The 144,179-nt window shown below is 34.6% G+C and overlaps 9 protein-coding genes across 15 annotated transcripts; 4 read left to right on the top strand and 5 right to left on the bottom strand.

The window, feature by feature from the left end:
- The first annotated feature begins 5,601 nt into the window (after positions 1-5,601).
- LOC107642877 (uncharacterized) lies at positions 5,602-28,071 on the top strand. Of its 7 annotated transcripts, none has more exons than XM_088488101.1 (4): positions 5,602-6,237; positions 27,342-27,431; positions 27,505-27,572; positions 27,685-28,071. In XM_088488101.1, the coding sequence occupies exons 1-4, from the start codon at positions 5,602-5,604 to the stop codon at positions 27,815-27,817; spliced, it is 927 nt and encodes a 308-aa protein (XP_088344227.1). In that variant the 3' UTR covers positions 27,818-28,071. The 7 variants fall into 7 exon arrangements, 1 of the variants encoding a protein (XP_088344227.1); XR_015883503.1 differs by lacking the exon at positions 5,602-6,237 and adding exons at positions 21,633-22,953; positions 24,766-26,643 and having other exon boundaries at positions 27,342-27,572; positions 27,685-27,765; XR_015883504.1 differs by lacking the exon at positions 5,602-6,237 and adding exons at positions 21,633-22,866; positions 24,766-26,643 and having other exon boundaries at positions 27,342-27,572; positions 27,685-27,765.
- Positions 28,072-45,221: 17,150 nt separating this feature from the next.
- LOC107642876 (sugar transporter ERD6-like 6) lies at positions 45,222-49,613 on the bottom strand. The gene is made up of 18 exons (XM_016346375.3): positions 49,233-49,613; positions 49,092-49,154; positions 48,914-49,003; positions 48,775-48,834; positions 48,626-48,691; positions 48,466-48,531; positions 48,284-48,359; positions 47,354-47,418; positions 47,132-47,224; positions 46,910-46,990; positions 46,752-46,836; positions 46,622-46,668; positions 46,472-46,534; positions 46,271-46,330; positions 46,110-46,175; positions 45,951-46,010; positions 45,732-45,846; positions 45,222-45,524 (listed from the first exon to the last, which is right to left on the bottom strand). The coding sequence occupies exons 1-18, from the start codon at positions 49,443-49,445 to the stop codon at positions 45,412-45,414; spliced, it is 1,482 nt and encodes a 493-aa protein (XP_016201861.1). The 5' UTR covers positions 49,446-49,613; the 3' UTR covers positions 45,222-45,411.
- Positions 49,614-69,325: 19,712 nt separating this feature from the next.
- On the bottom strand, positions 69,326-70,180 carry LOC148563375 (uncharacterized). The gene has a single exon (XM_088486779.1). The coding sequence runs from the start codon at positions 70,178-70,180 to the stop codon at positions 69,374-69,376; it is 807 nt and encodes a 268-aa protein (XP_088342905.1). The 3' UTR covers positions 69,326-69,373.
- A 1,378-nt stretch (positions 70,181-71,558) lies between these two features.
- LOC107640129 (alkylbase DNA glycosidase-like protein mag2) lies at positions 71,559-72,691 on the top strand. Its single transcript, XM_016343678.3, has one exon. The coding sequence runs from the start codon at positions 71,710-71,712 to the stop codon at positions 72,556-72,558; it is 849 nt and encodes a 282-aa protein (XP_016199164.1). The 5' UTR covers positions 71,559-71,709; the 3' UTR covers positions 72,559-72,691.
- A 15,274-nt stretch (positions 72,692-87,965) lies between these two features.
- Positions 87,966-94,549, top strand: LOC107633179 (uncharacterized). Its single transcript, XM_088486780.1, has 8 exons — positions 87,966-90,517; positions 90,608-91,375; positions 91,562-92,163; positions 92,258-92,502; positions 92,593-92,796; positions 92,925-93,017; positions 93,326-93,694; positions 94,508-94,549. Exons 1-8 carry the CDS (start codon positions 87,966-87,968, stop codon positions 94,547-94,549), a joined length of 4,875 nt encoding a protein of 1,624 aa, XP_088342906.1.
- A 5,504-nt stretch (positions 94,550-100,053) lies between these two features.
- LOC107642880 (zinc-finger homeodomain protein 7) lies at positions 100,054-102,275 on the top strand. The gene has a single exon (XM_016346377.3). It carries the CDS (start codon positions 100,896-100,898, stop codon positions 101,973-101,975), a length of 1,080 nt encoding a protein of 359 aa, XP_016201863.1. The 5' UTR covers positions 100,054-100,895; the 3' UTR covers positions 101,976-102,275.
- Positions 102,276-104,650: 2,375 nt separating this feature from the next.
- Positions 104,651-107,440, bottom strand: LOC107642881 (Late embryogenesis abundant (LEA) protein). Its single transcript, XM_016346378.3, has 3 exons — positions 106,989-107,440; positions 106,078-106,181; positions 104,651-105,922 (listed from the first exon to the last, which is right to left on the bottom strand). Exons 1-3 carry the CDS (start codon positions 107,186-107,188, stop codon positions 105,111-105,113), a joined length of 1,116 nt encoding a protein of 371 aa, XP_016201864.3. The 5' UTR covers positions 107,189-107,440; the 3' UTR covers positions 104,651-105,110.
- Positions 107,441-113,728: 6,288 nt separating this feature from the next.
- LOC107642882 (uncharacterized) lies at positions 113,729-118,349 on the bottom strand. The gene is made up of 8 exons (XM_088488372.1): positions 117,908-118,349; positions 117,503-117,598; positions 116,983-117,093; positions 116,085-116,394; positions 115,899-115,989; positions 115,405-115,750; positions 114,786-114,934; positions 113,729-114,542 (listed from the first exon to the last, which is right to left on the bottom strand). The coding sequence occupies exons 1-8, from the start codon at positions 118,184-118,186 to the stop codon at positions 114,026-114,028; spliced, it is 1,899 nt and encodes a 632-aa protein (XP_088344498.1). The 5' UTR covers positions 118,187-118,349; the 3' UTR covers positions 113,729-114,025.
- Positions 118,350-143,279: 24,930 nt separating this feature from the next.
- On the bottom strand, positions 143,280-143,720 carry LOC107640130 (zinc finger protein CONSTANS-LIKE 14-like). Its single transcript, XM_016343680.1, has one exon. It carries the CDS (start codon positions 143,718-143,720, stop codon positions 143,280-143,282), a length of 441 nt encoding a protein of 146 aa, XP_016199166.1.
- Positions 143,721-144,179: the final 459 nt, after the last annotated feature.

Below are 144,179 nucleotides of genomic sequence, written 5' to 3' on the forward strand. Positions count from 1 at the left end.
GTATCAGAACATTTTTTGCAAGTATACTTTCACCTATTTTTGGTTCAACTCAAACCACAATAATTAAAGAGTTTTCGACAAAAAATTGTCCAATCAAATTATAAAGAGTTTTGGCGAATCACATCATCCACGAACTACACATAAAAAAAATTACCGTCATCAGAACACTATATATAAAAAAATGGTAGAATTTGGATTTAAGAAAATGTCTATATCTAATCGGATCCCAATTGAGATTTTAAGTATGATCAATTCATGATTTTGTCGAAATTCAAATCCATCAGCCACCCCCTCTCTCTTTCTCTTTTCTTTAATCCCATTTTCTTAGGGTATATTGCACAATCTATTACCTCTTAATTTTTAAATTGTGTTTGTTTACATATACAAATATTTAGACAAAAATATAAAAATATAAAATTATATTTAACGAATAAGATAAATAAAAAAATATTAATAAAAAATATATTTTATTTTTTATTATTTTTATAATTATATTTTATATTTTTTTAAATTTTTTGTATAAAAAAATTAATTAAATTTTTATAATTTATTTTAATTTATTATTAAATAAAATACAAAAATATTAATTTTTATATCTTTATTTTTTGTATTTGTTTTTTAATATTTTATCTTATTCTCATAGTCAAATACAGCTATATAGTCTTATCTCCTTTCCAGTCAATTTGTTGTGGGGCATATTTACATAGCAACGGTTGAGGCACTTCGTTCACGGCTGATCGGTTATCTGTCAGACACTCAGAACTCACGGACCAAGTACAAGAGAAATTAATTCACTTCAATTATTTAGCAAGTGGCATTCAGTGTTTGTGTAGTCCGTGTTCCACCATATAAAATATTTTTTTACATTTTCTTTTCCTTAAAAAATGTTTTATACATTATTTTTTATCGTAATATTCTCTAAATAAAATAAAAATAAACGCTCGTACAAATTTTAAATTTTAAATTTTAAATTATAAATTATAAATTTTAAACTAAAAAATTTAAATTTAAACTTAAATATAAAATTTAATAAATTAGGGGCTATAATTTATTTAGTTGGCAAAAATTATAACACTCTTTATTTAATAAAAAATATTTAAAAATAAATATTTTTGTATATACGTTTTTTTTCATATATAAAGTAAAAATTAAGATAAAATATAAATAAATATTTTTAAGAAGTCAATTTTTCAATTAATATCCATTAAAATTATTATTTATTTTAAAATTTAAACACTAAATCATAAAAATTTAATTTTAGATCCTAAATTATAATCTCTAAAAATTGACTAATATGAACGAACTAAAAATTAGTTTTTATACTTTTTTTAATATAAAATAATTTATTTTTCACTATAAAACAGATTTACACTCAAAATATGTGAAAATAAAAAAAATCGTTTGTATTATTATTATTACTATTTTTATCGGTAGTTCATATATAATCGACCCAAAAACAGGAGGATGCTTTAATAAAATAGAGCAAAAATACCTTTTTAATAAAGTACTATGGTTCAGTAATAACTAATAACTAAGTAATAAGAATATGACCATAATTGTTTTTGTTGAACAAAAAATAAATAAACAAAATGAACCGACCAATTTTTTAAAATCAAATAAAATTAAATTAAATTTAAATCAGTTTTGGAATTATGTAGATTGAGCTTTCCTGTCATTGATAAATTTATTTTATTTTTTTAAAAATTAGTTGTTTCATTTGGTTCTCACAATTTTTACTTTTAAAAAAATCAAATATACTCCACCACTACATATGACGTTCTCATTTTGATTACTTAGTAATAATAATTCTTTGTCGCAAAGCATTTGTTGGCGGTCCTTAACTCAAGTGGGATACTGGGATCACAACTTAAACCCAAAAAAAATAAATAAATAAGAGAAAGAAAGAAAAGTGGCTATATGCCAAGAATTCAAGAAAAGAAGGGAGAGAATGTCTTTCATATTTTGAAACAAAAGGAAAAAGAAAATCGAGAGAGTGAGGGAGAAGAGATCCACGAAGGAGAAGAAAAAAAATGAGAAAAAAAAGGTAATTTTAATGTGCTTTTATTAAATTAATAAATTTATTTTTTTATATAAAATTTTAGTATATTATTTTTTATATAAAGAAAAAAATATTAGAATATAATTTATTAGTTGTATGATTTTTTTTTTTTTTGTTTAATTTGAGATATCTATTTTGTGAAAGATTTATGTTATTTTCATCAATTTTAATAATGTATTTTATTGATTGTTGAGATGTTCTAGTGTTATTAAGAAGATTGATTGGATATCTATTATTTTAATAGTAAAAGATTTTATTGAATTAAGTCTTGTGGGTTTCTTTGTCTCTTTTTTTAGGAATTTTTTTATGATAGAAATTTTAATATTTGATTATTTAATTTTTATCATTATATTTGTTGTTTGGAATATTTTTAAAGTAGTCTATTTTAATTGCACAAACTATAAAAAAAAAAATTTTAGCACTTTTCCGTGTTAGAAAAGTTCTTCTTTGAATCTCAATTTTCCAACAGCATTTATTCCACTTAATTTGAGAAATCAGTAAAAAAAGGGAGATGGTTTGGTTACAAAGTTAAAAAAAAGAGTTAAGTATGATTTTAGTTGTTAAGGTATAGGTTGAAAATTTTTTTGTTCTCAATCTTTTTTTACATACAAAATCGTCCCTAAACTTTAACTTAATCTTAAAATCGTTCTTACTTTAGGGACCAAAATCGTACAGAAATAGTGGCGGAAGTAAAGGCATAGGTAAATCGTAGATAACTTCTTCTTTTTTTTTCTTTTTTTTTCCTTCTCCCTTTGCAAGAACAAAAATACTCTCTTTTTCTTTTTTTTTCTTTTTTTTTTATTTTATAAATTTTTTTGTTATATATAATTTAATCCAAAATTTTAAGATTTAAGTAAAAAGGATAATTTTAAAACTTAATTTTAAATTTTAGGGACGATTTTATACGCAGAAAAAGAATAAAAACAAAAAAAATACCTTAAAAACCAAAAACTACACTTAACCCTTAAAAAAACTACTAATTAACCATATTGCTGCCAAGATTGAGAACTACTATTTATTCAAATGGTGGCCGCTCACTTGTTCAATTTTGCAATGGCTCATGAAGATCTCGCCTGGGGTGAAACCTACACAATGGAGATAAAATATAAAAATTAAAAATATAAAAATTACACATTAAAAATTACAAAACTGAACATCTAAATTTTAAAAATTACACATCCAAATTCTTAAAGCTACATACTTAAATCTAAAAATTAAAATAAACTAAGTTATTAAATTGATTTAATTGTAAATAATTCAAATAACACGTACAAAATTTTTAAATTCACATTTTATTATTGCCATTAATTGATGTAATAAAAATGGAATATGAGAAAAATGAACCTTATAACGGTGTTATTTTTTAGCATTACTATTAAATGTTGAGATAGGCCTTACTGGAGTATTTGTAACTCATTGGCAAATGAAAAGAGAAATCAAAAGAATTCATTTTGAAATATTTTTTATTCTTTTTAAATATATATAAAAATTGAAAATTTATAGACCACATTGCTCTCCTAACACTCAATTAAATGAATTTGAGTGGGGGTTAAAGTTGCAATGTAAGGACATATTCGGGACAGATGCATGTGCAACACATGGGTATATATATATATATATATATATATAGTAGGGTACTAGGGGATCAAAAATGGGTAAAGTATATTTTTTATTTTTAAAATTTATTAAAATTTTTAAAAATATTTATAAATTTTATTTTATTTTAATTTTATTTTAAAATTTTATTATTATTAAATATATTTTTAATAGTTAATTTTTAAAAAAAAATAGGATTAATTCAGTAATACTTTTACAAAAAATTTTTTTAACATAAATAAATCAAATATAGTTGTTATGTATTATTATTAGATTGATCTTAAATTTTTTAAAAATTTAATTGTTAGAAATATATTTGATGTTGATTAAAATTTCAGAGATAAAATTAAAATAAAAAATATATTTTATTATAAAAAATAATAATTTGTATTATTTTTTATATTTTTTATGATACAAAATATATTTGTTATTTTTATTAATTATTTTTAATATCAAAACTAAAAAATATACAAAAAAAAATGTATATAATATTCTTATTTTGTAAGGGAATGATGATGATACAAAAAGCTTTAGGAAAGGGAAAGGTAGGGACACTATATAATTATATATAGTGATGGGTGACTCTCTTTCTCCTCTCTTATTTCTGTGGGCCAATTTTAGATTTTTTTTTATTATAAAATAAAAAAATATTTTGTTTTTAAAAATAAATTAAACTAATATCATTTGTTGGAATCCGTTTTTTTTTTTTTTTTTCTAAAGTTCGCCAAAGTCGCAGACAAATTTCCGAAAATTACACAAAATTTGCCTAAGCCTTAGACGGATTTTTAAAAATTACACTAAGTTTATCTAAATTTTACACAAACTTCCTTTTAACATATATTTTTTTATTATATTTATCTTTATTTTTTTATTTTACACTATAATTAAATATTCATTATACTATAAAAATATTAACGAGTACAATAAAATAATTACATTATGAATAATAAAATATCTATAATAAATACACACTATATAGTACCTTTTATAAAGAAAAAAAATCATCTATTTCAATCGGATATTTATAATAAAATTTTTTCGTTTTCTTTATGTATTATTGACCAATATGAACTATAAATTTTTTTCACGTTATTATTAATTATTTTTTCATTATGTTTATCCTTATTTTTCATTTATACCATATTTAAATATTCATTATACTATAAAAATATTAATAAACATAATAAAATAATTACTTATTTAATATTTTTTAGAGTACTTATTAATATTTTTATAATATAATAAATATTTTTTATTTTAAATTTAATTACTAATGTATCAATATACACTGATATGTGAATTTATTAAATCTATATAAAAGATTTAATCAATAAGCATGTTAATGAGTATTAATATACCAATATTAATAAGTAATTATTTTATTGTACTCATTAATATGTTATAGTGTAATGAATCTTTATTTTATAAATGAAAAAATAAAGATGAATATAACCAGAAAATGTACTGTAAAAAAAAAGTCACCTTAGACTTAGACGAACTTTTGACTTTTGAGTAGTTTTTATAAGTTCGCCTAAGATTTTGAAAAACTAAAAAAAAAGGACACAGATTCCAAACATTAATGCTAGTGTAATTTATTTTTGAAAATATTTTTTTTATTTTATAATAGAAAAAAATCCAAAAATTTCATGGTGTTTATTATTGGAGTCTAATTTTTTTAATTTATTTTATATAATAAATTTTAAATATTTTAAATTTATTAAATTTTATCATTTTAAATTAAATATTAATTTTTTATTTTTTTGGTAATTAGACATCAAATTTTTAAGCACTACAAAAACCATTTTCTTAGTATTATTTGATTTCTTATTTTCTATTGTACTTTTTCTATTGTAAAAAGCTGTTGTTGATAAGAAATAGTTTAAAATTCTGCTAATAAATCTATTGTGCTATTTTTAGTATTTTCTATGTACTAGTTAGAAGATCAAATGGTGAACCTGGTAGCCGCTCACTGTTCTTTTCTGCAATGGCTCATGAAAATCACGGCCGGGGTGAAACCCTACACAGTAGAGATACACCCGGAAACACACATGAGATTCTGGGTTCCTTCATATGCCATCTCTAGTCCTAACCTCGTTTCCAAGTCCAAGAAGCCAGTAGTAGTTCTCCTCCACGGCTTCTGCGGAGATGGAATCATGACCTGGCAATTCCAAGTTGCATCCTTATCCAAACACTATGCTGTTTACGTACCAGACTTTCTCTTTTTTGGCGGCTCCTTCACCGACAGTCCTAACCGATCGCTAGAGTTTCAAGCGGAGTGTTTAGCCGTGGGATTGGGGAAGCTCAGGGTGGAGAAGTGCGTGCTGGTTGGGTTCAGCTATGGTGGGATGGTGGCCTTTAAGATGGCGGAAATGTATCCTGATATGGTGCATGGCATGGTCATCTCTGGCGCCGTTGTGGCCATCAAAGAGTCCATCATTATGGAGATAGTGAACGGTGTTGGATTTTCTTCGTGTTCAGAGATGTTAATGCCATCCACTGTTGATGGAGTCAAGGGCCTTCTCTCTTTAGGGATTCACAAAAACATTTCATTCCCTAATCGATTTCACAACGACTTTCTCAAGGTTTGTGCTCAAGTTATTCAACAATAATATTATTTACTTTTATTTACTTTTGTTACATTTTATTTGAAGCAGTAAACTTGCTCAATACTGCTCAATCATCAATTTGACAGATTAAAGTTTATAAATAAGAATCTGCATCAAATTGATTTTACAAATTTGATTTTGATAAAAAGTGAGTTGGTGTTATATAATTTATGTTTGGTAATTTTGTATCAAAATGAATTATAGTAAAATAAATGTTATTTGTATTTCATTATTTAAAAAAGGAATGAGGCCATCAGAATTTATTATTTTTGGCCATCAATTAGTCATCAATGTTTAAAAGTATGTGATAAAGTATATTGTTAGATTACTAAACTAAAAGAACTAGACTAAAAGAATTGAGTTAATAATTAAGTGATGGCAAAAAATAATAATAAAGTTTGATGACCTCCTAACATTTCTCTGTTCAAAATCACGTTTAGATAAAAATTATTAAAAAAACATGAATTTATATCATCTAAAATAATATTTTTTTAACCCTTTTGGCTATTTTTTTGAAAGAACTTAAATTTATGGATTGAAATTTAGTACTCTCTTGATCATAATTTTTTAGTATTTATTTTAGTATTTAATTTGGTCTTTCTAATAAAATTAATAATTTATATTATAAAAATAACAAAATTTCATACAAAATATGTATCAACAAAAATAATTAAAAAAATTATATGAATAATAAATATTAAAAATTTTATTAAAAAATACAACAATATTCATTAGAGAACATCAAAAAAAAGTTCTAAACAAAAATATCCATATTATGAAAAAAAAAAAATAAATTAATAAAAAAGTTGAAACTTAAAAAAAGTACTAAAAATGATAGCATAAAAAAATTATTTGTAAAGCATAACCATGAAAAAAAATACAAAAATTTTGATGATTGATGATTGTTCTTGGTATCTCCTCTAACAAATGAGATTGAATGATAAAATTGGCAGAAAAAAATAAATTTCTTCAATTACTTCTCCAAATTAACAATTGAACGCAAAAGCTACAATTTGTTGCTTCTAATGTTCAAGAAGATTGAACGTATTTTATATCGTTCGTTCTATTGCTAAACCAAACACACCCATAGTCCCACCTACAGCCAACCTGGGCAAAACATCAAGCAAACAATAGGATAGTTAATTTTTTTTTTATGGATTTTCTACTTTTTTTTGTATATATGTGAAATAAAGTGATCATTCACTTATCATTCCTACAAAAGAAAAAGAAAAAGGAAATAAACAGTGGTGTTTCGAGGGTTACTTGAAACTGGTGATTTGGGTCTGAACGTGAGATGCAAACGCTTTTTGGTGGTGGTGTCGACGTCTCCTCTAATGGAGCAAAGCTATTCGAGGTCTTCGAGTGAGAATGGGATGGTACTTGCAAGATACTATGATGCTTAAAGTTAGTAAGGATTTTAGGCAGATTTTTAGTAAATTGGGATTCAGAGATACATGAGTTCTGAGGTGGTATTTATATAGTGGGAATGATGGCTTTATCTTCACTCTTGTAACTCCCCTTCCTACTCTGGTAGGAAGTTATTTTTTCTTTTTATCTAGGGGTTGTTAAGGTCTCATATTTGAATTGTTGGCGGATTTGTTGGAGCAGTTAAGATTCTACTCGTGGGTCAGACATAAGGCCCAGTGGATCCGCTCCCGTGTAGGTCAGACAGATGAAGAATGGTTTTCTGGACCTTTCTTTTGTCTGTTGGGCTTGTCTACTTTGGGCCTGGTTTTATTATTGGGTCAGGGTATGAATAGTGCCACTGCTCGATGTTGAGTTTGTTCAAGTCAGTGTCGGCCATTCAGCCGAGTTGCTTCTTGAGTCACTATTGTTATTTGCACAAGTTGGTTAGGTCGACTTTCTCGACGCAATCTCATATGAAGAGGTCGGCTATCTCAACATGATTTTGAATTGATGTGACATTTCATATGTTTGTAACCATTTGCGCGTCTTTTCAGTTACCTTGGTAATTGTGCAGAGTATTAAAAGCTTTTTTAAAACAGGGTGAATTGGATAATTTGTCCCTATTCGAAGCTATATAACCTCATCTCTTCTCCTCCTTCTTCTTTTTCGCTTTTCATTTCCTTTTCACAAAACCCCTTCATTTTCTCTATCACGTTCTTGAGGCACCATTTTTCTTTTCAATTTCTTTTCTGTTGGTATCTTTCCCTCTGACGAGTTGTTTCTTGCAATTTTGTGGGTCTGTCATCTCTCTGAGTCATGTGGTGTGTGTGTGTGCTTCTTTGTTATCCCTTCTCTCTTATCCAAGTTGGCACTTCCTTTTTCTTCATTATTTTTTTATGGTTTTGCTTGTTCGAGTATGTGGTTATAAATTTCTTTTTGCATGATGTGTCTGAGTTTTTGAGATATTTAATAGTTACGATTTGTCATTTCTGCAAAATGTGATTTTTGAAACTTCTAAAAAAATATCTTTTAAAATCTTGATGCGTCTACTTGTGATGATAAAAGATATTATTTTCGTTGAGCCTTTTGTTGGATACATTTTTCTTTGAATCTTTGTTTTCTTGTGATAGCATGCTTGATGTTTTTGGTTGATCTTTGTAATATGTGATTTTTGGGATTTTATCTTTCCCCTAAATGGCACCGTTGCTGCTTTTGATGATGGTGCCATTTGAAACTCTACGAACTAAGGCCATACATTTGGCATCTGTTATTGTCGAGAACGGTCAGGGTTGCTTGGATATTTTTCCTATGTTGTCCAACTTATTGCTTGTCCGATTTTGTAGTAACTTAGTTGCATTTCTTTTTGTAGGTATATTTTCTGTATGTCTCATTCAGTAGTACAAGTTATGCCTTCTAATATTCCTTCTGACCTAGACTGGGTAGATAGCATAGTCCTAGTTGCTGTGTCTGTAGTAGATAGTGAGATGTTAGAAAATTTTTTACTTAAACATAGGATTTGTAAGGAACACGAAGAAGTTGAGAAGTATGTGTTAAAGGCCCCTGATCCCAAGAAGAGGATTTTCTATGCCCGATATAACAGGTTGGAAGAGCAGTTTCTCTTCATGTATGAGTGTCTCTTTATTAGGCTAGGTGTGAAGAGTCCTTTCACCAACTTTGAGTAGGGTGTCCTTTTTGCTTTTAGAGTCGCTCCTACCCAACTTTACCCAAACTCGTGGGGTTTCTTAAAAGTTTACTAATTGATTTGTCAAGAACTTGACCTGCCTTTGTCCCTAGAGGTTTTCTTTTATTCTTTTCAATTAAACAAACCCTTTAGCTCTAAGAAAGAACAATGGACTTCTTTCTGATTTACTCAAGATCGGAGAATTTTTTCCATTTTTGAGGAATTCTTCCATGACTTTAAGAACTACTATTTTAAGGTTCGATCTATCAAGGGTGTCCGACCTTTTTATCAGAATGAGCAAAATGATTATATGTTTTGTTTGTATTGGGATGAGGTGTTTGTAGTCGTGAAGTATAGTTTTGTGGAACTTGACGAGGAGGAGCAAGATATAGTAACCTTATTCCATGAATGTTGGGGTTGATCTCCCTATCTAGACACAAAGAAATTTTTGGTAGCAAAGTCGAGCTATCTACTAACTGAGTTAGGCAAATAGCTTTTATTTTGTAGATAACTTTCCATATGCATGTCTTGTAATTACTAGGTCCATATTTCTTTTTATTATAGTCAAAATTACTAGTGGCTCAACTGCCTATAACAACTTAAACAAGCAAAGAAGAACGAGGATGCTCGATAAGCCAAGTTAAGAAGGCTAAGAAGTTAGGCGGTAGCTCAACCCCTTCTCTAAAAACTGGTTCGACCTATTATCAATAAAAAAGTCTACGTAGCCTTCTCCTCTCAAACAATGCCCTCTTTCTGCCCCAGTAGTTCCCGTAGTGCCTCTTAAGTTGTCGGCCTATAGATCTTCTCAGAAATGGAAAACTCCTTCCATCAAATATGGTAGCGTCTACGAGTAGGGCTTTGACGCTATTGCTTTTGCTAAAAAGTATATTATGCCTAGTAGCTCCATTGATATGGATGATACTACCATAGAGAAGAATTTAGAGGATCTGACAAAGGGAGGTATCCGAACTGCTGGGGTGTGCACGACCCTTCTCAAAAAGCTTCGCCAAATTCCACTTAATGCCACTCAAAAGGAAGTATCCGACCTTAGCATGGAGGTGGATGAGCTTAAGAGGGCCAAATCCAAGTTGGAGGCTGAGAGGACTACTTTGAAGTTGGATGCTGCTTTTCTTCGGAATATGGTGAAACAGCCCAATGAGAGGGCAGACAAAGAGAAGGCCATAAGAAATAAAGTGGGAGAGAGCTATGTTTGGGTCTTTGGGGAGAGGCTCGACTTGGAGGGCCAACTTTGAGGAGTTCAAACAGGAGCACGAGAAATTGGAGCGTGCTGTTGTGAAGGACTTGGATGATACTGTGGCAAAATTGAAAGCCCAGTTCAAGGTTCTTGCTCTTAAGGTGGATATTTCTCCCATCGATCCTGATAAATTTGTGGTGGATGGCGAGATATTTCTCATTCCTGAGGATGACAAGGATGCCATTCCTTCCGAGATCCTCAAAGCTTCTGTTGTCCCTATTGAAGTTATCCAATTGACTGCCTCTGTCGGAGAGGTTGTACAGGCTGCTCCTGTTGAATAGGTCGTACAAGCTGCCCCTGTCTTTGAGGTTTCTCAGCTTGCTTCTTCCGAGGAGGTCTCTCGAGCTGTTGGTATCAAAGCTTTCCCTAAGGGTTAGCTTTTCTTTTATTTTAATTTATTTTACAATATAATTTTTTGTAGTATTGAACACTTGTTGGCCTATTTTGGGCTTTTTGAATGTTTGATTTTTGCTAATTTCTTTGTCTCCTTACTATTTTTATGATTTGCATCATTTTCATAATAACGCTTTATCATGCTAAGACATTTTTGTGATTTACTTTGGCATTATCTGCACAACTCATTTACATCCAAGCTATTTTAAAGGTAATTCGCTTGCATGAATCACACACTAACTCGGACCTCGTCGTTTTATCTAGCCGACCACTTTGAGGCCGATCATGATTTTCGTGTTTTTTGGAGCATGAATTGGTGTGAATAATTTGGTAAAGAACATATTATTAATAAAATATATTACAAATGTATTTGCTAGTTGCTACCAAGAGTTTTTATAACTCTAACTTTTAGTCCTTGCTATGATGTCTCGTTAAAACCCTCTACAGAAAAATCTTTTGGGACAAAACCATGAAGTCAGGAAAAAGAGTACATCAGGGAGCAAGGTGCGCTTTCTTAGCTATAATATCGCGTCACCCTTTAGGTCGGACACTTTATTGTAACCATTTTCTAAGACTTCAGCAATCTTGTAAGGTCCTTTCAATTTGTTGTCAGCTTTCCCTCGTCCGACTTCTGTGCTCCAATGTCATTTTTTTTATCAAGATGAGGTTGTTCATGGCAAAGTTCCTCCTTATAAATTTCTTGTATACCTTGTAGCCATTCTTTGCTTTAACGCTTCCTCTCTTATCCGAGCTTGTTCTCAGACTTTTGGAAGGAGGTCGAGTTCTTCATTTGGGGCTTGAACATTACCGATTTCATTGTAAAATCTCATCCTTGGAATTTTTTCTTTGGCTTTAATGGGGATCATAGCCTCCATTCTATAGGCAAGTCAGAAGGGAGATTCTCCAGTTTTGGACTCTGGAGTGGTCCAATATGCCTATAGTACTTATAGTTGTTCTTTAGCCCATGCTCCTTTTACTTCTTGTAGTCTTTTTTTGAGCCCAGATAGCAACGGCTAGATATAGCACAAGTTATTCTCCCTCCTCAGTGGCTAGCTCAAGAATTTTTCAAATTTTTGAAAAGCTTGTTCACATTCTTGAGTCCTTTGAAAATTGTGCCCCTTTTTGTTGATCGCAAATAGTGGCAGTGATCTTAGGTCGGAGCTAGCCAAGAACTTGGACAGAGCGCCAATTTGCCATTCAACTGCTAGACTTTTTTCAAGCAGTTTGGACTTTTCATCTCCAAGATTGTCTATTTGTTTAGGTTAGCTTCAATGCCCCTTTGGGTAAGCATGAACCCAAGGAATTTTTCTGCTTCTACTGCGAAGGTGTACTTAGTGGGATTTAATCTAATCATGTGATATCTTATAGTGTGGAATACTTCTGATAAGTAGGATAATAAGCTAGTTTTTCCTTGGTTTTGACAAATATATCATCTACGTAGAGTTCCATTAGCTTTCCCAAGTGAGGTTGGAATACCTTATTCATCAGTCACAGGTATGTTGCTCCAATATTTTTCAACCCAAAGGGCATAACTACATAACAATAGTTGGCCCTAGGCGTAATAAAGGATGTCTTCTCTTGGTCAGGCTCGTATATCAGGATTTGATTATATCCTTAGTAGGTATCCATGAAGGAAAGAAACTTCTACCCTGAGGCTAAATCGACTAAAATATTAATGTTGGGCAGAGGGTAAGGATCTTTAGGACAAGCTTTATTGAGGTAGGTACAATCTATGCACATCCTTCATTTCTCATTTTGCTTCTTAACGAACACTACATTGGCTAGCTATAAGGAGTATTTTAGTTCCCTTATGAATCTAGCTTTCAGGAGTGCTAGAACTTGATCCTCCATGACTTGTGCTCACTCGGGAGTGACCTTTCGTCGTCGTTGTTGCATAGGTGGTAAGCTTGGGTATATGGCAATTTTGTGGGACATGAGGCCGGGATGGATGCCGGGCATGTCAGAGACTTTCCATGCGAAGTGGTCAGAATTACCTTGTAAGTGCTTGATGAGATCACCTTTCATGTTTTGATTTAAATTGGTCCCCACATTAGTAGTTTTTCCAACTTTGTCGCCTATTTTCACTTGTTATGTCCTCCCTTTAGGTTGGGGTCTCAAATCTTCTCGAACGCGGATACCGCCGAGCTCTATTAAGTTTATTTCCTTTCCCTTTGGGCAACCCCATAGATTTAGGATTTCATTATAGCATCTTCTGGCCAGTTTCTAATCTCCTATTATAGTAGCTATCCCCTTCGGAGTCAGAAATTTCATGCAAAGATGAGGAGTTGAAACTACAATAACAAGTCAATTTCAAGATTGTATGATCTAACAAGGCATTATATGATGATGACATGTCTACTACAATGAAATCAACATTTATGGTATGTGATTTTAAACCTTTACCAAAATTAATGTACAATGTGATGTACCCCAGAAGTTGGATAGGTGAATCAGTTAACCCAAAAAGAGAGTCTGGGAATGCTTTCAAATCTTTTTCCTCCAGCCCTAATTTATCAAAGATTTGTTTAAATAGATATCAACTAAACTTCTTTGATCCACCAAGGTCCTATGGAGATTAGCATTAGTTAGGATCACGGTTATAACCATTGGATCATCATGTCTGGGCATAATTCCCCTAGTGTCTTCTTTGAAGGAAGTTGCCGTAGGAGGGTTAGGTATTTTCTCATTCTCCTCAACTTGGTAGACTTCCTTCAAGTGCCTTTTATAGGAGGACTTAATTGTTCCTCCTCCTGCAAATCCACCAACAATCATGTAAATGTGCCTTTCAGGTGTTCTTGCTGGTCTTTCTCACCTTTCCCTGTCTTCATTGTATTTTTTTCTTTTATTGGTTTCATCCATCTTCCCAGCGAGATATTTATCCAGTTGCCCTTCTCTGGCTAGTTTTTCTATCATGTTCTTTAAGTCGTAGGAGTCATTGGTTGAATGGCCTTAAATATTATGGTATTCACAGTTTTCAGACCGATTTTTTGCTTTCTTGCTTCAAATGAAATTGGGAGGTGATATCTTTTCAGTATGGCATATTTCTCTATAGACGTGAACCAAGGAGACTCGCAATGGAGTGTAAGAGTGATATCTCCGAGGTCTTTAAGTTGTATTCTTATTTCTTTTTTGGCTCCTTTTCTTTATCTCGAGGTTGGTATTGGTTGTTTAGTCCTGAAGCAGGCCTCCTCAATTGAGTGGTTTCTTACAGGTTAATGTATTCCTTAGCTCATTCTCGAACCTCGTACAAAGAATTCATGTGCCTTTTTGATATGGAATTTGAGAAGGGACCTTCTCTACGGCCATTAACGATCCCCACGATAGCTATTTTAGTGGACAAGTTTTGAATCTCCAAACATGATTTGTTGAACCTTTCTATGTAGGACCTGAGGGATTCTCTAACCTCTTGTTTGACACATATGAGGCTTGGAGTATGTTTAGCTTTATCAATTTGAATGGAGAATTAAGTGAGGAAACTCTTGGCCAAGTCATCGAAGCAAGTGACCGACCTTGGTGGAAAACTATCGAATCACTTCATTGTTGCCTTGGTCAATGTGGTTGGTAGGGGTATGCATGGGCCGGGTGAAACCAGGTTTGATGTGACCTAGACCCGACCCGAAATATATATCGGGCCTATTTGTTAGACCTGAACCTGGCCCTAGACCCGATGAAACCTATACACTTTCGGGCCACGATTATACCGGGTGAAAATTGGGCCATTAACATTACATTACATTACCTTGATACCTTCTTGTAAGCTAGCATGTGAAAATATCCAAATTTCCAAGACTTTAACCATTATTTGACATGGAAAATATTCACTTATAAAAATATAACAAGAACCAACTTTTCTCTAAAATTAAAGCATAACCATAATCAATACTAATATTGTCTAATAACACTAAATATTTAAATCAATACAAATAACACAATATTATGCATTACTCTAAAGTCTTATGCATTTTAAACATAAAACATTAACTTATAGTCTTATAATGACTAATAACACAAAATATTAAGGTTTACAATACTTAAATTCCACATAAGAATAATCATCATCCATCACTAATAACACAAAATATTAATTGTGTATGATGACTGGGCCACTGGGCCGAGTTTGGGTGACCTGAACTATGGTCCGGACCCGACCCAAAATAATGACCAGGTCTATTTTTGAGACGCTTATCTGGCCCTAGACCCGGTGAAATCACACCAAATTAGCCCATAAAGTGTTTGGGGTCAGGCCGGGTCTTTGGGCCGGGCTGGGCCATGCACACCCCTAGTGGTTGGAAGGCTTTGCACTGAGTTTCATCAGAGGCATCGACCAAATACATGCAACTTTTGAAATTGCTTAGTGTAACATCCTCACTATCAGAATGTCACGCTTTTGGCTGTGCCACTCTGATAGCAAGAAGTATTACGACGACTTCATATACTTAATAATAAATAAGAGCCTTTGACTCGAAACTGTATCGCTGTTTTCTTTGAAAAAAATTAAAAAAATATTTTATCTTGCAAACCAACAAACACGTACATATATACAACACTGTTTACATAAGTAGCTTATGAATTTAGTATACATACAAAACATACAATTCATATCCCTCTTACAAAATAAAATATTGATGGTGAGGGATAAATAAATAACAACTAAAACAACAACATCAAATAAGCAAAACGCAATAAAACTCTTCGTGAGCCTTGTCATTCGTCTCCTGAAAAGATAAAGCTATAGGGGATGAGAACCTAACCACACGGTCTCACCACGGAGTTTTAGAATGTCATAAGAAGATATTTAAAGGGAAATCTATTTTTTCAAACTCAGTGATTATCGATGTCTTGTGAATCTTTTAAAAATCGACGGTTTAACTACTCAAAAATTCAAAGCCTTTTTAAAAGAAATCAGTTAAGTATCTAGATCCAAAACTCACTTTTCTTATAAAAGAATCTTAAAAGTTTTCTAACTGTATGAATGACCAACCTGTTCCAAACATAGGTTCATTAAACCTATGCTGAACCAGCTTGATATTTCATACTTTACTAAACCTCAATCAGAAACCAATCATGCAATCAACCAACACTATCATCAATTCAGCACCAAAACTCAATCTCAAAAGCGCCACACCAGAATAAACACAGACAAAATAGACAAAGAAAACACAGGTATAGATAGCAGTTACAGCAAGTAGCTCGGATAGCAGTTAAAGACAGTTAAACAGTTAGGCAAACCAAAACAAATTCAAACCCAAACAAAGCATGCAAATACATATGATGCATGTCTACTCTATGGCTGATGAGCTCATTTGTCGGTTATATAGCCAAACCTGACATGTCCGGTAACTAACCTGGACACTGTCTCTCTGTTGTGCATTAATATCATTAGAGGGAATACGTGCCCTGTCACCATTAGAGGGAATATGTGCCCTGTCACCATTAGAGGGATTATGTATCCTGTCACTATTAGAGAAAATAGGTGCCCTATCACTCTTACAACCAGAGAGAAAATAAAGATATACTTGTCATCAATCATCCTCAACCATGTCTCATTTACCATATTCATTCAATTTTATAATCAAACACAGTTTTCTGCATTCTTATTTCTCATCTCTTTCCCGGAGCAAGTGGACAACGCCACTGCCTCTTACCTGGGGTCTCAACTCTTAATCAAATTCAATTTCATTTTCAAATCCATTTCTCAATATCATTCAATTCATTAAAAAAATCATACTTTTAAAATCAAATCTCATAATTCTTCTTTTAAATTCAATCCTCATCATTCCTCCCATTCCGTTCATTAAGAATTCAAACTCAAAACATAATCTTTTTCCTAATAACTCCGAAACAAGTCATATAATCCTTAAATCTTAATCTTTTTAAATAGCCACTTTAAAAGAAATCTCCAATTTTTATAAAAATTTAGGTAACATCTTCTGTAAAATTCGGACTATGCCATCCTTACGGGTCCCATCAAAACCACATTTTTCAACCTGTTCTCAAACAACTTCAATATCAAACAATTATCAAATATCAAATCCTTTCTAATTTTTAAACCAGTTTTAATATCAGATCAGGTTCGATGTCAAACTATTTCAAAATCAATTTATTTCTCTAATTCAGTTTATTTCCAATAAATCAAATTTATTTTCAAATCTCAATCATTTACCAAAATTCAACCTATTCTAATAATAGGTGTTTTTCAAAATCAGCCAGCTCCAATATTAAATTATTTATAAAATCAAGCCAATTCAAAATCAAATCACTTCCAAAATAAAATCATTTTCAATGCCGATCTAGTTTCAGTATCAATTTCTCATCCACAACCGCACACCACTCAAGCAGTCAGTAATTCAATTAAGCGAACAATCACATCCATAAGACAAATATAATCATAGAAATACATTTTTCATGTCCATATCTATTTATAACAATTCGGTAATATAAAATAGATTTTAATAAAAATCCCTACCTCAAACAGTCGAAAACCACAAAGCCAAACGGGTCTAAAAACCCTTTTCTCTTAGCCCGAAATCAACGACATCAAATCGACAGTTTTCCGTAACGGTGGTAGCCATAGAAGCACCATACAACAATAGTAACTCAACCCTGAGACATTTAATGTCACGAAAACCTCAGTAATATATAACAAAACGATGACTATAAAGGTTTCAGAGTAAGACAACCTACTGTATTCGGAGAAGAACTCAAAGAACAAAACGGCTGCAACTCCGGTGATGACATTCGGCAGGTGGAACGGCAGCAGGAAACTTTGGTGGTGACGCAGTGGCTTTGAGACAATGTACCGGCCCTTCCTTCTAACATGCAACAGCACCAACATCCACCACCGTCACCTCTCTCTCTGGTCAGACCCAACAGCGATGGCGGCGGCAACCCAGTCGCGGTAGTGACGAAACGGTGGCAGAAAGATCCAGCTCCAATCCGCGATGCTGTTTTCCCTCCTCCGCGTGCATCAGCTTCAGTCTCCCTTCTTCGTCGCGTTTTTCTCCTCAGCAACAGACCTCCATTGACGACGACATTGAAGACCTTGATGACGGCGCAGGAAACGCGAGCTATCTCTCTCACCGCATCTCTCACCTGCGCCTTGACGGCTCTCTTCACAGTCCTGTTTCCAACGGTGGCTCAGCAGCGATGACGGGTTTGACGGTGGGCTCCAGGGCGTGACGCGGTGCGGTGGCGGCGCGGGTTCCTCGTCGGCGCTGTGTCTTCTCTGGTTCTCCTATGTTTCCTCACTCCCTTGATCTCCATCTCTCTTCTGCTGTCTCTCATGTCTTTTTCCCTATTCCATTTGTTTTCTCCCTTTTTCTTTTATTTTGTGCAGTGTTCTGAAAATCAAACTAGACCGGCCGGTTCAACCAGATTAATCGGGAACCGGTCCTATAGTCAGTTCGGTTGAAGTGATAAATCGTCTGACAAAAAACCGGTGAAAAACCGGTCAAACTGGTGGTTAACCGATGAACTACTTGAACCGGACGGTTTTTTACCAGTTTTTAATTCAAAAAAATAATAATAAAATATATATAAAAGTATAAAACCCCCTCCCTTCTCTCTCGCACACACCCACAACCCACTAACCCAGTCACCACCCAACCCCTCTCTTTCTCTCTCTGTCTCTGATCTCCACACAAAACCCTAGCCGGCGCTGCTCTCTTTCTCCCAGATCTCCAGTAGCAGCAGCCAGCGACCAGTGCCGCCGTCACTGACGAACTCTTCTCCTCAACCAGCATCGAGCCCCGCCGTCGTGATTCTCTTCTCCTGGATCACTTCACCTCGCGTCGCTTGGTATGCTCGCTGTTGATGTCACTGCCTCTGTCTATGTCGTCGTTGGCCACCTTGAAATCGTATCTCCATCGGTCCGTCCTCATCGTCAATCCCTCTCTCTCGCGCGTCAAGCCTGTCTTCAATCCCCTCTGTGCCCGAGCTCACTTTCCCTCTTCCATCGCCGTCACTTAGATTCCTCATTCGCCGTCGATCGTCAATTTACTTTTGCTTGTTTTATTGTACTTTTATTTGGTTTCTGATTTCTGATTTTGAGTTTGCTGATTTCTGCTTAGCTTGAGTTTATGAATTTCTGTGTTTGTAAGCAGATCCCTATCCTGCTTCAGTTTTCATTTTTGGGAGTTAATTGCTGGTTTTTGGATTTGATTATGTTAATTGTTGCTTGTTTGTCTGGGTTAATTGTTGTTTTTTCATTGCTGTCTTCTGCATTTAATTTATGTTGAGTGCTACTGTCTTCTGCTTTTTAGCTTTTTTTTATTTTGTTAATTAAATGAATTAATCAGGTTTTTTTATTCTGTTTTTGTAAGTTTTAAATTATGTTTTTTTCTGTTTTTAATTTGTTACTGCAATTTGATTTCATAGTCTGTTTGTTTGATTTCATATATTTTTGTAATTCTGTTTGTTTGTTCCAAATTATGATTATGTTTGTTCCAAATTTAAATTATGATTATGTTTGCAGACTCAATGGTTAGTGGTTATTATTGATTTGTTTGTTATTTTTTATTATTAGGTTATAAATTAAAATTTTAAATTTTATTAGGTTAAATTTTATTGAAATTTAAATATTTAAAATTATATATTAAATTTTTAATAATTTTATTTAATATTTAATTAAACCGGTTGAACTCCGGTCGAACCATTGAACCAGTAAACCAGTCACCTCATTGGTTTATTGATTGATCCGGTTCTCGCATCCTTGGTTTTGTGTGTGTGTGTTGTAGCTGAGAGGGAGAAATGGGGGTGGGATGGCACTGGGTGAGGTGGTGGGGTAAAAGGATTAGGGTTAGGATTTTCAATTTGGAAATTTTTTGGTAGTTTAGGTAATTTTAATAGAATTAAGGGTAATAGAATAATTAAAAACCAATCTTAATTCAATAATAATACCTATAAAAGTACTATTTAATTATCAACTTTATTTATTTTCAAATAAATACTCTAATTCAATTATTAAAAATAATAAAAATCAATTTTCTTTATAATCATAAAATAAAGTTAAAAATCTAATTATTCAACTTAAGGTATATAAAATCCTTGTTATTATTCAATTATTAAAGTTTTAAATCATAAATAAGAAATTACTTAATTTATATATAAAATCTCTTAAAAATATAATCTTAATTAAATATAATAAATTATAAATAAATTTATATTTTTTATTTTTTTTTAGAAATCCAGGGTCTTACACTTAGGTGGTGTTGTGGGTCTCTCATTCCATTGTAGATGTCTATATCTGGACTTTTAAAGTTTCTAGAAACTTTAGCTCGCATGATTTCTTTTGAGAATGGATCTTCACTCCCTAAAGGCATAGTTTCTCGATCAATTCAGGATCTCCTACCCATGAGGTTGGATTCCAACCTTTCTAGTTTTTCTTTCAATTCCCTTCGTCGTTGTACTTCATGTCATAGGGATCTTTCAGACTCACGTTGTCGTTCCAGCTCAATCTCGAGTTGTTCCAACCGATCTTGATGTCCTTGAACCAACCTCATTAATTTCGTTGTGTTTCTGTCTCCTGAAGTTCTAGGTCTATGGACTTTTGATCCTATTTTTCTTGGGTCGTTTCAATCTCTTCCTTTATTAGTCCCCATACCTCTTGGTGAGGAGGAGGTAGAACAATTACTTGGTCATCGTTAATCTGTTCTTCTTTTTGGGGTTCTAATTCAGATGTCATTCGTCTGTCTTCTAAGTAGTTGTCTGCCATGATTGGGTGTTGACTCTAGGCTCCGGCATGGTGCCAATGTTCTAAGGATTACCTGAAATTGGTAATTTGGGTCTAAACGTGAGATTCATACGCTTTTTGTGGTGGTGTTGACGTCTCCTTCAATGGGGCGAAGTCATCTGAGGTCTACGAGTGAGAATGGGAGTGGTACCTACAAGGTACTCTGATGCTTAAGTTAGCAAGGTTTAGGCAGATTTTTAGTAGATTGGGATTCAGAGATACCTGAGATTTGAGCAGTATTTATATAGTGAGAATTATGGATTTATCATCACTCTTGTAACTTCCCTTCCTACTCTGGTGGGTAGTTATTTCTTCCTTTTATGTTTTATCTAGGGGTTATTAAAGTCTCATATTTGAATTGTTGGGCGGATCTATTGGTGTAGTTAAGATTATGACGGATCAATGGATCCATTTCTCGTGTAGGTTGGCCAGATGAAGAAAGGTTTGTGGGCCTTTCTTTTGTGCATTGGGGTTATATACTTTGGACTTGGTTTTATTATTGGGTTAGGATATGAACAGGTAGTTATGAAAAAAAGTGCATGGGAGAGTGAAAAAGTGATGAAAATAAATTTTTTATAGATAATTAAATATTTATTTAAAAAATATATAATTTTTAAAAATAAATTATATTTTTATAAGAATCTTTTTATAGATTTTTTTATTTTGTTATTATTCAAAATGGAAAGTTTCGTGGTATAATATGTATTTTACATATGAAATTTTTTATTATTATTTATTTTGTAATAAATTTTTACTCGTATAAGTGTAATTAGAGAAGAATGTAAGAATCACCAAAAGCTGACTCAGTAAAACAGATAGAAACAAGGAATAGTTAGAGATTAGAAGAGTGTAGAAATATTCTGTAACTAACTCTCCAGCTCAGCAAAGCTAAATTATCTTGTACAAATAGAATTCAATGTGTGTGAATGAAAAACTGAAATCTCTTAACAGAATTCTCCATCATTTTCTCTCATCTCTCTTCTCTCTCTCTCTCTCTCTCTCTCCAACAGTTTTTGATGCCTTATATGGTGTCAGAGCTATTTGATCCATAGAACCTGATTTCAGCCCTATCTGAAGCCATGAAAGTGCTACTCCACGAACTCCAACGACTCTCTTCATCCAAAACACCTTTGCTACGTTCTCATCAATTAAACTCAAAACACAATTTCAAAGCTTGGAGGAAGCAAGCCCTAGCATGCATCAAAGTTAATAAACTGCAAAATCACTTAGATCCATGAAAAACTCATTCAAGATTCAACTCAGAAGCTGAACTTACCAAAACAGAAAATCAAGCATATGTTGCCTGGGAAGTGCAGGATCAATGCTTAGTAGCATGGCTCACGTCATCCATGGAAGCAACCTTTGTCAATCGTGTGGTAGAGTGTGAGTTTTCTTACCAGATCTAGAATGTTCTTGAAGATTACTTTGCTGCATGTGTAAAGTAAAAAATTAAGCAACTAAAAGCACAATTGAAGGCATTCAAGAAGCTCGGCTCCTCAGTGTCAGAGTATATGGCAAAGATAAACCAAGTTGCATATTCTCTAAACGTTCCTGGAGTACCACTATCAAAGGAGGAATACATTGAGGCAGCGCTTGGAGGTTTGGATGAGGAGTGCAGTGCCTTCATCACCATAACTAATGCAAGAATAGATCAAATATATGAAAGTGAATTCGAATCATAGCTGCAAACACAAGAAAAATTAATTGAGAGGTTCAGAAAAGTAGAGCTTAGATCTATCCAAGCAAACCTCACTCAAAAGAACGATGCACCAAACAACACAAGGCAAGGAGAAAACTATGAAAATTGCAATAGTTCATAAACCTTCAGAGGAGGCTTTAGAGGTGGACGTACCAGAGGTTTTAGAGGAAGAGGTGGTAGATCTTCGTGGTGGCAAGAAAACAGGCCCCAATGCCAAAGTGGGTGGAAAGATAGGGCACATTGCACTTCAATACTACCACCGTTTCAACCAGAACTTCACTAATCCACAACAGCAATCACTAAATGTAGCACCTCTTCCCTCTATGGAATTTCACAACACTAGACAAGCACCACAAAGCTCACAACAATCCAGCTCGCATCCATCTGTTGCTCAGAGCCTTCACGCTTGCCTTGCCTTCTGCAATCCCAGAGATAGGATGGTACCCAGACTCTGGCGCATCACATCACCTTCGATTAGAACAACCTCAACGCAGGACAAACTATAATGGATCAAAAAGTGTATGGAGGTAATGGCCAAGGTATGAAAATTACACATATTGGAAGCTCTATAATGCATGCATTCCATCAAATAGACCTTTTGAGCTACAAAACCTACTCCATGTTCCCAACATTTCCAAGAATCTAATAAGTGTAGCTAAATTTACCCTGAACAATTGCGTTTTCTTTGAATTTTGGCCTTATATATACAATGTGCAATGTTAGATAACCAGGAAGACTATTGCAAGGACTTCTTAAGGATGGTCTCTACAAGTTTGAAGGAATTTCAGTAAATGCAAGACACAACACAACATACACCAACCCTCCACCTCTCTATATACCAACATGTTTGAACACCACTACTCAAGAACCGCCTTCACCTACAAAAAATAGCAATATAGCCATACCTTCCCCTGTGACCTCTGAGCTCCCATAACATATTGTTGTCACTTCTGAATTTGATGCTAAACGCATGGTTGTGCAAAGTGTTTCCAACACTGCAGCAATCACAAATGAGGATAAAAGTCTAAATAACAGTATCTCTATAGAAACCTACCCTGAACACAAAACACTCAAAATGTACATGCAAACATTACATGTAAAAGTAATGACCTTGCTATGCAGCTGTGGCACCAAAAGCTTGGTCACCCAGGTGACAAAATAGTAAGCCTTGTCACAAAAGAATGTAATATTCTTCATGAATCAATAAATAAAGAAAATTGCATTCCTACTCTTTGTCATGCATGCTGTATTAGTATTCTCAGATATTTGGGGACCAGCCCCTGTTCACAGTAGACTTGGCCACAAATACTATATTTGTTTCGCTGATTCAAGTACCAGATGTACCTATACCTATCTGTTAGAGACAAAAGACCAAGCCTTTGATGCTTTTGTGAAATTTAAAGCGCTCATTGAAAATAGGATAAGTCTGAAGATCAAATCCCTCCAAATAGACAATGCTTGTGAATATCTCTCAGCCACATTCAAAGCCTATCTCGACTCCAATACTCCATCACAGACTAACCTGCCCATAATCCCACCAACAAAATAGTACTGTTGAAAGAAAACACTGCCACATCACTGAAATCACCCTCACACTAATGGCCCAAGCTTCTCTGCCTCTATCTTTCTAGGGAGATGCCACCCTCTTTGCGATCTATCTCATCACGACTGCCTAGCCAAACACTCTCCTACAAATCACCTCTCGAGCTTCTCATTGGCTGCAAACCTAACAACTCGTTCCTTAAACCATTTGGTTGTGCCTGCTACCCCCTACTCAAACACTACAACCCTCACAAATTCAACCACAAGTCTCACCAATGCATATTCATTTGGTACACAGGAAATCAGAAAGAGTATAAATGTTTATCTCCATCAAGAAAGGAATTCACATCCAGAAACATCATCTTCAACGAATTCGAATTCCCATATCCCCACTTCTTCAATACCTTCTATCACTCCCCGTCATCACCATCTATAGCCCAATCCAACCAAAATCCTCTCTTACTTTCCCTTCTAATACCACCCTCACTATATCCTCAGTTGTGCAACAAGCACAGCAGTCCTCAACTCAGCCTTTTAGCCTCTCCCTTGACCATCACTCCCATCTTCCCACAACCTCAACACCTACACAACAGCCCTCGACCCACCCTACCTGTTCCCCACCCCACAATCGAACACCTAATTCCATACATCCATTATATAATGCTTCCAATATTGTTAATTGCATACCTGAGTCATTACTTCTTGCGTCTGTGTCTTATCCTGCATTTTCTGATACTATTGTTGATGTTTCCCCTTATTAGAACTCCCTTGCAAGTGTTGAATTGAGATCTTTGTAGGAACCGTTGCCACTACTGTCTGTCGAAGTGCTGCTGCCATAATCGTCTGTGGAAGTCCCTACATCAAATGTCCACTCAATGCAAACCAAGAGCAAATCAGGGATCTTTAAGCCAAAAACATATGTTACAGTAGTTAGAGAGGGGATTCACCTGCGTAATCATGCTTCTATGGTAGTGGTTGATGCCAATTCTAGTCTGGGAACTTGGGTTCTGTGCACTCTGGCTCTTGTGACTACGGCGACTGGCGATTTTGGCCGGTGCGATCGTGCTCCTATAGCGACAGCAGACGCAGACTCTTACTCGTGCACTCGGGTTTGTGATCGTGCTCTTGTGGTGGTGGTTGACTAACTCCATGGCTGAGTCATTGAGCAGTTCCCACTGGCGTGAGGCGATGCAAGAGGAATATAAAGCCCTAATTCATAAGAATACATGGTGGCTCACAGGCAGGCCCACTCACACAGCCCCTGTCATTGGCTGTAAGTGGGTATTCCACATCAAGAAGTATCCTGACGGCATGGTGCAGAAGTACAAGGCAAGACTTGGCGCGAATGGATTCCATCAGAAAGAAGGCATCAACTTTGATCAGGTCTTCAACCCCATGGCTAAACTAGCCACTGTCAAGGTCGTGTTAAGTGTTGCACTTGCAAAAGGATGGAAAGTTCGCTAGTATGACTTCAATAACGCGTTCCTCAACAGTGATCTAGAGGAAGAGGTCTTTATACCCAGCCTAAGGGATTCACTTCGTCTGCTCATCCTCAACATGTTTGCCAACTCCAGAGATCCCTCTATGGCTTAAAGCAGGCCCTAAGAGTCTGGTTTACCAAATTACAATACACCCTTCACTTGTTTGGCTTCCACAACACCAGATTAGACACTACCATCGTCTTCACCAAGTTTACAGCCACCTTAGCCACATTCATCCATGTGTATGTTGATGACATTCTGGTCACTGTCTCCTCTGACTCTGAAATTCAAGTAGTTACACTCCACCTTCTCTCTCAAAGACCTTAGTGAAATGAGCTACTTTTTGGGCAATAGAGGTCGTGAGACACAATGAAGCAGAAATTCACATTTTACAAACCAAATATATCAAAGATCTTCTCCATAAAGCTGAGATGTCCATTGCAAAACCTATGCCTACCCCCATGACCTCTGACTTGAAACTCTCAGCTCATGAAGGAGAACCCTTCCCCAAACCAGCCTTGTATCGATCAATTGTAGGTTGACTTCAGTAAGCTATAATCACCCGCCCTGAGATCTCCAATGTTGTCAACAAAGCCTCCCAGTTCATGCAGTATCCCCTTGAGAGCCATTGAAAGGCAGTAAAGCAAATATTGCGATATCTTTCCAGGACTATTCATCATGGTCTCCGATTCCATAAGTCAACAGATTATAGACTCTACGGATTTTGTGACTCCGACTGGAGAAGTGATATGGATGATAAGAAATCAACTAGTGGATTTTGTGTGTACTAAGAGAGAACTTTGTCTATTGGTCTAGCCAAAAGAAAACAACGGTCTCAAAGAGTTCAATATAAGTAGAGTACAGAGGCCTTGCAGCAGGGCTCACGAAAATTATTTGGATTCAGAACCTCCTGATTGAAATGCATGTTGTATGGTTAAATTGAGTCTCTATAACAACAGCCAAAGTGTTGTACTACTGGTTGCTAATCCTGTACTGCACAACAAAAGCAAGCACTTTGAACTAAATCAACATTTTATCAGAGACTATGTTACGCAAAAGAAAATCACCATCCAGCATATTCTATCCCAAGATCAGATTTCTGACATGCTAATAGAGCCACTCTCAGCATCAAATTTTCTAAGGCTCAGAGCCAAAATCAGAGTAGCTAAAAGAGACCACATTAGCAGGGTTAATGTAAGTACACCTCCAAAGCAAAATGAAAATCATGAAGCAGCAGGGTTGATGTAGGTGTAGTTAGAGAAGAATATAAGAATACATCAAAAACTAACTCAGCAAAGCAGTTAGAAACAAGGAGTAGTTAAAAATTAGAAGAGTGTAAACTTCCTATAACTAACTCTCGCGCTCAGTAAAACTAAAAGCTGAAAATGAGTATAAATATCTTGTACAAATAAATCTCAATGTGTGTGAATGAAAAACTGAAATCTCTCTCTCTCTCTCTCTCTCTCTCTCTCTCTCTCTCTCTCTCTCTCTCTCTCTCTCTCTCTCTCTCTCTCTCTCTCTCTCTCTCTCTCTCTCTCTCTCTCTCTCTCTCTCTCTCTCTCTCTCTCTCTCTCTCTCTCTCTCAGTGATCACTACTGTGATTTAAAATCAATACGATTTGTGCATGACAAATTGATTAGTTTTTTAACACAACCATATAAAATACACATTAAAGTATAAAATACACCTTCGAAACAAATTAAACTATAAATATATTCATAAATATTTATTATGCAAATAATCATTTTTTTTATTTTAATATGTGTCAGTTTGTGTTAAATTATATAGTTGGAAAAAAGTGTTAAGTATAAATGAAGTCGGAACAAGTTTATATATAAAGTGAAAAGCTTAAAAAAAAAAAGGACAACGCATAACATAAGTTGAATTGGCAGGTGATGTTCAGCAACAGGAAAGAAAGATGTGAGCTTTTGGAGGCCTTACACATTAGCTACAAACACATCAACATTCCAATTTTTTCTCAGGTAATCTTCTTTATTCGTTTCTCATTCTCCTAACCCCTCCATAAATTCTATGTTCTCTTTCCTTTACATGCAGCGAATTCATCTTCTGTGGGGTGAGAATGATAAGATTTTCAAAAAGGAGCTTGCACACAATATGAAAGAGTAAGAATCATATATGCATAGAGCCTACGTATACTTTTATTGTTTTACCCTCCTTCATTAGCTGGTGATTGAAAAGACATGGTAACATATATATACATGACATGACATACAGGCTGCTGGGAAATAAGACAACATTTGAAGGCATAAAAAATGCGGGTCACCTGGTTCATATGGAGAGACCATGTGCATTTAATACCTCTCTCAACCATTTTCTTTCTTCCCTCTTATTCCCAACTCCCAATTAATCTTCCATTTCACAACTATCTTCGGCTCTATCTATGTTGAGAGATCAAAGTGGCTCGTGAACAAGCTAGACAGTTAAATAAATCCCATTGAGATCCTTCAAACTTGTTCAAATAAATGGAATTGAGATCTTTTAAACTTGTCCAAAGTGGTCATATTTCATGCATCTAGCTACCACTTTAAACATTGTTTTGGAGGATTCCAATCTACCTAAATGCATTTCCTTTGTACTTTTAATGTTTAGTAAATTCTCTTTTCAAACAATGTCCCTGTATGATTTTTTCATTTCATGATCTATATAATTATGTTGAAAATTACAAATATCACGTATAATTTTGTAGAAAATATAGAAACGGTTAAGAAGCAAATATGAAAATTATAATAAATTAATTCTACATCGAAGAAAACAAAAAGAAACAAGAAATTTATAAGATGAGAGAATCATTAACTTGATATTTTAAGATTTTGAGTTAGATGTTCTCTCTCTGGTTTCTAATACCTTACAACTTCCAAATTGCAAACAGTGATCACTACTGTGATTTAAAAAAAATCAATACGATTTGTGCATGACAAATTGATTAGTTTTTTAACACAACCATATAAAATACACATTAAAGTATAAAATACACCTTCGAAACAAATTAAACTAAAAATATATTCATAAATATTAATTATGCAAATAATCATTTTTTTTATTTTAATATGTGTCAGTTTGTGTTAAATTATATAGTTGGAAAAAAGTGTTAAGTATAAATGAAGTCTGGAACAAGTTTATATATAAAGTGAAAAGCTTAAAAAAAAAGGACAACGTGATGGTTTCAGTGGCTAAGAGAAGGGGGGGGGGTTGAATCTTAGCCCCTTTTTGTTTGTTAACACTTGATGGATTCAGAGGAGACTTTTTCGTTTTTAGCTCGTCCCTAGCCACGAGACATTTTCATTTTGTCTCGTCACTTGGCACGAGACATTTTTGGTTTTTGCTCCTGTGCAGTAGAAAACAGAAGTGGGGTAGGAGAGGAAGAAAATTACACCAAGATATATCCTGGTTCGGCTGCTAAGTACAGTGCAGCCTACATCCAGTCTCCATCACAACAATGATGGAATTTCACTATAATCAAACAGATTACAACTTGTAAAGTGCTAACCCAACTTACAAGGGGATTCCCACAGAATCATGAAACACAACATAGATGAACAAAGGAACTCTAAGACATCTATGGCTTTTTTCTTTTAATTTTGCACTCTCTGCCTTTTTCCGCTCTATGGCTTTTTCATTACAAACCTCACTGTTTGCCTTTTACCATGAGACTCAAGACATGACAAAATTAAACAGAAAAATACAAAACTGAATACATTGAAGGAGAAGAGAAAACTGTTAGCTCAGGTAGCTCTGAGAACTCTGTGCCTTGCACTCTCAAATTTTCTCCTTGCTTCAAACAGTGGCTGTCCACCCTTAATATAGAAGAGGGGAGCCTCCACTTATTGAAGCCAAAACTGAACCAACTTCTTCTTCCTTCAACAAAACCGGTTCGGCCACATAGAGAGAGAAGAGATAACCATGCATTAACCAACATGCAATTACCTCTAGTCCTTTCTTGATCATCACCCTTCATCAATCCGAGCTCTCCATCCTTGGCTTGCTCTCCAAGATGGAATTCTGGCCCTTGATGCTTCATGATGATGATGACTTCATCTGCTTCAATCTCTGCCTTCAACCATCACTTCGCCACTCTAGCTACTTCCTGTGGTGGTTGAGCAGAATCGAAGACAAGCCATGCTTCAAGAATCTCCTCCAGCTGGCCGAATCTTCTTCTTCCATTTTGAGCATGAAAGACTCAAGATAACCTCACCAAATCTAACCACATTTGGTGAATATCTTAGCCACAGCTCATTTTTATTTTAGTATGTTTTCTTGCCATCATTGTGATGGTCTTTAGGCTTGCTTTCTCTTCATCTCGGTAGCTTACTTTTGCTTCCATGGCTGCCAATATTTTCTGAGTAAAGACCGAAGAGAGAAAGAGTTGTGAGAGAGAAGAAAGAGAAAATATTCAATGGGTTTGAACAATAATCAATGAACAAAGAGAGAGAATGTAAAAGTTAATTCAAGTTTCCCACTTCCCTTTGTTGAGTAGCGTGTAGTGTCATAATAGCTATCAAATCAATCTTCTCTCTCTTTCTTATGTTTCCAATGTATTAATTAAATTTGAAATCCTTCAAAATAATGAAGTGGAATCCGTTGGAAGCATTTAGGCATTTCATTTGCTTCATGGATTCGAATAAGGCATGGAAACATTCATCAACATTGGGCTTGGTAGCAACAATATTTGATCTTGGCCCATTAATAACATTTGCTTTCCTGATAAAATTTGGAACATGCATAAAGCAAGTGGAAAGCATGTAACCCACTTGGGCTTAGAGCAGAAAATTATTTGGGCCCAAGTAACATTAAAACAGCCACATTTATTTTTGTTATTAAAACCAAGGCTGAGTGTAAATTGGGCTTAGCACAATACATTTGTTTCCGGCCCATGATTAAACCTGCAGCAAAATTATAATCATCAATGTATTGAATAAAAATTCAGATCAAATAATTTTGCAATTAATTAATTTTAATAATGTTTAGTCATCACACATATTAATTTAGAGTTTTCCAAACTCATCAATCTCCCCCTTGATGACAAACAATATTAAAATTGAAATGGAAAGAAATTTAAAATTGAGTAAGAGTACTCCCTTTAAATTTGTATTTCTCCCCCTTTCAAATTGTCACATTGCTCCCCCTTAATATATGCTGTTTTTACCAAGGGAAGCATTAACCTGTAACAATTTTAATCAAGCTAATAACAATGTTATTTAGCATATTTATTACATGATGCTAAATGCTTGATTTATGAGCAGAGTTGGATGATAATCAAAACTCATTTGTTATCAATAATTTGATTTTCTGCTCAAACATACACATATCAACAGAACACAAACCAGTGTTGTTCAGAAAATTTCCAAATATTTTCCAGTCCAGATATCAGAGCAATGTCATTCAAAATAAGGAAAATATTTTTGAAACACATAATAGCACATCAAAGCATGGCAGATGTTAGATAACACAGTTTAAAGGAACTGCCAAAAATAAATTTTCAAACCAACAAGTTTGTCAAATATGAACCATCAGCCAGGCATCACCATAAATCAAACACCAAATGCAGTTCATACATCAAGGATCATAATAGAACAAATGCATTCTTTGAACAAGGATAGTCATGAATTTTCAATTTGAAAATTTCAACCCTTGTCCCCTGTTTTTCCAGCCCCTGTTTTATTCCAATTTCAATTTTGGAATCTAAATTTCCTCCCCCTTTTGGCATCAAGGGGCATAAAAACCTGCAACAAGAGACATGAGCAACACATAATATTTATAACAAAGCAGTAATTGTTCAGAGTATCATACGGCAGGGAGTATCAAGTCATGCCTTTACAAAAAACAAAAGAAGGATTGAGCCTATTGTTGCCAATATCAAATAAAAGTAGAGGAATAGTCACTAATTATCAGAAACATTGAACTCAGAACCAGAATCATCTTCAGAATCTCCTGTTCCCATTTCATCATCAAAGGTTTGAATCATGAAACCGACCCTTTCATAGCACTTCGTCCAGGCTTTCTCATTTGCATATGCCAATTTTCGGGCAGCCTTGCTTGACTTTAGCATCAATTTGGACATATTGCGGAATTCACTGAGAGCCTCCCTGATGGATGCCGTGACCTTTGAGGGTTCAGGGTGGCTTTCCAAATCGCTTAGAGAAGGTTCGGAGGCAACAGACTGCTTGCTTTTCTTGTTCGAAACTCCTCCTCCTTTAATCTGTGACACTTTGTTCTCAACAGATTCATTAGACAAATCAACCTTAAAATATTCGAATATACATGTAAGAAACATGCCGTAAGGAAGATTAGCCTTTTTTTGTGCTTCTTACTGCTTCCCACATATGACGTGTCATAATATAAGCAAATGAAATTGGAGTGGAAGTAATAAGAGCAAAGAGGATGATAGAGTCAGAAACTGTTACTCTATGATGAGAACCACTTTGAGGAGTGATGATATGAGTGATGATACGGTGTAACAGAGAGTTCTCTGGGCCGAGGGATTTGTGAGTTGGGATTAATCCATCAAGCCCGGACAGGTTGGCACAGATGTGTCGCATTACAGTTTGTTGAGTAACTCCCACTTGATCATCCCATTTATCAACCATATAAACCTTTGGTCCCTCATCTTCATACCCAAGGGCAGCACCAATGGTTTGAGGAGTGAGTGTTATGTAAACACGCTTGACATAAGAGTGGATTGACCCACCAATCAAGCGCATGTTTGCATAAAATTCCCGGACCAGCCCCGGGTATACCAATTTCTGAATGTGAGTCAGAGGAGTCCATTTCAGAGCATCAAACAGAGACGAAAAGTTCATTCCTTTGGTGGCAAGATTTGGAAGGTTCACCAAGTAAGAGGGGCAGAGATTGCGCTGCAGAAGAACATCTTTGTGAAATTCATAGAATGCACATGAGTGGAAGCGAGAAGGATCAAAATGTGAATGAGTTTTGTGGAATTTGTTTTTGAACTCTAGAGATTCCAGATTGGGGGGTTCGCTTGTGTCATGCAGAGCAAAGGTTTTCTGTTTCTTTTGGGAGCTTTTTGCATGAGGGGTAGTTCTTTTTGGTGGTGATGGAGGTGGAGTAGTATGTGATGTTTCTTCATCTTCTTCAACACTTGGTTGCTTGTTCTTCCCTGTCTTGCCTCTCCCTGAAGTTTTCTGAGCAATAACCTTTCGGCGCATGGTTTCGGTTTTCTTGGAGGGAGGTGACTGAGTAGAGGATGAGGTAGAATGGAGATGGATATGTGTATGGGTTGGAGGTGATGAGAAAGGTGGGTTTTTTGGAATGGGGCTTCGGCTACTTCGCCTAACAGCGGTTTTCTTTTTCATGGTGGATGAATGAGGGGTTGAATATGAAGGGGTGAGGGCCGAATGAGAGGAGGATGAAAGGAGGTTAGAGGTGCAATAAATGAGGATTGGAGAGAGATGATGGGAGGTTAATGACCATAATGGCACGGTTATTATCCAAATGGGAGTTTCAAAAAGTGATAAAGAGGGAGTTTTTCCTTGAATCAAGGGATTTAGTTGGAAGGAAAAGATATGATTTGACAACATGTATCTTCCAACTAGATTTGAAAAGACAATCTAAGAGATTTTGTGATTTTTATTTTTCAAGGAATAACTAACTAAACTGCCATGGTGGGGTCAGAATTTATTAGGTGGGGCCCAGGAGAATTTAAATTTGTGTTGCCTCCCCCTTGAACAGAGCTCCTCTATCAAGCTTGCGTTTTTATCTCGTCCAAACCTACGAGCAAAACTGAACAGAGTCACATATTCACAAATTTTCAATGAAACTTAAATCAAACATTCCCAAACTTTTTCTTAAGGTGCAGAATCTGTCTTCACAGAGAGGTTTTGTAAAAATATCAGCAATTTGGTCTTCAGATTTTACAAATTGAATATCAATAGTACCCTTTTGCACATGTTCCCTAATAAAATGATATTTTATCTCAATGTGCTTTGTTCTTGAGTGCAGAACAGGATTCTTTGAAATGTTTATGGCACTCATATTGTCACAAAATAAAGGAATACTATTGATTTTTAATTTGTAATCTTCTAATTGTGTTTTTAACCAAATTAATTGAGTGCAACATGCAGATGCGGAAATGTATTCAGCTTCAGCTGTGGATAGAGCCACTGTGGCTTGTTTCTTGCTTGACCACATGTTGAGTGAGCTTCCAAGGAAGCAACACATGCCGGACGTGCTTCTTCTATCCACTCTATCTCCCGCATAATCTGCATCACAAAACCTTACTGCACAAAATTCATCAGATTTAGGATACCACAAGCCATAATCACAAGTTCCCTTAATGTATCTAATGATGCGTTTAACAGCCGTAAGATGGGATTCTTTTGGGTGAGATTGAAATCTTGAACATACACCCACACTTTGAACAATATCCGGTCTAGAGGAGGTAAGGTACATGAGTGAACCTATCATTCCTCTATACCTTGTTTCATCCACATCTTGACCATCATCATCCTTTTCAAGTTTTGTGTTGGGATGCATTGGTGTACTCATTGCTTTGGAATTTTCTAGGCCAAACTTTTTGATAAGTTCTTTTGCATACTTTCCTTGGTAAATAAAAGTACCACTAGGAGTTTGTTTAATTTGGAGGCCAAGAAAGAAGGTAAGCTCTCCCATTAAACTCATTTCAAACTCACTAGTCATGAGTTTTCCAAACTCTTCACACAAGGAAATGTTGGCCGATCCAAATACAATGTCATCAACATAAACTTGAACAAGAAGTATGTCATCATTAGATGCTTTAATAAATAAAGTAGTGTCGGTGGTACCCCTTTGAAATTGATTTTCCAACAAGAAGGCACTAAGCCTTTCATACCAAGCTCTTGGAGCTTGTCTAAGACCATAAAGAGCCTTAGTTAATTTGAAAACATGATTTGGAAACTCCTTTTGTTCAAAACCGGGGGGTTGTGCCACATACACTTCTCTATCAATAAAGCCATTAAGGAAAGCACACTTAACATCCATTTGAAACATTTTGAAACCTTTATGGGCGGCATAGGCAAGAAGCAATCTAATTGCTTCCATTCTAGCTACCGGAACAAAAGACTCATCAAAATCTATACCCTCTTCTTGATCGTAACCTTGGGCCACTAATCTAGCCTTGTTACGAACAACTTGTCCATCCTCACCAAGTTTATTTTTAAATACCCACTTAGTACCAGTAACTTTCTTACCATCCGGATGAGGTACTAGTGTCCAAACCTCATTCTTGTCAAATTGAGCAAGCTCTTCTTGCATTGCTTTAACCCATGATGGATCCTCAAGAGCTTGTTTGACATTGTTGGGCTCTATTTGTGACAGGAGAGCAAGATTGCTAGGTTCGGTTTGCCTTTTGGTGGAGGATCTTGTAGTTACGCCATGAGAAGGATCACCAATGATGAAATCATGAGGGTAACCTCTCATAGACTTCCATTCTCTAGGCTTTCGGACAGGTGTAGAGCTTTGATTAACTTCTGGTTGTCTCACTGTTTCAGTTGCTCGTGCCTGTTCAGGAGACAAAATGGAAATGTCTCCTCCAATCTGACGAGACAAAACCGGACTGACAGATTCTTCAATTTGAACAGATTTGGGATTTTCTTTACTTGTTCCAGCCTCTTCACAATCTGAATCAATATCCTTCACAATACTGGGAATTAAGTTAGAATCACAAAAGGTAACATGTATGGATTCCTCTATTGTCCTATGCTCCTTGAGATAAACTCTATAGGCCTTGCTTGTGGTGGAATATCCAACAAACATTCCTTCATAGGATTTTGGATCAAACTTTCCAAGGTTTTCTTTATTATTAAGCACAAAACATTTGCATCCAAAAACATGAAAATACTTAAGATTTGGAGGGGTTCCTTTCCATAGCTCATAAGGTGTTTTCTTTAACCCTTTTCTAATGATTGTTCTATTCAAAATATAACATGCTGTGTTCACAGCTTCAGCCCATAAGAATTTAGGAATTTCACTCTCACACAACATAGCCCTAGTCATTTCTTGAAGGCTTCTATTCCTTCTTTCAACCACTCCATTTTGTTGGGGGGTTCTAGGACATGAAAAATTGTGAGAAATCCCTAAGTCATCACAGAATTTTTCAAAATCTTGATTTTCAAATTCTCTTCCATGATCACTTCTTAAATGGGCAATTTTCAAATCCTTTTCATTTTGAATTTTCTTACAAAGGGTGGAAAAAGCATAAAAGGCATCATTCTTATGAGCAAGGAAAAGTACCCAACCAAATCTAGAGTAATCATCTACCACCACAAGACCATAATGTTTACCTCCTAAACTTTGAGTTCTAGTAGGACCAAAAAGATCAATATGTAACATTTCCAATGGCCGTTTGGTTGATATTCCATCTTTTGATTTAAAAGAGGATTTTACTTGTTTGCCCAATTGACAAGCGTCACAAGTAAGATCCTTATCAAACTTGATGTTTGGAATCCCTCTAACCAAATTTCTTTTAACTAGCTTAGAGATTTGATACATGCTAGCATGTCCCAACTTTCTATGCCAAAGCCATTTTTCAGATTCAAAAGATGTGAAGCATGTTACATTTTGTTCCTTTAAATCCTCAAGAGTTAATCCATACACATTGTTGCATCTTTTAGCTTCAAAAAGAACATTCCCAGTTTACACACAACTAAACAAACAGATTTCTTAAAAATAACTTCAAAACCCAAATCACAAAGTTGACTAACACTAAGCAAATTATGTTTCAAGCCATGTACAAGGAGAACATCATTTATACAAGAAGAAAAGTTTTTACCAACTTTCCCAACAGCCACAATTTTTCCTTTTGCATCATCACCGAAAGTGACAAGTCCTCCATCATAGTCATCAAGCTTTATGAAGAAGGTTGCCTTTCCGGTCATATGCCTAGAGCATCCGCTGTCCATATACCACACATTTTCCTTCCTTTTGGATGCTAGGCACACCTGATCTATGTGGTCTGCCATGAGACATGTTTGTGACTTGGTCTCGGTTTCTTCATCATCATCATTAGAATCATTCTCCAAGTCTTCCCATGTGGCCATCAGTCCTTTCTTCTTTCCCTTTTTTGGCTTTTCCTCCTTCTTCAGCTTGGGACAATCAGATTTGAAATGCCCCATTTCCTTGCAATTGTAGCAAGTTACCTTGCTGAGGTCTTTCTTCACTTTCCTTGTGCTGCTGCCTTTGCCTCTGAGCTTAGCCATTTTCCTGAATTTTTTTGCAAATAAAACAAACTCATTTTCAGAAGAGTTATCACTGGATTCATCATCCAGGGGGTTAGTCACAGAAGAAAATGCAATTCCTTTCTTTTTTGTATCATTTTTTAAATAGGTATTTTCAAAAGCAAGAAGATTTCCTCTCAAATCATCAAGAGTCATAGAGTCTAAGCTACTGCTCTCAGAAATAATTAAGGCTTTAGTTTCCCACTCTTTTGTGAGACATCTCAACACTCTTCTCACTAGCACAGAATCAGAATGTGTAATTCCCAGAGCATCTAAGCCAACAATGATAGCATTGAAACGTTCAAACATTTCATCAATGGACTCTCCTTCCTTCATTGCAAACGTTTCATATTCTCTGTTTAGCATATCTGCCCGAGTCTTCTTGACAATGGTGGTTCCTTCATGGGTGATTTGCAATTTGTCCCAGATTTCCTTTGCCGTTGTGCATCTTGATACCCGTCGGTACTCCTCAAAGCTGATAGCACAATTGAGCAGATTTATTGCCTTGGCATTTAACTCCACCTTCTTCCTATCTTCCTCGGTCCATCTTGCTTCTGGTTTGATAGAAACAACTCCTTCTGCACTTGTGGTAGTTGGAAATTTAGGCCCTTCGAGGATAATCTTCCAAAGTCTGTAATCCACTGCTTGTACGAATATCTTCATCCTCTCCTTCCAATAGGTATAGTTTTTCCCATTGAAAAGAGGGGGTCTGTTGCTTGATTGTCCTTCAGTTAGATTATAAGACACCACATTTGCGCCACTGTTTTCTGCCATGAGGATCTTTACTCCAAGCTGCAAAGCTTGATCTCTTTGAGACCAAGCTCTGATACCAATTGATGGTTTCAGTGGCTAAGAGAAGGGGGGGGGGTTGAATCTTAGCCCCTTTTTGTTTGTTAACACTTGATGGATTCAGAGGAGACTTTTTCGTTTTTAGCTCGTCCCTAGCCACGAGACATTTTCATTTTGTCTCGTCACTTGGCACGAGACATTTTTGGTTTTTGCTCCTGTGCAGTAGAAAACAGAAGTGGGGTAGGAGAGGAAGAAAATTACACCAAGATATATCCTGGTTCGGCTGCTAAGTACAGTGCAGCCTACATCCAGTCTCCATCACAACAATGATGGAATTTCACTATAATCAAACAGATTACAACTTGTAAAGTGCTAACCCAACTTACAAGGGGATTCCCACAGAATCATGAAACACAACATAGATGAACAAAGGAACTCTAAGACATCTATGGCTTTTTTCTTTTAATTTTGCACTCTCTGCCTTTTTCCGCTCTATGGCTTTTTCATTACAAACCTCACTGTTTGCCTTTTACCATGAGACTCAAGACATGACAAAATTAAACAGAAAAATACAAAACTGAATACATTGAAGGAGAAGAGAAAACTGTTAGCTCAGGTAGCTCTGAGAACTCTGTGCCTTGCACTCTCAAATTTTCTCCTTGCTTCAAACAGTGGCTGTCCACCCTTAATATAGAAGAGGGGAGCCTCCACTTATTGAAGCCAAAACTGAACCAACTTCTTCTTCCTTCAACAAAACCGGTTCGGCCACATAGAGAGAGAAGAGATAACCATGCATTAACCAACATGCAATTACCTCTAGTCCTTTCTTGATCATCACCCTTCATCAATCCGAGCTCTCCATCCTTGGCTTGCTCTCCAAGATGGAATTCTGGCCCTTGATGCTTCATGATGATGATGACTTCATCTGCTTCAATCTCTGCCTTCAACCATCACTTCGCCACTCTAGCTACTTCCTGTGGTGGTTGAGCAGAATCGAAGACAAGCCATGCTTCAAGAATCTCCTCCAGCTGGCCGAATCTTCTTCTTCCATTTTGAGCATGAAAGACTCAAGATAACCTCACCAAATCTAACCACATTTGGTGAATATCTTAGCCACAGCTCATTTTTATTTTAGTATGTTTTCTTGCCATCATTGTGATGGTCTTTAGGCTTGCTTTCTCTTCATCTCGGTAGCTTACTTTTGCTTCCATGGCTGCCAATATTTTCTGAGTAAAGACCGAAGAGAGAAAGAGTTGTGAGAGAGAAGAAAGAGAAAATATTCAATGGGTTTGAACAATAATCAATGAACAAAGAGAGAGAATGTAAAAGTTAATTCAAGTTTCCCACTTCCCTTTGTTGAGTAGCGTGTAGTGTCATAATAGCTATCAAATCAATCTTCTCTCTCTTTCTTATGTTTCCAATGTATTAATTAAATTTGAAATCCTTCAAAATAATGAAGTGGAATCCGTTGGAAGCATTTAGGCATTTCATTTGCTTCATGGATTCGAATAAGGCATGGAAACATTCATCAACATTGGGCTTGGTAGCAACAATATTTGATCTTGGCCCATTAATAACATTTGCTTTCCTGATAAAATTTGGAACATGCATAAAGCAAGTGGAAAGCATGTAACCCACTTGGGCTTAGAGCAGAAAATTATTTGGGCCCAAGTAACATTAAAACAGCCACATTTATTTTTGTTATTAAAACCAAGGCTGAGTGTAAATTGGGCTTAGCACAATACATTTGTTTCCGGCCCATGATTAAACCTGCAGCAAAATTATAATCATCAATGTATTGAATAAAAATTCAGATCAAATAATTTTGCAATTAATTAATTTTAATAATGTTTAGTCATCACACATATTAATTTAGAGTTTTCCAAACTCATCACAACGCATAACATAAGTTGAATTGACAGGTGATGTTCAGCAACAGGAAAGAAAGATGTGAGCTCTTGGAGGCCTTACACATTAGCTACAAACACATCAACATTTCAATTTTTTCTCAGGTAATCTTCTTTATTCGTTTCTCATTCTCCTAACCCCTCCATAAATTCTATGTTCTCTTTCCTTTGCATGCAGCGAATTCATCTTCTGTGGGGTGAGAATGATAAGATTTTCAAAAAGGAGCTTGCACACAATATGAAAGAGTAAGAATCATATATGCATAGAGCCTACGTATACTTTTACTGTTTTACCCTCCTTCATTAGCTGGTGATTGAAAAGACATGGTAACATATATATACATGACATGACATACAGGCTGCTGGGAAATAAGACAACATTTGAAGGCATAAAGAATGCTGGTCACCTGGTTCATATGGAGAGACCCTGTGCATTTAATACCTCTCTCAACCATTTTCTTTCTTCCCTCTTATTCCCAACTCCCAATTAATCTTCTATTTCACAACTATCTTCGGCTCTATCTATGTTGAGAGATCAAAGTGGCTCGTGAACAAGCTAGATAGTTAAATAAATCCCATTGAGATCCTTCAAACTTGTTCAAATAAATGGGATTGAGATCTTTTAAACTTGTCCAAAGTGGTCATATTTCATGCATCTAGCTACTACTTTAAACATTGTTTTGGAGGATTCCAATCTACCTAAATGCATTTCCTTTGTACTTTTAATGTTTAGTAAATTCTCTTTTCAAACAATGTCCCTGTATGATTTTTTCATTTCATGATCTATATAATTATGTTGAAAATTACAAATATCACGTATAATTTTGTAGAAAATATAGAAACGGTTAAGAAGCAAATATGAAAATTATAATAAATTAATTCTACATCGAAGAAAACAAAAAGAAACAAGAAATTTATAAGACGAGAGAATCATTAACTTGATATTTTAAGATTTTGAGTTAGATGCTCTCTCTCTCTCTCTCTCTTTCTCTCTCTCTGATTTCTAATACCTTACAACTTCCAAATTGCAAACAATGATCACTACTGCGATTAAAAAAAATCAATACGATTTGTGTATGACAAATTGATTAGTTTTTTAATACAACCATATAAAATACACATTAAAGAATAAAATACACCTTGAAAACAAATTAAACTAAAAATATATTCATAAATATTTATTGTGAAAATAATCATTTTTTTATTTTAATGTGTTAGTTTGTGTTAAATTATATAGTTGAAAAGAAGTATTAAATATAAATGAAGTCGGAACAAGTTTATATATAAAGTGAAAAGCTTAAAAAGAAAAGGACAACGCATAACATAAGATGAATTGGCAGGTGATGTTCAGCAACAGGAAAGAAAGATGTTAACTCTTGGAGGCCTTACTCATTAGCTACAAACACATCAACATCCCAATTTTTTCTCAGGTAATCTTCTTTATTCGTTTCTCATCCTCCTAACCCCTCCATAAATTCTATGTTCTCTTTCCTTTGCATGCAGCAAATTCATCTTCTGTGGGGTGAGAATGATAAGATCTTCAAAAAGGAGCTTGCACACAACATGAAAGAGTAAGAATCATATATGCATAGAGTCTGCACATACTTTTCCTGTTTTACCCTCCTTCATTAGCTGGTGATTGAAAAGACATGGTAACATATATGTACATGACATGACATACAGGTTGCTGGGAAATAAGACAACATTTGAAGGCATAAAAAATGCGAGTCACCTGGTTCATATGGTGAGACCCTGTGCATTCAATACCTCTCTCAACCATTTTCTTTCTTCCCTCTTATTCCCAACTCCCAATTAATCTTCCATTTCACAACTATCTTCAGCTCTATCTATGTTTAGAGATCATAGTGGCTCGTGAACAAGCTAGACAGTTAAATAAATCCAATTGAGATCCTTTAAACTTATTCAAATAAATGGGATTGAGATCTTTTAAACTTGTCCAAAGTGGTCATATTTCATGCATCTAGCTACCACTTTAAACATTTTTTTGGAGGATTCCAATCTACCTAAATGTATTTCCTTTGTACTTTTAATGTTTAGTAAATTCTCTTTTCAAACAATGTCCCTATATGATCTTCTCATTTCATGATCTATATAATTATGTTGAAAATTACAAATATCACGTATAATTTTGTAGAAAATATTGAAACGGTTAAGAAGCAAATATGAAAAGTATAATAAATTAATTCTACATCGAAGAAAACAAAAAGAAACAAGAAATTTATAAGACGAGAGAATCATTAACTTGATATTTTAAGATTTTGAATTAGATGTGGTGTCTTCTCATTTTGTGTTCTCTCTCTCTCTCTCTCTCTCTCTCTCTCTCTCTCTCTCTCTCTCTCTCTCTCTCTCTCTCTCTCTCTCTCTCTCTCTCTCTCTCTGATTTCTAATACCTTACAAATTCTAAATTGCAAACAGTGATCACTACTGCGATTAAAAAAAATCAATACGATTTGTGTATGACAAATTGATTAGTTTTTTAATACAATCGTATAAAATACACATTAAAGAATAAAATACACCTTGGAAACAAATTAAACTAAAAATATATTCATAAATATTTATTGTGCAAATAATCATTTTTTTTATTTTAATGTGTCAGTTTGTGTTAAATTATATAGTTAAAAAGAAGTGTTAAGTATAAATGAAGTCGGAACAAGTTTATATATAAAGTGAAAAGCTTAAAAAGAAAAGGACAATGCATAACATAAGATGAATTGGCAGGTGATGTTCAGCAACAGGAAAGAAAGATGTGAGCTCTTGAAGGCCTTACTCATTAGCTACAAACACATCAACATCCCAATTTTTTTTCAGGTAATCTTCTTTATTCGTTTCTCATCCTCCTAACCCCTCCATAAATTCCATGTTCTCTTTCCTTTGCATGCAGCAAATTCATCTTCTGTGGGTGAGAATGATAAGATCAAAAAGGAGCTTGCACACAACATGAAAGAGTAAGAATCATATATGCATAGAGTCTGCACATACTTTTTCTGTTTTACCCTCCTTTATTAGCTGGTGATTGAAAACACATGGTAACATATATGTACATGACATGACATACAGGTTGCTGGAATGTCCCTGTATAGTCTTCTCATTTCATGATCTATATAATTATGTTAAAAATTACAAATATCACGTATAATTTTGTAGAAAATATAGAAACGGTTAAGCAGCAAATATGAAAAGTATAATAAATTAATTCTACATCGAAGAAAACAAAAAGAAACAAGAAATTTATAAGACGAGAGAATCATTAACTTGATATTTTAAGATTTCGAGTTAGATGTGGTGTTCTCTCTCTCTCTCTTTCTCTCTCTCTCTCCGATTTCTAATACCTTACAACTTCCAAATTGCAAAGAGTGATCACTACTGTGATTAAAAAAAAATCAATACGATTTGTGTATGACAAATTGTTTAGTTTTTTAATACAACCATATAAAATACACATTAAAGTATAAAATACACCTTCGAAATAAATTAAACTATAAATATATTCATAAATATTTATTGTGCAAATAATCATTTTTTTATTTTAACATGTGTCAGTTTGTGTTAAATTATATATAAAGTGAAAAGCTTAAAAAGAAATGGACAACGCATAACATAAGATGAATTAGCAAGTGATGTTCAGCAATAGGAAAGAAAGATGTGAGCTCTTGGAGGCCTTACTCATTAGCTACAAACACATCAACATCCCAATTTTTTCTCAGGTAATCTTCTTTATTCGTTTCTCATTCTCCTAACCCCTCCAAAAATTCCATGTTCTCTTTCCTTTGCATGCAGCGAATTCATCTTTTGTGGGGTGAGAATGATAAGATCTTCAAAAAGGAGCTTGCACACAACATGAAAGAGTAAGAATCATATATGCATAGAGTCTACGTATACTTTTACTGTTTTACCCTCCTTCATTAGCTGGTGATTGAAAAGACATGGTAACATGAATGTACATAACATGACATACATACTGCTGGGAAATAAGACAACATTTGAAGGCATAAAGAATACGGATCACCTGGTTCATATGGAGAGACCCTGTGCATTTAATACCTCTTTCAACCATTTTCTTTCTTCTCTCTTATTTCCAACTCTCAATTAATCTTCCATTTCACAACTTCTTCGGCTCTATCTATGTTTAGAGATCAAAGTGGCTCGTGAACAAGCTAGACAGTTAAATAAATTCCATTGAGATTCTTTAAACTTGTTCAAATAAATGGGATTGAGATCTTTTAAACTTGTCCAAAGTGGTGATATTTCATGCATCTAGCTACCACATTAAACATTATTTTGGAGGATTCCAATCTACCTAAATGCATTTCCTTTATACTTTTAATGTTTAGTAAATTCTCTTTTCTATCAATGTCCCTGTATGGTCTTCTCATTTCATGATCTATATAACTATGTTGAAAATTACAAATATCACGTATAATTTTATAGAAACTATAGAAACGGTTAAGCAGCAAATATGAAAAGTATAATAAATTAATTCTACATGGAAGAAAACAAAAAGAAACAAGGAATTTATAAGACGAGAGAATTATTAACTTGATATTTTAAAATTTTGATTTAGATGTGGTGTCCTCTCTCTCTCTCTCTCTCTCTCTCTCTCTCTCTCTCTCTCCTAATACCTTACAACTTCCAAATTGCAAACAGTGATCACTACTGCGATTAAAAAAAATCAATACAATTTGTGTATGACAAATTGATTAGTTTTTTAATACAACCATATAAAATACACATTAAAGTATAAAATACATCTTCAAAATAAATTAAACTATAAATATATTTATAAATATTTATTGTGCAAATAATAATTCTTTTATTTTAATATGTATCCGTTTGTGTTAAATTATATAGTTGAAAAGAAGTGTTAAGTATAAATGAAGTCGGAACAAGTTTATATATAAAGTGAAAAACTTAAAAAGAAAAGGACAACGCATAACATAAGATGAATTCGCAAGTGATGTTCAGCAACAAGGAAAAAAGATGTGAGCTCTTGGAGGCTTTACTCATTAGCTACAAACACATCAACATCCCAATTTTTTCTCAGGTAATCTTCTTTATTCATTTCTCATTCTCCTAACCCCTCTATAAATTCCATGTTCTCTTTCCTTTGCATGCAGCGAATTCATCTTTTGTGGGGTGAGAATGATAAGATCTTCAAAAAGGAGCTTGCACACAACATGAAAGAGTAAGAATCATATATGCATAGAGCCTGCGTATACTTTTATTATTGTTTTACCCTCCTTCATTAGCTGGTGATTGAAAAGACATGGTAACATGTATGTACATGACATGACATACATACTGCTGGAAAATAAGACAACATTTGAAGGCATAAAGAATACGGGTCACTTGGTTCATATGGAGAGATCCTGTGCATTCAATACCTCTCAACCATTTTCTTTCTTCCCTCTTATTCCCAACTCCTAATTAATCTTCCATTTCACAACTATCTTCGGCTCTATCTATGTTTAGAGATTAAAGTGGCTCTTGAACAAGCTAGACAGTTAAATAAATTCCATTGAGATTCTTTAAACTTGTTCAAATAAATGGGATTGAGATCACTTGTCCAAAGTTGTCATATTTCATGCATCTAGCTACCACTTTAAACATTGTTTTGGAGGATTCCAATCTACCTAAATGCATTTTCTTTGTACTTTTAATGTTTAGTAAATTCTCTTTTCAAATAATGTCCCTGTATGGTTTTCTCATTTCATGATCTATATAACTATGTTGAAAATTACAAATATCACGTATAATTTTGTAGAAAATATAGAAACGGTTAAGCAGCAAATATGAAAAGTATAATAAATTAATTCTACATGGAAGAAAACAAAAAGAAACAAGGAATTTATAAGACGAGAGAATCATTAACTTGATATTTTAAGATTTTGAGTTAGATATGGTGTCTTCTCATTTTGTGTTCTCTCACTTACTTTCTTTCTTAAGTTTCTCCAATAGAGAGTTCACCCGAGTAGCCCAACAAATAGTATAACAAGAAGCTAGGCACGTTATTCCAACTATCTAAAAGAAAACTGAATTTCTTCCAAAGTTCTTCCCTTAGTCTCAGGAACCCATATTGCCGAAAAAGCAACAGTAAAAGCAGCTACCACGGTGTAGATTGCGAATGTTCCTGTTTGTTAATACCCACAAAATTAGTAATTTAATTAATAAAATATATACTCTATTGTTTTACAACGATTTTTTTTTTATTATATTTTTTTTTTATTATTTTGTGATGATGAATTAGCGTGAAGAAAATTGCTCTACCTCGGTATACATACGAGAATTACACCTTAATACTGAGAATTACACCTTAAAACATGCATAAGTCACAAACCTGCACTGTTCCATGTCAAAAGCAAGTTTGCGGTCATTGTGATCATCCAGGAAGTCAACCAATTTGTCAAAGTGGCTATACTCCCTGCAAGGCCCTTTATATTCACTGGAAGTATCTGAGTGAATCATAATTAAACATATTAATGTGACATTCTCTGTCTCAAGTTTTTTTTTAAAAAAAGAATTATTTACATTATTACTAAGCTACCCTACTATGTACCTCAGACATTATAAGCCAAGGAATAGGTCCAACACCTAGAGAGTAACCAATCACCATAGTCTACAAAGAAATGATTGATCAAGCCGATAAAAACTGAAACACATTATATCAAATGAAAATAAATTTAAATGTTCAATGTAGCCAACAAAACATGCTTACCACTAACCCAACAACAGAAACTATTCCTGAAATGCTGTAAAGATGAGAATCCACAGATGTGAACCCCTGACAATTTCAATAAAATCAACTAGTTAGTTAAAAACATACCCAATAAAATGATGAAAATCGAATCACAATCTTATATAGTTACTAGTACCAACCTCCAGATAGAATGCTATAGAAACAATAAGAAGGCTAATTGTCATTACAGATGAAGATATCTGCATATCAGAGCATAACAGATGTGAGATATATCCTTGAAGAAAAGAAAAGAAAGGAAATAGAAATATAGAATCACATATCATGCATATCATAACACAATAAAGAGTATGAAAATATTGAAGGATCAATTAATTACTCACTATTAAAAGCAGCCGCCGGCCACTTTTGTCGACTAACCAAGTAGTCAGTCCAGTAGCTATGACCTGATGAACATGAGAATTCAAAGCTGGTAATGATTTATGATAATTGTATCTCTTATTTGATATTTACATGAATAATTAGTATCTAACCTGAATAGCTCCAAGTCCAACTGTAGCAGCATTGCTAGATGAAATTCCTGTTACAAAATAATACTTTATAGTGAAGGAAACAGGCCTACAATTAATAAGAGATGATGAGTACATAGAGAAGATACATAACCTGCGTTTGCAAAGATGGTACTTGAATAGAACAACACCCCATTGGTACCACTCAATTGTTGGAGTACTAGTAATCCAATCCCTACCTGCAAGTATATATAAGATTTTGAATATTCAGGGAAGGGACAAACACAGAACAAGGGAACAAACACAGCATACCATTAAAGGATACCAATATCTTTTCATCTTGAGATCTGCAAACCGGATTGTATGTGTCTTTCCGGTCGACGCCACCGATCTCTACACAAATATAAGTGTGTTCAGCAGTTATTCTTGTTCTTCAAGTATACTGAGTCTAAAAGACTAAAGCCATATTTTGAATATGCTCTTATTACTGTGACGCATGCACATGAATCTTAATCTTATGATGTAAGAAAATACCTTAATTTCGTGTACTTCAATAGATATATCTGTGTCAAATCCTCGCAACACTTGCAAAGAAGTCTCAAACTCTTCTGTCATCCCCATCTTGGCCTAAATTCCCACAACAATCCAGAAGAAAATAAATGAATATATTCATCTAGAGCATAACACTGTCTTCTTCTTTCCTTTTTCAGGATTGCGAAAATTCAATTAGTATAACAGACAACATGTGATCCATACCAACCATCGGGGAGATTCCGGTATAAAAAATAATCCGGGTATTAAAACTGTACAAGGCAAAGTTCCTGCAATTGAAAATGGAACAAAAAATGCTCTTTGTTACAAGGCATAGTTTTCGGCATGATTGGAATTATGACAAATAATTAGATATTAGTCAATTTTACTCAAAACTCTCCAAAATAAAGGATAAATTACCCTTATGATATGTCTAATTATTGTTGGATGAAATGAGTTGACTTGTCCTAATTAACATTAACTCCTAATTTAACCTAAGTTATGATAATTGAATTTTTTTTTAAATATAGCTATAGTATTAAACATAAATCATAAGCTCCCTATGATTTTATTTGGCAATATCATGCACATTTAGTAATTAAAAAAAAAAAAGTGATAACGACCAAAGATCAAATTAAAGAACTTATAAACTAATTATAACTAATGTTAGTTAAATGCATTTCTCACTCTAGGAATCTCATCACTATTTTTTTGCCGTTGAAATTAAACTTTAAACGACTTTACATTTAAAAATTTACTGAATAAATGCATTTATTAAGGGGAGCAAGAGGAAGAATAAAAAATGTAAAATACTAGAACAGATTTTGTTTCGGTTGCAAAATAACCAAACTCAGCTTTTAATCGACTATTGTATTATTATCTTCGATTCATAATCACAAAGAATAACAAATTTGACCTTATTTAATCGCTCGTCATAATTACAAAATGGAGCTTCTCTAATAATTCTTATAAATTGTTTAAAAAAGGTTATACTTTGGTTAATTGGTTAAGTTATTATAATTTAGGTTAAATTAAGAATTAATATTAAGTATGATAAATCAACCTATTTTATCTAATAATAATTAAATATGTTACAAGTAATAAATTATCCTTTATTTTAGAGAAGGTAGAAAAGAATTCATTTTAGAAATTTACCTAGAACTGCAAGTGCTCTCCAGTTAACAAAAAGGCCTAAGAGGTATGCCAACATTATTCCAATTGTGATAGAGAGCTGATCAACAAGTATATCACAACTTTTATCTCAAATAATAATATATAATAAATGTAAGAGGTGAGAAAAAAGAAGTGAAGTTTTGAGAAGCAAAAGTAAGTGGTACCTGATTGACCGATCCAAGGGTACCTCTCATGTTTTGAGGTGATATCTCAGCTATATAAACAGGAACCTAAACACAAGTTAAAGGAAAACTCATAGTACACTAATTTCACTTAGAAATCAAAGTCCAAACAAGAAAAAGGTGAAAGGGACATCAAGATTACCACGTAAGATATTATACCAACGCCGAAACCTTCCAATAATCTCCCCATAAACAGAAAAGACGAGTCCTATATCAGTAACAACAAATTAATACATCCATTAAAGTATTAAACCCCAATCTGTTAGTACTTAGTTGCTTATTAACACTTACCTTGGCAAAAGAGATTGCGAGCCATCCTATTATATTTGGGATTGCAGCAATCATCAATGACTGCATTCAACATACCAAAAGCATCACAATTCATTCCTGTATAAAGTCAACCTCGAAGAATAATGATTTAGTTTCTTACCCCTTTGCGACCAATGTATTCAGACATTTGACCACTGACTATAGCTCCCACCATCGCCCCCACATTGGATAATGATCCGAATAAAGAGAACTGCCCCATCACAGCACAAGTAAGCAAAACGGTTTAGATGTCTTCATGATCCGAATAAAATCTAAGAAGAAAACAGAACCAACCAAACCTCTGAAAGTGAGAGCTTGAGATCACTAATTATACTTTCCTGAGTGGGGGAAGAATATCCACACTGTACAATGCGAAAAGGAGAACATTACGGAGTGTATACCAAAGAGTGAGCAGAATTTGATGGTGAATGTTTATGTACCGTGAAACCAAACTGAATGGGACCCAGAGCAACGATGAGGACGCAGAAGAGAATGGAGACAGAGGAATCTCGCACCACCTGAATTGAAGATCCTATGATGCTGGACTGTCTAGAACCCAACATCTTGTACCAACTCCCATTGTGGAGGAATGGCTTCCTAAGCTCCTTGTTTCCATCCTCACCGCTACTGCTATCTTCTTTCGCCTCTCTCATACTAAGAATGTGGAAACTGGATCTATCAACAATCTATAACTGCTGTGTGTGATGTTTGTAACAATCAAGTTATTTGACAAGTGACAGTCATACAACAAAACATTGACACACATTGACACACAAACTACAAAAAGCTTAACACGGTTGTTGCCTTTGTCATTTTCATTTCACCATCATCAAATCATGTCCTGTTTCGGTTTATGCAAGATGAATACAAGAGACAAACCATCTTTCTGGTGATATGTCACGAGGAGTTGCTGGCTTTGTGAAGATTAGATCCATCCAATTAATTATGGACCCACTAATAATTAAGTATCCTAATTAAACACATGGGATAACATTATTTAAAAGCTGCTTCATTTTTATATTCAGTGTCCTTAATTTGACTTGGACCTAGAACAATCTGGTACCCTACTACCATTCCATCCAATTTTACCACTTATTAATTCGACTTTGCATCTCAAAAAACAAAATATGTGTAAAATAAAAAATATCATATATTTATGTATAAATATATATTATTTAATTTATTTTTAATATATTTTATATTTTAAAATATTTTTTATACATTTATTGTTTGATTTTATATGTACCGTTACATCCTAAAACCCCACATAGTAATATATGTCTAAAAAAGTAATTAAACAGAAAAATATTAAGGCCAACAATTTTATTTTATATTGACCAATATTTCTCACCACAATTTTAATATTTTTATTTTAATAGCTTAATAACATATTTGTAATAAACACTTTTAAATATTGTTGTTTAACTATTAATAAAAAATAATAAATTCTGCTAATCTTTTAATCTTATCCATAATTAAATAAGAAAGTAAAGTTACGAGAAATTCATGTAACCCTTCAGCTGTACTTAAAGCCACATTTATTTTTTTTTTCAAATAAAAAAAATATAATTCTTGTATTTTTAAAATAAATATTTTGAGATATCATAACTTCAAGAAATTCATTCTATATACTATATTATCTAAATAAAAGATTCTTGACAAGTTCACTTCTATTCAATTTATATACTAGAATAAATTATTAAAATGGTGCTAAAAAATTCGCATAACAGACAAAACAAATCCTGCAAGATATTAACGATAAATAAGTTCTCAAAAAATTTAAAAAATGATAAAAAAAACTAGATATTAAGTATATATTTTAAAAAATAATTTTAAATATTAAATTTTGATGCAAATTTTTGTAAATCATAATTAGAAAAATAAAATCGTTTCATTTTTGAAATTTTATCTTTTATAAATTTTTTATTTTGAATTTTTTTATATATTTTTCAAATATTTATTCAAATATTGTCGCAAAAAATTAGATCTAATAGATAAATCGTTTACTAAATATAAAAGGTTATTGTTATTTATAAAAAATAGGGTAAAAAACCAAAATAAGTCATGGTTGGTTTAATATTACACGAATAAGCTAAAAGAAAAATTGATTCAGCAATCAACCAATGTGCATTACTATGTAATTCGAATCACCACGATTCAAACTCCATTTAAATGTAATTCGAATTAGTGCAATTCGAACTACTTAGACCCATGCATTCTACGTAATTCGAATTGGTGCAATTCAAATTAGCTTCACTTAATTCAATACAGGCTGATTCGAATTAGCATGAGATTGCAATCCTATATAATTCGAATCTCATTGATTCGAACTATGCACGTTTCGGCACTAGTAGTAATTCGAATTGGGGTGTTTCGAATTACACATTGGTCAATTCGAATTGTGCTAGTTCGAATTAGTGAGGATGTGCACGTTTTGTATTGTTGGTTCACCACAGAGGATCGATTAAGAGAAAAAATTATTCGAGAAGTCTGTTGAAAACACAAGGCAAAAAAAATTCTACAAATTAAATGCATACATGTGGGGGACAATAACATAGTTACTGAAAGTAGCATTGAAAAGCCGTTTTCAAAGTACAACATCATGATAAAGTTCTAACGAACCAAAACATAAATAGTCAAACTATAATAATAAAGTTCGCTAAAATACAACAACGAACATGAAAAAAAGCCATACAAGATACATCAATCATCTAAAAAGATGCGAACCAGTGAAGCAATGAAGAACTGAAGATTGATGGTTTAGAGGTTATAGTAAACTCTCGTTGCAAGTATAGTTACTAAACCAAGCAATCAACCTTTCTTACAAACGTTTTGGTTGTCACAAGTAACAAACCCCTTTGAAATTGATAACCGAGTATTCAAATCTCGGGTCGTCTTCTCAAGGAATTGCAGGGAGGTATGTTCTTATTATTGGTTATGAGTTTGTAAATTGGGGTTTTGGAAGTAAGGAGGGAATATGTTATATGACAAGTAAAATAAAATAATAATAATAAAATCTCTTGGCAAGGTATAAGAATTGGAATTCCTATCCTAGTTATCCTTATCAGGTGTGAAGAGAATTGGGTTTTAATCCCACTTGGTCAGCCTTTATTAAACAAAGGAAGGTTAAGTGGACTGATTAGCTTGATTCTCAAGTCCTAGTCAACTCCTGTGGAGAGACTAGTGTTAGAGCAATCCTAACTCAAGCAGAATCTGCCAATTTCAATCACTTGCTGAGTTTGATAACTCAAGTACTATCAATCACTTGACCAAAGCCAAAAAGGGAGAAAAATATCTAAATTAAATTGAAAGTAATCTTAAACAGAGCAAAGCAATCTTAAATCTGAAATACCTCAAATAACATTAATTAAGAAAATTATATGTAACATGGAAGAGTTCATAAATTAAATTGGGAAAATAAATAAAAATAAAGAACCTGGGATTGAGAGCTACTCATAAAACTAAGAGAAATCCTAAATCCTAATCCTAAGAGAGAGGAGAGAACCTCTCTCTCTAAAAACTACATCTAAATCCTAAAATTGTGAATATTGAAAGCTTGTTTATAAATGGATGCATTCTCCCACTTTATAGTCTCTAATCTGTGTTTTCTGGGTCGAGAACTGGGTCAGAAACAACCCAGAATTCGCTGGTTGCGAATTCAACATGCTGAATTTCCGTCACTGCGACGCGTCCGCATGGAGCACGCGGTCGCGTCGCCTAGCATCAGGGCAACTATAGCATATTATATATCAAATCGAAGCCCCGGACGTTAGCTTTCCAACGCAACTGGAACCGCGTCATTTGAACCTCTGTAGCTCAAGTTATGACTGTTTGAATGCGAAGAGGTCAGGCTGACAGCTTTGCAGTTTCTTCAACTTCTTGTACTCCTTCCACTTTTGCATGCTTCTTTTCCATCCTCCAAGTCATTCCTGCCCTATAATCTCTGAAAGCACTTAACACACATATCAAGGCATCTAATGGTAATAAGAGAAGATTAATAATAAGCAAATATAAGATCAAAGAAGCATGTTTTTAATCATAGCACAAAATCAGGAAGGAGTTGTAAAACCATGCAAATAGTATGAATAAGTGGGTAAAGAGTTGATAAAATCCACTCAATTGAGCACAAGAGAAACCATAAAATAGTGGTTTATCAACCTCCCCACACTAAAACAATAGCATGTCCTCATGCTAAGCTCAAGAGAAGCTATAAAGATGAAGAGGAATGATAGAATGTATGAAATGCAACCTATCTAATGCAACTATATGCTAAGATATTTCTACCTATTTGGTTAAAAGCAAACAAGTTCTCCAAGACAAACATAAATCAGATTTCACTAATTCAAATCATACAATAAAAAGCAAGTAAACTTGTAAGAAGATAGCTCATGAAAGCAGGGAACATAGAATTAAGCCTTGAACCCTTACTAGTAGTTGATGAGTTTGGAAAACTCTAATTTAAATTGATGATGATCAAACATTATTAACAGCAAAATTATTAATTTATTCTTGATCAATATATGTTTAATTAAAATAATTTTGATGTGCAGTTTCCTTTATGGGCCGAACAGAGAAGAACAAATTTAAACAAGCCCATTGGAATAATTTTCTTTCAGCCTTGATGTTAAATTATTGAGATCATGGTGGCTGAAATAATGGTATTATTAATTGGGCCAGCAATTGTGATACAAGCCCAATTAAAAGTCTTGGTATGAGACCAAATATGCTTGGTCCGAAATTAAAAGGAAATGGGGCACAATATTGTTATTATTCATTCAACAAAAAAAATCCATTCCTTTTATTATGTTGCTGCATGCTCCAACGGATATCACCTTTATCCTTTGATGAAATCCAAATTTTATTAATTGGAGTTATTGCAGACCTTGGGAACTATGAGAGAGAAATTGTCAATTGATTTGATGGCTTCTTTAATGCTGCACGCCACCAAGAAACAAAGGGAAGTGAACATTTAATTTGCTTTATCAAAATCCAAGAGTTAATGTTCAAATTTCTCTTTCTTCTCTCTCTCACATTTCTTTCCTTCTCTTCGGTCCTTACACAGCAAACCATGGAGACTTTGAGCTATCAAAAAGAAGGAAAGGCAAGCTACAAGACCATCACAACGATGGCAAGAAAACATAAAAAATATAGTGGCTGAGATTCTTATCACTTGTAGTAAGATTTTGTGATGAGATCTTAGCTTCTCCATACCAAAAATGGAGAAGAAGATTCGGCCAGCAAGGTAGAAATTCTTGGAGGCATGGTTTGTCTTTGATTCTGCTCAACCACCACAGGAAGTAGCTAGAGTGGCGAAGTGATGGAAGAGGCAGAGATTGGAGCAGATGAAGTCATCATCATCATGAAGCATCAAGGGCCAAAAATCCATCTTGGAGAGCAAGCCAAGGATGGAGAGCTCGGATTGATGAAGAGTGATGACCAAAAAAGGACTAGAGGTAATTGCATGTTGGTTATTGCATGGATTATCTCTTCTCTCTCTCTCTGGCCAACCGGTTCTGTTTCTTGGAGAAGAAGAAGTTGGCTTGGTTTTTGGCTTCAAAGGTGGAGGCTTCCCTCTTCTATAAAAAGAGAGAACAGCCACTGTTTGGAGCAAGGAGAAAGTTTGAGAGTGCAAGGCACAGAATTCTCAGAGCTACCTGAGCTAACAGTTTTCTCTTCTCCTTCAATGTATTCAGTTTTGTAATTTTTCTATTTAATTTTGTCATGTCTTGAGTCTCATGAAAAAAGGCAAACAGTGAGGTTTGTATGAAAAAATCCATAGAGCGGAAAAAGGCAGAGAGTGCAAAATTAAAAGAAAAAGCCATAGATGTCTTAGAGTTCCTTTGTTCATCTATGTTGTGTTTCATGATTCTGTGGGAATCCCCTTGTAAGTTGGGTTAGCACTTTACAGTTTGTAATCAAGTTGATTATAGTGAAATTCTATCATTGTTGTGATGGAGACTGGATGTAGGCTGCACTGCACTTAGCAGCTGAACCAGGATATATCTGGGTGTAATCTTCTTTCTCTAATACTCCATTTCTGTTTCTACTGCACAGGAGCTAAAACCAAAAATATCTCGTGCCAAGTGACGAGACAAAACTAAAAAGTCTCGTGGCTAGGGACGAAATAAAAACAGAAAAGTCTCCTGAAGTTATTTCAAAGGCCAGCAAGTGTTTCTAAGCAAAAAGGGGGCTAAGATTCAACCCCCCCCTTCTCTTAGCCACTGAAACCATCAATTGGTATCAGAGCTTGGTCTCAAAAAGATCAAGCTTTGCAGCTTGGAGTAAAGATCCTCATGGCAGAAAACAGTGGCTCAAATGTGGTGTCCTACAATCTGACCGAAGGACAATCAAGCAACAGACCTCCTCTTTTCAATGGGAAAATTATACCTATTGGAAGGAGAGGATGAAGATATTTGTGCAAGCAGTGGATTACAGACTGTGGAAGATCATTTTGGAAGGGCCTCAATATCCAAATGTTACAAGTGCCGAAGGAGTTGTTTCTCTTAAACCTAAAGCAAGTTGGACGGATGAAGATAGAAAAAAGGTGGAACTCAACGCCAAGGCCATCAATCTGCTCAACCGTGCTATCAGCTTTGAGGAGTACCGACGGGTATCACGTTGCACAACAGCAAAGGAAATCTGGGATAAACTCCTAGTTACTCATAAAGGAACAACCATTGTGAAAAAGACCAGGATTGATATGTTAAATAGAGAGTATGAAATATTTGCAATGAAGGAAGGAGAATCCATTGATGAGATGTTTGAACGCTTCAACACCATCATTGTTGGCTTGGATGCTATGGGAATCAAGTATCCTGAATCTGTGCTAGTGAGAAGAGTGTTGAGATGTCTCACAAAAGAGTGGGAAACAAAAGCTTTAATTATCTCTGAGAGTAGTGGTCTTGACTCTATGACTTATGATGATTTGAGAGGAAATTTACTTGCTTTTGAAAACACCTACTTGAAAAAAGATTCAAAAAAGAAAGGAATAGCTTTTTCTTCTGTCACTAACCCTCTGGATGATGAATCCAGTGATAACTCATCTGAAAATAAATTTGTGTTGTTTGTAAAAAAATTCAGAAAAATGGTGAAGCTCAAAGGCAAAGGCGGCAGCTCAAGGAAAATGAAGAAAGACCTTAGCAAAGTAACTTGTTACAACTGCAAGGAAATGGGGCATTTCAAATCTGATTGTCCCAAGTTGAAGAAGGAAGAGAAGCCAAAAAGAGGAAAGAAGAAGGGACTGATGGCTTCATGGGAAGATTTGGAAAATGACTCAGATGATGATGATGAAGAATCCGAGACCAAGTCACAACCTTGTCTCATGGAAGATCACATAGATCAGGTAGTCTTTCATATTCCTAACACTGAAGATCTTCATCTTATGATAGACCACCTTTCTGAAAAAATAAGATGCTTTCTGCTGGAAAATCAAGAACTTGAACAACAAATCACCATTCTTAAAGCTGAAAACAGTTTTCTTAAAGAAAAAGTAAGGGAGGCCGAAACTGCTTGTGATCTTGTTGAAGAAAATAAGCAGTTAAAAGCCCAAATTAAGAGCTGTGAAAGTGATCATTCCGTTCTTGCATATGTAGATTGTTTTAAAAGAAATGAAGAATTACTTAAAGAGGTTAAAAGGCTTAAGGAAGACTTAGCCAAATTCACCCAAAGTTCTGAAAATCTGAATCAAATCTTGGCTAGTCAAAAGCCTCTTTATGACAAGGCTGGGTTGGGGTTTTATAAATCTGCTGAAAAATCTCATTTTGAAAACTCTGCATCATCTTCTAATGATACAAGATTTCAAGACCCCACCTACTCTAACAAAACAGCAACTCCAAGATTTTGTAGACTATGCAATCGAAATGGATACTTTCCTATTCAATATTTTTTTGGTGAAAGAATGATTGGTGATAAAGTTTATAAAGTTGTTTTTTATTACAATGGCTTAGGACATAGGAGATGGTTTAACGTGAAAGGATCCAAGAAAATTTGGATACCTAAGGTCACTTGAGCTTGTTTTGTAGGTGTGCCTAGCATCCAAACGGAAAGAAAATATGTGGTATATGGATAGCGGATGCTCTAGGCATATGACCGGAAAGACAACCTTCTTCATAAAGCTTGATGAATATGATGGAGGACTTGTCACTTTCGGTGATGATGCAAAAGGAAAAATAGTGGCTGTTGGGAAAGTTGGTAAAAATTTTTCATCTTGTATAAATAATGTTCTTCTTGTACATGGTTTGAAACATAATTTACTTAGTGTTAGTCAATTGTGTGATTTAGGCTTTGAGGTTATTTTTAGGAAGTTTGTTTGTTTAGTTGTTTGTGAGAAAACTGGGAATATTTTATTTGAAGCTAAAAGATGTAATAATGTGTATGGATTGACTCTTGAGGATCTAAAAGAACATTACATCTCTTGATTCTGAAAAATGGCTATGGCATAGAAAGTTGGGTCATGCAAGCATGTACCAAATTTCTAAGCTAGTTAAGAAAAATCTGGTTAGAGGAATTCCAAAAATCAAATTTGATAAGGATCTTACTTGTGATGCTTGCCAATTGGGCAAACAAGTAAAATCCTCTTTTAAATCTAAAGATGGAATCTCAACCAAAATGCCATTAGAGATGTTACATATTGATCTTTTTGGACCAACAAGAACTCAAAGTTTAGGAGGTAAACACTATAGTCTTGTGGTGGTAGATGATTACTCTAGATTTGGTTGGGTACTTTTCCTTGCTCATAAAAATGATGCCTTTCATGCCTTCTCCACTCTTTGCAAGAAAATTCAAAATGAAAAGGATTTAAAAATTGCCCATTTAAGAAGTGATCACGGAAGAGAATTTGAAAACCAAGACTTTAAAAAATTCTGTGATGACTTAGGAATTTTTCATAACTTTTCATGCCCTAGAACCCCCCAACAAAATGGGGTGGTTGAAAGAAGGAATAGGAGCCTTCAAGAGATGACTAGGGCTATGCTTTGTGAGAATGAGATTCCTAAATTTTTATGGGCTGAAGCTGTGAATACAGCTTGTTACATTTTGAATAGGACAATCATTAGAAAAGGGTTGAAGAAAACCCCTTATGAGCTATGGAAAGGAACCCCTCCAAATCTTAAGTACTTTCATGTTTTTGGATACAAATTCTTTGTACTTAATAATAAAGAAAACCTTGGAAAATTTGATCCAAAATCTTATGAAGGAATGTTTGTTGGATATTCCACCACAAGCAAGGCCTATAGAGTTTATCTCAAGGAATATAGAACTATAGAGGAATCCATACATGTTACTTTTTGTGATTCTAACTTAATTCCCAGTGCTGTGATAGATAATGATTCAGATGGTGAAGAGGCTGGAACAAGTGAAGAAAATCTCAAATCTGCTCAAAATGAAGAATCTGCCAGTCCAGTCTTGTCTCGTCAGATTGGAGGAGATATTTCCATTTTATCTCCTGAGCAGACACGAGAAACTGAAACAGTGAGACCACCAGAAACTCATCAAAGCTCAACACCACTTCGGAAGCCTAGAGAATGGAAGTCTATGAGGGGTTATCCTCATGACTTCATAATTGGTGATCCCTCTCAAGGAGTAACAACAAGATCCTCAACCAAAAGACAATCCGAACCAAGCAATTTTGCTCTCTTGTCACAAATGGAGCCCAACAATGTCAAACAAGCTCTTGAAGATCCATCATGGGTTAAAGCAATGCAAGAAAAGCTTGCTCAATTCGACAAGAATGAGGTTTGGACACTAGTACCTCATCCAGATGGTAAGAAAGTTACGGGTACTAAGTGGGTATTTAAAAATAAACTTGGTGAGGATGGACAAGTTGTTCATAACAAGGCTAGATTAGTGGCCCAAGGTTACGATCAAGAAGATGGTATAGATTTTGATGAGTCTTTTGCTTCGGTAGCGAGAATGGAAGCAATTAGGTTGCTTCTTGCCTATGCTGCCCATAAGGGTTTCAAAATGTTTCAAATGGATGTTAAATGTGCTTTCCTTAATGGCTTTATTGATAGAGAAGTGTATGTGGCACAACCCCCGGTTTTGAGGATAAAAAGTTTCCAAATCATGTTTTCAAGTTAACTAAGGCTCTTTATGGTCTTAGACAAGCTCCAAGAGCTTGGTATGAAAGGCTTAGTGCTTCTTGTTGGAAAATCATTTTCAAAGGGGTACCACCGACACTACTTTATTTATTAAAGTATCTAATGATGATATACTCCTTGTTCAAGTTTACGTTGATGACATTGTATTTGGATCGGCCAATGTATCCTTGTGTGAAGAGTTTGAAAAACTCATGACTAGCGAGTTTGAAATGAGTTTAATGGGAGAGCTAACTTTCTTTCTTGGCCTCCAAATTAAACAAACTCCTAGTGGTACTTTTATTCACCAAGGAAAATATGCAAAAGAACTTATCAAAAAGTTTGTCCTAGAAAATTCCAAATCAATGGGTACACCAATGCATCCTAATACAAAACTTGAAAAGGATGATGATGGCCAAGATGTGGATGAAACAAGGTATAGAGGAATGATAGGTTCACTTATGTACCTTACCTCCTCTAGACCGGATATTGTTCAAAGTGTGGGTGTATGCTCAAGGTTTCAATCTCACCCAAAAGAATCCCATCTTACGGCTGTTAAACGCATCATTAGATACATTAAGGGAACTTGTGATTATGGCTTGTGGTATCCTAAATCTGATGAATTTTGTGCAGTAGGGTTTTGTGATGCAGATTATGCAGGAGATAGAGTGGATAGACGGAGCACATCAGGCATGTGTTGCTTCCTTAGAAGCTCACTCAATATGTGGTCAAGCAAGAAGCAAGCCACAGTGGCTTTATCCACAGCTAAAGCTGAATACATATCCGCATCTGCATGTTGCTCTCAATTAATTTGGTTAAAAACACAATTAGAATATTACAAATTAAAAATCAATAGTATTCCCTTATTTTGTGATAACATGAGTGCTATAAACATCTCAAAAAATCCTGTTTTGCACTCAAGAACCAATCACATTGAGATAAAATATCATTTTATTAGAGAGCATGTGCAAAAGGGTACTATTGATATTCAATTTGTAAAATCTGAAGACCAAATTGCTGATATTTTTACAAAACCCCTTTGTGAAGACAGATTCTGTACCTTGAGAAATAGTTTGGGAATGATAGAATTAAGTTCTGTTGAGAATTTGTAAATTTTTTGATTCTGTTTGTTTTTGTCTCATAGGAAATCAGGAGAAAAAATTGAGGACGTGATGAACTGGCATTGATACAGGGGGAGACAGATTCTGATATTAATAATCATGGGCCCAACCAAATTTTTTTACCCACTCCATGACTCTGGCCCGTTTGAGTTCTTCATTATATTTTTATTAAAAATAATAATAATAATAATAATTTTTGGAGATTATCACATCATATCTTAATAGGGGAGGATAGTAGAAAAAGAGAATGACTGATCTAATGATACTCTGAATTTTCTGATGATTATTGCCTGCCAATTTTTATTTGATCTGATATGTTGGCTGAACTTTATGTTGCTGGATATTTTTGCTTGATTGAATTATTTGGCAAGAAATATTTTTGAACATGTTGAGTTTTGGTTACCTGTTGCTGCTGCTGAATGCTCTGTTATTTTGCTCTATGTGTATTTGACTCGGGGGAACTATTTTCATGTGTCTTGGATGACTGTACCAAACTTAACTCGATGCTGTTTTGTTTTATGCTTGAATTATTATGGATTGCATTGCTTTGCAGGGTCCCTCCTTAATGACAAAAGGAGGAGAAGAGAAAAATGGCTGAATTAAAACTGTTATGTTTCATTAACTTGTTTTGCTTTGTTTTATGCTCTGATCTGGCTCTGTTTTGAACACTCTGTGTTAGTGGATTAATTTCGAGTTAAGCTTTGATTGTCATTTGCTCAAATGCATGTGTGCTGACTGGACCATTGTGTTTTGGTGAAAAACAAATATTTTGCCTTTTGTATGTTGTTCTCATTTATTTTGTAGTGCCCCTTGATGCCAAAAGGGGGAGAAAGTGCTGAAAATTGAAATTAACAAAACATGGATGAAATTTTTGTTTGGATTCATGACCTCTCTCGTTTTAAGTTTCAATATTTTGTTATGTGTTTGATGTTAATAATGTATCTGATTGATGCTTGCTGTTTTGAGTTGATGCTTGAAGCTTTGAAGTTTGTAATTTAATATTTATATTGGTAAAATGTTTGTTGTGTGACATTTGACTTACCTTGATAAAATTATTGTTGTTTAGGTTGCTGTTTTGAATTGTCTTTGGCAGTTCCTTTAAACTGTGATATAAACATGAAGTTTGAAAATTGCTATGGTTTGAAAGGATCAAGCTTGATTAAAAATATTTTCCTTATCATAATTACTTTGCTCTTATTTGAATGGAAAATATTTTAAACAGCAATTTATTTTCAAAAGACTTTTTGGTTGATTATAGTTTGAGCAGAAAATCAATTTATTGATAACAAATGAGTTTTGATTATCATCCAATTCTGCTCATAAATCAAGCATTCAACATTTTCAAAATTAATATGTTGAATAACATTGTTACTTGAGGCTTGATTAAAATTGTTACAGGTTAGTGCTTCCATTGGTAAAAACAGCATATATTAAGGGGGAGCCACGTGACAATTAGAAAGGGGGAGAAATTCAAATCTTCAAAGGGAGTACTTTATACTCAAATCTTTAAATTTCTTTCCATTTCAATTTTAATAATGTTTGTCATCAAGGGGGAGATTGATTAAATTGATGATGATCAAACATTATTAACAGCAAAATTATTAATTTATTCTTGATCAATATATGTTTAATTAAAATAATTTTGCTGTGCAGTTTCCTTTATGGGCCGAACAGAGAAGAACAAATTTAAACAAGCCCATTGGAATAATTTTCTTTCAGCCTTGATGTTAAATTATTGAGATCATGGTGGCTGAAATAATGGTATTATTAATTGGGCCAGCAATTGTGATAAAAGCCCAATTAAAAGTCTTGGTATGAGACCAAATATGCTTGGTCCGAAATTAAAAGGAAATGGGGCACAATATTGTTATTATTCATTCAACAAAAGAAACCCATTCCTTTGATTATGTTGCTGCATGCTCCAACGGATATCACCTTTATCCTTTGATGGAATCCAAATTTTATTAATTAGAGTTATTACAGACCTTGGGAACTATGAGAGAGAAATTGTCAATTAATTTGATGGCTTCTTTAATGCTGCACGCCACCAAGAAACAAAGGGAAGTGAACATTTAATTTGCTTTATCAAAATCCAAGAGTTAATGTTCAAATTTCTCTTTCTTCTCTCTCTCTCACATTTCTTTCCTTCTCTTCGGTCCTTACACAGCAAACCATGGAGACTTTGAGCTATCAAAAATAAGGAAAGGCAAGCTACAAGACCATCACAACGATGGCAAGAAAACATAAAAAATATAGTGGCTGAGATTCTTATCACTTGTAGTAAGATTTTGTGATGAGATCTTAGCTTCTCCATACCAAAAATGGAGAAGAAGATTCGGCCAGCAAGGTAGAAATTCTTGGAGGCATGGCTTGTCTTTGATTCTGCTCAACCACCACAGGAAGTAGCTAGAGTGGCGAAGTGATAGAAGAGGCAGAGATTGGAGCAGATGAAGTCATCATCATCATGAAGCATCAAGGGCCAGAAATCCATCTTGGAGAGCAAGCCAAGGATGGAGAGCTCAGATTGATGAAGAGTGATAACCAAGAAAGGACTAGAGGTAATTGCATGTTGGTTATTGCATGGATTATCTCTTCTCTCTCTCTGGCCGAACCGGTTCTGTTTCTTGGAGAAGAAGAAGTTGGCTTGGTTTTTGGCTTCAAAGGTGGAGGCTTTCCTCTTCTATAAAAAGAGAGAACAGCCACTGTTTGGAGCAAGGAGAAAGTTTGAGAGTGCAAGGCACAGAATTCTCAGAGCTACCTGAGCTAACAATTTTCTCTTCTCCTTCAATGTATTCAGTTTTGTAATTTTTCTGTTTAATTTTGTCATGTCTTGAGTCTCATGGAAAAAGGCAAACAGTGAGGTTTGTATGAAAAAGCCATAGAGCGGAAAAAGGCAGAGAGTGCAAAATTAAAAGAAAAAGCCATAGATGTCTTAGCGTTCTTTTGTTCATCTATGTTGTGTTTCATGATTCTGTGGGAATCCCCTTGTAAGTTGGGTTAGCACTTTACAGTTTGTAATCAAGTTGATTATAGTGAAATTCCATCATTGTTGTGATGGAGACTGGATGTAGGCTGCACTGCACTTAGCAGCTGAACCAGGATATATCTGGGTGTAATCTTCTTTCTCTACTACTCCATTTCTGTTTCTACTGCACAGGAGCTAAAACCAAAAATATCTCGTGCTAAGTGACGAGACAAAACTAAAAAGTCTTGTGGCTAGGGACGAGATAAAAACAGAAAAGTCTCCTGAAGTTATTTCAAAGGCCAGCAAGTGTTTCTAAGCAAAAAGGGGGCTAAGATTCAACCCCCCTTCTCTTAGCCACTGAAACCATCAGTAGTGTATATCACTCTAATCTCTCAAGTGTATAGGGTCAATCACTCTACTCTTCTCTAGTCATGCTTTCTAAAATTTGTTTTTCACCTAACCAATCAACAATATTTAATATACCAATGCAAACATCATGAGGTCTTTTCAAGGTTGTAATGGGGTTAAGGTAAGGGTAAGGGTATATGTATATGGCTAAGTGAGCTTTATAAATTGAATCTTTAATTAACCTAAACTTTCACCTAACATACATATACTCTATATAACTCTAAAATCATGCCTAGCTACCCATAGTCTTCACTTTTACATTACATACTCATGTATCAATTTTTTTTTAATTTTATCACATATGCATTGATCTTTTATTAACTTAACATTGGGGTAATTTTGTCCCCTTATTTATTTATTTATATTATATATTTTTTTCTTTTTTCTTTTTCTCTTTTTTTTTAGAGAGACATAAAAACTAGAATAACATATCAATGCATATGGAATTTTTAATTTTCTGTTTTACATGAGTAGGTACCCAAATTTTCCAATATTCAAAATTAGAAACATGATACATTTCCTTATTAACCCAAGTTCCCACAGTTTCCCCACACTTAATTAACACACTATCTTAAGCTAACCAAAGATTCAATTGGGATAATTAATTTGTTTTCCGCTTAAAGCTAGTGATGTGGTAAAATATAGAACAAATGGGGATTAAAAGGCTCAGTGGCTGACAAGAGTGATTTAAAGGGTAGGCTTATTTGGGATAAGTGAGCTAAAATCAAACAATGGCCTCAATCATATGCAAGCATGTAAATACACTAAATAATGGACATATAGATTGGAATAAAATATAGATTACAATTATAGAGAAGAAAACACACAGGAATAAAAATTTATGGTTAAATAATGTAACCATGTAAATAAGCTCAAAATCTCACAGGTTGTGTGTTCTTTGACTCAAAAACCATGTTCCAAATACAACTTCAAACAAATTTAACACAAAAATTTTTCAATTTAAATTAGTGAAATTTTTCAAAAATAGGGTCTTAAAAAAAATTTATTACTTTAACCAAGTAGTAACTAAATGCACAAAATCAAACAAATATGCAAATGCAATAACTAATTTAACAAAGAAAATTTAAACATTGGTGTTGAAACAGAAAGGTACTAACCCATGGAGATTGGTATCGACCTCCCCACACTTAAAGATTGCACCGTCCTCGGTGCATGCTAAGATGTGCAAGTGGACGGGTGGCTTCAACTGATGCTTTTTTCTATAGATTGTGCAGATTGACTTGCCTGTCTTCCCATGTAAACGTCTTCCGGTTCTCTTCCGGGTGGCCATCCTGAAAGAAAAAGGGAAGAAGAGTAACCCAGAAATAAAGATAGGAAAATAAATACAGCATGGGTGGGTTAATGCCAAATAATAAGGGTCTCAATTACATGGTAGCTACAACATGCAAGTGAGAAAATAATAGAAGCCATGGCATGCCAGTGGTACAAAATGTACAACAATGGGGAAGAGAGTGGGGAAGGAGAGATAATATAAATTCATGTCAATGCAAAAGTAATACAGATATAAAAGATTGGCATTGATTTAAATAATATTACTCAATCAGAATTAAACAAGTCATTAAGCACCAAAAAAATACCAGAAAAGATGTAACAGTTGAATAAGAACATTTGAACACCAATGATAAAATAATAAATTTAGAAAAATAAAAATATGCAATGAATGAAAGTATACAAATAAATAAAATAAAATAAAAGATAAGAAGAATGAGAAGGGGAAGAAATAAAGTAAGAAAGAAAGAAGAAAGAAGAAAATATAGAAGAAATTAGGATTAGAGAAGAAAAGATAAGAAAATTGGCACTAATCTGGATAGGTTGTGTGACGCTAGTGACGCGGTCGCGTGGGTGACGCGGTCGCGTGGTGCGCAATAAGGTCTACGCGATCGCGTGACTTGATTTGTGCTAGTGGCGCGAGTGCAGCCTCGCGGTCGCACAACTCTCTGTTCGAAACTTGGTATTGCCAAAATCCAGGGTGACGCGGTCGCGTGGTCGACGCGATCGCGTGAGTGGCCATCATGGGGATATGACGCGGACGCATGAGCCATGCGTCCGCGTGGTAAGGCGTGTGCGGTCAGCACCAGTCCAGCACCACTCTCGCACAACTTTCGGTCGTGCACCTTTCGTACGTCGACTTCCAGGTCACGCGGCCGTGTGAGGGACGCGGTCGCGTGGGAGCCATTTTCCCACATGACGCGGACGCGTCAGCGACGCTGCCGCGTCGCGTGCGTGCTTCTCTTTTTTTTAATGCAATATGCAGAATGCAATGCTTAATGTGAATGCTATGAAAACTTCCAAGTTCAATGAAAATTAAAATAAAATAAAAACAAACAACATGAAATAAAATTGAAAAAGAAACGATCATACCATGGTGGGTTGTCTCCCACCTAGCACTTTTAGTTAAAGTCCTTAAGTTGGACATTTGGTGAGCTCCCTGTTATGGTGGCTTGTGCTTGAACTCATCCAAGAATCTCCACTAATGTTTGTGATTCCAGTAACCTCCGGGGTCCCAAATTAGGCGCAGAAAGCCTTCAAGTAAGTTAAAGCAAGTTACAAGGCCCCAAGAGTGTTGATTGCCAGAATGAACTCCGGGGTCCCAAATCTTGCTTTTGCACCCGTCTTCAAGTTGATTATCATGATTCCATCCGGGTGATTCAGCTTTAGAATTCTCACTGAAGCGTCCAAACAACTTCCTAGACCCATTCAATTGAGCTCTACACCAACCTTTGCGTTTAAACTTAAAGCTTCCAACCATAATGAACTTTGCAGGACAGTTCTTACCACTGACCATCTTCCTCTTACTCTTAATGCCACAAAGAGCTCTAAGTTGACCATCCGTCTCTAGTAGCCCATATTCAAGTGAAATTAGAAAGCTAAGGGATATGAATTTTACCCACTTGAATGTTGTGAAGGATGATGGCAACTTAGAGGGAGGTATTTTTAATGAAATTGCAAGCTCCACTCCCCTGTGCTCTTCTCTGATAATTACCACCTCTTTGCAAGCTTCTTTAATTTCAACCTCTTCCTCTTGGTAGCTTTCTTCCAATTCAATCTCCTCTTCATTGCTTTCTAAAGGCATGAGAGGTTGTGTTTCTTCTTCTTGAATCTCCATCTCTTGATCAACCTCTTCCAAGTCTTCAACTGTGATATGCCTTGGAGGTTGTACACCCTCCTTAACATCAAATGCAATCGTCTTGGAAGGAGGTTCTATGTCTTGACTTTTCCATGGAGATTCAGCATCTCCTAAGTCTGCAACCACTTCTTCTTCTTCGATAATTATAGCTTCCTCCACTTGTTCCAGTACAAAGTCATGCTCCGTACTGTTCACTGGAGTTTCTAATATCTCCTTCATGCTACGTTCTTCATTAGATTGCCCACATGAAGCCATGGGAGCACTTTGAGTGTCCGAGCGTCGGGAACCTAATTGACTTATCGCTTGATTTAGTTGATATAGAGTTGCATGAAATCGATCCGCTGCTTCCTTGAGATTATCCCTTGATTCTTCCTTCACTAATTCTTCAACCACTCCTTCGACTTCAAGGGTTTTTACTACCTTCACCTTTAGGGCCTCCTCTAGCTCCTTATGAAGTGTGGATTCGCGAAGATGATCCCTTCTCTCTTGTTCCATGTCAATAGCATCATTGAGATCATGTTGCTCTTGGATTGATGGATGTGGGTGCTCTTCCATGGATGGTGGTGATGGGATGGAGAGATCATTCTGTGGTTGACAAAGAAGTGTACTAGAGCTTGAGGGTTGATTGTTGAAGGTATTTGGTGGTCTGATTTGGGCAAAGAGAGCTTGTATAGTAGAGTTTAGATCGGCAAGTGCTTTCTCCATGGAGGTTTGGGGTGGATAGGAGGGTTCATTTGGTTCATAGGGTGGTTGGTATGGTGGATACGGGTTAGGGTCATATAGAGGTGAAAGGTTGTAGGTGGCTTGTGAGTATGGTGGTTCAAAGCTGTGTTGAGGAGGGGGTTTATAGGCATATGGTGGTGGTAGTTGATAGTCCATTGGAGGTGGTTGTTGCCATGAGGGTTGATCAAATCCTTGTGGCTCCTCCCATCTTTGATTGTTCCAACCTTGATGCCTGTTCTCATTGTAATTTTTTCTTCCTGCAACATAATTGTAACCAGACTCATAGCCAAAGGGGTGAGAGTTCATAGTAGCAAAATAAAAATTAAAAACGAAAATAAAAATAAATTTAAATTAAAAGGTTATTTAAATTTTTGAATTTGAAAATTAAATTTTGAAATCTGAATTTTAAATTTTAAATTTTGAAATTTTGAATTTTAAAGTTTTGAAATTTGAATTTAATGAGGAAAGAGAAAAACAATAAAATGACACCAAACTTAAAATTTTTAGATCAAAACGAAGAAAACAACTAAGAACAACTTGAAGGTCAAGATGAACACGAAGAACAACTTGAAGATCAAGATGAACACTAAAAAAAATTTTCGAAAATTTTTTTTTTAATAACTAAATAAAAACCAATAACCTCTTAATTTATGAAAAATAAAAAAATAAAAACAAAAATAAAAACAAATAAACAAGTAAAAAGCAAATATTTACAATAACCAATAATAAGGCACACGTTTGCAATTCCCCGGCAACGGCGCCATTTTGAAGAACTGAAGATTGATGGTTTAGAGGTTATAGTAAACTCTCGTTGCAAGTATAGTTACTAAACCAAGCAATCAACCTTTCTTACAAACGTTTTGGTTGTCACAAGTAACAAACCCCTTTGAAATTGATAACCGAGTATTCAAACCTCGAGTCATCTTCTCAAGGAATTGCAGGGAGATATGTTCTTATTATTGGTTATGAGTTTGTAAATTGGGGTTTTGGAAGTAAGGAGGGAATATGTTATATGACAAGTAAAATAAAATAATAATAATAAAATCTCTTGGCAAGGTATAAGAATTGGAATTCCTATCCTAGTTATCCTTATCAGGTGTGAAGAGAATTGGGTTTTAATCCCACTTGGTCAGCCTTTATTAAACAAAGGAAGGTTAAGTGGACTGATTAGCTTGATTCTCAAGTCTTAGTCAACTCCTGTGGAGAGACTAGTGTTAGAGCAATCCTAGCTCAAGCAGAATCTGCCAATTTCAATCACTTGCTGAGTTTGATAACTCAAGTACTACCAATCACTTGACCAAAGCCAAAAAGGGAGAAAAATATCTAAATTAAATTGAAAGCAATCTTAAACAGAGCAAAGCAATCTTAAATCTAAAATACCTCAAATAACATTAATTAAGAAAATTATATGTAACATGAAAGAGTTCATAAATTAAATTGGGAAAATAAATAAAAATAAAGAACCTGGGATTGAGAGCCACTCCTAAAACTAAGAGAAATCCTAAATCCTAATCCTAAGAGAGAGGAGAGAACCTCTCTCTCTAAAAACTACATCTAAATCCTAAAATTGTGAATATTGAAAGCTTGTTTATGAATGGATGCATTCCCCCACTTTATAGCCTCTAATCTGTGTTTTCTGGGCCGAAAACGGGGTCAGAAACAACCCAGAATTCGCTGGTTGCGAATTCAACATGCTGAATTTCCGTCACTGCGACGCGTCCGCATGGAGCACGCGGTCGCGTCGTCTAGCGTCAGGGCAACTATGGCATATTATATATCAAATCGAAGCCCCGGACGTTAGCTTTCCAACGCAACTGGAACCACGTCGTTTGAACCTCTGTAGCTCAAGTTATGACTGTTTGAATGCGAAGAGGTCAGGCTGACAGCTTTGCAGTTTCTTCAACTTCTTGTACTCCTTCCACTTGTGCATGCTTCTTTTCCATCCTCCAAGTCATTCCTGCCCTATAATCTCTAAAAGCACTTAACACACATATCAAGGCATCTAATGGTAATAAGAGAGGATTAATAATAAGCAAATATAAGATCAAAGAAGCATGTTTTCAATCATAGCACAAAATCATGAAGGAGTTGTAAAACCATGCAAATAGTATGAATAAGTGGGTAAAGAGTTGATAAAATCCACTCAATTGACCACAAGATAAACCATAAAATAGTGGTTTATCAAGCAACAACGGGGTATCCGTGTCCTCTGGCCTCTTCGGATAAGCGGCTCCTTGTCCTCAATCTCATCATCCTCCTCGTCTGGGACAGGCTGTGCAGGTGGCCTAGGCTGGACGGAGGCCCCAGACGACCCGGCACCTGAATGTGACGCAGCAGTATAGGCAAAAGGAGGAGTACCACCCAATGCAAAAGGGTCAGCAGCTGGCACCGTAGGAGGCTCGTTAAGATCGACAGCTAAAGGTGCAGGCGTGCCGGAACTCTGACCACGCCGACGGGCCGCATCATCCTCCTGCACGATGGCAGTAAGCTCATCTAGAAAGTGTGAACCGCTGTATGCCACATCAAGCCCATCAGCTGCCAAGAAGTCTGAAAACATCGAACCCGGGCTAACCCAAGGCGTACTCTCCTGAAGTGTCTGATCATCGGCAGGGACACCAACAAAATAATCGCCTAGCGGCCCTGAACCAAGTCCACCATCACCCTGATCTGTCCCGTCACCCATACCGGAGCCGTACCACTCACCTCCATGCCCTACATGATGGGGACTAACACCCCCTACTGCAGCATGCCCTCCAGCGTCCCCACCCACAGGCCCGTGCTGATCGTCGTCGTCGTCATGACCATGGTGTCCGTGATCGTCGGCCGCATCACGCCCTCTCCGTCTGCCTCCGTGGCCTCGTCGTCTTCCTCCAGGGCGGCCGTCCCCATCACCCTCATATAATCGGAACCATCTATCGTTCAGTCTCGCAAGATGGTATAATCCGGCCATCTGCAGTATGGAACGTATCTCTCATCGAGTGGCATGCCCTGCTGCCGCCGCATGCTCGAGATGCAACGCTGGGGCTGTCAAAACAATGACCGCATACAAAAGCAATATAATAAATCACATACAAAAGCCATATAATAAACCACATACAAAAGTAATATAATAAACCACTAACAGAAGCGCATTTAAATCCACTTACATAAACCGCATACAATACCGCTGACAATTCCACTAACAAAAAATCACTAACATAAACCGCTAACTTAAACCGCTACAACATGCAAAACCACTGAACAAAAACCACTACCAATACCACATGCAAAGCCAGTAACGAAAACTGCTAAATTAAACCGCCTATCAAACCACAAACAAAACCACTTCAACAAACCACATGCAATACCACCAACAAAAACCACGTGCAGCATCACAAAAATAAACCACCAAAAAAAAAATACTAACCTCCTCGTTGATGACCCCGACAATATGAGACACTCCATCCAATCGATATAGTCTACCTGGATCGTCCTCCATCAGCTAAATACTCTGCTCCAGCCTTTATCGGAGCGAAACTGGGTCGTTTTCTCTGAGATTTGGTGGGGTCTGAGAGTGGAGAAGTGGTTCGAATGGGATGGATTCGAACTCCTTTTATAGGAAAATCTAGTGTAATTCGAAACACCCCAATTCGAATTACTACTAGTGCCGAAACGTGCATAGTTCGAATCAGCCTGTATCGAATTAAGTGAAGCTAATTCGAATTGCACAAATTCGAATTACGTAGAATGCATGGGTCTAAGTAGTTCGAATTGCACTAATTCGAATTACATTCAAATGGAGTTCGAAACGTGGTGATTCGAATTACATAGTAATGCACATTAGTTGATTGCTGAATCAATTTTTCTTTTGGCTTATTCGTGTAATATTAAACTAATCATGGCTTATTTTGGTTTTTTACCCTAAAAAATATAATATTTATTGATTTTTTTGTCATATTTTTAAATTATTTATCAACTGTTTTATCGATATAAATTTTTTTATCAATAGTTTAATCTTTCGGATACCAAATTAATAGTTAATCCTGTATTCCTGTACTTTTGAGTTGATAATTATAAAAATAAAATACTTTTACTAGAATAGACTGAATCGTAATACATATTTATATAGTTTTACTATCAGCACAATAAAACTTAAAAATTGCAGTTGTTGGAAATATAAGAATTTCCTAGATAATGAAAAGACCAGTTGTTGATTCCCCCCTTATTATGATTTTGCAAGTAATTTCACCTTAAAAATATAAACAATTTTTTAATCTTTAATTAAAAAAAATCAATGTTAATAGTTAACAATCTTTTCAAGAAAGCAAAATAATGGACAAAGAAAAGTTGCCTTGTGCATAGAATACCAACAGCCTATCCCCATAAATAGAAATAGAAAGACCTTTGGTTGCAAGGTAGTGTTGACTCATCCTCATTCTGTTGTTCCTTTTTCTCAATTGTTTCTGAAAACTCACCCCTACATTTTTCAGGAGGAAAAAAATGAAGCGAACTCGATCTCAAACCAAAGAAAGCATTTCCGTCTCCAAATCAGAATCCCTAACCGCTTCCTCTTCCAAACTCCCATTTCGCGCCAAAAAGATCCCAAGACTCCCCTCTTCCTCCAACAACAACAAGAACAAAGAAACCCTCATTCCCGAAGATTCAACACCACCACCACTACCTACTCCGAAACCGTTGACTTCTACAGGGGAAATGGAGCTCGCACTTCACCACCTCCGTGCCGCCGATGTCACCCTCGCCGCCTGCATCGACGCCTTCCCGACGCCGCACTTCCACACTCACCGCTCTCCCTTCTTCTCCCTCGTCAAGAGCATCATCTCCCAGCAGCTCTCCAACAAGGCCTCCCAATCCATCGAGGACCGTTTCGTCGCCCTCTGCGGCGGCCCACACTCAGTTGGGCCTGACTCCGTCCTGGCTCTCTCGGCCCAACAGCTCCGCGGAGTCGGGATATCAGGGCCCAAAGCCACCTACCTGCATGATCTGGCAAGCAAGTACCGTGATGGGCTCTTGTCGGATTCGTCCATACTGGAAATGGACGACGAGACTCTCTACAAGAAGCTGACGATGGTGAAGGGAATTGGGCCTTGGTCGGTCCACATGTTCATGATCTTCACACTTCACAGGCCCGATGTTCTGCCAGTTGGAGACCTTGTTGTTAGGAGAGGTGTGGAGCGGTTGTATGGGCTGAAGCCATTGCCTCAGCCTTCGCAAATGGAGAAGCTTTGCGAGAAGTGGAAGCCCTATAGGTCTGTTGGGTCTTGGTATATGTATAGGCTTGTTGAAGCAAAAGGAATATTGCCATTGCCACCACCAACATCCCTACTTTGACTTTAATAAGTTTTTGCTCTTTTTTGTTTTGGGCCTCATTAATGAAACTACTTGGGCCTTCTTAAAGTGTACGAAGCTAATGAAGGCTTTATTGTTCTATTATGTCCCAGTAATGAAACATATTCTCTTTCTTTACTCACTGTGCTAATTGGAAGAAAAAGACAAAAGGTGAGGATCATAAGGCATGACATGGGGCACTTTATATCTTGGGATAGATAGAGTAGAGCTTAGCACTATGAGACAAAGCAATAGACGACAAAAGATGATGCATCATTCATTCATGTTTTAAAGTTTTGTTCTCTTGCTTTAATGATAACAATACTAATGCGTGCCAATAAACTTGATGCTGCAAAATGCTAATCTATCTTTGTCTTACGTATTTACGTTACACAAGCAAAGCCGCAGAAGAAATAGAGACAACTGGCAATGAGCAAGAATGATCAAGTTAAGGGTTAAATGCACGCATGAACCTCGTATATTACGGACGTGGGACGTCCTTCCTGCGTTACCCGAATAAATGCCATTGCCCCGTACAAACACTATTATAGCATGTGAATGTGATGCAATATCTAAGGTTACAGTTTGACGTAATGTTGTTATAACAAATTAAAGAATCTTTACTTTAGGGCAGCCTATTGCAAAGCTTAGCCAATGACACTATTAGTGGCTAGTGGTTACAGAAATAAAGCTATAAAGCCAAATTGCTAAGTGGTGATGATATGTGTGCGTTAATAAGATTTCAACGTCTGCAAATTAAGTTGGATTGGCCTAATGATTAGTTTATTAATAAATATTAGGAATTTAAATTAGAACAGATATATTTAGATAAAATAAGGTACGAATTTAGGATATATTTTATCTGTATTTTTAATATATTATATAAATAAAAATTTTAAATAATTACTAAATTAATCATTTAAATTACTAATTTAATATACTTGTTATTTAAAGAATAATGTTGTAAGCACTTAAAATTAAAAGAAAAATGGCACATTTATTTTTATTTGTATTATTTTAATTTTATTACAAAATTAATAATCATGCTATTTGTATTTACCCACGTGCCCGCGCGCACTGCCTGATGTGACCCCCAAACCCCTAACCATTGCATTTGATTAAGATGTTTTTCAATTTCCTTCTCTTTGATTCTGCTTTCTGCCTCTAAAAATCGCTTTTTATTTTTAATTTCCATGAAGGTTAGACAAGTGTAATACAAGAAAATGAGGATTTAAATATATAATATATAAATATAAAAATTATTAGTAACGTATTACATAAAAATTATTATATACAATTTAAATGAAATCATTAATAGAAGAAAAAAATGAAAAAAAAAAAACTAGAAACAGTTAAATTAATGATTAATGGTTAAGAGTTATTTAAAAAATTTAGGATTACCGATTTAATAGAGAAATTTACGTGCCATTAAAAGAAAGAAAAAAAGAGATTTCTCAAAAAATCGGTACTACCAATTTAAAAGAAAAAATTTTAAAGAGAAATCGTCACTCTCATTTTTTTTTTATTTTTGAAAAAAAAAATTGGTTTTCTTCAAATTGATATTTTTTTTTATCATATAGCTTAGTACGACAATGCTAATACTGCATATTTAAAGTCACCCCTATCGGATTCTAGAAGCACTAAAAACCTCACCTTAAAGTAGTGCAGATAAAGATCGTGAATTCAATTTGCATAAGATAGATTTTTACTAATTAATACGTACGTCTTCTGTTCGATCTTATCTGCTAGACTGCTAGCTGGAGTGTTATTTCGGATTTGTCTTATAGCTACTTACTAGTTACTAGGACTTAGGAATAAAAATGAAATGATAACTTCTATGATTCTATCGCTAGTTGGTTTTATATGTGTAAAATTTACAAATAAACCATCAAGCATACACTTAGGGTTTATTATATCCATCTGCGTATAATTAAGAAATTATTTTAAATTGATTAGACAAGAGAATATTGCTTTTGTATGAAAGTACAAGTATAAAAAATTTGAAATTAGTTGAAATGGCATGGATTTGCATGAATAAACTATCTTGTATATATATATATATATATATATAGACGATGGAAATGCAGGTGTAGTCGACTTTAAGTAAAGTTATAACTGAAAGTTGTTAGATGATTTAACTGATTTAACTAAATTTTTATCTAATGGTTTTCAGCTATTAACTTCACATGAAATCAACCGCACCTGAATTTTCAACTATATAGGTATTAAAAAACCATAGCGAGAAGTTGTGCACAAAAATTAATTAAAAATTAAAAAAAAAAAGAAAATAATGGAGTCCAGTCCACAGGAATATATATATATACTTGGTTGGATATAAGCCACGTATAGGATCGATGGTGCCTTGTTCTTGTTAGTGTTGCAAGTGTAAGAAGTGTTGAAGTAAGTCCCACATCAAAGAAAGCAAGGAAGAGTGATGAGTTTATAAGATGAGAGACCCATTAACTTGACACCTTAAGGTTTTGAGTTGGATGTAGTGTCTTCTCATCTTATGTTATCTCACTTGATTCCTCCCTGAAATCTCCCCGGTGGTCGAGAGCTCCTCACGGTTGGCCCAACAACTGGTATCTGGAAGCTAATACTAATACTAGTAGGATGATCACTCTTAATGGTCCTAATTATGATTTGTGGAAATCAAAAATGAAAGATTTGCTTTATGTCAAGAATTTTCATCAACCAGCTTTTGGTACAGAGAAGCCTAATGATAAATCTGATGATGATTGGACTTTGTTGCATAGACAAGTCTGTGGATATATTAGGCAGTGGGTTGACGATAATGTGTTAAACCATATTATTGGAGAGACACATGCTCGGACTCTTTGGATTAAGTTTGAATAGTTGTATGCTCGAAAAACTGGAAATAACAAGATGTTTTTGATCAAGCAGTTGTTGGCTTTGAAGTATACAGATGGGACATCAATGACAGATCACTTGAATAATTTCCAAGGAATTATGAATCAGTTATCTTCCATGCGTATCAAGTTTGATGAAGAGGTTCAACGATTGTTACTTCTTGGCTCCTTACCAGACTTGTGGGAAATTCTCAGAATGTCATTGTCCAATTCTGCTCCTGATGGTGTAATCTCTATGGATCTTGCCAAGAGCAGTGTTTTGAATGAAGAGATGAGAAGAAAGTCACAAGGTACATCGACTACACATTTAGATGTTCTTGTTTCTGAGTCTAGGGGGAGAAGCAAAAGTCGAGGTCCTAAAGGTAGAGATCAAAGCAGAAGCAAGTCTCGAGGAAAGTATAAGAATATTGAATGTCATCATTGTGGTCAAAAGGGACATGTGAAGAAATTTTGTTGGCAGCTAAAGAAGGAGAAAGCCAAGGCAAGTAAAGACAAGAGCACAAATAAAGATGATGGTAGCAAGGAAGACAAGGTTAATGTAACTCATGATGATTTTCTTGTTGTTGAGGAGTTTGAATCTGTTAACCTTGTTGATAATAGCACTAGTTGGGTGATTGATATCGGTGCTTCTATTCATGTTACATCTAGGAGGGATTTGTTTACGTCTTATACTCCTGGTGATTTTGGTGATGTGAAAATGGCTCATCAAGGTGTTGCAAAATGTGCCGGTGTTGGACAGGTTTGCTTGGAAACCTCCAACGGTACCAAGTTGACTTTGAAGCGTGTGAAGCATGTTCCAGATATTCGGTTGAACTTACTTTCTGTTGGTAAGTTGTGTGATGAAGACTTAGATAGCTCATTCTCTCGTGATAGTTGGAAGCTCACCAAGGGTTCCATAGTTATTGCTAGAGGTACTCGACACTCTACTCTTTATTTAACTCAAGCAGATTGTGAAAGATGTTAATGCTGCTGAGTTTGTTTGTTGATGAAACTGATTTATGACATAAGAGATTATGTCATATGAGTGAGAAGGGCATGAATATGTTATCCAAGAGGAATCTTTTATCTGGTTGTAAGGTTGCTTTGCAAAAGTGCAACCATTACTTTGCTGGGAAACAGAACAGGGTTTCTTTCAAGAGTCACCCACCTTCAAGGAAGTCAGAGATACTTGACTTGGTGCATTCTGATGTATGTGGGCCGATGAAGACAAGAACACTTGGAGGGTCTATCTATTTTGTAACCTTTATTGATGATCATTCTAGGAAATTATAGGTTTACACTTTGAAGACCAAAGATCAAATTTTGAATGTGTTCAAGCAATTTCAAGCTTCTGTTGAAAGAGAAACTGGGAAGAAGTTGAAATGCATTCGTACTGACAATGGTGGTGAGTACTCAGGTCCATTTGATGCTTATTGTAAAGAGCATGATATAAGACATCAGAAGACTCCTCCGAAGACTCCTCAGTTGAATGGCTTGGCTGAAAGGATGAACAGAACATTGGTTGAAAGAGTTAGGTGCTTATTGTCACAGTCTGGATTGGCAAAATCCTTTTGGGGTGAAGCTTTGAGCACTGTTGTTCATGTCTTGAACCGGACACCATGTGTTCCCTTGCAATTTGAAGTGCCAGAGAAGGTATGGTCAAGTAAAGATGTTTCTTATGATCATTTAAGAGTCTTTGGATGTAAAACTTTTGTTCATATTCCTAAAGATGAGAGATCTAAGCTTGATGTAAAGACTAGGCAATGTATTTTTATTGGCTATGGCATGGATGAGTTTGGTTACAGGTTTTATGAACCTATTAACAAAAAGGTGATTCGGAGTAGAGATGTTGTCTTTGTTGAAGACCAAACATTGAAGGATGTTGATAATGCGGAGAAGCCAATGGTTCAGCCTAGTGATGATTTTTCTGACTTGGATATTACTCCCTCTATGCCTATGGTAGAAGATGGTAGAGTTGAAGCTCAAAATAATGAGCATGATACAATTGCAGGTGAAGATGGAACAATTGATCCGATACTTGATGAAGTTGGTGATGATGATCAAGATGAACAACCAGCTTTGGAAATTCCTGCAAATGCACTCAGAAGGTCTACAAGAGAAAGGAAGCCTTCGTCAAGGTATTCTCCACATGAGTTTGTTTTGTTGACTGATGGAGGAGAACCTGAATGCTTTGGAGAGGCTGTTGAAGATGAAAGCAAAGCTCAATGGCTTGAAGCTATGCAATAAGAAATGAAGTCCTTGCTTGAGAATGATACCTATGAGTTAGTGAAGCTACCGAAAGGTATGCGAGTTTTGAAGAACAAATGGGTATTCAGAATCAAGAATGAAGAACACAATTCTAAGCCTCGGTATAAGGCTAGATTGGTTGTTAGAGGTTTTAGCCAGAGAAAAGGTGTTGATTATGAGGAGATCTTTTCTCCTGTTGTGAGGATGTCATCCATTCGTGCTGTGCTTGGATTAGCAGCGTCTCTTGATTTGGAGATTGAGCAAATGGATATGAAGACAACTTTTCTTCATGGTGATTTAGATAAGGAGATCTACATGGAGCAACCGGAGGGCTTTGTTGTTAAAGAAAAGGAAGATTTTGTGTGCAAGCTTAAGAAGAGTCTTTATGGATTGAAGCAAGCTCCAAGACAGTGGTACAAGAAGTTTGAATCTGTTATGGGGAAGCATGGTTACCGTAAGACAACTTCAGATCATTGTGTATTTGTGCAAAAATTTTATGATGATGATTTTATCATTCTTTTACTTTATGTGGATGATATTTTGATTGTGGGCAAGAATGCTTTGAGGATTAATGAGTTGAAGAAACAATTGAGTAAGTTCTTTGCTATGAAGGACTTGGGTCCTGCCAAACAAATTTTGAGCATGACTATTACTCGTTATAGAGATTCCAAGAAGCTTTATTTGTCATAGGAGAAGTACATAAAGAAGGTGCTTCAAAGGTTTGGCATGAATGATGCCAAATGTCTTGCTAGTTCTTTTGCTCCTTATTTTAAGTTGAGTACCAAGCAGTGTCCAACCACTGATGAGGAGAAACAAGCAATGGATGAAATTCCTTATGCCTCAGCTGTTGGAAGCTTGATGTATGCTATGGTATGTACTAGACCAAACATTGCTCATGTGGTTGGTATTGTAAGTCGTTTTCTCTCTAATCCAGGTAAAGAACATTGGAATGCTGTTAAATGGATTATGAGATATCTCAAAGGTACAACTAACTTGAGTTTGAGTTTGAGTTTTGGTGGTGAGAAACCTTTGCTAGTTGGCTTTACTGATGCAGACATAGCAGGAGATATTGATTCTCGAAAGTCTACTTCAGGTTATTTGGTCAAGTTTGCAGGGGGAGCTATTTCATGGCAGTCAAGGCTACAAAAGTGTGTTGCACTTTCTACCACAGAGGCAGAATTTATTGCAGCAACTGAAGCATGTAAAGAGTTGTTGTGGATGAAGAAGTTTCTTGCAGCACTTGGTTTTAAGTAAGACCGTTATGTGTTGTTGTGTGATAGCCAAAGTGCTATTCATCTTGCCAAGAATTCTACTTTTCATGCAAGATCTAACCATATTGATGTTAGGTATCACTGGATACGGGATATGTTAGATTCCAAGTTGTTGGAACTTGAGAAAGTTTACACTGATGACAATGGTGCTGATATGATGACAAAAGTATTGTCAAGAGAAAAGTTTGAAACATGTTGTTTGATCGCCGGAATGGCGAGGGCCTCCACCTAGTCGAGAAGGGAGAGATTTGTTGGGTTTTTCTCTCCTTTGTGAGGCCCAAGCCCAATATTTTGAGGGTGTCTCTTGCACCCATTGTGCCACAACCCTAATTCAGATTTTTGGGGGTCATTGAGAGTGAGAGAGAGTAGCCACCAAGTGAGAGAGAAGGAGAAAAACAGAATTCCTATTTTTGTCCAAAGTAGTAAATTTCAAATGACAGTTTCTCAGTTGTTCACCGTTGGATCGGCTTGAAATTTAAACTGTGTGTTTCTATCATCTTGTTCTTCATTTTGGTCGGTGGAGATATTGATTGGAGATTTTTAGTGAGAGAAATTGGCTTTGCAAGAGAGAAATTAGGTTCCCCATTTTTACACAGAGCAGCAATCTTGGAACGGCAGTTTCTCATTCTTTCACCGTTGGATCGATGTGAAATTTAAACGGTATATTCTTCACATCTTGTTATTTATTTTGAATGGTGAAGATTTTAATTGGAGGTCTGCATAGGGAGAAATTGACTTCGACAGCAGCTCTATTTTTTGGGTATATTTCATCTTCTTGCTTCTAATTTGTAAGCTTTGGTGCTTTGATGTTTTGGCTGGTTATATGCACTTTTTTGTGCTTTGTTTGAGACTCTCTTGTACCTCATTTGATTATAGTGGAGCTATTTCATTGGTCTGGACGACTCGTGGTTTTTACCTCTCACATAGAGGGGATTTTCCACGTTAAAATCTCGGTGTGTTCTTATTATTGCTTTAATTGCTATATTTGCTTGTTATAGTTGCTGCCATATTGTGTTGTGAGTGCTTCCATATTGTTCTTGTGTTGGACATTTGTGTCGTTTTCGCTGCTAGGCTCTTTCATACTGGTATCAGAGCCGATGGTTTAATCGGTCTGATTTTAAGGGGTATTCAAGGTGAAGCATCGAAAGTCTTCCCGGCAAAGGTGGTCCGGGCGGCGTGTCCCGCGGTATTTTGCGGCGGTGTGATGGACGAATACTCGTGGTGGTGGAGGAGCTAGAGGGGAGTTGATGCTTGATGTGGAGGCTCACACTTGAGAGGGAGATTGTTAGTGTTGCAAATGTGAGGAGTGTTGAAGTAAGTCCCACATCAAAAAAAGCAAGGAAGAGTGAGGAGTTTATAAGATGAGAGATCCATTAACTTGACACCTTAAGGTTTTGAGTTGGATGTGGTGTCTTCTCATCTTATGTTATCTCACTTGATTCCTCCTCGAAATCTCTCCGGTGGTCGAGAACTCCCCACGGTTGGCCCAACAGTTCTTAGTTGTGGGTGTGTGCATGTATCATTATTGGGTGTTCCTTAATATGGTAGTTTAGTAACGATAATGTTAGATAAACATAAAAGTTTCATCTAACAAGCTAATAATACTTTAGTAATAGTCAATTAATAATAATAATAATAATAATAATAATAATAATAATAATAATAATAATAATAATAATAATATATGAATACACTAAAAGATGGTGGATCATCGGATAACTTATAAAATTGTAGTATTTGAAAACAGAAACTTTGATGGTCTCACGAGATATTGTTCTCGTTGCTAAACACTTGTCTGTACTCTGTAGCATTGTTACTTCCCAGATAGTTATAAGAGAGCATGCACACCGTTAGATCAAACGGTTACACATAACCTAGTGATGTGAATAGGGATGGAAATAAATCCGACGGTCTATTGGAGACCTGTAACTTAGTCTGTATTATTTATTATAAAATAATTTTAAATTCAGACTAATTTAAAAGTTTAATTTTGTTAATAAATTTAAAGTCTAAATTTACAAAATATTAATAAGTCTGTTTGAGCCGGTTAAAATATAAAAATATTTTTTATAATTAAAATAATTATTAAATTTTTTTAATTTGTTATATTTTGTTATAAATATTTTTTTATATTTTAAATATTTTAAAAATTTAGATATTATTATAAAAATTGAATTTAATATATTATATTATAAATATTATTTTTAAATAATTTTTTTAAATATTTTTTTTTAATAAAAATTTATATATATCAAATTTTTTATTAAGTTTCATCCGGTCAGACAAAATTTAATAACAGGCCAAATTTAATACTTAAAATAAAATTTATAATAAATTATAGATCAATTAAATACATTATATACCTAACTTATTAAAGTAAAATCCGATTTAATCTGACTTATTTATAAAGATGTAAACAACAAAGACACATGAATAAGTTAAGGTCAAGTATAGGGATGGTAACGAGTAGAGTATGCTAGGGTTTTGAATCAACCATAACCCTATCCGTAAATTGAAATTTTTATATAAACTCAATTCTATTTTATCTGCGAGTTGAGAATATTCCAATTCTAATCCTACTCATTCTTAATTTGTGAGTACCCGATTCTACTTGCAAGTTATAAAAAATATGTAACATTATTATATAACTTGATAATAATTTAAAATAGAACTAATTTTTATGTAAAAAAAATATTAAATTATTAATTAGTGATCTTCTTGTAGTGGCTAAAATTTTTTTGTATTTAATGAGAAGTCTTTGATTCAACATCCATTTAAAATATATTTTTATATAAGTATATAACATATAGTGCGAGTTAGTCGGATAGGGTTGATACTCAACCCGCAACCTATTCGACTCGCACGAAAAACCCTAACCTATTTGTTGCGGATCAAATTAGCAACGCTACCTAATCGAATGGGGTCGAATTGAACACTACAAGAAAAAAGGCCTATGGCCACGGTTTTTTTTGCTACGCTTTAAAAGCGTGGCCAAAAGTAGGCTATGACCACGCTTATGTGTGGGTGGCGTTTGAATAGAGATTTTGCCACGCTTTTTTTTGCTACGCTTTAAAAGCGTGCCGAAATCTCTCTATGGCCACGCTTTTATGAGGGTGGCAGTTGATGTGAGATTTAACCACGTTTTTTTCTGCCACGCTTATAAAGCGTAGCCATAGAGAGATTTCGGCACGCTTTTAAAGTGTAGCAACAGCAATTTGTTATTGTAACGTTTTAAAAGCGTAGCCGTTTCCTACAAGCCTTTTGGCACGCTTGAAAAGCGTGGCCAAAAGGTTCCCTCAGAAAAAAAAATTAAAGAAGCTCGAATTAACAAAAACGCTCCTAACTCAGCTCCTTCGTGATTCTAACACTTAGAGAAAAGAAGCTAACTCCTTCTGCCCTAACTCCTCCTTCGAAAGCCCCAATGGCAATTGCAACCACCAATCTCCTCCTTCTTTGTGCCTCACCGCTTCCCCCTCCGAAAGCCCTAGCTAACCAGTCTTCAATTTTTTTGCCTTAACCCTTCTTCAAAAGCCCTAACCCCTGCCCTCACCGCGATGACAACACTCCAACGAAGAACGACGACGCCCTCCCTTCCGCGCTGCCGCTCGCTTCCTGCTTCTTCGCTTCCGTGAAGAACGACGAAGCCCTCCCTTCCGCGCTACCGCTCGCTTCCTGGTTCTTCGCCTCCCTGAAGAACGACGAAGCCCTCCTTTCCGCGCTGCCGCCCGCTTCCTGGTTCTTCGCTTCCGTGAAGAACGACGAAGCCCTCCCATCCGCGCTGCCGCTCGCTTCCTGCTTCTTCGCTTCCGTGAAGAACGTCGAAGCCCTAACATCTGACGAGGTGGAAAAGCGCCATTTCCAGCTTCGAATAAGGTTGTAGGTTTCTCCTCCTTTTATTTTTCTGCAGTCAGATTCATGAGGATGACTCTAGGTTTTCAGTCTTTTTTTTTATTGTTCATTGTTTTGATTCTCATGCATTTCTTCAGGAGAAGGTGAGGAACCCGTTAGTCGAGAACAATGCTAAGCAGTTCGGGATCAGAGGAGCAGAGGAAGAAGAGGATCCTCAAGCAGAGGTTGAAGGCTCCACCAGCTTTGAACTAGTTCACCAAGACCCTTGACAAGAACCTAGGTGCGTAAATAAGTATCTCCATTTTGTTTCATTTACCCTGTTTAATGTTTGTGTAATGCTTCAAGTGTGGTAATATTTCCCTCTTATGGCAATTAGATGATGCTTCTGATCACTTTATTTTTCTATCTAACTGCATTTAACTTCCTCTTTGCAATTTCACCTTTTGGAAATGATCTCAGTTTCAGAAAAGGAAAGGGAAGCTTGAAAGCTAAACATGTATATGGTGAATGTTTTGAAGTTGTAGCTTCATTTTCTGAGAGAAAGAGTGCATCGTGTTGATCTTGTTGGTGGTGTTGTTTGACTGAAATTTTAAGAATGTAATAGACTTCTCAAAGTTTTATAAAAACTATTTTTGACTGAAATTTTAAGAATGTAATAGACTCTAAATGATCATTTTGAGTTTTAGAGACTTCTAACTCTTATTAACTCTTGATTCTACCTTATTTTAGTTACTTAAACTTGTCTAGCTTAGTGTCACAGCCCCAAGAGCTAAGCTCTTGCCATTATCAAAAGCTAAACATATATATTAGTTTCACTATGATGCATTATTCTTTCATTACTTATATGCCAAAACTTTAGTGTGTTTGATGTATTATCTTGCTGTCACTTTAAATAAGAATTGAACGCATATAGTTATTAGTCAAGAGCATTTTTTTTCTACTTTATTAACTCATTTGGGTATTAATTACTATAGCTTAATAATGATTTTCTACTGGCTCACTGTATCTTCATTTTGGTTGTTTTAAATTGTTTTCTGTGATGGTTACTATAGGTTCATTTGAGCTATCATGTCCTATGTTCATGTGTGTAAGTTTAGGTTTCTGCACCAAACATGAGTTCAATTGGGTGTTATATCACATGAAGCAGAGAAGCATGATGATTGTAACCAAGTTGATGAGCACCAAAAAGATGTTGATGCAGGTGCTCTCTTTGTCCTCAAATCTAAAGGTAACTAATAATCTCTTTTTTCTGGTACTTATACCTTTCTTAGGTGCCCTTTTTACATGTTTGGATGGACACAAGAGGACTCAAACCAGAGTTTAGGAGTTTGTAGTAACCATATTTCATTTTGACATGTTTTGGTGTCGTGTTTTGTTTGTTTTTATAAAAAATATAAAATATATAAATTGGGTGTTATTTCATTGTTTTTTTTTTTCTGTTATGATCACGGCTCTAATAGGAAGTCCTGAACAGAATTTATTTCAGTTCAAAATAAACGTGGTATCTTTGACTACTTTCAACTGTGATTGAACTTCTAAACTTCAAAAGAAAAAAAGGTTAAGATTATTTATTCTACCTATGACCTGTTTGTTATTGAAAATTTTTAATAATTATTATAAACTAGAAAGGGACATAGAGTGATATGTAGGTGACTTTTTCAAGATTCAACAGTTCTTATAAAAATATTGTTCGATTGATGCAGACTTATTAGTAGAAATGAAGCAGGAATGCACCATTTGGAAAAGAAAGGGCACTGGTTTCAAACCCAATACATAAGACCATCTGAAATTTGAAAAGGAAAATAACATAAAATTTGAGTTTGTTTTAAGACCATCAGCCAAAAGATTTTAAAATTCTGCATTGGAATCAGGGTTGGTTGTAGAGCTGATTTATATTTTATTTATGCAGGGGAAGCTATTTTGTTCCTAATTTTGTTTATTTTTCTATTTTATGTCAGTAGAAGAGTTAGAATGGGTGTGAAAATGGTGTTTCTTGTGAATGATTGAGCTTCTTTTATTTCTCCAGCTGTTAAGACAAGAAGTTAAAATAAATGAACATAAAAATTTAGTTTCCAAGTTTATTTGCTTTTAGTTTTTGGATGTTTACTACCCTTGTTTTTTGGTAGTTTTTCTTGTTTCTCACTTTGGTCTCATTTGTTTCAGTTTCACCCAAGGCACCTAAACTAAAGCCAATAGCAGGTTTGTCAATTCCATTTTGTTGGATAAGAGAAACAAAGCCCTGGTTCTTGGTCTTTAATTGAGCCAAGTTCATTCAAAGTCAGAGGGAAAAACTGTTTTAGGTTGGTACAAAATACTTGTTTTTGTATACACACCATTTTGGGGGGATTAATGATTAACCTTTGGGTTATGATCACCCTCATGTTGAGGATATCATGACAAAAACAAAATTTTTCATTACTGATAGTGCTAGAATTCATTGTTGCTTGGACTTGGTTGGCAGGGACAAGAAGAAAGAATTTGCGCCAACCAATGCTGCTTTCTATTCCCTTGGAGCAGACCTCTTTCTGTCTCAGCTAAAACCTGAACATATTGCACGCTGTTTAGGAGTTCCTTCTATCAGCAAACCTGGGGATGTTCCTTCTATTCTCATTGTAAATATTCAGGTAGCTGCATATTTCCTAGTCTAGATTGAACTCAACTGAGAATTTCTTATCTTACATTATTGGGGTGCAAATTTTATGTTCGACATCTGAATATTAGTTTATTCACGTCTGTATATGCACGGCAATTTTTCATACTCTTGTATGATTTACCCTGAAATTGTGTGCTGTTCAAACTGCAGATTCAACTGTATCCTGCGACTGTCTTCCAAACCGTACCTACAAGGTAAAAATTAACTTCCAAAATTAATCCTTTGGTTTAAGATTTTTTCCTTATAAACACACTTCTCTGAATTCTCTTATCTTTCTTTTATTTCTATCTCATGGGTTAATCTATTTCCTTCCTATAGGATTTATTATATGTGCCATGCATAAGGCTTTCATGCTGATATGTTGTAATTTACTTTGGATAAATAGTAACAAATTTTTGTTTCTCAAATTCAGGGAGCAATCTCACAAATTCAATTTCTTCAAAGCTCTACCATTTGTACCACAAGACTCCAAGAAACTTGTTAATTTTTGCTATGTCTGCTGATGGTATTACCTCTTTTTTCTTCCTCCTTCCCTGTTTTCTGAATTTCGTAAAGGCTTTGGGAATTGATGCTACTGGTGTCTTTGTCTTGAATTATTGGATTATTATTACTAGATTTGGATACTAATTCTTGCCGATTGCCACTGTTTGTGCTTTTAATATTGAATTTTGTGAATTGGTGCATTTGGTTCGCTTGGTTTATGCTATTTGTTATTATCAGTATTAATGCACGCCAAGTGCTCTCTGATATGCCTCTTTGATATTCCTCTCTGGTTTATGCATGTTCACAATTCTGAATTCTAGTTGCCTTCTGTCTAAGCAGTTTTCTTTTGTTGCTTTCATTGAGCTGTTGTTATGCTAGTGTATAAAATATATAAAAAATATATATAGTTAGTTTTTTTTTAAATTTTGATGAATGAAAACTCTTAACAAAAATATAAATATGATCTGTTGTTGTATGTTTGAAATGGATAAAAATGGATCTGAAGCTAAGGGTATGAAATTATTTTCAATTATTTTATTCTGCTGCTCCTATGGTACTGCATTGTTTATACTTTGGTTTCTTAAACTTTCAACTATTTTTAACAGTTTCTTGCCATCCATATGCCACCGACATTACATATGATAGTTTGGGTTGTGGAGTTCTTATTCTTTTCATTCTGGATTTTCTGAATTCTACTTGGAAATCTTTTTTACACTGCAGAATGTAGAAGAAAGTGAAGAAAGAGCACTACAGGTTTAACGCTCTGATTCTGAGTTGCTTGCTCATGTCTTTCGAAGGTGATTGCTGTGGTCAGAAAAAGAGAGTTGTTTAATTTTTCATGCTTTGCTGTTTGTATTTGACGGAGTAATCTTTAATTAATACGGTTATTCTTAGGTAGAAGTTTATTATTATTATGATTACCTTATGGATTGAGAATGATTGTATTTAAAGTATACTTATCAGGAGACCTAAAATTAGATTATTGGAAAATCACAGCCTAGATATACTTTAATCTCAGAGAAATTAAAGTTGAGACATACTTGCCAGTTTTAAGTCAAAATTGAAATAGTACTAGTAATTCATAAAACAGTTTATATAACAGCGAAAAATAATCAAGAAATTTGTTAATTGCTGGTTGGTTGCTACAAATAATATCTTCAAATAGTAGAGATATATATATATATAGAATTGAAGGATGCTAATGCTGAATTGAATATATGGGGGTGGTTATAATCCTTTTTCCTTTTATAATGCATATAATTTATATTTCATAAGTAGTTCCTAGGTCTGGACCAAGCTATATATTGGATTAATATATATAAATATGGCATTTTTTAAATGGATTATGGCCCACAATTTGTGCTAAATATATGTAAATGGATGCTATTTTAATTTCAAATGTAATTTTCAAGCAGTTCATGCTGAGCAGTTAGACTAATGCTCCAAAGTTGCCAAGGGTTTACCTGCCCTTTTGGGGTTTTCTCCAGCCACTTCTTCGATTCCTACTTTCTAAATTCCCCCATTTTTCAAATTTCTATGGTTTTTTTTTTATGTTTTAAATTAAGAAAAAAATTTAATTCTCAAGAGCATTTTAATTTTATGCTTTCCAACAGGCTTTTGATAGTTATCTATCCACCACTACTACCACTTCTTTTATTCTGTTGCTCCTGTGGTATTGCTTTGATGTTGCTGTGGTGCTGATTATCTGTTGCCGAACCGCTATTCTGCTTCTGCTGCGCTACTACTTTGGTGCTGGTATTGTACGGATTACGACAGTATTTAAGGTTGGTTCATGTGAATTTAAATACATCTCTTAATTTGTTATTAATGTTATGTGGACAACTTAAGTGCTTTCCTGAGGCACTCACTTCAGGACCTTTAAAAATTGCTAAAATTTAATTTTCTTCGCTATTTTATGTCCAATGCCTTCAAAGTATTTTGGAGACTTGGAAAATTGTCTCCTAGTTAATTAGGAAGCTAGACTCGCAGTTAGTGAGACTAGCAGTAAAGACTTCAAACTAGAAACTTAGCTATCTATTTGAAATATATAGGTTTTCGATGGATGTGTCCAAGGATTGGATGGATACACCACGTCATGAAAAAGAATATCAACTCGGTGTAGAAAAGTTTTTACACTTTGCTTTTTCATCACCGGGAATTCCTCAAGGGGATGAAATTCAATGCCCATGTGCAAAGTGTTGTAATAGACTTTGGTTAAGGAGAGATGTCGTGTATGACCATCTAATATGCGATGGATTCGTAAAAGGTTATAGGCGGTGGTTTAATCATGGGGAATCACTTGTTGCTATGGATGTTGACAGTGACACAGATGAGGAATATAACTGCAATGATAATATTGATGAGTTGTTACGTGATAGATTTAGAGATACTACACAAGTTGATGGACATAACATGGGGCCTAACGAAGGTGCAAAAGAATTTTATAAATTCGTAGACGAGGCAAGCCAAGAACTATACCCTGGATGTAAAGGATTCACAAGATTATCCTTTACCATCCGTCTTTACTTGTTAAAATGCTTGCACGGTTGGAGTAATGCGTCGTTCACTTCTCTCTTAGAATTATTGAAAGAAGGAATGCCACATTTGAATATTCCTACTTCTTTTGATAAAACGAAGAATATGGTGAAGAATTTGGGTCTTGACTACCAAAAGATCGATGCATGTCCCAATGATTGCATGTTGTATCGGAAAGGGCATGAGAATGACTCATCTTGCCATGTCTGTGGAACATCCCGTTATATTGAGCATCATGTAGAAGAGGACGATGCTACCTCATCTAAAAAGCCTCGTAAAGTTGCTGCAAAAACTCTAAGGCATTTCCCCCTGATTCCCAGACTTCAAAGGCTTTTTATGTGCACAAGGACGGTTGAAGCTATGTCTTGGCATCATAATGAACGTGTTAAAGATGGGTCGTTAAGGCATCCTGCCGATGGTGAATCTTGGAAAGCATTTGACAGTCGACATGAAGATTTTGCAAAGGAGCCTCGTAATGTGAGACTTGGCTTAGCAAGCGACGGATTCAATCCGTTTCGAACTTTGAGTAGTACACATAGTACATGGCCTGTTGTTCTGATGGTGTATAATCTACCCCCTTGGATGAGCATGAAGCCTGATTATTTTATGCTCTCTTTACTCATTCCTGGCCCACAATCACCTGGAAATGATATTGATGTCTTTCTTCAACCACTAATTGAAGAATTAAAAGAATTGTGGGAGTTAGGTGTCGAAACATATGATTCCAAAGAGAAAAAAACATTCAACATGAGAGCATGTCTTTTATGGACAATTAACGACTTCCCTGCGTATGCTATGTTATCTGGGTGGAGTACAAAGGGAAAATTGGCTTGTCCATGTTGTAATGATGAGACTTCTTCTATATATCTGAAACATAGCCACAAGACTGTTTATATGGATCATCGAAGGTTTTTACCCATGAACCATCCATGGAGACATAATAAAAGATCTTTCAATGGGAAAACTGAACTTAGGTCTCCACCGCAGTTGTTAGATGGAACAACTGTATTTCATATATTGCAAGGGGTAGATAATTCTTTTGGGAAGAAGCAAAGGAAAGCAAAGAATGGCATTTCAAATTGGAAAAAGCGATCAATCTTTTTTGATTTACCATATTGGAAGTTCAACATGTTTAGACACAACCTTGATGTCATGCACATAGAGAAGAATATAGTTGATAGCATAATTGGAACGCTTTTGGATATTTCTGGAAAGACAAAAGATCATGCAGCTGCGCGTTTTGACCTTAAAGACATGGGTATCAGGAAAAATCTTCAACCAAGAGATACGAAAGATGGTAAAAGAACTAAGTTAGCAAAGGCATGCTTCTCAATGACTGCAGCAGAGAAAACAATCTTTTGTAGTGTGTTAAAAGGGGCAAAATTACCAGACGGCAGCGCTTCCAATATCGCTCGATGTGTGCAGCAAACGGAAAAGAAGATTTCTGGTTACAAGACCCATGATGCTCATTTCATGTTACATTACTTGTTGCAAGTACCGATCAAGAGCATACTTCCTGACCATGTTGCCATCGCTTTAGTTCGATTATGTTCATTTTTTTGCCGGATATGTCAGAAGGTAATTAGCATAGATGAGGTAGTTAACTTAGAAGCAGAGATTGCTGAGACATTATGCCAATTGGAGAGGATTTTTCCTCCAAGCTTTTTTGACATAATGGTGCACTTGCCTATCCATTTGGCAAATGAAGTGAGGTTAGGTGGTCCAGTTCAATATCGTTGGATGTACCCTGTTGAACGATATATGTGCACACTAAAATCATATGTTCGTAACAGAAGTCGTCCAGAAGGATCCATTGCTGAAGGATATTTGGCGAATGAGTGTATTAATTTTTGCTCAAGATATTTGCATGAAGATGTCCAGACAAGATTCAACAGAGTCCCTCGAAACAATGATGAGTGTGTTTCAGATGAGCTGCGAACTCCGAGTTTGTTTCCAAGCAAAGGATGTCCTTTGGGTGGAAAAATGGGAGATTTGTTCATGTTAGATGAAACATCAGAAATACAAGGTCATTCATACATCCTAAACAATTGTGATAAGATCGAAGTCTACATGAGGTATTTTGATTGATTCATTGTCATTTCGTAGACCTCAATCATAACATTTTACCCTACTAACAAATAAGAATATGATTATTTGATCTTCAGAGAGCATGAGGAGGCAGTAAATGAGTACAATCCACGAAGAACAAAGTGGGAGAAAGCCAAAGACCATAGTCAACAGTTCTCAGAATGGTTTAAAACTCGTGCCATGAAAAAGGATGTGCCTGGTTGGGCAAAAGGGTTGGCTAGGGGTCCAAATAGAGTTGCAAAAAGATTTTCAGGTTATGTTATCAATGGGTATAGGTTTCATACAAGGCACCGTGATGCGAGACGTAAAACCCAAAATAGTGGTGTCACATTGGAGGCATTGACTCCTAGTTTTGCTACTGTGAAAGATAAGAACCCAATTGAAGCCAAAGTAACCTACTATGGTAGAATAGTTGATATGTTTGAATTAGATTATTATGGCCAATTTAAGGTAGTCCTGTTTAAGTGTGAGTGGTATACAGTTGCAAAAGACAACTTTGGTCTCTCATATGTGTATTTCAGTAAGAAATGCTACCAAGAAGAACCATTTGGGCTAGCATCCCAAGTAAACCAATGCTTTTATGTGCAAGACCCATATGTGAGTGACAAACACTATGTTATGAAAACAATTCCAAGAGATTTATTTAGGATAAGTGATGACCTTGAGTCTGATTCCCCCATAATATATGCAAGGGAGCCATGTGAACCTGAAGTGATTCCCAGTCTCCCAAATGATAATGGCGAAGTTGATCTAGTGAGGAATGATCTACGAGCAACCATTATAGATGTGGCTCCAAATATGTTTGCCAAACAACGTGGTGAGGAAGATGAGGGGAGTGAATACGAGTACATGGAGGACTCTGATTCTGAAACATCTTGACATGTTTTCATGTAATGCTGTTTTGGTAGAATTCTAAATGTCTCCTTTGTTTTAGTTATTTTGCTTATTTAATTACTCGCTTATGTTGATTATGTTCGTTTAATTATTCATAAAATAACATTTTTTTCATTGTAACTCTTTTGTGTATGCAGAATAGAGAAAGGAGAGATCGCTAAAAGAAAACGGATAAGTACCTTAGCACAAAAAATGAAAGAAAAAAGTCCAAAAAAAAAGAATTCCTTTGAGGTTACACAAGTGAGGTCAAGTGCTGAATTGCTACAACAATACAATATTAAAAGAGAAAAGATCATGGCTGAAAATAAGAAGGCTAGCTTCCAAGCTCAAGACCCAAAAGATCAAACAAGAAACCAACCCATCACAATCGTGGAAGATGCCATTGAAGAGCAAGCTAGGACTCCAAAGAAGAAAAAGAAGGTGCAACCAATGTCACTTTTTCAAGAATGTGAACATAATGGGAACGGGACAATGTCTCAAGCTGAAAAGACCTCCAAAACTGGGAATCAGAGGACTGTTGAAGCTGATACAATGGAACAAAATGATTTAAGTTCTGATGATGAGGGAGAAGATACAAGCGAGCTAACTGCAAGTTCAACGAAAAAAGGAATGAGTCTTGACATGTATTTTAAGGTACATGGGATAAATTTGGAAGATGAAGAAGATGAGGAAGATGAGGAAGATGAGCTTGATGATGCTGCAAATGATGAGGGTAATGGAGGACAAGCTAGTAATGAAGGTGCTTTTCTTGTTTTACCTTATTGTCAAAATATAGCTTGTATTACTTCTAAGTTGATTTGAGTTTAAAATTCTGTTATTTTAATCGGATTTAGGCACAATAAAGAAGAAAACTCGTGGAAAGACTATGTGCAAAAAGCTTCATGCCACTGATTTTAATGATCGACGGGAGGTGGAATTTCTTGGAGGGCAGCCTATAGGTCCAACCAAGGAGGTTGTATCTAACCTCAACCAACTCTTGGGCACAACAGTTAGAAATCCTCGTTTTGTGACTTTGCTATATACTAGTTGGCATGGTGTGCCTAAAAACCTCAAAGAGGACATGTGGGAGTATGCCAATGTATGTAAGAATTATAGATAATTTTGTTAAGATTTATTTGTTACTTTATTTATGCTAACCTTTGACATTCTAATTTGTTGTCTTGTTTAGCAAAAATTCATTCTTCCAATAACTTCAAAGCCGTGGGTAATGAACGGATTTTGTCGTGCATGGAAAAAATACAAAGGCGAAATAAAAAAGGAACATTTCTTGAAGTACAAGACAAAGAAAGAAATGATAAAGAACCGACCGTTAGAGATCCCGGAGGTTCAATTTCGCAAACTAATTCGGTATTGGAGTCTTCCGACTGTTAAGGTAATATTGTCTTTTAGTTCTTTATGTGATTAAACTTGGTGTTTTGGAAAAAGGTAGTGTGATTTTGAAAAAACAAGAAAACATGTTTATTAAGAATAATAACATCTCTTTTTCATGTTTATATTTAGGCTGTGTCTACTAAGAATGCTGAAAATAGGTCAAAGCAAACATGTCCTCACCGGATGGGTTCCACAAATTTTGGAATAGTGCGCAAGCAACTGGTAATGTAACTTATTTTTTTGTGATTTCTCATTTATATTCAGGTTGTAGTTTACTAGTTAGCATGCTTCATGTAAATTTTTCTATATGTACTCTAGCGCGACTCTAAAGAGAACAGTGAAGAACCATCAAGAGTTGAAGTTTTCATAGCAACTCGCACAAGTAAAAAAGGAAAAGAAATTGATGCTAAAACGCAAAGCACAATTGTGAGTTGTTTGTATTTGTATTTGGAAATGTACAATATTAATTCTATAGTGATTTCTATAGTGATTTCTATTAATATTGTTTGTATGCTAAATTAATGCGGCAGGCTGAACTTCAAACCCGCATAGAGGCAGGGGAAAATGATGAGGATGCATTTGTAGGAGTGTTAGGAAAGGACCAACCAGGTCGAGTTCGTTGTTTTGGGGCTTCGATTACAAAAAGCTCTCTTAAAAAGGATGAGGAGATTCGACAAGTCAAGGTTGAATACAACAACAAGGTTGAATCATTAGAGAAGAAGATGGACGGTGTATGTAGTTTATTAAAGGTATTGGTGCACCAAGTCAACCCTGGAATGAGTGAGGAAGAGGTAGCAGCCTTAGTGCAAGCTGCCCAAAATTCTCCTTTGGATGCCTCAAGTAGCAGACCGAGAAATACTCCTCGCTCCTCCGAATCAACTCATATTCCACCCAAAGATGTAAGTCACTATCTTTGGATATTCGATATATTTCCATTTAAAGTAGTTGACTTATTGTTGTTGTTGATTTTGGACATTTGATAGTGAGATAAAAGATTCTAAATGGTGCTAATGGTGTTGAATTGGAATCTGAATTCAAAGTTGTTGACTTTTTAGTAGTGTTTTATTTTGTATCTAGTGTGGCATTGAATCTCAATTTTGGATTGAATCTCAATTTTGGAAAACACGAGAAATCTTTGAAGATTTGCACTTTTTCCTAATCAAATTGGATAAAGAAAAAGAAAAGAAACCATAATTGAATTTTAATGTTTTTGTTTGTTTTGATTTTTGCAGACTCCAGAAGGAATTAATGGCTCTCATGGTATATCTCATTTTGCTTGATTTATTTATTGGGGATCGGTTATAGAATTGATCCATATGCAATTTGTATTGATTTTCCAGTTGCTAGTATAAATTGTGCATGCATGTGACTGCAGGTGCAGTATAGGGCTACAAGAATGGTTAATTTGGTTGTGAAATATATTAGGAGTTAGGGTGATACATGCCATTGTTGAGAAACATGTGACTGTTGCAAAAAAAAAAAGGAGGGGAGGGGGGGCAGTTTGATTGTTAGCTTCCTAGCTATAGCAGTACCCTTTTTTCCTTTTTTGAAAACTTTAAGAACAAAAAAAGTATCCTGGCTTTCAATGAAAGAAAAGCCTTTGCTGGTTACAATTATTGTACAACTATAACATTCATTTGTTGATAATATATGTCTCCATTTTTTGGTTTGGTATAAGATGCACTAACACAATAATATTTAAAATTATGCAGGGAAGTGCTGAAAACAGTTTCGCTCACAATGGTGATCAGTAATCATGAAGTTTTATATTTTGTAATGAAGTGTAAAGGAAGTAGATAATGTAATTCATGTTGGAATTGTAATTCATGTATTAAGAAACTGCTAGTGGATGAGACTTTGATTTTTGGTATTTTGTTAGAGTATAACTAACATGTGATCAAACACTTTCTCTGTGACAAGCTTATGAAGCAAGGATTTGTTGATTTAAAATTAGTAGTCATCTTTTAAATTTTGAAATTATCTATGATTTTGTAAGGTTTATAAAAAAAGTAGTGCCAATAGGTACTGAACTATTTTACAGCCACGCTTTAAAAGGGTGGCCATACACAACAGCAATCAACAGCCACGCTTTATAAGCGAGCTGTAATTCAATTCAGAATCTATTGGCACGCTTCTAAAGCGTACCCATATCTCTACTTGTTGCCACGCTTTGGAAGCGTGGCGATATACGTTGCAGTGCACATGAACAGCCACGCTTTAAAAGCGTAGCTGTATCTCACACCTATTGGCACGCTTATAAAGCGTAGCCATATGTCTTGCTATTGGCACGCTTTAAAAGCGTAGCTGTATCTCACACCTATTGGCACGCTTTTAATCGTAGCCATATGTCTTGCTATTGGCACGCTTTTAATGCGTAGCTATATGGCTTGATATTGGCACGCTTTAAAAGCGTAGCCATATCTTGCTTTTGGCACATTTTAAAAGCGTAGCAATAGTTCACACATATGGCCACGCTTTTAAAGCGTCCCGGTCTTTAAAAGCGTGGCAAGAAAAAAAGCGTGCCAATAGGTCACGAAAAGCGTGGCGATAGAGCAACCGGCACCCTTGCAGTTGTGACCCTTTCAAAAGCGTGCCGGTAGCTCAAAAAGCGTGGCGAAAAGCTATCGTTACGCTTTTAAGGACTTTTCGCCACGCTTTAAAAGCGTAGCAAAAAGCTTGTTTTCTTATCTGAGTAGAGTGCATATCGACACTCCTAATCAAGTAGATCATAAGAATATTTTTCACAAAATTGACCGTTTTATTCTAGTAACAAATAAAAAGCAAAAATACTGATTTCATCCTATATTTGTGAATGTTAGTTAGGCAGGCATAGAATATATATATATATATATATATATATAAACTCAGCGTTTGACTCTTTTTTCTGGACTTTGGTTTTGGTCCTCCACTCCTCCCGAAGAGTTGAATTTTGAACGTTTGACCATAACAATAATCGAACGGTATTCAATGGTTAGGTGTTTAATACGACGGCATCGCACATGGAGTAAAAAGTTATCTTCTTACAGTAAATTAACATACATGATTATCTCATGGAGAAGTGATGACCTTTAATTTTTGTAATCTTTCCCATTGCTAATTTTATTTTTGAATTAATTGCACAATAAGACAATAAGTGGTTGGATACCCTTTTCCGGAAATGACGTTTATATTATTTTCATTTTTTTCCTCCGGATAAAATTTTACGAACATAGCCAGATATGATTCTTATACGTTTGAGTTGATTTTACTATTTTGTGTTTGTGTTAGTGTTAATGACTAGTAATGTTAGAGATATACATTCGTTATAAATATCTATAATATATTTCTTTTTTAAGAATAAAATCCTCAACTTTATTTCCCTACCACTGATATCATAGTGACTTATGATCGAATCGATGATTAAGAGGGGAAAAAAAAATAAAAAGAAATATAAGTACCAAGTTTTCCCAGAAAAAAAAGCTACAACATAGTGTCCTTATTCTACATATGTATTTGAGGTGACAAGGACTTGACTATTTGTGATATTGACCACTTTTTTGTTCCTTCTTCCTTTTCATAAGAGGTATCCAATCTAATCATTGGAAATTCACAAGTTTCACTCTCCATTTTAAGCTTAATCAAATCTTATTGTAACTTAGTAACGTACATGGGAATTACATTGCTATACGTGTATAAATATTAAATAAAATAAATTTTGTTTTTTTTTCCAAAATATTACCGTTACATAGTAAATGCATTTAATTTGTATTATAAACTAGAATCAAAACCATTTAAAATATAAACAAAAATCTAACCTACTATGAAAAATCAATAAATTAAACCGACAGCTCTAACTTTACTTGCCTATTCTTTGAATATCGACAATGATGTTTCATACCGTAGTTTTACAATTTAAATTGACTGCGTTACTTTACAGCGATAATGAAATTTGAAAGTTGAAACGATTCGTTACGTAAACACGTGTAATATAAAGGGAAAAAAAGATTGATTTGAACCAGTGTATATCAAACCGTTAGATCAGAACAAAATTACGAAAGTTTTACTAAAAATCTAAGATACAAACTCAAAAACACGGAAAAACCCACGAGTAGTGACAAAACCACATACAGTAACTAACAAATAAATGAAAGGGTAATAGAAGACTCTTAGGTTTTGTTTGGATATAGAAAAAAAAAATCAGAAGAAAAAAAAATCAGAGAAAAGAAAATAAAAAAATAGAATTATTTGTATATATATTATTTAAATAAAAAAATAAATAAAAAAATATTTTTTTGTTTGAATAAAAAGAAAAATAAAAAAATTATAATAATATAAAATTATATTAATATTTTTATAATAAAATAAAATATAAATATTTTATTTTTTTATATTTATTGTATTTTATAAATATTATAAAATATTATAATTTTATATATTTGTTTTAAATTATTTATCTAATACATATATAATGTTTAAATGTAAACTTCGATTATAATAATATATTAAAATTATTAAAACTAAATTTATATTTAATTATTAATAATAATAAAATTATGGATAATATTGTAAATATATAAAAAATAATATTTTTTTTATTTTTTTGTTTGTAATGGAGAGAATTTTTTTTACTCGGACCCACACTGAAAATTTTTTTTCTTTAGCATTAAAAAAAAAAGAAATTTTCCACTTATTTATTTATTTATTTATTTTTCCTTAAATCAAACATAGTGTTAATGATTCACGAATCACATAGCATGAACAATCCAATGAAATAATATTTCCATAATCTAAAACTCAAACAGTGGTTCACATTTTGCATGCATACTTGTATAGTTTATTACGTCTTGATACTTATATATGGTCCTTCTATGTTATGTTAGGGTAATTATGATATTTTTAAAAATATTATCAAAATTATAATAATATTTTTTATTATTTAATAATATTTTTTATATAATATTAGAGGTGTATATGATCCAGTCCAGTTCGGATTCAAACCATTAGGTATATAGTCGAGTCCAAATCTGAAAAATAGACTCGATCATTATTTAGGATTGAGTTTGGATAAAGACAAACTCGACTTCACCCGACCCATATACAGTTAAAGAGAACTAAAAAATATATATATTTTTTAAATTAATTCTAATATATTAATTATAAACTTATTGTTTTATTTTTAATCACACTTATTAAATTAGAAAATAGATCAAAGAAGCATCAAATTAGAATTTATAGACAAATTCAAGTTTAAATATAAATATTAACTTCTTGGTAACAAGTTTTTTCTTTATAGATAAGTGCATTATAAATAAATTTTTTTATAAATAAGTTTTTATATAAATTATTGTTAAATCTTTAAAGGTCCAGTTTTCACCTTATTTGGACCGAATATAATTGTGATTCGAAAATATTTAGGTTTCATAAGGTTTACAACTGGATTAAATTTAAAAAATAGACCCGATGTATATTTAGAGTCGGGTCTGAGTTAGGACAAACCCAATTTTACCCGACTCATGCACACTCTTATATAATATTATTAAAATATATAAAATATAATTTTAATTTAACATTTCATAATTATTGTAGCCACTATAAATATAAACATATTAAAATACATTTATATATATAAATAAAATGAAAACAAAATCACATGCAACAGTTAGGGTTTAAGGTTAAAAAATAATAATACTACTGTTTTTTGCTACAATGGCTACGATGGTTAGCGTGTTTTAAAAAATGTTGTTAAAATTAAAATAATATTTATTAACAAATATTACTAAAAAAAATGTTATTAAAATATAAAATCAAAAGTACAACTTGAATTTTAACAATATTTCTAACTGCCGTAGCCACAAAAATCATAAGCATATTAGAATTCACAATCTAGTAACATTTTGATAACTTGTTTAATTGACGATTCTTCATGAATGCACTGAGAAGTCAGCACATACAAGAGATAATTGTTTTAATTTGTTGAATTAGAAGGAATTGTGCATAGCTTGAGTGAAGATAAATGAATTAAGCAATAACATTATGAGATCACATGAAGGCATGATGGTTTGAAGGTTAAATGGTACAGTTTGTCCTTTATATAGTGGCCACCGGGACCGTGGCGTGTAGTATATAGTCCATAGAAAGTAAAAGAGAGAAGAGTACAAGTACAAGCACAAGCATAAACACAAATTGATGCCTGAAAGAGAAATGTGAAGGGAGAGATGCTATCAACTATAATGGTAGCAAATAGCATCATCAATTGCATCGCCAAATTAAAGCAACGAAGCTACTAAAAGTTAACTCATTGGTCCAACCCAACAGTGCGCTTCAGATATTGCTGCCTGCTGCAGGCGCACAAACACAAATCACTACTAATACACCCAATTATTTTTCTTTTATCACTCATCTCAAAAATAAAGACACATCAATAATTAATTTTTTTTACCACTTTTGAAGTAAGATTTTTTTTATTGTGAATATATATATATTTTTTACTTGTTGATCTTATGTTCTAGAATTTTTTATAGGGAAAAAAAAATAACACTGCTAATACATATAGCGTATCTTGGAATCAAATAGATTTTTTGTGAAAATATGAGTACATATAATCTGAATAGAAAGTTAGAAAGGCAAATACAAATAACCTCGAGGAGAGAGAGAGAGAGAGAGAGAGAGAGAGAGAGAGAGAGAGAGAGAGAGAGAGAGAGAGAGAGAGAGAGAGAGAGAGAGAGAGAGAATCTGACAGACCATAAGAAAGACAAGTGATATGTAGTGGCCCAGTAAGCATTCACTTGGCTTTAATTTCCTCACATCCTTGCTTAGAAAAGAAACTTATTAGCCCTTTTACTCTTGTCATTCTTGTATTATATATATGCTAATAGTGATTGATGATGATTAATTATCTCAAGGCTAATCAAACATTCCTTTTTAAGAGCTTCTTAAACATAGATTCCCACTATGCCTTGCATGTCCTAAACAGCTCATATTATCATAATCTTTTTTGTATTCAAAAGATTCTAATAAGCAAGAGACATACAAGAGTCTATTCCGTTTTTGTATGTCCATAATTAAATATGCCGGTTAAGGACACACATTGACATTAAGCTAGAAAGGGTGATGGGGTGTGAGAAGAGAAGAGAAGAGAAGGGCAATAATTAAAAACTGAAGGAGGGGCCAGGGGCCATGGGTCAGGGGTGCGTGCGTGCAGTGAAGTGCAGGGTGTGTGAGAGAGAGAGAGAGGACCAACATGCCCTTGTCGGTTGTTCTGCAAAGACAAGCTCTTTATTATTCTTCCCCCCACTAAATTCAATTCTGAGTGCGGTGTGTTCCTTTCTTTCTTAATTCTTATGGCCTTGGATGGCTGGTAGGAAACAAATACATACCCCCTTCTACCATTTATTTCTCATCAAATCAAAGATTAAGAATAATAACACCACATATGCCTTTCTTTAATCAATCTGCTTATTAACTTCATTCTCTCTCTCTCCCCCAAGCTGTTGCTGTTGCTGGTGCAAATAACCGAGCATATTCCTATTCATCAAATCAAATCTTGTAGTTCTATCTGTAAGATTAATAATCTAAGCTGGGGAGGTGAGTCTTATATACTAGTATATTATTATATATTATATTAGGTTCTTCTCTGCCTAGCTAGGGACCCCGCTTATGCCATCTAGTCTATGTATAATGTATGCTTCTTTTGTCCTTTTCCTATGGTTATTTTTTTGTTCTCTAAATAAATATTATTAGGCAATTGTGTGCGGCTGCTATATAAACAGTTAAATCACTTGCTTGGAAGATTAGGATTGTGATTAGTGAGAATTGGTTGGTGGGATTAATATTAGCTCCCAGAACGTCAATATCAGAACAATAAGCTAAGAAAAAAAGAATAGTTGTAAGTAATTATATCATCCTTGATTGAGATTTGAGCTTCCTCCCTCTTGGAGTAGATTAGATGGGATGAATTAGGGTACAACAACAAACGGCAAGATCCATCCACAACCATAGTTAAATTTGAAAAAAGAAAAGGTCATGAAGAGATGATCATGGTTTAAGTGTGCGGATCAAGGGTGGCTAAATTAGATCCATGCCATCAGCTGCAAATTAAGGAAAAGGAAGCAATAATATTTGATGGAAAGAAGAGGGGAAGAGGATAAGGAATTAGAGATGGCAACAATAACAGCAACAGCAACAACAACCACTTTGGGTAGTTATAGTGTTGTTGTTCCAAACAACAACAACAACAATAACAGGGATTCTTCTTCTTCAACTTCTTCAAAGTTGTCTTCTCCAACTGTGGTTGGAGCTTCTGAAACAACTCACCAACCATCTCAAACTCACTCATTAGTCTTCCACCACCATGATCCTCCAAACCACAACCACCACCATCAACATCATCTCTATCCTCATCTTCAGCCACCCAATCAACAATCTCTAAGACCAACCTCAGATCCAGATCTAACCTCGTCTCCTATTGCCACAACAGCACCACAGCCGCCGCCACCACCACCACAAGCAGCTGCAACAACCACCACAGCATTAGCAAGGTACAGAGAATGTCTGAGAAACCACGCAGCCAGCATGGGGAGCCATGTGGTGGATGGTTGTGGAGAGTTCATGCCAAGCGGAGAAGAAGGCACCCCGGAATCACTCCGGTGCGCCGCCTGTGAGTGCCACCGTAACTTCCACCGTAGAGAGGTTGAAGGCTCCGCTCCTCAACAGCATCACAACTATTACCCCAACAACAACAACAACAAGCACAACGGTCACAGCACTCATCATCTTCTTCAGTTCCACACAGCACCACCATCTTCATCCCTTCATCATCAACGATTCTCTCATGCTATTGCTGCTGCTGCTCCACCATCGGTTCAGCCGGTGATGATGGCGTTCGGAGGAGGAGGAGGAGGAGCGGCGGAATCCTCTAGCGAAGATCTGAACATGTTCCATCATCAGTCAAACGCATTAGGAGGGCAATTCTCAGTGCAGCAAGCATCAGCGTCAAAGAAGAGGTTCAGGACAAAGTTCACACAGCAGCAGAAAGATAGAATGATGGAGTTCGCTGAGAAGCTTGGGTGGAAGATTCAGAAACACGATGAGCAAGAAGTGCAGCAGTTTTGTTCTCAAGTTGGTGTTAAGAGGCAAGTTTTCAAGGTTTGGATGCACAACAACAAGCAAGCTATCAAGAAACAACAGCAGCAGCACACGTAAGCAAAACAATCATTGTTTATTAGAGGAATTACTTGTTTTGTTTTCTTGTCCTCTCTTCATCTTTTCTTGTTCTTTGCTTAACAAATAAGAACCAAAGAAAGAATTAGAATTGAAAATGATTTTCATTTTTATTAGTTAATAAGTATATAGATCATTTAGATGTGCATATTCAAATTAAACAGAGCAAGTTAGCTTAGCTAGCTACCCACCCTAGATACATGGAATTCAAACTTTCATAGCAGCCACATATGACTTTCCATTTTTATATATCAATTCTGTATGCTCCTCCTATTCAATCAATTACTTCCATCATCATCATCATCATTCATATGCAGCCAACAAAATATGCATGGATCATGGATGCAATAATAATTAGTTAAATTCTCAGTTTCTCACTCACCTCTTCCCTTTTGGAAGGTCATTTTTTTCCTCCGGCAAAGCGAGGGAGAAATAAAAAAAAAAAAAGAAAAAAAAAAGAGAGAGATGGTGATAACTTTGAGTAGTACAGTTGGGATGAACTAAGACAAAGCGTATATATCATTACGTTGTTTGTTATAAGCTGCTTAGGCTAGGCGTAACGATATTTCATGCATAATAATCCTAGCTTTTTGAATTTCAATCATGTAACCGTGGGTTTCGCGATAAATGAAAAATTGATGAGAGAAAGATAGGATCCCCCACAGTGATACCGCAAATTTGTCGTTTCATATGGGGGACACCGACTCATACACATGATGAAGAATGAATGAATTAGGAGACAGTACCCGCTATTTTCTCAAATTCACTTTTCCATCACTTATAGATATGAATATGTAGTAGTGTTGCATTCACTATTGTCTCTATCCGAATAAGCTAGGACCCTATGCCAGGTGCATATAATTAAATCATCACAAAGGAACATCAAGGATGTCCAATAATGTTCACCCTCTAATTTGAGAATAGCTGAATCTGTACTACGCTGTATATATCTGCATATGTAAATTAAAGCAGCTTATAGTTTTGTAACCACCACAAAAAAGAAAAAAAGTTCCTTTGAATTTTTGTTTAAAACAGAAATATGAAGGATCAGAAAGAGGTAATTGTCTTAGCTTCCATGTAGATTTGAGGAAAATCTGCATCGTATGTAGACCGAAGTCACAATAATGTAAATGGTATATGGACCACGGTTCGTCTCTAATAGATGCCCTAGTTCCAGTCAACTGAATCCTTCGATTTTGTCGGAAGCATTCTTGCTCCTAATCCTAGAGAAACATTGTATGAAAAAAAAGATAGGATTTAAATTTTCTAAATTTTGAATTTTATTTTAGAAGGTAAAGTATAATTTATTATTATTTATTTCATAGGTGGAAGCAAGAAAAAACATGAGAGAAAAAACATTTAATAGTGAGATCTCATTTTATCTTCTAAAATAAAAATCTAAAATTTAAAATATGCAAATTCAAGAGAATATATGCTTGTACATTGCATAAAATGATACCAAACTTGTTCCATGTTCAAGTTTCAAAATACAAGGACGGACTTGGTTTTTATTTTTTATCTTGTAAGTTCATTACTTGCTTCAATTTTTTCAATATATCTGAAAATAGAGAACCGATAAAGATAAGGCTAAATATTATTGTTGTAATTTAGATCGAAAACAACATATTTGATAAAAAAATTCAAATGTTTTAATGTGTTGATAAAAGATTCTTGATAAATAAAAGTCAAAGTAAAACTTGAGCATGGCCAACACAAGCCGCGAAGTTAATTACTAAAGATATAACTATACTGTGTAGACTGTAGCAGAATGTAGTGCACCCAGCAATTAAAACTAAAGCAATATGAAAAAATTATCATGACGAATAGACTCATCGGAAAGAGAAAAAATAACGCTGATGTATAAATTGAGGTTATTAATTGTTCAGCTAATTAAGAAGGCTTGCACTGAGTGCTACATCCATGAGGGTTTCGTAAGAAAATGGCAGGATAACTGAAACTCTAATAATCATGAAAACCAATAAACTTAGTCATGCATTTCATAGATATTTAATCAACATCTATAATCTCGTTTCTCCTTGTTCTGAAATAAAAGAAAAATATACGAGTACACATACAATTCAGTGCACTCAAACCAAGTCATTCAGAGGTCGTATAAGTGACCAATATTTGTCAGTGTGTTATTTTTACCTTGTATTTGAATTAATATTAGGAAAACACTACTTTTTCCACTAAAAATATTGACTCCTTAGCATTAATAGCCACTAGTCTTCTTAAGATTTAAAAAAATATAAAATAAAATAAAATTCTAGACGTCAAACACCTTCACCTAACAGCCAGATCAGTTTAAGTGATCTAGAGATATCTAATGGAATACCAGTAACTAGTTTGCAACATGATGATCTGGTATTCTGGTCCATAATAATAATAATAATAAATAATAATATAAGCTAGGGATCATGCCCATGCTTCGTGCAAAGTTTCCTATCTTACTCTAACCTAGTAGTTACTTGCCCACTATTCTTTGATGAGCGTCTAAGTATTGAGCCACAAACTCCATTAATTATTAAGGGAGTAAACATCTGACCATGAAACTATCAAGAATCAAACACTTGTATAAGATATATTATGAAAGCAGGTCCGTACATCACATATATAGCCGACTCATGGAGGGGTGTGGATTGTGGACCACCAATAAATTATGGAAAACCACTAATCAATATAATTAATACAACCATAGTTACAGGAGATGGGATTGCCTCTAATAACACCATGCATCGTTCATATGATGATTATGCTCTCATTATAACAAATATGACACATCACGCATGTTAATAAAGGGGCCCAACAACATAATCAAAGTCAGGATACACTAACTGCACAATATTATCTCAGTCTAGATAAATAGCCTATAGTGGGGGCTGCAAAGTGCAAAACCCGTGTGAATCTACACTAATACATCTCCTACCATTAGGGACAAGAACACATGACTTGTGTTCCCATTTTCATAAGGAAAGAGTTTAACAAGTGCTTTTGCATCTCTTAACAAAACAAACACATTACAAGAAGAAAATAGTACTCGATAGCTTTGCAGAAAACGACAAAAGACTAACTGAAAGACACATTCTTATATTTGTATGTAGGGAACTTAACATACCCTCATAGATATTGGGTGTTCCTCATGGAAGCTCCAAGATTCGCTGTGGCATCTGAAACTTTCTCCTTGGCAGCTTCGTAACGATCCTTGGCCTCCCTGGACATGGTATCCTTTGCTGACTGGTATGCCTGACCAACTTCTTGCTTAGCTTGGTCAAAAGTTTCTGCCATTTTTTGTCTTCCATATTCCATTGCCCCACCCATCTTGTCTCTAGCATCATAGGCCCTATCTCCAACCATGTTCATTTGCTCCTTGGCTCCATCATAGGCATCACCTGCGTTATCTCTTCCATACTCCATTGCTCCTTTTACTTTATTCTTTACATCATAGGTTCTCTGTGAAGCCATCTTCATTCTCTCTCTGGTTCCATCATAAGCATTGTTTGCTTTGTCCTTGGCATATTCCACTGCCCCACCCATTGAGTCCTTGGCATCATACAATTTTTCTGACATCACATCCGAAGCCATGTTCATTTTCTGCTTACCCTCCTCATAAGCATTGGCTGCTCTATCTCTTCCGTAACTCATGGACTCGGCCATGTTATCTTTAGCATTTTGTGCCATGGTTGAAGCCTTATCCGACGCGGAGTACATCGTCTGCTTAGCATTCTCATAGGTATCTGCCATTCTTTCTCTAGCATTACCCATGGCTTCTTGCATCATGATTTGTGCATCAGTTTCTCTATCTGTTGGCATTCTGATGATCTCGCCATCTCCGTCATAAGCCTGGCCAGCGTTTTCCCTTCCATACCCCATGGCTCCTGAAACTGCTTCCCTAGCATCTGCTACCCTTTGAGATGCATACTCTGAAGCTCCTAAATAAACAAGACAAACACAAAGGCCATTCCAGGATTAAGTGTGAGAGACTTAACCATATATACTATATACTATGTAGCACAATATGATGATTGCATGAAAGTTGAATTCACAATAGAATCATAAAAAGAAAGTGCAAAGATCGAGCAAATACCGGATGCTGCAGATTTGAATGACTCTGTAGCCCTGGAGGCAGCATCTTCAGCTTTATACTTCATGTCATTAGCCACTTGTCCAAGATCATTTTCTGACCAATTTCTGATACAATAATTGAAGACTAGTGAAAATAATGAAATGATAAAATGTAAAGTTTGGCTTGATCTAAGCACTATGCAGCATAAACCCGCCCAAGTCAGTCGTCTCAATTTGAATTACACTATTGAGGATTGGCCATCTACTTCAAATGAAGGAATGAGGCCAAATGAAAAAGCAAAAAGTTTCACTTTGTGATTTAAATAAAAAGAATCATGTTAGAATGTTACTCAATGCGAATTTGTCAAACATGCTGGAAATGAATAACTAACTAACTTCCTACACCATACAAATCATTTGAGGTGACCTGAATCCAAAGTCCAAACACGCTGATGGTGATTTGGAGAGAATAATGCTTACGATTGTGATAACAATCACCAGCTTTCACAGTCACACTCCTTCCTTGTTCTTCTCTCACAATAAGTACCAGTAAAATGGCTTGTCACACACATTGGTGCTTTTTTTTTCTCATGAGCACTCATACATTCTCCGTAAGCTATTCCACTCCTATTTATGATCTATGATTGCAATGAAGTATAAAAATATATTTGAGCCACACCCGAGTTTATTAGTAGTGTTATTTTTATCGATTATTTCAAAACATCATTTAGGCACACGGAAAATTACATATTAAAACTAAGAACTAAAAATACGAGCTGCATAATAATTATATATGCATTGGTATGCACATGCATGGAATATGTAAGATCAAATGAAAGAAATTAAAACACAGAAGTTGTACTAGCTATTAATTAATTAACTAAAATGAGATGGATGATTAGGATGAATTGAAAGAAGGGGGAGAAGGATTACTCAGAGAACTTGTGTTGAGCCCAATCAGCGAGAGAACCGGTCTTTTCCTTGGCATCGTAGAATGCATCTTGAGCAAAACGCTTGGCATCCTCTGCTGTGGCTCTAGCGTCTTCAACAACAACATCACTCCAACCCCTGCACATTCCTACACACATGACCACACATGCAACCACCACATACAATACCTTTATGCTTCTCATTTTCTTCTCCTATTCTTTTCCTCTTTGACTCGATGAATGTAGATTTTTTTTCCTTAGAGGTCTTTAAGATGTTCGAAATGGTAGAGGCGGTTCGCGGAATGCAGGAACTCAAGGGACATGTGGCCGAAGATAGAGGGTGAACGGCGCCAGCTTTTGCCACGTGTTGGGAGCCCGCATGGTCCGCAAGGCGGCCAATCTCATTCGTTTCTAACTTTCTATTCTTTTTAACGGGTTGCCTCCTCCTACGACACCGCTTTTCTCTAACTTAATAACTACGCTCAAATATATTTTTTTTAATATATATATATATATATTATACAGTAAAAATTTACGTATAGTTATACTTTTTATGATTTGACAAATATGAAAAAAAATTAGTTTTATTCGAAATCTATATTTACTTATTTATGTATGTAATGTTTGATTTATATAAATACAAAAAAATATTTTAAAATTTTATATTTACTTGTCTATACATAAATAAAAATGTTTGTTTTCTAAAAAATTTGTATTTACTTATGTACAAAATGTGGTATGCATGTCCTGTGTCATGGCCTTTGATACAATCTAACGCTATCGTACCGACACTCAAATTTACTCAACCTCTTGATCTAAAATCAAGTCAGCCTAACCCTTAGTATTTAGTAAGAAATCTAAAAATATAAGAGAACACAAGAAAAAAGAAGTTTTGGTGGAAAGAATACTTTATTACTCAAGTATTTGTTACAAATAATTCACACGTTCAAATTCTAACTCTCACCTCCTATAGCCATCCACCTCCTTAATGGATGGTTAACATTAAATCTAATCAACGGTCCAAATTAATCATACAGAACCTTCATTACAAATATCTATCCTACCACAACTTTTTAAATACTTTTAGATTATTCCATACTACTCTTCATACTTCTATATATATCAAAACTCTTCTAGAATACTCATGAGACTACGACTTTCTAGAGACTTCTAGAACTTTCTAAGGTATTCCGGGACCTTCTAGGACATTCTAAAACGTTCCGGAACCATCTAGGGAATTCTCAAACACTCCAGATAACTATACAAACACCGTTAAATTTAATCTTCTAAAATTTTCTGTGACATTCTCCTCTACCTAATGACAGACGTGTAAACCCCGAGTAATTAGTGAATAATTAGCTAATAAACTAATTATTAATCTAAGAAATTAGAAAATGAAATTTTATAGTTTAATGGAGTAGAGAAAATTAAAATAAGAATTTTAACACTAATTTTAAAAAATTTGGCCCAAAAATAGGCCGAACGAACCAAACCGAACGAACCGGGCCCAAGGCCCAACCCACAAGTTACACCCACTTAAATAAAACCCTTTCTTCCTTCCCCATTCAGCAAGAATGCTGAAGCAAGTTCATGGAGGAAAGAACTTGAGAAAATAACCTAACCCTCTACTAGATTTCAACTTCATATAACTTTTGATTCAGAGTTCCGATTGACGAGCCGTTAGTGGCCACGTGTTCATCTCGGAATCTTCTACAAAATCCACCCAACAATTTGGTAAGAAACTTGAGTTTTTTCACCCAGATCTTCTCATCTTAGTTTCAAAAGTTGTTGAACATTCGTGTTGAAAATTTGTTGAATTTGGTGTTTAGGAGCAAATTAGCTTTGTGGATTTGCTGGGCTCTGTCCCAAACTTCCGTTGGTAAGGTGAGAAATATTTAATCCTTGTCAAGTTATCTAATTAGTGAACCCTATGGTAATTTTAGTATTGTTTAGTGAAATTAGATTGAATTGTGTATTTTTTGAAATAAATTGGTGGTATTGGAGAGTTGAAGTTGGCTTTGGAGGCTGGAAAAATCTGTTTGGTGAGGTCTTGGAGCCTTGGACTATTGAGGAATGGTGACAAATGGTGATGTTCCGGGTTTATCGGGAAATCGGCCAAGGTATGATTTGGGTTTCTCGCATATAATATGTAATGTGCCATGAAAACTTAGGCTAGTTGACCCATAGGATAAGTTGAATTGATTGTTGGTTGTTGAATTAAATTGTTGATTCAGATGTGTTGAGGATAATTGTTGAATTGGTGTTATGAAATTGGTTAAGTGGATTATGAGGTGTTGAATGTTAAGTTGTCTGTGAGAATATGTTGTTTGTGATAATTGATGAGAATATTAAATAATGATAATGATAGTAAGATGACTTATGAACTGTGTTGCATTGGTTTGTGAAATTGTATATGATGAAAATGCAAAGAATTGGGTATTTGCATGTGATGGTAACGTTTGACTTGTGATGTGACTGAGTATGGCCGAAATGGTCGAGATGGCAAGGTCCGGGTGCGAACCCGCTTGCGTGTTAACTTGAAAATGTATTCGGATGGCAAGTTGAGGACGGAGGATTCCCTCTCTTGTCGTGATGGGGATGTGGAAAAGGTGGAAAGGCACTCTCCTTCATATTGTTTTCACCACATTCTTCTCTGGTTGCAAGGTGGAAAGACACGCTCCTTTGATGTGAAAAGACACTCTCCTTCGTTTATGATCCTCCTGGATATGCGCAACCTAGAGACAAATGTCTGGATTAGCTACCAGATGTGTCGGGTTCTGGCAAAGTAACCGACGCGTGAGCTCACGGCTAATAGGACAGGCATGCATCATGTTGCATTTGTTTGCTTTGTTTGGGTGTGCATAATTGTTTTGGTTTGCCTATCTGATAAATTCTGTTTAACTGATAACTTTGATACTTACTGTAACTGTTCTTTAAATATGTTTGCCTTGTATTTGCTTGTGTTTGTGATTGTCTTTCTGTTTTGAGTACCTTGGTGGTGGACAGGTGATAATGTTGATTTGATTTGAAATGAGCCAGAGGTCGAGTTGAGTTTATTTGGGCCAAAGGCCGAACTGGTTTGTTTTGGGCCATAGGCCGTGATTGGTTGGGTCAGTGGTAAGGGTTAGAGTCAAATGAGACAGGAAGTATACTGCAAGGTTAGAGATAAATCGTTATTTAGGTACCTTAGAGAGTTTTACCAAATTTATGATTCATTTTATTCCTTTGGGTTTTATAATCTGAGTGTCAGCATTCTAGGATTGTCTCTGTCTTTTCCGAGACCTTATTTATTATATATGTGGGTACCTTAACCATAATGAGAATCCCCGGTTCTCATCCCATACAACATTGTTATTTTTCAGATGCAGGTTGAGAAGCACCACTCTGTATTTTGGAGACTCTGATGAAGCGAAGAACTCTTGAGACTCAGGGTTGTATTTTACTTATATTTATATATGTATTTAGATTCTCCATCTTGTATTTTATGTTTATCCCTCTTAGAGATTGGCTCAAAGAAACAGGTTGTCAATTTTTTGTTTTGGCTTACTTTTGGGTTTATTTGTATATATGTATATGTATATGCTCTGGCCAGTTTAAACTTCGCGAGCCGATTCAGGAGCTTTGTTATCTGTATCCTTGAAAATCTTCTAGTGTGTATATATATACTTTTGCCGTTTTACTCTTAACCTACCCGATTTACGTCTATCGTTCACGTGAGTGTTACGACTTTTGTTTTAAACTTTTCTTCACAGGCTTCTAGTTAAAATTTCTTTCAACTATTATTATATATACATATTTTTATTTTTAGAGGTCGTAAGACCATCTACAGTAGGGAACTCATTCCAGTCTTTATTTATGGCCCACCTGTCATAAAAAGTAACTTCACATCAGCTTTTGCATCATAAACAATAAACAGGAACTCAAAGAATCCCTCTCTTCTCCATTAGAAGGAACTAACTTTAATCCCTATTGTGATCCCACTTAATTAATTAATTAAAGTAATTAAAATTAATATAATTATTATTTTTTTATAATAATATTATTTAAATTTATAAATTCAAAATAATTCAATATTATAAAATATTAAAATAAATAACTTAAATTTGATTAGTATTTTAAATTTTATAAATAAAAATAAATAATCCAACTAAAAATTATTTTATAATATGTAAAAAATAAATTTATTTTTATGTAAAATAAATTTAATTAATTATGATTTAATATAACAATATAAATAATATTTGATATTGATTTAACATAATTATTTATATTAATTATAATTTAATATAATAAATTATTATAATTATTAATAAATTAATTATAATTTAATTATTTAATATATATTTAATATATTTTTATTTTTTTATTAACTTACCACATGGCATGATTTTATTGGTTGTTGCAAGTCCCTGTTTAGAGGAACTCTCAACCTTGATCCACGTGAAGAGTCCTCCTTCCCTTTTCACTCCAATGGTAATTGAGTCCCATATGTCAGAAGAAGAACTCTATTTCTTAGCATTGGAGTTGCTCTAATACCTCGCCACCTCAATTTTATGACTTAAGCATAAGACTCTGTGTGGTAGGGTATTACAAGATGTTCTCGTCGCGTTCTATTCATGATAGTGCTCTAGATGTTCTTAAATTTGTCACAGATCTTCACGAGCTTCCCAGCTAGCTTCAACTATCGGGAGTCCTTTCCACTTGATCAAGTATTTAATACTTGGTGATACTCCTCTTCATTGCATTACGCGATTAGCTAAGATCTCTTCGATTTCTTTCTCAAAAGATCTAATCACCACAGGCGGAGCACGACTCGAGTCACCTCTACTCGGTTCATCTTGGTCTTCTTGATATGATTTAAGCATATTCATATGGAAGACCAGGTGGATCTTCATAGAGGGAGGGAGTTGTACTTTGTAAACAACCTCCCCAACACTTCCAATGATCTCAAATGGCTCTTCGTTTTTGTAGATTAAACATTTATGAACCTTACGAAAGATTTTGAATTGTTGTGGAAGAAGTTTAATCATTACTTTATCTCCCACTTGATATCTTGTATGCCTCATTTTCTTATCTGCTCATTTCTTCATTCTCCTTGCAGCTTTGTCGAGATAAGAATGAGTGACATCTACTTGTTTTTCCCATGACTTAATCATATGATAAGCTCCAGGGCTCTTCCTTAAGTAAGAGGAAGAAAGAGAGTGTAGTGTAAGCGACTATTGTCCGGTCACAATCTCGAATGGACTCTTCCCTGTGGACTCGCTCTTTGCAGATTGTATGAAACTGAGTAATGTCTAGGAATTTTGTCCAATCTTTCTTATTTGCGCTTACAAAATGCCTCAAGTAACACTCGAGTAAGGCATTCACTCTCTCAGTCTTCCCATTGGTTTGAGGATGGAAGCTTGTTGAGAAATGAAGCTCCGACCTAAGGAGTTTGAATAGCTCTGTCGATAATCGTCCTGTGAAGCGTGGATCTCGATCACTAATGATACTCTTAGGCAATCTCCAGTACTTCACCACATTCTTGAAGAATAGTCGTGCTGCTTCCTTTGCAGTGCAGGCAGTAGGGGCAGGTGTAAAAGTAGCATACTTCGAAAATTGATCTACTACCACAAGAATAGATCCAAACCCCTCGAATTTCAGTAAGGCAGAGATGAAATCTAAAGACACACTTTTTCACGGTTGCTTTGACGGCAGCAGAGGTTCCAACAATTCACTTGGTGTTTTGTTTTTAATCTTATCTTGTTGGCACACAAGACAAGTCTTCACATAACTCTCTACTTCATCCCTCATTTGAGGCCAATAATAGGAAGATTCAATAAGTGCCAAGGTCCTTCGTTGGCCTTGATGACCAGCCCATTTGGTGTCATGGCATTCCTTCACTAGCTTTCTTCTTAGATTTTTTCACTTAGGATAATATAGTCTTCTCCCTTTAGTGTAGAGAAGGTCTTCTTCTAGCCAAAATTGTTTAGTCTAACTTTCTCTAGCCAATTCCACTAATTTCTTCACTAATGGATCATGATGCAATCCTTCTTTGATGGTATGCAAAATATTTCCTTCAACCATGGAAATGGCTGCCAAGTCAACCTTGCGGCTCAGCGCATCTACTACCACATTAGTCTTGCCAGGCTTGTATTCAAATTCAAAATCAAACTCAGCTAAGAAATCTTGCCACCTAATTAGTAACTTGTTTAGGGCTTAACTTCTTCTGAGTTTGGAAGTAGCTTGTAGCCACATTGTCTGTCTTGACGATGAAGTGTGAACCAAACAAGTAGTGACACTAAGTTATCAGATAATGTACCACCGCGGTCATCTCTTCCTCTTGGACAGTGTATCGCCTCTCTATATCAGTCAACTTGCGACTCAAAAGACAATAGAATGTCCTTTTTACATCAGAACCCCTCCAATAGCATAGTTAAAAGCATTAGTGTGAATTTGAAACACTTTTGAATAATCGGACAATGCTAGTACTGGTCTTTCTGTAATGACAGCCTTCAACTCATCAAAAGCCTTTTGACACTCCTTTGACCATTTTCAATAGTGATTCTTCTTGAGAAGATCAGTTAATAATGCAGCCTTAGCAGAATATTCATTGATAAACTTCCAATAGTAATTAGTCAACGCAAGGAATGACCTTAATTCAGATACGGTGACAACGTGCGTATTTCGTTTCCATGCTTGGCTTTGTTCTCCATCCATACTATGAAAATTTAGTTTTTCATGTTAACGAAAAAGAGATACATATTTCGCAATTTAATTTTTTAGAATCTTATTTATTAGACCTCAACATAAATCAATTCATCGCAAAACTATGCGAATTACAAACTACAATTTTGACTATATTTGGTTCAAATAATCTAGAAGGCAACGAGCTCGTTCGCTATCAAAGGCCTGGTATCATGCTACACTCCCGAGGCCTGGTTTCGTAACAAATATTTTAATGAATGAACATGCCCCATCGGTCAAAAATATACTGGTAGAAATCACAAGACAGAAAACTTCCAGGGATGGTCGCAATGGGATTCAGATCAATGAAGAAAGTCACTGCATTTGGTCAGGAATGCCACCTTCAGCTGCCAGTTTTAATCGCTGATGATGTTCCACCACTTTATAATCTACGATTTCTTTGAACAACTGAGAATCCAAGGTGCAGTCTGGGCGCCCATAAACAGCAGCTTGGACACCGGCCACAAGTTTGGCTATCTCGCGCCCAGAAAATCCCTCTGTTTTCTTGGCAGCCTCTCTTAGCACATCCTCGGATAAATCTTTTACCGTAATCTTCTGGGTCTGCTTCTTCAGCAACATGCCTCTCTTGGAGCCATTATTGTCAGTACATAGATAATTGTTCAAATAGAGCTTCAATAATTTTAGACGTTCCTCCTCTCCAGGGAGGGGGAATTCAATCACTTCGTCAATGCGATCAGTGACTGCACTATCAAGATCACCGGGTCTGTTGGTGGCAAGGACAAGTACAATGTCTCTAGACTGATCACCAGTTCTGAAAAGCAATGCGTTTAGTGCACTTCGTTGAGCTTCACTCATGTGAGTGCTGTTACGCCTGCATTCAATCAAAATAATAGTCGTTAAATAATTACTGCAGTATAATTATCATCCAACTCACAACATCAATTGTATAAATGCACAAAAAATATTCAACTTGGACTGCCATAATTTAATATTTGGTTGTTTAAATTTATCACGTATTAGATTAACTACATGCAACCAAACAATTTAGACTACCCTGTTACATTGCAATACAGCTATAATTATCAAAATGCATTTTAACCTCTCCAAAACTTACTCGCACAGGAAAGCATCGGCCTCATCAATGAAAAGCAATAAACCCTTTCTTGATTTCTTGGCCCAATCAAATATCTCATGAATTTTGGTAACAGCCTGTGGGCCCAAAGGTGCAACATCTCCTCCAGTCATCATAGCATAATCCAAACCCTTCAAAGAAAAATTGAAGTTGTTAACAGTAGTTACAAGACACATACTAAAAGATATATGCAAATAAAGTACTTACAAAGAATCTTGACATGTATGTCCAACAACAACGGCAACAAAACCTTATCCCACTAGGTGGGGGTTGGCTAAATTGAGTCCTATTATATATTATGTCTATAGTGAGAAAGTTCACACATAGATCTCTTTTGACCACCTTGTGCTTGGAATGTAATATCCACGAAAAAAAAATAAATAAATAAAATACAAAGTTATGGAAATCGCTACCAAGAGAAGACAAATTCACAAACAGTGCAACTATAAAACCGAATTCGCAATTATCAACTGAGTTGTCCATTCATACACATCTGAACGCAGAATGCTAATTCATGAATCATGCCAGATTCTCACAAGAAAGAAGTAAACAGATAAAGTAATACATATATGATTGACGCATAAATAACCAAACCGCGTACCGATTTCCTAGCTATTTCCCTTGCAACCATGGTTTTACCAGTCCCAGGAGGCCCGTAAAAAAGCATGTTACGGAATGGTGCCTGATGAACCTTGGTATTTGATGTTGCCCGTGCAAGATGCTCTATTCTTTTCTGCAATGATGGATGGAGGATTACATTTCCAAGACCACCATTTTGACTCTCAACAGGCTTTTCTGCCCTGGCCATAGTACTATAATTCAAGACTCTATTTTTGGCTTGAGATATGATTCTTGAGCCTGGAAACTTTGCCATGGATGATTCCCGGATCAATGATGGCTGCCCCAAAATCCGATTTATATAGCCCCATGTAACTTTAGCACCTTCTCTGTAAACAAAGAAATCACAATGAAATATAATCAGATGTCATTTTCAACATATTCCTGTATTCTGATAAATATAAGCATGTGCCAGTGTGCCACAAATAACCGAAGTCGGAACAAAAATCAAGTGCAAAAATAAAAAGAACATAGTACCTAGTTGTATATACTCCGGCAGCTAATGCAGTAGCTCCCCCAACAGTCATAACCAATTTGTCCCTATCAGTCAACAAGGCCCTTAAACCACCTGCACTTTGCAAGTAGATCAACAGTGGTTATAGCACCAATTTTTTGTTTCTTAATCTGATATAATTCCCAAAAGGTTTGTTAACAGCTGCATACCTTCAATATGACCAAAGGTTGTGTTGATCGCAGCAAGCCATTTATCTCTTTCACCCTGCATCCGTTCTATAAGCATTCTCCTTTTATGATCCTCAGTCAATTTTGCTTCAAGCGCTCGACCTTCAGCCTCTGCCATTGCTTTAACTCTGATAGTTTCTCTTTCTATCTCAGCACGCTCTCTTTCAGTCTGACGCTGCTGAGATTGAATCTGTTCTTCAGTAACCCGTCTTGCCTGCTCCTTTCTTACAGAAGAATCCTCTTGCATCTTGACCAATTCAACATTGTGTCGCCTTTGAGCTTCATGATCTGTCTGCGAAAGGCAACGTGCCAATAACTCTTTAACGCAGAAGATTTCCATTTAACAGAATTTCACAGATGGAGAAGCTATGGCCTTTGGGTACCTAACTATCCAAATATTCACTGATAGTGGGAACACACTACAGAAATTTCTGCATCATTCCTATTAGTATTGTTTTGATCACCAAGATAGGAAGGGTGATACATTCAGAACTTGTCAAAGCTAATTACTAACCAAGGTCATGTGTTTCTTTAGCTGATGTTAATTCCAGAACAGTATGTTCACATTAGGGAAAAACTATATTGTGCCTTGGGCAAAAGAGGGGGGAAATTGGAAGGTGACATGATTCTGCAGTCTGCACATATCTTCTAATCATCTATACCATTTCCAAAGCAATTGTGCATTTATCATGTGGTATAAAATATATTTAAATGTTACTCCCTCCATTTTCTATTAACTTTCCATTTATAAAATTTTATAAACTACTTGCGTGAATAATTAAAACTAGGTACTTAATAAGAAAAAACGGATTAGTTTTCAATGCATTATAAATTTACATTATATGAAATAGTATATTGTTGTCATTTATTAAGCCCGCACCTGCATTCTTTTCCTTGCCAATTCATCTTCATATCGCAGCACCTGGGCCTGTTTCTGAGCTTGCTCTTGCATTAGATTTCGCTGTTCTTCAGCCATTTTCTGCTGCCTTTCCTGTAATGAAAATTTGTTCACACACCAAGACAAGATTGAAACTTACACAAGTATGCAGTATGCACCATAATGATCCCTTATACTCTGAACATCAAAAGCATTCAAGGCTATTACAACGTATATTCGACCATGAATCAAACAATGCCATATGCTTTTATCATAAAGAATGTTTTTAGACAAATAAATAAATTCTATTATGGAGATTTATGCTAGTTGCTCAATTCTAGTTTAAAATTATATTAGTGGCTAAACAATCAAATAACAGAATGACTGAGAGACTAACAGAAGCAAATTCCTACAACTGAATCAAAGAGTAACGATGATAAGAATGAATGAGCCAACTATTAACCTCGTCTTAAAAATAAAATATATCAAAACTTTGCTATGATAAATCAGTGATATCACTCACAATATCTCCTTGAGATTGAATAAGTTCAAAATGAACTTTCTCAGCATCTAACTCAGCAAGGCGAGTTTGTTCCTGCTTTCGCATTAAGTCAAACACCTGCAAAACAACCCCGAAATGTATTAGCAAACTACAATCTATGCCATCAAAGTTTACCGAATCATCAACCTGTGAACAAAATATGGACAAGCTCCATATCTTTATTGACTAAATTTTATTTTGACTTTTTCTTTCATGCATTTCCAAGGCAGAATTACAACACATGAAAGCCTTACTAAAAGAAGACCACATGAAAAGAAGAAATAAGCAAAAAATACTTTCGTTCTATTCCTACCGTTCCCATGCAAAATGAAGCTACAACGCAGATTGAATTCAGAAACTAAAACCAAAAAAAAAAAAAAAAAAAACCTGTTTAGAATAGGGAGAACTATTGATTTCACGGAGGGCTTTGGCTCCTCTTTCTAACGATTCCGGGTCGAAGCCGGACTTGTTAGGTTCATCGGGGGTAGGCTGCTCCGTCTTAGAATCGGAAGCAGGGTCGGACGGCGACGGCGAATTGGAAGGTGAAGAAGAGAAGAACGGGAAGCGAAAAGAAGAATCGGCGTGGGCGGCGCGATCGGAAAGCGAGGACATGGAAGCCACCGCGGCTGCCACCGCGGCGCAAGTGGTTAACCTAGCAGCTGCCATGGTTTCAGAATGCACCTTGGAAATGGATCATCTACGAGCCCTGTCCACTGCGTGGCGTTAGCTTAAACCCCTGTTGCTAGGGTTTAAACGGAAATGGGAAGTAGAAGAAGGTTTGGTGGCGTGGTTAGCAATTTAAACTCTTGAAACGACTGTCGTTTTACCCAAACCTCTATTTATTTTTTTTATTTATTATTTATATTTATAGTTATTTTTGTTTTGGGTATTCTTGTCTTTTTGTTTCTGGGCATTGGGTATTCTTGTTCTGAAAGATGGAAACAGATCAAACTAGAAACTACTAGCGACTTGAAGGGTGGCCCAGGCAATGTGGCGGTAGAAATGGGCCTCTTGCCGGTTGGCTGTGGCCTTGTTCCTGGCAGGAAAACAACATATTTTGAATTTTCTAATTGGCTAAACCACCAAAAGTAACCATGAAAGATTAATTTGCTGACAAAAGTAACCATAGAAGATCAGAACTCTTCAGATATCCACAATTGATTTGTTTCGTTTGTCAAAATTAGCCAAGTTTGATGTAGCCTTAGCAGAGTAGCATACGTGGATTGTTTACGTTGACGATTACACATGTTGGTAGGCATACGTGTACCTAGTATCATTTAGGGTCAATTTGAACCCTAATTCTTCGTTCTTATTAGTTGGATTTTTGCAGGATAAAATTATACCCGAACACAATCATCCAAGGTTAACTACAAGCGAAGAATTCTAATTCCTGAATTAATTTATGCTCATAGAATTTGAGCAATGTCAAAGAGAGAGGTAACTACAAGCGAAGGAAGCAGATTTTAAGGAGCTTCACATTCGAAGATGAAGAAAAAAAATTATGGATGAAAGATGTCACTGTGGTGAGTATGTTGTCTTGTTGAAATCTTTGACGGTTACTAATCCTGAAAGATGGTTCATTCGTTGCCCATTTTTAAAGGTATGGAACATTATTTATGATAATTAGACAAGTATAGAGTTCCTTTGTATCTCTGATATTTCGATTTTTTGGCTTTTGTAGAGTCGAGATTGCAATTATTTTGTTTGGGTTGATGAAATTGATGGGGGATGGCAAAGTTTGGCAAGGTGTTTGATTAGAAGACTCAATGAGCATGAATGTGGTGTTGCTAATCAAGATGTGATGATTGTTGCAACAGACCACAGGGAGAGAAATGTTAATATGGCCACAAAGGTTGAGAAGAAGATTAAAGGTAAAATCAAAACTATGAGAGTATGGCTTGTGTCCGTGTCTTTAGGATTGTTTCTACAGTTTAAGCTTTTTTTGTTTGTAATGGTCATGTACAAGTGATTGGTAAGTTTGAGTCCAAAATTTATGCAGAAGTTTAGAACTAGTTTCGGTACAGGATCGTTTTCTATCAATGAAGAACAATGTAATTCATGTTTGAATGGGATGATATATTTGCTATTTATTACATTTTTATTCTATCACTATTCTCAATAATTGTTATTCTTTTCCAACATTGTTTAAGCATTCTGAGCTGAGAAACTAATTAATCATAATAACATCAATATCAGAATATAATATGTATTAAAAAATCTGTATAATCATAAGCACTCATAAGTATTCATAAGGTTCTAAAAAGGTACATCAATAACTGTTTAAGTAGTATATGTAGCATACGAACATGACATGATAATCCAAAATAAAAATAGTAAACATAATTGATCCTTATCAGTAAAGTATTGAGGTAAATTACATAAATATAGATTCCAAAAAAGATAAAGACTGTTAATTTTTTTAATTTGGTGTTGAGTTGCTGCTCCTACTAGATAATCCATGGGCTGTGCCTTGCATAGTGGTAGATGGTCTGGGTGGTCTGAATCCAAGAACTGGCCATATTGGTATAAGGTGTGATCTTAGTGTTGGCATAAACTGTGCAAACCTGAAAGTTGTGCCTGCATTGGCTCCTTGCATTATATGTGGGGATACGGTGGGTAGCCTAACAGATGCATTGGATGGCTGCTGAAGAGTGTTCAAAGTTGGAGCCTGAGACACAGGGGTATGAATTTGTGATAGAGGATGCCTCTTGGTGGATCTCTTTGTTCTCTTTTTTTTTTGTGGTTGGTGGCCTAATTGGTGGTGGCACTTGTGGTGTATGCGGCATATTAGGAGATGAATTCAATGTGGTAGTGGCCTATAAATTAAATTAGATATGAATGTAAGTAAACTTAATAGCTCAAAAAATGCTTAAGCAATTAACAAATTTAGATTTTACCTGTGGTTGGGTTCTGGCAGCCAGAAATGCCTTAAATTCAGCTGCTGCAGCATCCAAGGCTGCCTCTGCCTCTGGATCCTCTAAGGTTTCCTCCCAATACATCTCATCCAATCTTTCATCATCCTCATACTGTGCTAAATTAGCAGGTGGTACATGTGCAATTGTTGCTGTAGAAGAGTTTTGACTATGTGTTGTAGCATTCGCAGCAGTAGCAGCTACTGCCATGGCTTACTTTTTAACCTTGCAACTTTTAAAATTGTGCCTTTCCTGTATAATAATTGAGATTTTATAATAGTTCACAACACAAATATTCACAGACAAATATCCCTAACAATATTTCACAAACCTTCAAACAGTATTTGCATTTTATTTGACCGTATTTTCTCTGTCATGTAAGGGTCTGGGTTAACCTTGGGAGCATTCCTAGTGGTGTCTCTCTTAGTGGGCCGCCCGATAGGTTGTTTGTAATGTGAAGGCAAAATTGGTATAGTGTCTAGCTGTTGCCAATACTCTTGACTAGGCACCGGCTAAACCAAAAATTGGTATGTTGCATTGTAAGCACCAATTGTCAGTCATGTTTGTGCAATTTCTTTAACCCTCCTATTTTGATTTGCCAATGCTACACATGCATGCTTGCAGGGTATGCCAGTGAGCTACCATAGCCTATAAGTACAAGTATGCTTTCCGAGATCAACACTTACTTTCATAGGTAAGCATTGATCCTCAAAGATATTTCCAGCATCATCCCCTATCCAGAATGGCCTCCAACTACTGCTCTCTTTCTTATTTTTCTCCAATCTACTCTGTTGTACTAGACAAAGCCGTTCATTGTATCCCCTCAACTCCTTCTTATTTCTAGCCAAAATTCTCATGGCATAACACCTTATCTCTTCCAGGAGGGTAATGATTGGCTTTCCCCTAAACTTCAGGTGACATGTTTATAAGACCCTGAAAATATGTATAAACACTTTGTAACTTCAGGTGACATGTTTATACGCAAAAAAATGTATAAACACTTTAAATGTTGTACCTTTTGTTGATCTGACATAAATGTCCAATAGTTATTCCTCTGATCACCCAAATCTTCTTGCAAAAGTTCAAGGAACCATTTTCAGTTGTTTTTGGTTTTCGAATCCACAATAGCATATGCGATGGGGTAAATGTGATTATTCGCATCTTGACTAATAGCCGTCAATAGTTGTCCACCATAGTATCCTCTCAAGAAGGTTCCATCCAAGTTAATAAACGGTCTGCATCCAGTAAGGAAGCCCTTTCTACACGCATCTAGGCAAATATATATTCTTCTGAATAAGACAGTTGAATCTGGCATTGGTGTGGTGCATATATTCACAGTGGATCCTGGGTTGGTATTCAAAATTTTCATGACATATTCTCGGAGTCTTGCATATTGTGCTCTCTCACTACCTTCAATTCTTTCTTTTGCCTTTGCCATCGATCTATAAATTTTCTTTCACTCAACAAAACATCATACTCTTTCTTAAAGTAATCTTCAGCCTCTCGAACAGTCATCATTGGTTGCACTCTAATTTGTTGCTCCAACTCATCTACAACCCACTTTCCATTAACAGACCGATTATGCACAACTCTGCAACAAGTATGCTCATTCACAAATGTTTTCACCTGATAGCTTAGGGGATAACTCCTCTTAGCACAGTATATCTGCCAAAGACAGTTCTCATCCCAACACAACACCTTCACTCTTGTACTATCCACCTTTGGAAAAAAAATACTCCTCCCTAAATTGATATTAAACTTTCTCACCGCCCTCTTAAATTGCTCTAAAGATTCAAACTCCATACCTACTTCAAGCCTAACTTGTCCAACTGGTGCATCAGCATTACCTATGTAGTAGGAAAAATTGAAGCATATGATTATCAATGGTATAATAAATAATATGCTGCACAAAATAGTTGTAGTGGATAATAACTGATGTGCAACATAACCGGCATCACAACTTCCTTTGAATTTTGACTTAAATAATCATAAATGAACAACACTAGTTAGTTAATATTCATCATACAGTAATTTGCACACAACAACTCAATTCAAAAAAAATTAAATTATTGTTCTAACTTCTAACTTACTAATAATCAAAGGAACATTGAAAAATATTAGTAAATATCTTGTGGGAAGACCTCTGGTTGTTCCTCATCCAAATCTGCACAACTTTAAAGCTCCTCAGACTCATAACAATGTAATCCTGGTTCAGGGTCTGAATATTCTTCAGCCTCGTCAACTGGCACAAAAATACTTGGAGCCTTTTTAGGATTTGGGTTTTGTTTGAAAGTTTGTCCAGTAGGTTCAGGTCTGCTAGTGCTCCTCCTGTTCTGCTTCTCTTACTTCATGTTGAGATGGACCTTGATTGTGTTCAGCATTTTGACTTGATGATAGTGGTGGTTGGGGCTGAGTAATGCAATAGAACATGATAGGATTCAGATTGAGGTTCATTACAAGCTTGGGGTATATATTGTGTCAGTATCTCTGGTGTTGTTGTTGGGACAGCATGAAAAGATTGAGAACTAGAATTGTGTTGTAAATTTAAGGTATTTGTGGCTTGTTGTTGCTGTATGAGATTACTTGACTGTCTCATGGTTGTGGTGGGTTGGCTAAGAAAATTTCTGCCTTGTGATAATGATGTCCTTGCTTGTGTATTGGGCTGTGTTGGGTTGTATATTGGGATGTTGATTGAGTTCGCTATTGGGCCTGGTACCTGATTGTGTGGTGGGCTGGGCCTTGAAATGATCAGTTGTGTTGGCCATCTTCGTAACTTTTTTTTTCTAGGAGTTGGAGTCCTCTTTGCACAACTCTTTTTTCTCACCTTTGAAGGAGATGCAACATTACCATCACCCTCTTCAACAACTTCTGGCAAGCTTATTGGGTGCTCAGTGTATACACAAATCCTACTATCATTCCTTAATGCAGCTTCATGCATCTCTATTATGTCTTTATCATTCCTCGATAACTTTAAACCACCATTAAGCTCCATTCCAGGCACTAACCAATATCATTCATTGATCATGGTGTATCTTATATCTCTAAGGAGGTCATTGATAAAAAAAAATCCATTAAGAATATCAACATTGACCCTTCGAATTTCAGATTTCTCTCCACCTACATACACAGTTTTTCATCTTTTGTCTCTCAAATTTTTCTTTGTGATATATCTCCAAAGTGATATGTAATGTAGCCATCTACGCAAAAGAATAAAAAATCCACCATTAGTGGCAATTTCACAAACTCCAAGTTACTCAAACCCTAACCATCATGGTACCTAACTTCACTATCAATTTGGTTTCAAGAATAATAATTACCACAATATTCGAACCATAAAAAATTATACAGCTTAAATAGAGGAACAAGAATATAATGAAGTTACCACAAAATCAAACCCTATCATAAATAACCACAACAACAGAACACATTTTTTCACATTGAACGAACAACTCTTATAACTTAGAGGTTACAGTTATCGAATCACTTAGTTTATGAAATTATTACCTCTTACAACCTTCGAGTGTGACAGCACTCTCCTCTAAACATGGTCCGTTGGAGAAGCAGCAACTTTCCTCTCCAATGTCGTTGCAGGAATGGAATCAGAGCACAATGGGATTACGCTAGAGAAGAAGAAGCTAAAAAACTGCTCTGTTAGGACATGATTCATTTGGCGCTCAAAAGGGAGGGGTAACACATCTTACTGTTCGTCTAATTTCAATGCTTGAAGGAGTAATAATTTTTTTTAAATAAACTAAATAAATGTAATTTTAACAAAAAAAAAAATTTATCCACGTAAGACATCCTTTTGTCACGTTGTTATGGATGTAGTCACATTGTATAATTTAACAACATTCTTCTAACGTTGGTCACTTTTGACAAACGGAGCAAATCAATTGTGGATATCTAAGAAGTTCTGATCTTTTATGATTATTTTTGTCAGCGAATTAATCTTTTATGATTATTTTTTGTGGTTTAGTCTTTCTAATTCTAAATATGAGGAGCATATGTCTTAATATTAATTAACCATTAACCAACAAAGTCTCATCCTATAATCTTTATTTTAACATATAACAAATTTTGTGTGGTTTTAATATCTAACTTAGTCGAACATCTAGTTAAAAATCACCTGTACACATGACATTAATTATTTTTAAGGGAAAACTGAATTATAAAAAAAATAAAAGCAATTACAAAAAAATGAAAATATTCCTTAAATAAAAAAAATTAAATCACTTTAACTACCTTCCCCTCAATGAAAATCGTAGTTTGAACAAAAACATAAAAATAAAAAATAGATAATTTTTTTATGTCTCTCACAAGTTTTTTATTATAGAAATTCATCACCATTTTTTGCGACAATCACTCATCTATTCACATAACCAACCATTTAATTTTCCATAAATGCACTAAGTATATACAAGTGAACTATCGCACTGTAAAAGAGAAGTTTCTTTTGGGTTTGATTCATCTCATGTCAATAAGCTAAAGAATCAGTTTGTAGACTAATTTCTCACAAAACCTCTACCACTAAAAGTCGTTTTCTTTTAACATTGACAAGTTTAGATTGATGAATTTATACAATCTAAACTAGAGGGAGAGTGTGACCTAGCTCAAGTACAGTAGCTATAGTCATTAGTTAGTTTATGTCACAACTAATTCAGTTAATTAGCTCTAAATTATATTATGTTATTTGTTAGAAGAAATAGTTAGAAGTTTCCTGATGTGCTTTGAATATGACACTAATTAGCAAGCACATAATCCATTTTAAGAAATAAAATGATGAGTGAAGTATCATTCTCATGAGAAATTGTCAAGTACTGAATTTGGTTTTTTAACTATTATTTGGATTGATAAATTTTAATTATATTGTTGATTTGATTGTGTTCTATAGAATGCAGTAAAAATATAAATAGTAAAAGAGTAATTAATAGAAAACTTTCTTGTATGCAATAAATTATAATTACTAGAACATTTTTTTTCGGTTGTCCACGGTATCTCTCAACTTGTTAGACCAAAGACCAATCCGTCGTAGATTGGAGTTCCATTTAAAGGTCTGTTGTTGGCCAATGAGTTGCTGCATGCACAAAGTGGGATTCGACCCCCCACACTTGCTTAAGCGGACGAGTGAGCTGACCATCCGACCAACCCAAGTTGATTTATTACTAAGACATTTAATTTCACCACATTATGGACTCTTGCATATGTTGGATTTAATGCTATTCAATTTTTTTTTTGGATGAAGTAAGGGGTCAGAGACCCCAAACACAAAGAAAGAAAAAAGGAAAAAACTAGGAACCCCTAGAACGGAAAAGACCAATACAATCCATATCAAGAGTCAATTTAATATCAGAAGGGAGTGCTTCAAAAAAGTGAAGACTAAAGAGAAGATTCTGTCCTTTCTTGGCAAGAATGTCCGTAACATAATTTGCCTCCCTAATAGTATGAGACCAACTAGAAAGGGAGAGACGAGCCGCATGGATCTTGATATCCGCTAGAATTGACGCCCATGGATAAATTGTAGCATATCCATTCTTCACGAAATTGAGGGTAGAGGTAGAATCTGTTTCAACAACAATGCATTGGAATCCGTTGGCCGTAGCAATCTGGAGACCTCTCGCAACTCCCTACAACTCCACATGCATAATAGAGCAACTGCCAAGATTACAAGAGTAGCCAATGATATATCTACCCAAATGATTTCTAAAGACTCCCCCACAAGCTATACTATTCTAATTAACAAAGAATAACCCATCAACATTTAGTTTAATCTCACACTCTTGAGAGGGGGGGAGCCATCAAATAAAGGTGCTGGAGTCTGTAGCAAGTTTATTCGACCTCCAGTAGAGATTCATGACCCTCAGATACTCCTCATGCTTAGACTTGATCTGGATAATCGCCGAAGATGAAGAGATTAATTTTTTGTCAAAAACTAGTTTGTTGCAGCAAAACCAAAGGTGGACAGCAGCAGTTCCTAAAAGGTTGGACCAATTAGTCCTCTTTGAAAGGTTATTGGAAAGGCAATTCTGAAGATCAGAGCCAAGGAAGGAAGGAATTTGATCATGGGGTAGAACATTCTGCCAAAAAACTTTCTTAGCAAAAAAGCAATCACGTAAGACATGAAGGGTGGTTTCTGTACTATTTCTGCATCTGAAACAGCAATCATCCATCGTCAAGTGGCACCTCTTTCTTTCCGAGTTTGTTAGGATTGCATCGTATGTAACCAGCCAAAGAAAAGACAAATGTGTTCCTACCCTTTCCATTTCCAAACAAGGTTAAAGATGCTGTTAGAGGCGACTTGGGTATCCTGAAGAGTTGTATACGCTGACTTGAGCTTGAAAGAACCATCTGAGGTGAGAGCCCATACAACTTCATCTGTATCCTTCCAAGGTGACAGTGATGCCAAGGCAGCTATCTTGATGACAATATTTTCTGGTAACCACTCATTCATCCCCTCAATATCCCAATTACCTGAAATTAGGGGTGGCAAAACGGGTCGAGCCCGTCGGGCCGATCCGCTAAACCCGCTAAAAAAGGTGGGTCGGGCTAGGATTTGGAGCCCGCCAAATTACAAAAACCCGCCAAACCCGCACCGCCAAATTGGCGGGGCGGGGCGGGCCGGTCCGCCGGGCCGAAGATTTTTATTTTTCTTTTTTTTTAATTAAATAAAAGAGTGATTACTGTTATAAAATTAATAATTATAGAATTTTTAATCACTTTTTTTATTTTTTGTTTTTATTCTTCTTTAGTTATTAACTTTATTTATTTTATTTTACAATTTCGTATATATACTCAAATTATGTGACTTATTTTTTAAAATAAAGATGATTCTATTGACAAATATTATTTTGAACAATTTTATTGAAGTTAAAAATTAAAAAAAAATAGTAAAAAAAATTATATTATAATTTGACTATTTTTTATTTGTATTTGATTTTTTAATTATTATTTTTTGGTTAATTTTAATAAATTTTATTTTTCAAAAAAAAAGAAGCGGGCTAGCCCGCCAACCCGCCAATCCGCCATAAAGCGGGACGGGCTAGCATTTTGAACCCATTTTAGTTGGCGGGGCGGGCCGGTCCGCCCCATTTATAGGGCGGGATTAGGCGGGGCAGGGCGGGTTGGGACGGATCGGCCCGCTTTGCCACCCCTACCTGAAATAGTAAAAAAGTCTATTAGAGAGCTAGCATAATCAATGTTATTGTAACCTACCTGATTGGCATGAGTGGCTAGCCGTCCCAGATTTGGCACCCAGTTGTGCTCCCAAAACTTTATTCTCGAACCATTTTTTATTCGCTAAATAGTGTTATTTTCAACATGCTCCCAACTTGCATAGACACTCTTCTACAGGTTAGAATTGCTTGCTTTCGTTCCACTCTAGGCATGATATCATCACCCGCACTATATTTCGATCTCAAAACTCTTGTCCATAAGGCATCCTTTCTTTCGATGAGCCCTCATCCAACCTTTATCATGAAAGCTTGGTTCAGCATGCTAGCATGTTAAGTCCCCAAGCCACCATTCTTTTTAGGATTGCCCACTTTTTTCCAGCTAAGAAGATGTATCATTTTCGTTTCTTCTGTTTCTCTCCAGAGAAAATTCTTGCATTTACGATCAATGAAGTTACAAGTAATAGTAGAGAGTAAGGTGCAGTTTGTATAGTATAAGAGGGAGTAGTAGATAGGACAGAATTCACCAAGGTATATCACCCTGCTAATGATAAGGAGGAAGCCTTCCACGAATTGAGTCTGGTATTGAGCTTGTTAATGATCTCACCAAAGGTGGTGTGCAAGACCTTAGTATGATAGAGAGGAGCCTCAAGATACTTTCCCAAATTGTTAGTTCTAGAAAAAAGCATTACTTATCTCTTCTCTGACCATGTTTTCTACATTCTTGGAGAAGAAAACTCAATTTTTTTCTTGGCTAACTCTCTGGCCGGAGCTATCACAGAAGGCATTAAGACATCTATTGATAATATATGCCTGTTCCAAACTTACTTCAATAAACAAAATTAAGTCATCTGTGAAGTAGAGATGGGATAGAGCAGGTCCTTTTCTTTTGATGCAAATCAGCTTCTAAAAGCCGTGGTTGACAACATAATTGATCAACTGGGAAAGGCGCTCAATGTACAAAACAAAAATATAAGAAAAAATAAGATCGCTCTGACGAATAACTCTCGTTGGTTTGAACTCTTGTAGTTTCTCTCCATTCCAAAGGACTCTCATTCTAGCAGTGGAGATACAGGCCAGAATTAGTTCAATAGTATGGGCAGGGAACCCAATATCAATCAACATGTCCTTCACAAAAGACCATTTCAACTTGTCATAGGCTTTCTTGAGGTAAATCTTGATAGCCTTCTAGTCTTTCTTCCTTTTTTTATTCCTCATAGAATGGATGACTTCTTGAGCAATGATGATATTATCTAAATTATGTCTTTTTGGCACAAATCTATATTAGGTGGGTCAAACTAGTTTCTCCATAACTCTCCTCATCCGACTAATAAAGATCTTTGTGACAATCTTGTATGACACATTGCACAGGTTTATTGGCCTCATCTGCTTGAGGCTAGTAATAGGCTCCAATTTAGGAATAAGGGTGAAAAGGGTTTCATTAAGATCATCAACACTGCTGGAGTTTTGAAAAATATTCTGCACTAGGTTGTAGAGATCAATACCGACTCTATCCCATTGTTGTTGATAGAAGATTGCTTGAATACCATCTCTTTCCGGAGCTTTTAGACTTCCCATCCCAAATAAGGCATCTTTAATCTCATGATGAGTCATCACATTGTAGCCGATAATATTCAGATCCAAATCATTGAGAGTCGGAAACTCATTCCTTAAAACAAAAGGTGTCTTGGTCATCTCGATGTAAATTGGAAAAGTAGGAAGAAGCAAGCTGTTCAAGATCATTCTTCTTTGTAAGCGAAGAGCCATATTCGTTCTGAAGAGCAAGGGCCCTGTTTTTTCTCCTTCTAATTATAGTAAAGCCATGAAAAAATCTGGTGTTACGAACCCCAAATTTTAACCATTTATTCCTAGATTTTTGGTACCATAAAAACTCTTATAGCAAGAACTTTCTCATAGTCTTTTCATAAATGAAACTGTAAGTCTTTGAGGAAATCGTTGCTACCGTTAGAAAGACAATTAGCAATACCTTGAAGTTTATGCAGAATTTTTGTCTTTTTTTTAAAAAATATCCCAAAAAACGAACATATTCCAGTCCTTAAGATCCTGCTAAAAGTTTTTCACAAAAATATTCCAAGAGTTCTCAATCTTCTAGTAATCCCAAATCATGCTATCAAACTCCAGATGGGTTAGCCAAGCCGCAACAAAACAGAACGGTCGCCTACCTCTGTTAACATTGGCGCTAGAATAGAGTTGGAGGCAATGGGGAGCGCGATCAGACTTTAGCATAGGAAGATGCTTATAACACAGGCTTTGGAAAACTATTCAATTTAATTGTTGTAATTTGTAATTCAAATTGGTCAAGTTTCTTAATGTAGTTTTTAGTCTTTCTCAAGATTAAGAAACTCTCTTAATTAAAGTCATATAAATGTACTAATCTCTTAACTACAACTTATGTGAATAAAGGATTATGTTTTTGTGAAACTTTTATATTAACCACAAATTGCGTTTGTCTTTTTCTAATTTTCGCTCAATTTATGGTGTTTATAATCAGCAGCTTCATTTACAATTTCTTTCTCAAGTGCATTATAAATCAACATATCATTTAAATGCTGATCAAGTATCTAAAAGCATTAAGATCAATTATAAACACATATGATTGATAACATAAATCATTGAATAACATTAATTCATAATCTATCAATTCACATAATGGGCTATATCAATGTCTTAGCCAATAAATTTAGGTCATAATAAAATAAAATAAAATGGAAAACATAATTGAAGTTAAGAGAAAGAAGTACATAATTATAGTTGATAAGAATTTAGCTCTAGGTTGTTATAGCGATGCTTTCATTGCTTTGAGAAATTTTAAATCAACATTTAAATATGTTGTGTGTTTTCTTTGATTCCTCCCTTTTCTCCTCTATTTATTTATTTATTTTTTCTTTTGTGTGGGTCTTTTATACTCAAATGATCAGCACATTAGTTATAAATCTCCATCTTTTATTTGGTTGTTATTCTTCTTAATTTCAATGAAAAAATATTATAAAGATGGACTGATTGAAAGAATAATAAAATTCTTCATAGATAGTAAGCCATAATCGAGTGAATTGGTAGAAATAGTATGAAGGGTAAGTAAAGAATAAGTTGTCATATATATTAGTTTTTTAGTTTTATTTTTGCCTTTTTGTGCCTACAACCGAGAAAAGAAAATAATGGAATAAAAGTTAATTTAAATTAAATAAAACTAAATAAAATAAAATAAAAGACAAATATTTTATTAAAATTATTTAAAACTAAAATAATTAATTGCTATAAATATGAAAAAAAAAATTAAATTTTATTGAAGAGTTATCATTACCAGAAGAGAAAAAGATAATTAGGAATGTTATTTAATCTTGTGGCTGAGATTGTTTGTGAGGGGAGTATATAAGCCTTGTAAATTATCTTTGCACTTAGGATTCACCATTTTTAGTTTTGCACAATAAAAAATTCATCTCACATTTCTCTTATTTGTTTCTCTCAATCTTGCTTATTATCAAATTTAAGTCTGCTCAGATAATAATTTTCTACAAATACATTATTCACTACGGGTTCTTTTTTAATTTGTTAATTTTTGAGGAGAAATTAAGGACAAATCTTAAGATCGGATACATGTGTTAATAGAATTTTCTTTAAAAAAAAATCCAAAACAATAAATATAACCCAAGATAATTGACATACATAATCTAAGTTAAAAAATAAAAATTTATAATTCATTAGTTAAAAAACATAACATGAAATTACAAAAATATAAAAAATTATTTATATATATTTCTAATTTTAAATTATTTTAGAGTTCTACTGTATCTGAACATTTTTTTAACTAAATCTAATCAACTTTGTCCATATTAAGCAAAAATCACTTACATAATGTGAACGTGAATTATATATTTTTTTTATGTTCTTTTTTTTTTGTGTATTTTTTTTTTTTGTTATTCTTCTATTGCTGTTTTTTTCTCTCTTGATGTTATTACAGTATTTTGAATTGTGCAAAATTTATTCAAAAATAGTATCAAAATTTTTTAACTGTAACACAAAAATATTTTTAATTGTAACATAAAAAATTTCTTAACCATGATGAAACAAAAAATTTTTTAATCAATTAAAAATTATCAGAAATAAAAATAGTACCAAAATTTTTTAATTGTGACAAATAAAATTTCTTAATCGTAACACATAAAATTTTTTAATAAATTAAAAATTATTAAAAACAAAAATAATACATAAATTTTTTAATCTTAATTAACAAAAAAATTTTAACCGTGATACAAAATGCAATGCAAAAAGTAAATTTCTATATATAGGACAAAACAGCACATAAATTTTTAAAAAATATAATTTTTCAAAAATAATACAAAATTTTTTTCATGACATATTGTCTATAACATAAAATAAATGTTTTTTTTAGTTTATATATATCTATCTTTTATTTTATTGAATTTCTGAAATGTTAATAGATATTTTATCTATAATAAAGACTTAAATATTGTTGCATCATTGTTTTTTCTTTTGTTATTGTTCTTTTGAGAGAGAAAAAAAATAGAGAAATAAGAAAAACAAAATAAAAAGGAAGATGCATGATGATGATGATATGCTGAAAAAAAGGATGGAGGAAGAGAAGAATACCAAAAGGAGAAGAGGAAAAAAGAAAACGCAAAAACAAAGAAAGAAAAGACAATTAACGTAGATAAAATTCGTGTACTAAGAAAAAAGTTCGCACGTTGTTTTGAAGGGAGTTTAAATGAGAAGGACTTTTTATTAACAGTAATTTATAAATAAGTTATTTTGTATTTAAATTTTTAATTATAAAAATATTTATTTTAAAATTATAACGTTTAGATAAATAATTCAAAAAATATAATTTTATTTTATACAATAAAATAGAAATTAAAATAACGATGATAATAAATATTTTTTAATATTAAATATTGATTTTATATATTCTAATCACTAAAATTACAATTGTTTCGCGAATTGATTTTTTATTTGTTCTCTTATTAGTTCTATTTTTTAGATAATTGGTTCTTGTCATGTAATACTTCACCTTCACATATTTTTGTATGTGGTAAATAGTAATAAAATTTTAATTCACAATAATCTTGATGACAATGTCAAAGAAATTATTGTGTAGTTAGTGTTTGTTGTTTTATTATGTATATGATATAGTAGGTGAAAATAAAAAATAAATATAAAATGTGTGTCAATGTATATTTTGTTCTTGTTTTTTATTTTTTATTTTTACTCCTATTAATCTCCTCATTTAAAATTAAAACTAAGATTTCATATCACACACAGTGTTAAATACAAATTTAATAATAAAAATAGAGTGGTAAAATGATAAAAAAATGGAAAGAATATATACATTAGGTGGTTCAGATGGAACATTATTTTAAAATTATGGTAGAGGGTCAATACTTTCAGCAAATGAATTATGGTGGTAGAGGGGCCAATACTTTTAGTGGAACATTGCCTGAAAATAATGGTGGAAGGTCAGTGCTTCTAACAGATGGAACCTTGCATGAAAATGGCGGTGGAAGGCCAGTATTTCTAGTAGAAACAGAAAACATTTTTCACATAACCAAGAATGAAAGTAGATCTTTTTGTTTTGAAGTCAATTTTTTTTTTAGGAAAATGATAAAATGACTTATCGAAAAGAAGAAGTTATATATTTCTACTTTTTCAAAAAGTTGTGAATTAACTTTTTAAAAAGTTAAAACTTAAAAGCTTTTTTTAAATGGTGCCAAATATGCATACTGTGACTTTTTTATAATTCAAAAGTAAAAAAAAAAAAAAAAATAACTTCTGCTGTTTCCAAACGGGCTCTAAGAGGAATTTAGTTGGACTTGTTTAAAAACTATTTGAGGTGGCAAAATGGGTTGAACTCGTTGAACCGACTCGCTAAACCCACTAAAAATAACCGGTTGGACTAGGATTTGGAACCCGTCAAATTAAAAAAATTCGTCAAACTCGAACCGCCAAATTGGCGGGTTTTGGAGGGACGGAGCAGTGCGGTCTGCTGGGTCGAAAATTTTTATTTTTCTTTTTTTATTAAATAAAAGAGTGATTACTATTATAAAATTAATAATTATAGAATTTTCAAATATTTTTTTATTTTTATTCTTCTTTTAGTTATTAACTTTATTTATTTTATTTTATAATTTCGAATATTTACTCAAGTTATGTGACTTATTTTTTAAAATAAAAATAGTTCTATTGACAAATATTATTTTAAACAATTTTATTGAAGTTAAAAATTAAAAAAAATAGTGAAAAAATTATGTTATAATTTGACTATTTTTTATTTGTATTTGATTTTTTAATTATTATTATTTAGTTAATTTTAATAAATTTTATTTAAAAAAAAAGTCAAACGGGTTAGCCCACCGACCCGCCAATCTGCCATAAAGTAGGGACAAGCTAGCATTTTGAACCCATCTTAATTGGCGGAGCAGGCCGACCCACTTTGCTATCCCTAGTCGTCGCCTAGCATTTCTGAAAAAAAAAAGATAATGACTACTATTTAATATTAAATTTTTATATAAATAAAATTAATAATTATTATTTTCTTTTACGATTTTGGTAGGTAGACAATGACTTTTATAAACAATATAAACAATGAGTTCTAGAATTGAGGTAATAAAGTAAAAAAAAAAACACTCCAACTCTAAATTACTTCCTAAATCTTAACATTAGGATAACCATTCGCACACCTAGTAAATTGAACATTCAGTCATTGTTAACTGTGCATGAGTAAATCGAATAAAAAAGAATAACTATCCAATTAAGAATAATCAACATAATCATCTGCATATCTATTAAATTAGGAAAAGTATATGGAACCAACTCCTAATCAGCCAAAAATGGAACAACTTAATTAATTATAATTATATTAATAATTAATTTTAAATTTTTAAATTCAAAATTTTAAAAATTTAAAATTGATTAAGTAAACCTAATTAAAACCTATAAAAACTAAGGGTGTTCGTGGTCCGACCCGCCCCGAAGGTCCAGCCCGAAGACCCGGTCCGGTCCCGAATCTTTTAAGGGCTAATTTGGTATGATTTCACTGGGTCTAGGGTCGGATAAGGGTCTCAAAAATAGACCCGGTCATTATTTTGGGTCGGGTCCGGGTCATAGCTCGGGTCACCCGAACTCGGCCCGGTGTCCTGGTCATTATACACAAATAATATTTTGTATTATTAGTGATGGATGATGGCTATTCTTATGTGGAATTTAAGTATTGTAAATCTTAATATTTTGTGTTATTAGTCATTACACTACTAAAAATAGGGTTTTTTCAAACGAAATTTATTCCGTCTGAATGACTTTTTCATTTCGAACAAATTTGAGACAAATGTTGAACAATTTTTAGTGGAGATATTGAAATAATATATTCTGTCCTAAATTTATCTAAATTTTGTTCCAAATTTTGGCGCCAAATTTTTTTAGATGGCGCCAAAATTTTCATACAGATTAGCAACACATTTTGGACAAAAACTATAATTCGTCCGTATTCCATCTGAATATGCGCAATAACTTCAGACGGATTTGGGACGCATTTTGAAAAATGTTAATTCTATCACAAATTTGTCTATAATTAGTCTTAAATGCTTTTACTATAACTAACCCTTCGAAGTAGACAATTTTTCCCACAAATTTGAGAAAAAATAGCATCATTTGTAAATTCTGTTTGAAAGTTCATCAATTTTCAAACAGATTTCAAATATTTATTGAAAACTTTTAAAATTTAGTATAAAAATATTATTTATATTTTAAATTAGTCTATGATTTATCCCAAATATTTTTACTATTCCAAAATAAAATTTCTTTTTCCTAAAATAACCTTAATTATAGATAACTTATAAAAAGTACAATTTTTGTTTGCACCTCTCAATTCCAAAACCTCTCGATCAAAATATGAAATAATGATCATACCAATTAATACCTTGTTTATTATTATACATATTTTTAAAAATTGGATTAATAGGTACGTTAGTGCTTATTTATGAAGGCTTTTTTAGATAAATAAGTAAATAAAATATATTAATTCCCATAATACGCATGCAGAGAAAGCTTTACAGAAATGCGCAGTGCCATTGTTCCCAAAGCACCCGCGAAATGGATTTAGTCGTCATCTCAAGAGGGGAGCACACGAATTGGAACTTCTGGTGGGGGAAGCCATTTTGTGCCTGGCGCCAACGAAATGGGTACTTTTAGTGGGACTACCATGAAATTTAGTTAGTTTATTTTTAAAATAAATTTTTTAATATTTTAAAAAATAAAAAATTATTTAATTTTTTATTAAGTTAATAATTTATTTTTATATAATATCAAATATGAAATAAATTACCATCTTAAAATAATTAATTGAATCATTATAGATCAATCATTAGAATATAAGACTAGTAAATTAATCTATTATTCATCATAACTCTTTTAATTCAGGTAGTACATATTCAGTACTAAATAAAAAAATTTAACAAATATACTTATTTTTTTCTATCATTGTATATTATACTTTTTTTTTAGTTAAACTTGGGAGACTCTATCTTTTTATTTTTTTATATACTTTATCTTCTTTTTTTTTTTTTTATTATATTTAATATTAAATTTCTTATACAAATTTTTATATACCATCTTATATTTAATTTTGATTTTTTTAGTTACCTCATATAAAAATATATGTGCTTGTAATTATACAGGATTACATGATTTTCTGGATTATTTTTTAATATTATTATATATTTTAAGGAGTTTGGTAAACAAATATCTTAAAAATATTGTTAGAAAACACAAAATAAAAGAAATTAAGATTATATATATACACACAAAAATTTGACTTTTGATTTCTTATGGCATTTATAATCAAATCATGTAATAATTTTTATCTATGAAAACTTTCATATATGTTTCCTTTTGTTTGCAAAATATATATCTTAGTAATACGTTAGTAAAGTTTTTTGTATGACAATAATATAACTAGCATCACCGTAACATCGAGATGCATATAATTAAACCGTTTTAATAAGTAGGGATTTTTCATGAACCTTTAAATTTAATCTAAAAACTTACGGGTTAAATTAATCATTAAGCTTTTTGAAATAATGTTTATCACATATAGATTTTTATATACAAACATAAAGCACCTATAAAGTGATGCTGAGAAGAAGAAAACGATATAACTAATACGTTATGTATATATGAATCAATTCTTCATCGGGATACAATTTTGTTTAGACACAAATTTATATTTGACATTAATTTAATGGAAAATGTTAGAAAATTAAAATTTCTATTTAATATAGAAAATACAAAAATTAGATAGTAAATAGTATTATTTTATATATAAGATTAAAACAATAAAAAAATGTTGACCACTTAAAAGTTTTTTTTTTTAATTTTTTTATTAAAATTTAAAAAATGTTTTATCCGTTAACATTTTTAAAAATATAAAAAAATAAATTGTGTCACACATACAAGAATTATATAAACACTATAAAGAAATTAGAGAAAAATTACTTATTTAAAAGTCTCTGGTATGAGTTGTAAGATGGATTAGGGATTTGTGAGTCGAAACAGTTGTTGGATTGTCTGACTGGAGCGACGGGGTGGGATACTTGGCAAGGACACTCCGATACTCAAGTAAGAATGGATTTATAAAGTATATGTGTGTGGAATGAAGAACGTAACTGAAGAATCTCTGACTTTTCTTTATATAATTCGAGGCAGTTATCTTATCTTATCTATCTTATCTATTAATGTAAAAGGGATATTTAATTTCAAATTTTGATTTTACTAAATATTTATCTTTAAAGATTATATTATATAACAAAAATTAAAAAAATATAATTTAATGTAAACATTTTAAAATTAATATTAAATATAATTTTTTTAAATATCTATCTTTTAAGATAACAATATTTCATAACTTATTGAATATATTTTTGTAGTAATCTTATTCATGTTTAATTTGTTAGTAAAAATTAGATATAATTTTAATTTTAAAATTTGTTATATATAGTTATTCCAAAGCCACTGATTTACTTTGCGCCAAAAAATTAAAACTTTACTCAGAACCGCCTTTTGGTTTCAGGGGATTTCAGTTTTTGAGTGCCTTCTTCCATGTATCACATCTAGGTTACCTTATCAAAAATCCAACTTTTTTCATCAGAACCCTCAATTTTTGCTTTAGGGTCAGTTCTTGATCTCCTCCCTCCTACTTCATGTTCTGCCGCTTGTGCTTCGCGCTCCTTCTGCGTGCTCTGCCTCCCGTCTGTGGTCGCCGCTGGTGCTTCGCGCTCGACGCTACAACTCCTCACACTCTCAGACCTTCGAACCTCTGGTCTCAGACATCCACCATTCCAACCTCCTATCCCGCACCTCAGACCACCTCCACCATCGTGACTCGCGCTTCAAGTAACAGCTTTCAATCACGAACAACTGCTCTGCCTCCTGCATGTGGGCGCCTCCGCCGGTCTCAGAACCCGCACCCCCGCCAGCCTCAAACACCGCACCTGAGGCGACCTCCACCCTCTAGCTTCGCTGGATTGCCCTTGTTTTCTTCTTCTCTCTGTGCGTGCTCTGCCACTGCCAGGTTCTAATTTTTGTGAGTAGTGATTGTTACTCAGCTTTGTTTATCAAAAATTTCTTTTTTTCATTGTTAATTTCCTTTCTTCATTGTTTATTGTTAATTTCCTTTCTTCATTGCTAATTTTTGTGCGTCCTCTGATAGCTTGAATTGGGGTTTTTTTTTCCCTTTATTTATGCATGCTTTTCCTATTTTTAATGTCAATTTTCTCTTTAATTAGTACAATCCTTTTACCTTTCATCCTTAGAATAATTCTCCTTAATTTTTGGCAGCAAGCATTGCAGTCAACATTGATTCTCAAAATTATGCAACAATACTGCAAATATAAAAACAATGACAAATTAAAATCTATAAAATTATGCTTGAGGAATATGATCGATCAGCTCTTGATATACATTTGTGTATGTGAATAGAATAGGAAAAAAATTTACCTTTCCAATCAGGGAGTGGAATTGATAGTACCCAGAATGTGGTTTTATTTTGAATAAGCCAAAAGGCATATAAATAGAAAAGAAGTTTTTGGCGGTTTTGAGAATATGCATGTTCCTGGAGTAAAGGACCATTTCTCTTGTTTCAAACAATAAGATATTATTATATGTTCTTTCATTTTGGAATCTGATTCTTTAATTTGTTGTTGTTTTATGATTTAGTGTGTTTTTTACTTGTAGAAGTGTTTATAGGCAAAAAATAACGAATAATTAATAAGAATTGTAGAAGTGGTGCCTGTGGTTTGGTTTTCAAACATAATTTTCATGATGTTTTATGAAATTTACTATAGTTTTGATATATAAGGATATATTTTTTAGCCTATCTCATGTAAATTGTTTTGATATATAATGACAATGAAGTATTTGTGTGTGGTAATGGTAGTGTTTAAGTAAATGAAAGAGTGTGAATGATGACGAAGTGTTTGTGTGTGATCAGATTCCTCGGTAAATAGGTATGATGATATGATATATGATTTTAAATTGTTAGCATTCTAACTGTATATCATTTTCTTATTCCTAATTTGAGTTACAATAATCAATACTCAATACTTTATTGAATTTAGAATGCCAAATAGCTAGATTGGTGGTTGGTGGCTGAACCAGAGGTCTAATTTCTTTTCTTTTGAAAACAAGTTGTAATTACTAGTCTAGTATCCATAATGATAGAAAACTTTAAAACTTATAAATAGGTCATAATTAATTTATATATAATTTAGTTTGATATTATAACCTGAAGCCACCAAGGTTTAGATGTGCTATGAATGTGATTTGATGACATTTTGTACAATATATTTAAAAATTTTAATTATCAAAGTAACAGTAGGAAAAATAAATATCATGCCTAGGAAAAATTTTCTTACTCTGGTTCTAATGTTGCTGTCTAATTCTTGATTTTGATAATTAAAACTTTATTATGCTAAAAAAAATGTTGATGAGTTATTTTTGTTGTCTTGATAATTACAAAGGTGTATGTTATTTTGAAAAATTCTCAAAAAGGTGGAAAATATAAACTTTTTTTGTGTTCTGTGGCTGAATAAGATTTTGTAATTTGTTCTTTTTATGCACTTCCAACCTTATATTATGTTTTATGCTTTTTTTAACTTAACATTTCCTAATTTTAATTTGGTTTGAATGCTGTTATGGATATAATGCTACTGAAAATCTCTTTTCTCACCCTCATTCAGCGACGTTCGTCTTCTCCCTTAGCAACTAGGAGCTCAGCCCAGCTCCTCCTTTTTGGCGTCATTGTCACTGCACCTCCAGCAGTGGCAATAACATAGTACCACTGCATTCTTTTTTCCTGTCTTTGCTTCAAGAACCCTAGTCATCACCTCAGGTTCTCTCTTTGCTCTGCTTTCCAGTCTATTTTCTTTAATTAGTTAGTTAGTTAGAATTTGCATGTTGTTAGTGGATTTAAGTGGTTAAGATAGGTTAGAATTAGTTTATTAGATCTTTGTTAAGTTGCAAGTATTGGATTATGACTGTTATGGGTTGAATGCTGCTGAAAATTGCTTGATTATGCTCTATTTCTGAATTGCACACCACATGTTTGATTGAATACCTATGTGATGCTTTGCATTCGATTTATATGTTGTAGCTACTATAAAGACTAAATGGCTTGGACACTAATAAATTTTCTGAAATTTGCTGTAGTGAAAATCTAAAAATAATGGCTTAAAACCGCTCGTATTTTCCGGTGTCATCACTCATCACCGAATCTCAATAACATAAGACCCATGAGGTTTCACTAGTAAAGAGGGAGGCTATTCTCATATCTTTTGCTTATCTTTCAGTCCTCTTTTTAAAAATTCAATCAATGGCCTTTCTACTTCAGACAAGACATTCCTTAGGGTGTGTATGCTTGTAAGTAAGATTTAAGAGAAGAGAGGGAAGAAGGCTTATACTTCCCCCAACAATTTTCATCTAATTACTTTTATAGTTCACTCAAAATAGAGATTTCATAACCCAGCATCAGTCTATTTTAAACTCTCAAACAAGTGCCATGTTAATCCCTAATATAATTCATCTTACCCTTAATCTTACCTCTCCTTTCCTCATAACTCCCAAACACACTTCATGTCTTAATAATAACAGAGAAAAAGAATCATGCAATTTGTACTTATACTTTTGAATGATCTGAAATTTAAATTAAGAGAATTTTATGAGCCCATGGAAGCATAGCAGAGGAATAAGAAAAAATAAAGTAGTGCAAGTGCAGTTGGGTGAATGTCTGAGTTAATGAATTATTTTCCGATGTAATTTAATAGAGAAACCGCAAATTAATTGAGAAATTGTTCACATTGTAAATATTTTATTTCTTAATGAATTGCTTTTTGTTAGTCAACTTGCCGGCCATGACGGTTGCAATTTACAAAACTAGATGAGAGGTTGAAAAAGTGTATACTTTTTAAGCGTTTAAGTTTGTAATTCAAAGTGCCTATTATTTTGTGAAAATTATATTACACTTAGATATTTATTTGAAATTAAATCATATTAAATTCACAAATCATGAGTTGTTCGTACAATAATTTTATACTTTATCTGAGAAAGTTATTGTATGTGATGCTAATTTATTCTTCTTTTTGTTTTTTTCAACTGCTAATTTTTACTATATGTTAATATTTGTTCATGGCATATTTAGTTGCGATTAACATGAATTGATTTTGTAGGGTGAATTCAAAAAGCGAAAGACATAACTTTCTCAAGTAGCTTTATCCTTGGATAATGAGGGAGATGTTGAGGCATCTAAGGAAGGCCTAGATATATCAGATGATTATACTATTTGGAATGAAGTTGTGACAAAGGGAAAAAAGAAAGTTGCTTTTGGTTTAGGTTCTTCTGGTTTAGATCTCTCTTCAAAGTTGGATTCCAGAAATTGTTCAGAGACATCCAAAGACAATCTAAATATTGAGCAAGAACTTCACATGTGGAAAGAAAAGGCAAAGGAGCAAGAAATGATCAATGAAGAGCAAAATGTTAAGTTGAAAGATGTTGAGCACAAGTTAAAAGATCAAGGACGTCAACTAAAAGTTCAACAGAAAAGAATTGGTTCTATTGAAAAGACAATTCATGCTTTGTATAAAAAGTTGAATCTCCCACTTCCTTCAACCTTGTCTGATCCTACGGAAAATGGGCTTGGGACAGGCTCTAGTGATGATAACATAAGTGATTGATATTTAGAGTATATGGCTTTTCTGATTTAGATTAAGGAATTTTTAAGTGAATTAGTTAGTACATTTTATTTTATTCATGATATTTGACATTTTTAAAGGCTTTCTTTGTTTTAGTTTAAGTATTTTTTTTCTTATTTTAGTTTGATTACATTTATGGACAAAAGTATTTTAATAATAAATATTTTTTTAACTCTTTTATGGTAATTAACTTTTTTATGATTTTATTATATGTTTATAATTTGGATGATGTAATATGAAAAAATGATTATGATGGTCTTAATATAGAAAGCGGATCGAATACAATTTATTTTTTAAAATATTTATCTATTAAATAGTAAATTATTTTGTATAAAAATTATTTGAAATATTATATTAAATTTTTAGAAAATTTGTGCGAAAATAATTTTTTGTTTTGTATGAAATTTGTTTCAAATACGTAAATTCTTTTAAATTAAATTTATCTGAAATTTAATTGAAAAGAAATATTTGATTTGTCTAAAATTTGTTATATTTGACTAAATTCGTTAGAAATTTGTCTGAAATAAAGTATATTTTTTGTTTGAAATTTGTCTAAAAATTAATATTTTTATGTTTGAAATTTGTCTGAAATACGTTGTTTTTATGTTGGCCAATCAGTCTGAAATTCGTCTAAAATACATCATAATAGTTAGAAATCTAGCAGATAAATGCCTATTCGAAATCTGTCACAAAATCGTCTGAAAAAAAATTCGGACAAAATTTCAGACAAAATTTAAATTAGCAACAAGGCTTTTTGGGACAAAAAAAATTCGTCCCAATTTTGTTTGAAAGAAAAAATTTGTCTCTAATTTGTTCGAAATTTATTTCAATTTCGTCTCAAAATTCGTCCGAAAAAGCCCTATTTCTAGTAGTGAATTATAAGACTATAAGTTAATGTTTTATATTTAAAATGCATAGACTTTAGACTAATGTATAATGTTGTGTTATTTGTATTGATTTAAATATTTGGTGTTATTAGACAATATTAGTATTGATTGTGGTTATGCTTTAATTTTAGGGAAAGGTTGGTTCTTATTATATTTTTCTAAGTGAATTTTACCATGTCAAATAATGGTTGGAGTCTTGGAAATTTGGATATTTTCACATACTAACTTACAAGAAGATAATGTTAACGGCCCGGTTTTTACCCGGTATAATCGTGGCCCAAAAGTGTGTAGGTTTCAGAGGGTCTAGGGCTGGGTTCGGGTCTAACAAATAGGCCCGGTATATATTTCGGACCGGATCTGGGTCACATCAAACCCGGTTTCACCCGGCCCATGAACACCCCTAATAAAAACCTTCATCTTCTCTCTCACATTAACCTACCCACCTCCAACAATCACACACACAGACCCCTCTCTCTCACCGTCAGACTCTCTCCGTCTCCCCACCGCGACCCACTCTTCTTCTATCACCGACATCTGGCTCGTCGGATTCGCCACCGTCGACAAGAACCACTTTCCTTTCGTGAACTGGATGTATTACCGGAGCCGCTGTTGTAGTTGGAGTTGAACTTGAGCTCGATCCCTAAGGCGGCGGCGATTTCGAGGGCGGGGGGACAGCCGGAGAAGCCATGGAGGCGGTGGTGGGTGTGGAGGGAGGAAGCGATGGTGGAACTGTTGTGTGTGTCGGAGTCGCAGTCGTTGCAGAGGACGAGATTGTTGGTGGCGTATCGCACGGTGGCAGGTTCGTTGCGGCAGTTATTGCAAATCTGAGAGCGCACGTGCTTGAGTGAGAGGGCGTTGGCAGAGTGCACGTGCTGGTCACATGAGATGCAGAGCTTGGCAGAGTCGGCGCGGCAAAAGAGAACTGCCGTTTTGGAGTCGTAGTAGTCGCACGGTAGCAGCATCATCACGATATTGCTCTTTGCGTTTTGGGATATTAGGTGCCGTTTTGATGATTAAAGAGATTGCAAACTACACACTTGATCTTAGCCAAAAGGAGTAGTGGAGCACGAATTGTCCTTGAACAATTACAGAAATATAAAAAAAAATATTCATTTAATATAAAAAAAACATCCTAATACTTAACAAAAGAAATATCCAGTTATATTTTAACAAAAATAATTAAATATCTATAAAATTTTAAAAAAATTATGAAATTTTTAAAGAAATAGAGACATTCACATTTGCAATACAAAAAAATTCGAAAAATATATAAAAGAACATCCATTTAGTATGAAAAAGAAACATTCTAATATTTAGCAGAAGAAACATCTATATATATTAACTCGTAGAGATTTTGGATTTACCCAAAGGTATTTGGCTAATTTTTGGCTAATATCCTCTTGGTTCTCTAGCATTATTAAATA

Source organism: Arachis ipaensis, chromosome B5 (genome assembly GCF_059453495.1).
Source record: "Arachis ipaensis isolate K30076 ecotype BB chromosome B5, ASM5945349v1, whole genome shotgun sequence".
Lineage (NCBI taxonomy): Eukaryota > Viridiplantae > Streptophyta > Magnoliopsida > Fabales > Fabaceae > Arachis > Arachis ipaensis.

What these genes read in the sequence shown, in the direction of transcription:
- LOC107642876 (XM_016346375.3), bottom strand. Translation starts at nt 49,445, where the DNA reads ATGAGAGAGGCGAAAGAAGATAGCAGTAGCGGTGAGGATGGAAACAAG. An exon ending in AATACATTGGTCGCAAAGGG is followed by an intron (nt 48,835 to 48,913) that starts GTAAGAAACTAA and finishes TGTTGAATGCAG; the next exon opens with TCATTGATGATTGCTGCAAT. An exon ending in GCCGGCGGCTGCTTTTAATA is followed by an intron (nt 46,331 to 46,471) that starts GTGAGTAATTAA and finishes TCTGATATGCAG; the next exon opens with ATATCTTCATCTGTAATGAC.
- LOC107633179 (XM_088486780.1), top strand. Translation starts at nt 87,966, where the DNA reads ATGGATGTGTCCAAGGATTGGATGGATACACCACGTCATGAAAAAGAA. An exon ending in GGAGTCTTCCGACTGTTAAG is followed by an intron (nt 92,797 to 92,924) that starts GTAATATTGTCT and finishes GTTTATATTTAG; the next exon opens with GCTGTGTCTACTAAGAATGC. An exon ending in GAATAGTGCGCAAGCAACTG is followed by an intron (nt 93,018 to 93,325) that starts GTAATGTAACTT and finishes TTAATGCGGCAG; the next exon opens with GCTGAACTTCAAACCCGCAT.
- LOC107640129 (XM_016343678.3), top strand. Translation starts at nt 71,710, where the DNA reads ATGAAGCGAACTCGATCTCAAACCAAAGAAAGCATTTCCGTCTCCAAA.
- LOC107642877 (XM_088488101.1), top strand. Translation starts at nt 5,602, where the DNA reads ATGGTGAACCTGGTAGCCGCTCACTGTTCTTTTCTGCAATGGCTCATG. An exon ending in TTCACAACGACTTTCTCAAG is followed by an intron (nt 6,238 to 27,341) that starts GTTTGTGCTCAA and finishes TTGAATTGGCAG; the next exon opens with GTGATGTTCAGCAACAGGAA. An exon ending in CTTGCACACAATATGAAAGA is followed by an intron (nt 27,573 to 27,684) that starts GTAAGAATCATA and finishes CATGACATACAG; the next exon opens with GCTGCTGGGAAATAAGACAA.
- LOC107642882 (XM_088488372.1), bottom strand. Translation starts at nt 118,186, where the DNA reads ATGGCAGCTGCTAGGTTAACCACTTGCGCCGCGGTGGCAGCCGCGGTG. An exon ending in TTCAATCTCAAGGAGATATT is followed by an intron (nt 117,094 to 117,502) that starts GTGAGTGATATC and finishes TTTTCATTACAG; the next exon opens with GAAAGGCAGCAGAAAATGGC. An exon ending in AACCTTTGGTCATATTGAAG is followed by an intron (nt 115,990 to 116,084) that starts GTATGCAGCTGT and finishes TGCAAAGTGCAG; the next exon opens with GTGGTTTAAGGGCCTTGTTG.
- LOC107640130 (XM_016343680.1), bottom strand. Translation starts at nt 143,720, where the DNA reads ATGATGCTGCTACCGTGCGACTACTACGACTCCAAAACGGCAGTTCTC.
- LOC107642880 (XM_016346377.3), top strand. Translation starts at nt 100,896, where the DNA reads ATGGAAAGAAGAGGGGAAGAGGATAAGGAATTAGAGATGGCAACAATA.
- LOC148563375 (XM_088486779.1), bottom strand. Translation starts at nt 70,180, where the DNA reads ATGGCCGGATTATACCATCTTGCGAGACTGAACGATAGATGGTTCCGA.
- LOC107642881 (XM_016346378.3), bottom strand. Translation starts at nt 107,188, where the DNA reads ATGAGAAGCATAAAGGTATTGTATGTGGTGGTTGCATGTGTGGTCATG. An exon ending in GCTCAACACAAGTTCTCTGA is followed by an intron (nt 106,182 to 106,988) that starts GTAATCCTTCTC and finishes TTATTGTATCAG; the next exon opens with AAATTGGTCAGAAAATGATC. An exon ending in ATTCAAATCTGCAGCATCCG is followed by an intron (nt 105,923 to 106,077) that starts GTATTTGCTCGA and finishes TTGTTTATTTAG; the next exon opens with GAGCTTCAGAGTATGCATCT.